General features: G+C 47.3%; 1 protein-coding gene and 1 long non-coding RNA gene across 2 annotated transcripts; one reads left to right on the forward strand and one right to left on the reverse strand.

Annotated features, from left to right (window-relative positions):
- Positions 1–20769: 20769 nt before the first annotated feature.
- WDR55 (WD repeat domain 55) lies at positions 20770–77868 on the reverse strand. Its single transcript, XM_073649514.1, has 9 exons — positions 77627–77868; positions 61883–61933; positions 61413–61570; positions 55893–55993; positions 55365–55452; positions 54754–54933; positions 39134–39233; positions 36612–36781; positions 20770–21532 (listed from the first exon to the last, which is right to left on the reverse strand). The coding sequence occupies exons 1-9, from the start codon at positions 77858–77860 to the stop codon at positions 21187–21189; spliced, it is 1428 nt and encodes a 475-aa protein (XP_073505615.1). The 5' UTR covers positions 77861–77868; the 3' UTR covers positions 20770–21186.
- Positions 77869–99106: 21238 nt separating this feature from the next.
- LOC141164118 (uncharacterized) lies at positions 99107–101534 on the forward strand. The gene is made up of 3 exons (XR_012250833.1): positions 99107–99169; positions 99305–99331; positions 100703–101534. It is a non-coding gene; the product is annotated as an uncharacterized lncRNA (long non-coding RNA).
- The last annotated feature ends 42645 nt before the right edge of the window (positions 101535–144179 follow it).

Consider the following 144179-nt stretch of genomic DNA (forward strand, 5'->3'; position numbering starts at 1 on the left):
ATAGAATCATAGAATCATAGAATGGTAGAGTTGGAAGGGACCTCCTGGGTCATCTGGTCCAACCCCCTGCTCAAAGCAGGATTCACTAGATCATCTCAGACAGATGTCTGTCCAGCCTCTGTTTGAAGACGTCCATTGAAGGGGAACTCACCACCTCTCGTGGCAGCCTGTTCCACTCATTAATCACCCTAACTGTCAAAAAGTTTTTTCTAATATCTAATCTGTGTCTCCTCCCATTTAGTTTCATCCCATTGCTTCTAGTCTTTCCTTGTGCAAATGAGAATAAAGATGATCCTTCTACAATGTGACAGCCCTTGACATATTTGTAGACAGCTATTAAGTCTCCTTTCAGTCTTCTTTTTTGCAAGCTAAACATTCCCAAATCCTGCAACCGTTCCTCATAGGACATGGTTTGCAGACCAGTCACCATTCTGGTCGCTCTTCTCTGAACTTGCTCCAGTTTGTCTATGTCTTTTTTAAAATGTGGTGCCCAAAACTGTACACAGTATTCCAGATGAGGTCTGACCAAAGAGGAGTAAAGACCAATAATGACTTCACGTGATCTAGACTGTATGCTTCTGTTAATACATCCCAGAATTGTATTTGCCTTTTTTGCTGCTGCATCACACTGTTGACTCATGTTCAGTCTATGATCTATTAGTATACCTAAGTCTTTTTCACATGTACTGTTGCTTAGCTCTATTCCTCCCATTCTGTATATGCTTTTTTCATTTTTATTGCCCAGATGTAGTACTTTGCATTTTTCCCTGTTAAAAACCATTCTGTTAGTTGCTGCCCACTGCTCCAGTTTATTTAGGTCTTTTTGAATCCTCTCTCTCTCTTCTCTAGTATTAGCTATCCCTCCTAGCTTTGTGTCATCAGCAAATTTAATCAGTTTACCCTCAATTCCTTCATCTAAATCATTGATAAAGATGTTGAACAATACAGGTCCCAGGACGGAGCCCTGTGGTACCCCACTTGAGACATTCATCCAGCTGGATGTGAAGCCATTTACAATCACCCTTTGAGTCCGATCACTAAGCCAGTTATGAATCCACCTAACAGTTGCCTGGTCCATTGCATACTTGGTCATTTTTTCAATAAGGATGGTGTGAGATACTTTGTCAAATGCTTTGCTGAAGTCAAGATATACTATATCTACAGCATTTCCCTGATCCACCCAGTCAGTGATTCTGTCATAGAAGGAAATTAAGTTAGTCTGACATGACTTGTTAGTTATAAACCCATGCTGACTCTGGTTAATCACTTCATTCTTATCCAGGTACTTACATACATGTTGTTTAATAATTTTTTCAAAGATCTTTCCTGGTATAGAAGTCAGACTCACCGGCCTATAGTTCCCTGGGTCCACCTTCTTCCCCTTTTTGAAGATGGGAACAACATTTGCTCTTCTCCAGTCTTCTGGGACTTCTCCTGTTCTCCAAGAATTTTCAAAGATTATGGAGAGTGGTTCTAAAATTTCTTCTACGATCTCCTTCAGTACTCTGGGGTGTAATTCATCTGGACCTGGAGACTTGAACTCATTTATGTTAGCTAAATATTCCCTCACAATCTTTCTGTTTACAGATAACTTGGATTCTTCTATTCCTTTAAAAGGACAGTGAAGATCAGTTGATGTTACATTTTCTTTCTGAGAGAAAACAGATGCAAAATAGGAATTAAAAAGTTTGGCCTTCTCAACATCCTCTCTTACCATTTCTCCATTTTCAGCCTGTAAAAATCCTATAGCATCTTTGACTTTTCTTTTACTTTTGACATACCCCCAAAATCCTTTTTTACTGCTTTTGACATCTCTTGCAAGCCTTAATTCATTGTCAGCTTTAGCTAACCTGATACATGCCCTGCAGGATCTGCAGACTGCATTATAATCTTCTTTAGATATGCCTCCCTCTTTCCATTTAATAAACATTTCTTTCTTTCTTTTTAGCATGTGTTTAAGTTCTGTGTTCATCCATCCTGGTTTCCTTAAATGCTTCCCATTCTTCCTACTTTTCGGGATTGTTAACGATTGTGCTTTCAGAATCTCATTTTTAAAAATTTCCCATCCTTCCTGGACATTTTTGTCCTTAAGGACATCCAGCCATTGGATCCCTCCTATTCTCTTTCTGAGTCTCTTAAAATCTGCCTTTCTAAAATCTAACCTTGAAGTTTGAGTCTTCACATGTCTTCCTCCTCTAGTTATCCAAAATTCTATAATAGCATGATCGCTGCCTCCTAGGGTCCCAGCCACTTTTACCTCCTCAACCATTTCCTCCTTGTTTATAAGGATTAGATCCAAAGTAGCAGATCCCCTTGTTTTCTCCCCTACCTTTTGGAAGATAAAGTTGTCAGCAAGAGAGGATAAGAATTTGCTTGACCTGTTAGTTTTACTTGAGAGAGATTCCCAACAAATGTCTGGATAGTTGAAATCTCCCATGACCACTACGTCATATTTTTTTGAGAACTTGGTCATTTGATACATAAAGAGTTCATCCATATCTTCAGCTTGCCCAGGTGGCCTGTAGTAAATGCCTACAATGGTGTCCTTTCCGTTGTTCTCTCCTTGTATTCTTACCCAAACAGTTTCCACAGAACTCCCAGTCTCTGAAGCTTCAATCTCTGTGCAGATATACGCTTTTCTAACATACAATGCGACACCTCCTTCTCGTTTATCAAGTCTGTTTCTTGCAAATAAGTTGTATCCTTTTAGCCTTTTATTCCAATCATGTGTATCGTCCCACCAAGTTTCAGTGATTCCAATGACATCATATTTCTTTTCCTGCGTTAGTAGTTCTAATTCTCCTTGTTTGTTGCCCATGCTTTGTGCATTTGTATAAAAACATTTTAGTTTGTGATTGGTTTCTCTTCCTCCCATATTTTTATTATTTAAATTGTTTTGTCTTTGTTCTTCCTTTCCACTTCCAGTAGCAGAGATCTCAATAGTATTTGTCAGCTGTATGGCTTTTTCTGGCCTTTTGCTTCCCTTCCCACATTGTTCTAGTTTAAAGCTCTCCTGATGAGTGCAGCAAGGCAATTTCCAAATACATGTTTTCCAGTCTTCGTAAGGTGCACCCCATCTCTAGCAAGTAGTCCATCGTATAGGTAATTCATTCCGTGATCCAGAAATCCAAATCCTTGTTGACGGCACCTATGCCCTAAGGTCCCAGACACCTGACAAGGACTAGCTCTATTACATTATTTTATTTACCCCTCAGGGGATGCCCGTAAAATGCAGAGACCTGGACAGTAGACATAAGATCCCCCATACCAGCTACACATACTGAAGAAGTGAAGAACAATACCATCGGGCAGTTTTTCACACATGCCAATCAATCAATTCTCGGGGAACCACCAAACGTCCCAGGTACACTACACGCAAAGCTTCAAACGATTTCCACAAGGAGTCACCTTCCATCTCTCCATCTCCAGATGACTCTGAGCATTCCTGTGATGCGGAGAGATTAGAGGCATTGCAATCTACACAAATGAGTTGGCTTTACCCTAGAACTCAACATAGACACACATCTTTAACTACGATGCATCCGGACCTCCACGGGTTATGGGAATTAATACAGGCCTTACCAACGAAACAAGACATAGACTCCATGGCGCAGAGGATTGAGGCATCACACCAACAGGCCATTGACTCTCTACGAGAGGAAATCAACCATCTGGCCTCCAGGACAATAGTTACAGAAGGTGCCTCAAGGGACCACTCAGAACAGATCCAAATTTTGAAGGTAAACATGAAACCCTCAACTCCCAGGTACAAAACATGACCCTTCTTCTTGACCAAGAATATAAGGGAAGAAGAAACAATATCCATATTAAGGGATTGCCAGAGGGTAGAGGCCAGGAAAACCTCAAATCTTTGGTTACCACCATGTTCAATAAGGTCTCATGAAGACCCATAGATGCCACCTTTATCAGGTCATACTGTCTACATGAAATGTCTTCTAAAACCATTACTGACAAAGCTTTGTGAGACCAGAGAACTTACGGGTGGGGCCATCTCTTCCACCTCATTGTTAAAAAAAGAGAAAGCTACCCTCTTCCTTAAATGACACACAGATCTTTCTGCTCTCTTTAAATTCCTGGGACAAGACCCAATTCCTATTCCCAACTGACTCTCATTAGAACTATACCCTCCTCTGCCACAACGCCCACGCCAGAGAAGGCGCGATCACCGACACAGGACCCTACCTGAATAGAGACTCTTTTACTGAACTTTATTACAACACCCACCAAACCAAGAAGACCCATCAGTAATGTCCAAGTTGTTATATCCTTTTTATTAAGTTAATATTGCCATATGGACTGACATGCTGAAACTTTAGATGGTCATTTCCTCGCTGCGTATTGTTGCAGAAAGGGTTTTTTAATTGGTAGATAAGGGCAGCAGAGGAAACAGATGGCGAGAAAGGAGGGGAGAGAATATTATATTTCGGATACAAATTTGAATTGCCAAATTGCTATTTTTCTCCAATTTTAGGTACTATCTCTATGTATGTTATTGATAATTTCTCCAGCTTATATTAGGTCTATTAATAATTCACTGTTAACTGTTTCTTAAATGAAAAAGCATCTTTCTGACTTTTATAAGAAAATCATAATTTTGGATACAGCAAAGCTAGCTTCTCACTGAACAACTACCTGAGTCAAAAGGCTGGCTATTCATAGCCCAGACCACACCCTGGGTTGGAGACATGCCCACTGTGGTTGTTCTCAACAAAACGTGCCCTTTTAAATATGGCTGATTAACCCTTTCTGCACCTACCACGCAGAAGAAGACTTCCACATTTCCCATCACTGAAGCTAATAGCCTCAGTGAAACATATCTCCCCTCCAGTATTCTGCCAGTGACTGTCACAGATGAGATGATAGATGTTACGGGGCCGGGTGGTGGAACCACTGAGGGACCGGAGGGGTGTAACAAGGGCCTCTCCCAGACCAACTTTGGCTATACGGCGGCTAGTCGACTCCGTGAACCAAGGAAGGATCTGGAAGGTGGACCAGGTGCTACTAAGGGACCGACCTCATGTGAGAGCAGGTGACTTCCACAGGACTGAAGGCAGGCGCCAACTGGCACGGCAGATAGGCAGGCAGACGAACATGGCTGGTAGGCAGGCAGGTGGGCACAGCTGGTAGGCAGACAGGCAGACAGCTGATAGACAGGCAAGAGTGTTAGCAACAAACTTTCAACATTGCACAGGCACTTCCATGTTCCATGTTGGGGGGCGGTGCCTTAAATAGACGGATTTTGGTAAGACCTTATCTGTAAAATCCTTTTCAGCGAAGGAAGGAAGGGAGACACAGATCCATTACTAGTGGGTAGGCGGAGCCCCACAGGATAGTTCACCTCAGATTAGAAAAAGTGACGACCGGCCCCTCCAGTTTAGGCTCCTCCTACTCCCATGTCCTTCAGTCCGTACACAAGCTAAGGAAGAGAAGACAACACCAGCGGAACAACACAACCCCTTCCGAAAATTCAGAAATGCGAGAGAACAGGTTATGCATATAACAGAAAAAACACACAGTCCCAGGCACTACTCACTGGACCTGACAACTGCGATGAGCTGGCAATGCTGGAACAGAGCCCTAGCGCGCCGACCCCAGCCCAGATGACCGCCATCAGAGAGGAGTCGCGCCGCATCTGGAAAACAATAATACACTTCTGCCATGGGAGGGTGCTGTGTCTCCCTTCCTTCCTTCGCTGAAAAGGATTTTACAGGTAAGGTCTTACCAAAATCCATCTTTCAGCAGCAGAAGGGAAGGAAGGGAGACACAGATCCATTACTAGTGGGACGTCCCAAAGCAGTCCAGAACTCAAGGGTGGGAAACAGTGGCAGAATCGCCAACACCCCAACAACTTAGGCAAGCGCGCAACAAGCGCCAAAACTAGATAAAGAGATAACCTAAACCACCGCCGCCTGCAGGACCCTGCGTCCCAAGGCCGCATCGGCGAAAGCACTCACGCCCCCTGACGAAAAGCCCACGACGAACCAACAGCTCTCGTGGAATGAGCTCGAACCTTAACCGGACAAGGCTCGCCCTTGAGCAGGTACGCCTCCAGGATAGCCGAACGTATCCACCGAGCTATAGTGTCCTTGGAAGCCCGCTGACCACGCAGACGACCAGCAGGAATCACAAAAAGAGAGTCCGACTTCCGAAACCCTTGCGTGATTGAAAGATAGAACTTCAATGCCCGCACCAAATCCAACGAGTGCAAGGCTCGCTCCTTTGGACTCTTCGGATTCAGACAGAGGGAGGGCAACACGATATCATGATTGACGTGGAAACGCGACACCACTTTAGGCAAAAAAATCGCCACGGGTACGAATCAGCACGCGATCCGAGTGGAACTCCAGAAAAGGGGGAGAGCAAGACAGTGCCGCCAACTCAGAAACCCTTCTCAAAGAGGTGACCGCCACCAGGAAGGCCACCTTCCAAGAAAGCGAGTAAAGCATAGCTGAATCCATAGGCTCAAACGGCCCATGCTGAAGAGCCTCCAAGACTAGATTGAGCCGCCAAGGAGCCACAACCGCCCTACGAGGCGGAAACTGACGTGCAACCCCGCGAAAAAACGAACGCACATCCCTGCGCGAGGCAATAGCCTTCCGAAAAAGCACGGATAGTGCAGATACCTGACCCCGCAAGGTACCAACCACCAGACCCTTTGCCAAACCACATTGCAGAAAAGCCAAGAAGTTGGGAATGGAAAAAACCCTCGGGTTCCTTGACGATCCAGAACACCATGAATAGAAGGCCTCCCAAGTTCTGCGATAAATCCTAGTCGTAGCTGGACCTCTGGCCGCCCGCAAGGTGGCAATGACCTCGGCCGAAAACCCACGACGGGTCAAGATCTCGGTCTCAAGTGCCACGCCGTCAAACGAAGCGACTTCAGGTCCGGATGGCGATTGGGCCCTTGGGTTAACAGGTCCGGGCGAAGAGGCAGTGGAAACGAAGGCGCCGCCAGAAGAGACACCAGCGTTGAATACCACGCCCTCCGCGGCCAATCCGGCGCCACAAAAATCGCCGAAATTCGTTCGAGTTAGATCCGCCGGATCACCAGAGGAAGTAAGGATACCGGCGGAAACACGTAGATCAGCTCGAACTGGTCCCACGGGGCCACTAGAGCATCTACCGCCACAGCCTCCGGGTCCCTGTACCTGGACATGAACGTCGGAATCCTGGCGTTCAGCCTGGATGCCATCAAGTCCACTTGGGGAGTCCCAAAACGGGAGCACAGCAGTGCAAAAACTTCCGGATGAAGACTCCATTCTCCGGGATCCACCTGCTCGCGACTGAGGAAGTCCGCCGAGATATTCAGCACTCCTGGGATGTGAATCGCGGAGATGGCTGGAACCCTGGACTCGGCCCATACCAGGATCCGAGAGACCTCCATCATGAGTCTGGCACTCCTCGTCCCGCCCGGATGGTTGATATACGCGACAGCTGTCGCATTGTCCGTCTGAATCCGGACCGGCAGACCGCTCAAAGGGACCGTCCAATGTCGGAGGCAGAGAAATATCGCTCTCAACTCCAGGATGTTGATCGGCAGAGACGACTCCTCTGACGACCAGACCCCCTGAACCCAGAGATCGTTCCAACCCCCCCCCCCAGCCAGACAGGCTGGCATCGGTGGTAATGACCGACCACCGTGGGAGGAGGAAAGATTTCCCCAGGGATAAAGCCTCCGGACGTAACCACCATCCAAGAGACTCTCTCACCCTGCGGGAGATACCGACACAGCGATCTAGCCAAGCCAGCGATCGATCCTAACGGGTCAGAATAAGATCTTGGAGACCCCGGGAATGAAATTGTGCAAACGGTACCGCTTCCATTGCCGCCACCATCAGACCCAGAAGGCGCATACACTTCCGAAGGGACATCACCATCGCCGACCTCATAGCCTGGACATGGTGACGAAGGTTCGCTTGTTTGTCCGGAGGCAGGGACACCACTGCTCGTACCGTGTAGAAATGCATCCCCAAGAACAGGATTGACTGCGATGGCTCCAATGACGACTTCTTCCAATTGACCAGCCACCCGAAGTCCTCCAGGTGCTGAAGGGAGAGATCGCGAGCTGACACTGCCTCCTCCGCTGTGGGCGACACAATTAACAGGTCGTCCAGGTAGGGGAGAATCGTAACCCCTTGCCTTCGAAGGAGACCCATGAGCGGCGCCAGAATCTTTGTAAAAACCCTGGGCGCCGAGGCCAACCCGAATGGTAGGGCCACAAACTGGTAATGGGTCTGACCTATGGCAAAACAAAAAAAGGAAGCGCTGGTGAGCCCTGCCGATAGGGACATGCAAATAGGCGTCGCGGATGTCGATCGACACTAAGAAATCGTACTGCGACGGGGCCGCCACGACAGAGCGAAGAGACTCCATACGGAATTTCCGGGTCCGGACATGAACATTCAATTCTTTGAGGTCCAGAATGGGGCGAAACTTGTCCTCCTTTTTGGGGACCACAAAAAGGTTGGAGTAAAACCCCCTTCCCCGGTCCTCCGGCGGAACCGGAACCACCACACCCTGCTGCAGAAGAGAGTCGACCTCCCGCAGCAGTGCAGCAGCCAGCTTGGGCTCGGACGGGATGCGAGACTGACGAAACCTGTCCGGGGGTCGAGAATGAAACTCTATGAAATAGCCTACCGACATAACCCGCGTCACCCAGGCGTCCGATACGTGGGATGCCCAAATCGACCCGAATTGTAGCAGACGACCTCCCACCCGAGAGCCCTCAAGAGGGTTCCTGGCGTCAGTCCGCCATAGCGGGCTTTTTGTCAACCTCCCGTTTGTCCTGACGGAAATGTTGTTTCCAGGGAGTACGGGATTTCTGGGTGGTCTTTTTTCCGGAAGACGAGGGACGACCCAATCTCCAAGAAGGCTGACCGAACCGTCCCCTGGGCCGAAAGGACCGGCGACCACTACTGGCTGTAATGCACGCGCCCGGGCTGAGCGGCGTGTGCGTGTGATTCCACTGGACCGTGCCGGAGAGTGAATGCCTGGAGGGGCGTAACTAGGTATTCACCCGATCTGACCAGGGTCGCACGACGGCATACGACGCCAGTGCACCAAGGAGGAACAGAGCAGAGGGACCAGGTGCTACTCCAGGACAGACCCCGGACACGGCTGTTGACCCACACAGGGGAATACAGGAACAGACTGGCTAGGCTGGCACACAGACTGGTGGGTATAGGCAGGCACGACTGGTATGCAGGCAGGCGGGTATGCAGGCAGGGGGGTACAGGCAGGCACGGCTAGAGTGCAGACAGGGAGGCACTAGCAGGTAGGAACACAGGTGGGATAGGACCCAGTACACACTGGGACTCAGGAACAGAACCACAGATGTGGGGGACAAACACAGCAGAGTGAGGCCGCCCAGAGAGGTGAGCGAGAGCAGGGCAGGACGAGACCGCCTGGAGCGGTGAGCAAGAGTAGAGCAGGACGAGGCCGCCTGGAGCGGTGAGCAAGAGTAGAGCAGGACGAGGCCGCCTGGAGCAGTGAGCAAAGGGTCAGAGTTGAGCGAGACTGCCGGAGCAGTGAGCAAGGAGTCAGAGCAGAGCGAGACTGCCGGGGCAGTGAGCAAAGGAGTCAGAGCAGAGCGAGACTGCCGGAGCAGTGAGCAAAGGAGTCAGAGCAGAGCGAGACTGCCAGAGCAGTGAGCAAAGGAGTCAGAGCAGAGCGAGACTGCCAGAGCAGTGAGCAAAGGAGTCAGAGCAGAGCGAGACTGCCGGAGCAGTGAGCAAAGGAGTCAGAGCAGAGCGAGACTGCCGGAGCAGTGAGCAAAGGAGTCAGAGCAGAGCGAGACTGCCGGAGCAGTGAGCAAAGGAGTCAGAGCAGAGCGAGACTGCCGGAGCAGTGAGCAAAGGAGTCAGAGCAGAGCGAGACTGCCGGAGCAGTGAGCAAAGGAGTCAGAGCAGAGCGAGACTGCCGGAGCAGTGAGCAAAGGAGTCAGAGCAGAGCGAGACTGCCGGAGCAGTGAGCAAAGGAGTCAGAGCAGAGCGAGACTGCCGGAGCAGTGAGCAAAGGAGTCAGAGCAGAGCGAGACTGCCGGAGCAGTGAGCAAAGGAGTCAGAGCAGAGCGAGACTGCCGGAGCAGTGAGCAAAGGAGTCAGAGCAGAGCGAGACTGCCGGAGCAGTGAGCAAAGGAGTCAGAGCAGAGCGAGACTGCCGGAGCAGTGAGCAAAGGAGTCAGAGCAGAGCGAGACTGCCGGAGCAGTGAGCAAAGGAGTCAGAGCAGAGCGAGACTGCCGGAGCAGTGAGCAAAGGAGTCAGAGCAGAGCGAGACTGCCGGAGCAGTGAGCAAAGGAGTCAGAGCAGAGCGAGACTGCCGGAGCAGTGAGCAAAGGAGTCAGAGCAGAGCGAGACTGCCGGAGCAGTGAGCAAAGGAGTCAGAGCAGAGCGAGACTGCCGGAGCAGTGAGCAAAGGAGTCAGAGCAGACTAGAGCCGCCGGAGCGGTGGGCAAAGGCAGAGCAGGCTAGAACCGCCGGAGCGGTGAGCAAAGGCAGAGCAGGCTAGAACCGCCGGAGCGGTGAGCAAAGGCAGAGCCAGATACCCACAGGGTACTTGCAGTGAAGTAGCGAGTGGACCAAAAAATCACAAACGGGAGTACAATGACAACGAGCAGGAGTTAGGTACGAGTTCAGACTCTGCAGAAAAAGGAAAGGTACGGACATAGAGAAACACGGGAAACAGGCTAGAAGAGTATACAGACAAGAACAGACACAGTAGCAAGATACAGGAGCGGGTCTAGGTAATCGGCCCCTAGAAGGCGGGAGGAACAGGCTAGGAGCATGTTCAGACAGGACAGACTAGATACAGGAGCGGGTCTAGGAATGCAGCCCCTAGAGGGCAGGAGGAACAGGCTAGGAGCGTGTTCAGACAGGCCTGGAAATACAGCCTCCAGGATAGGCAGACAAGTGAACACAGAAGGGACCTGGCACATTCAGAGTGCAAGAGCACACTAAATGAAACACAATGCTCAGGCAGGGATTGATTGGAGCAGCTGGGTTAAATACCAGGTGACAGACAGCAATAGGCTGAGGACGCACAAGGGGTGTGCCTGCAGCAGGTACAAAAAGCAGGAAGTGATCGGGCGCCGCCCTTAAGCAGCAGAAACAGACACAAACAGACAGCATGGAGGGAAGCCAGAGAGACATTCTGGACTGGAGATCAAGTGCGCGCTCTTGCACAGTGAGAGATGGACCACTATGCAAGGACGCTGCCAGGTATGTTACAGTACCCCCCACTTACGCCCCCTCTTCTTCAGGCCTGCCAGAATGTTCCGCAGGGAATTCGAGGGCCAATCCTTCACTTCAAGGAGATCACTTGCACTGTCCACCGGAAAAACTGGTCTCCTCTGGGTAGCTAGGATGCTACCTCCTATCCAGCCATCCTCAGCAACAGACGAAATGGGTGGAGTACCAGGAACAGCACACAAGGAAGTCTCTCTCCATATATTTTCAGGTGGCACCCCAGAGGGTACAGGAGACAACTGGAAGTCCTCCACCGGGTTGGAGGGGAGCAGAGACTTGGGGGTAATCTCTGCTTCGAGGTACATCTTGTCAAACTCACAGGAAGAAATAGACGGGTTATCAGGTACAGGGTGAGGAAAAGTCACTGTCTCCTTGTTATCTGGTGGTACCCCGGAGGATTCAGGAAACAACTGGAGGTCCTCCGCCGGGTCAGAAGAGTGAAGAGGCTCGGGGAAAACATCTGCTTCAGAGTACACTAGGTCGGACTCACTGGACGAAGCAGGCGAGGTATCGGGTGCCGAGTATAGGAAAGTCTCTGTCCATTCACCACCAGGTGGCACCCCGAAGGGTTCTGGAGACAACTGGAGGTCCTCCGCCTGGTCGGAGGGGTGTAGAGACTCGGGAATAACCTCTGCTTCGGAGTACACTAGGTTAGACTCACTAGGCGAAGCGAGCGAGGTATCAGATCCAGGATATAGGAAAGTCTCTATCCATTCACCACCAGGTGGCACCCCGAAGGGTTCTGGAGACAGCTGGAGGTCCTCCGCCTGGTCGGAGGGGTGTAGAGACTCAGGAGTAACCTCTGTTTCGGAGTACGCTAGGTTGGACTCACTGGACGAAGCGAGCGAGGTATCAGGTACAGAGTATAGGAGAGTCTCTGTCCTTTCGCTACTAGGTAGCACCCCGAAGGGTTCAGGAGACAACTGGAGATCCTCCGCCTGATCGGAGGGGTGTAGAGACTCGGGGGTAACCTCTGCTTCGGAGAACACTAGGTCGGACTCACTGGACGAAGCGGGCGAGGTATCAGGTGCAGAGCATAGGGAAGTCTCTCTCCAATTGTCATCAAGTGGTATCCCGGAGGATTCAGGAGGCAACAGGGGGTCCTTCGGTGTGGATTCTGGGTGGGCAGCAGTCTCTTCGGGCAGGAGAACTGGTGCACTACCCACGCACATTACCCGTTGGGGCTTCTCCGGGATACAGGGAGATGAAGCTTCAGTAGGGACTTCAAGGTTGGGGTCAGGAGGTCTCAGGGAGGATAGACCCTGGCGTGACGGCTTGCCTCTACGTCTAGCACGTCTGGACTGCCTCTTGAGGTTGGGAGAAGTATTCCAGAGAGCGTAGTCACCCTGTGAGGATTCTGGGTGGGCAGTAGTCTCATTGGGCTGGAGGACTATTGCGCAACCCACACACATTAACCATCGGGGCTGCTCCGGGATATTGGGAAGTGAAGCTTCAGCAGGAGCCTCCGGGTTAGGATCATCGAAGACCATTAGAAAGGCCACCAGGAAGGCCATTATGTCCAGGACGATAGGATCCTGTGCGTCCCATAGGGGGGTGATCCAATTCAAGGCATCACCCGCTAGGTAAGACATCATGAATCCCACCTTAGCCCGATCTGTGGGAAAACATAGAGGGTAGAACTTGAAGTGTAGCATGCATTGCTCCACAAATGCACGACTCTGTCTTGGATCCCCATAGTAACGTGGCGGATCCGCAGGAACGAGAGCTGATATATCCATCTGGACGGGTGCGTAATTCGCCTGGAACTCAGCTAAGGAAAAAAAAAATTATTTATTTATTTTTAATGCATGTATTCACTGGAAAACGTCTCAGAGAGCGAAGGCCGTGGGGCTCAATGGGAACCATGGCCTGAGCATGCTGTAATGCACACGCCCGGGCTGAGCGGCGTGTGCGTGAGATTCCACTGGACCGTGCTGGAGAGTGAATGCCTGGAGGGGCGTAACTAGGTATTCACCCGATCCGACCAGGGTCGCACGACGGCATACGACGCCAGTGCACCAAGGAGGAACCGAGCAGAGGGACCAGGTGCTACTCCAGGACAGACCCCGGACACGGCTGTTGACCCACACAGGGGAATACAGGAACAGACTGGCTAGGCTGGCACACAGACTGGTGGGTATAGGCAGGCACGACTGGTATGCAGGCAGGCGGGTATGCAGGCAGGGGGGTACAGGCAAGCACGGCTAGAGTGCAGACAGGGAGGCACTAGCAGGTAGGAACACAGGCGGGATAGGACCCAGTACACACTGGGACTCAGGAACAGAACCACAGATGTGGGGGACAAACACAGCAGAGTGAGGCCGCCCAGAGAGGTGAGCGAGAGCAGGGCAGGACGAGACCGCCTGGAGCGGTGAGCAAGAGTAGAGCAGGACGAGGCCGCCTGGAGCGGTGAGCAAGAGTAGAGCAGGACGAGGCCGCCTGGAGCAATGAGCAAGAGTAGAGCAGGACAAGGCCGCCTGGAGCGGTGAGCAAAGAGTCAGAGCTGAGCGAGACTGCCGGAGCAGTGAGCAAGGAGTCAGAGCAGAGCGACACTGCCGAGGCAGTGAGCAAAGGAGTCAGAGCAGAGCGAGACTGCCGGAGCAGTGAGCAAAGGAGTCAGAGCAGAGCGAGACTGCCGGAGCAGTGAGCAAAGGAGTCAGAGCAGAGCGAGACTGCCGGAGCAGTGAGCAAAGGAGTCAGAGCAGAGCGAGACTGCCGGAGCAGTGAGCAAAGGAGTCAGAGCAGAGCGAGACTGCCGGAGCAGTGAGCAAAGGAGTCAGAGCAGAGCGAGACTGCCGGAGCAGTGAGCAAAGGAGTCAGAGCAGACTAGAACCGCCAGAGCGGTGGGCAAAGGCAGAGCAGGCTAGAACCGCCGGAGCGGTGAGCAAAGGCAGAGCAGGCTAGAACCGCCGGAGCGGTGAGCAAAGGCAGAGCCAGATACCCACAGGGTACTTGCAGTGAAGTAGCGAGTGGACCACAAACTCACAAACGGGAGTACAATGACAACGAGCAGGAGTTAGGTACGAGTTCAGACTCTGCAGAAAAAGGAAAGGTACGGACATAGAGAAACACGGGAAACAGGCTAGAAGAGTATACAGACAAGAACAGACACAGTAGCAAGATACAGGAGCGGGTCTAGGTAGCAGCCCCTAGAAGGCGGGAGGAACAGGCTAGGAGCGTGTTCAGACAGGACAGACAAGATACAGGAGCGGGTCTAGGTAATCGGCCCCTAGAAGGCAGGAGGAACAGGCTAGGAGCGTGTTCAGACAGGCCTGGAAATACAGCCTCCAGGATAGGCAGACAAGTGAACACAGAAGGGACCTGGCACATTCAGAGTGCAAGAGCACACTAAATGAAACACAATGCTCAGGCAGGGATTGATTGGAGCAGCTGGGTTAAATACCAGGTGACAGACAGCAATAGGCTGAGGACGCACAAGGGGTGTGCCTGCAGCAGGTACAAAAAGCAGGAAGTGATCGGGCGCCGCCCTTAAGCAGCAGAAACAGACACAAACAGACAGCATGGAGGGAAGCCAGAGAGACATTCTGGACTGGAGATCAAGTGCGCGCTCTTGCACAGTGGGAGATGGACCATTATGCAAGGACGCTGCCAGGTATGTTACACCGGCACTTGACTTGCCAGACGTAGAAGCCGCTGCTTTCCGCTGCGGCAAAGCCAAATCCTTGGCCTTGGCCTTAGCAATCAGCTCCGTGGGGTCCAAACCAAAAAGCTGACCGCCCTTGTACGCCAGACTCAGGAAACCTTGTTTGGATACTGCGTCTCCAGTCCACTGTTTAAGCCACAGTGCTCTCCTGACTGAGACGGCCGAGGATTGAGCCCTGGACAGAACCGAAGTAGTATCCAGCACTGTGTCCCTGCCATATCGGGCCGCCTCTTCCAACAGCTGGAAGAGCCTTTCCACCTCAGACAGCGGAGTCCCATCTTGCCACGCCATCAGCAGCTGATCCAACCACCGCAGAGAAGCCTCACCAGCCCACATGGCCCCCAAGGCCGCTCGGAATCCATGACCCGCGGCCTCGTAGATGGACTTCGCCACTAACTCCGTCCTTCTGTCCAGCGATTCCTGTAGACTCGCCTTCCCTTTAACAGGAAGCAAAGAGGATTTGCTCAGCTGAGACAATGGCACGTCCACTTCAGGAGAGGGGACCCAATTAGCGATCGTCTCCGTGGAGCAGGGATACAGGCGATCAAAAAACCGCATCCCCTGGAAGAGTTTATCCGGACACAGGCATTCCTTCTCCACCGCCTCGTTAAGTTCATCGTGCGCCGGCAGCGTCGAACGAGCCCGACGTGACTCCTGATACAGCCGGGCCGACTTGCCAGGGCGCCTCGTCACCTCTTCAGACAGCTGTAAGGTTTCCCGCATAGCCCCAATAAAAGCGTCCACGCGGCCCGAAAGCGAAGCAGAGCGCCCCTGCCGATCCTCTTCATCAGAATCGGAGACCTCACCAGCAGAGTCTGTCGGTGATTCCGAAGCCTCCGACGCACTGTGCGGAGGAGACAGTGCCACCACAGGCCTGTGGCGCTTCTTGCCTCGTGATGTCGGTTGGGACTTAGCTGATACCCAATGACCCAGGATGTCAGACAGACTGTCAATGGAGCGAGTGAGCGCCTCCACTTTAACATCACTGAGACCCCCGACCAGTGTCGAACCTGACGCCGTCGAAGACCCCGCCGTATCAGATACGCATGACCGATCCTGAAGCGGACCGGGAGAGAGATCCGCGCCCCCTGGTCCCTGATCCGACATGCCCCCACACAGTTGCGAGCGTCGCGTATAAGGCGGTAATAACCCCTTACAATGGGTACAGTAACCGAGGATGTTTGATTCCGCTACCACAGCCTGTTCCTACACAAAAAAAAAACAAGCACTGAAGGGTTAAAGCTCTTCCTTAGAGGGAGAAGAGCTACCCCAGCTGCCTGCAGAGCAAAAGTTAACCTAACAGACTATGGAGTTGCACCTTCTGATCCCAGAAGCATGCACATCCAGAAAGGGTTAACTGCCCTGATGAGGCCAGACCCCTTCAGAAGGGGTTAATGCTGCTGACCACGCAATACACCTTTGCCTTAAAAGGACAGAGGAGTGCGAGTCCCAGAGCCTCCTCAGCGGGGAGGTAGCAGCGCCGGATATAGCACACCCTGTGTGCCTTAACAGGCCAGCAGTAAGGTGCTCTGCGCTGCAATAGTGAGAAAAAGGAATCTTCTGCCTTAAAAGGCAGAAGTGACTCACCAGCTGGCCGCGATGACTGCTCTTCCCGGTGTCTGGTGTAGAGCGCAGGGAGCAGGAGGTTGCACGAGGTAATGGACGCCAGCAGAAGAAGGGGCTGGGTCAGCTCCAGCGCGTGCTTTCCTGGCGCTTCCTGTCTGAGGCTATGATGACAGGCCGCAGAGAGGCGCGAAGCCACGCCCCCCGCCGCCGCATACTAACGGAGCCCGCGCTCCTCCGTCCCTGCTCCCCTGCCAGCAGAGAATTACACAAACGCCTGCAGCGGTGATATCCTGCAAGGACAAAACAGCAGTCACCACTTGAAACAGTAACAGCGGCTGCCGCCGCAGCCGCTGAAGCACTCAAACCTTGGAGCACTTACCCAGCTGAGCGCCACAGGGACCCCCAGGAATGTGTGGCACCGTGGCCCTTTGTTCCCCCCCACGGCGGAGCGCGCAGGGACCCCCAGAGGCGGTGTGCGTCTAAGCCAGGAAGCGCCCTGTATCCCCCGGGGCCAGCAGGCTTCTGCGGGGACCTCCTTAGGGGGTACGCAGATCTGCCAGGGGAGGGTCAGGGGTCCCAGCAGCGCCGAGACGCCCTGAGACCTCTAGACCACGGGGGGTCCAGGTCTACGGATAAAAATAAAAAATTCTTCTGAGGAGCTGCAAAGGCAGCGACTATCCTCTGCGACCTCAAATTTTAGACTGAAGGACATGGAGTAGGAGGAGCCTAAGCTGGAGGGGCCGGTCGTCACTTTTTCTAATCTGAGGTGAAATATCCTGTGGGGCTCCGCCTACCCACTAGTAATGGATCTGTGTCTCCCTTCCTTCCCTTCTGCTGCTGAAAGTAAATGTCCTCCAGCCATTGGCCGGGGACATCTGAGGACGGCGCGCGCGGCCCCTTTAAGAGACACAGCGTGGAGAGAAGCCGGTGGAGCTGGACACATCGGCCGGGGGCCGCGACGGTAAGGGGGTCGACATCTCTGCCTGGGAAGAGGGGCAGAGACATCGGCACTACAATAGAATATTGAAGTCTCAGTAGACTAAATAGATGATGTAATAGACTAGCTACTAACAATGCAATAATGATGATGAAATAATAAAGACACAATTTTTCTGTAAGCCTGCATGAAAGGTGTCTTAAGTAATTACAACCTCCTCTAGATCTTGAAAATTAGAGCCAATCAGCAAATTTAAGCGTCACATTCGTTTTCAGCACCACAAAATTTGTTGTTTAACTGTTTTAGTCTCTGAACCAATTAGGCTGTAGAACAGTGTTACAGATTAGTAATGAGCGAGCGTGCTCGTTTAACCCTTTCACCGAGCACGATCGGGTACTTTCCGAGTATCTTTGGCGTGCTCATATATTATGTTCCAGTCCCTGCGTCTGCATGATTTACAGCTGTTAGACAGCCTAAACACGTGAGGATTCCCTAACAAACAGGCAATCCATGCATGTGTTTAGGCTGTGTAACAGCTGTAAATCATGCAGATGAAGGGACTGGAACATAATATACGAGCACGCTGAAGATACTCGGCAAGCACTCGAGCGTGCTCGGTGAAAGGGTTAAAAGAGCACGCTCGCTCATCACTATTACAGATGTGTCGACCCTTATCTTTTCTTGAATTTTATTAACGACGCATTCCAGCATTACTTTTAGCGTGCACATATAACGCTTATTCAAACTAAATATATTCACTGTTTATTTAATCCCACCTCAGTTACATCTATGCAATTCCCCCTTTTTATTGTAAGTCGGGTAATATGATCTCCAGTCTGACAACCAGTTCAGTACATGAGCTAATGAATAGACTGACTGTCAGTCTCTGACTTTCTGCGAACTACAGGATGATATGATATCATCTATCATATGTCTCCTATATGTATATACACATCACATAGGAGACACTGAGTCTAATATAAATGCACAACGCTTAGGATACAGACTCTGCACTGATACTCTGCTGTATACACATCACATAGGAGAAAGACTATTGTGTACATCACTTAAGGTGCACTGATATTGCTGTATATACATCACATAGGATACACCGAGACTGCTGTATACATCACATAAGAGACACCAAGCCTCTGTTGAAGATACTGCTCAGGACGACCTATGGGCATACTAAACAGCACATAGAAGGCAATCTTCTCTGTGTATAAAGCTCCAATATGGAGCTCAAGCAATCAGGGCTTCCAATCAAAAAACTAGTGTCTGCAGATGGCACAAAAAATTTTCCTGCCTCTCTCCCTGGTGGATCAGCCGCCACCAAGCTCAGAGTGTAGAGAGGACTGAGGATCAGCGGGGCCCATGGCCAAAGCAAACTGTTACGCCCAACGGTGGCACAAGTGGATTTGTGGACCCACTGTGCCACAAGGTTGGCATGCCTAAGTAGGGGTGTAGCCAAGCAGCTACCTGGTGTTCACTGGAGCTCCTGATGGTGGAGAGAGACTATGCTGCAGGTAGCCGCTAGGTACCACTCCTAGGCAGATCCCGGTACTGCAGCAACTGACACCAGGGGTCAGGTTGGCTGACACACAATCGGGCTCTGTTCAGACTAATAGGTTCAGGTTCACTACAGAACGGTTACTGACACGGAGACTCAGAGAGAGGTTGTAACAGTCCGGATACACGGGGTACTTAGATAGGGAAACGTTCAGACTCTCAGGTCTTGTATACAGATTCTGGGGATGGCGGCACACGAACCAGGGGACAGTGTTCAGGCACGGGCTGCAATGGGACCAGGGGACTTCGGATACAGGACTGGTCACAGCAGGCGCAGGGGACAACATTCAGGCACTCGCCGCACCAGGACCATCGGACTTCGGGAACAGACCTGGCAGCACCAGGACCGGGACACAATGTTCAGGCATTGGCCGCACCGGGACCAGGGGACTTCGTGAACAGGACTGGCCGCACAAGGACCAGAAGACAATGTACAGGCACTGGCCACATCAGGACCAGAATACTTCGGGAACAGGACACTGGCCGCAACTGGGACCAGGGATTAGGGTTCAGGAAAGGCCGCAATGGGACCAGGGGATCTAACAATACACTAGTAAGGGAAACTGCACACTAATGAATGTTATTGCTTCGGCAACTCCCTAAGGAAGAGGGAGTCTTATATACAAGATGCCTCCCAGCTAGTGGAAGCAGCAGAGGACAGGGAGCACGCCAGGGACCATGCCGAGGGCCGGGACGGTGAGTAAGTCTGCGTCCCTGCATGGGGGGATAAGGGAGCCGACCATTGCGCTAGACCCCATTTTGGAAATTATACCCCTTTGTGAATTTATCTACAGGTGTAGTGAAGATTTTGCCTCCATGGGTGGTTTCCAGAAACAAGCAGCAGTGGATGTTGCTGAGTGAAAATTGCAAATCTGCTACTGCAGTGCCCGTATATTGAATACAAACACATGGGCCATGCACAAGGTGAACAAGTCTGTAGGACACGGTTCACACCACCAAAAGACTGAAACACATAAGGACACAGTAAAACAAATGTATAAAAATACTCTGTTGTAAAAAAAGTAACAGTAAACAGCAAGTGCTAGTAAAAAGGTGATAAAAAGCAGGGTATTTAGTTGACACCTTTTTTGCAAAAAAATGCATACTAAGCCGCTCTACCAACATTGACGTCAACGTCCCGGCCACTCAAAGTTAGCAAAAGCCACACGGTTAAGTTCTAGCAGGAACAAACACACGCTCCTCTCTCTGGAGCTGGCCTGCAGGTACTGACCACCTCCTGAGTCAAAAGCCTGGCTACTTATAGCCCCTAAGCCCTGTTGTGGAAATAGGGTGGATAGCTTCCCTCCCAGCACTTAGCTATCCACCTGTAAAGCATGCCCTTGTAACTCTGGCTATTAACCCTCTCTGGACCTAATGTGCAGGAGAAACTTCCATGTTTTACACTGAAGCAAAAAGTCTCAGAGACACGAATCTCCCCTCCAGTATTCTGCTAGTGACTTTGTCACAGGGGTTAAACAGCTGGGACGGCATCAATCCTGACTGTGAGAGTCTGGTCTTGGCTATTATGTAAGCCAAGCGCCTGTACCCGCAAGATCGCCATGTCGTACCCATACGTCATAGGCCGGGAACCCCTTCCCTTCTATCACGTATGCGTACGTCAAAGGTCGTGAAGGGGTTAAGGATTCATTTACAAATTCAATATATTCCTGTAATATGCTAGAAAGCCCTGGACAGCTCAGAGTTCACATCACAACCATTGTAACGCCAAACATATACACTTTTAAAATAGCCATCACTTGACAGAATATCACAAAAACATGTTTATTTCTTAAAGCTGGTCATCTTGTGAGACACATATCTGGATATGTTGAGCTAACAAAAAAAAAGATAAGGTCTGAAACAACAATAAGATCTTGTCACCATCATAGGCCTACAAGAATGGAGCAGAAGCATGTGGTGAGGTCAACACAAGATGGAGTTAGTAATTCTGGTAACTTGGGGCATCGCCGGTATGCCCTCTCTTTATGTTGGGTAGAGGTGGATATGGAGAGTACCACCTTTACTCTAGAAAATAAAATTATATAAAATATATTTTGTTATTCTACTGAACAAAAAACTGGTAACATTATTGATTCCTGGGAGATGGATAATCTGCACTCCAAAAAAATGATGGCTCCAATGCTCCCCATAAGTCCTCTGAACTTCTGTTTACATTAATATTCATTTAGTCACTGTCTGAGTCTTCAATGTCACTCTCCTCTTCATCTTCTTCATCCTCCTGCTCTTTTTCCTTATTTTCTACTTTGTCTTCGTTCAGGTCAGCAAAGAAGTCATCAGCACCTCCAAACGCCTTCTTGCTCAAGGCTGGCAGCTGCCTGTTCTTCTTCCTCTTCCTGTACACATCCACAGTAACGGAGCTAATGTTTGCCAAGTCCCAAAATTTCACTTTTTGGTCATGGGCACAGCTTGCTAAGAATCTACCATCTCTGGACTTCGCTAGTTGCTCTATGGGCTCTCCTGGATGCTGACCCACTGTACCAATAACTCTATTGGGCAAAATATTAGTGGCCCTAGATTAAAAAAAAAAGATCTAATTATCTTATTATCATGCAAAAAAAACAACTTATGTTAATTAATAATTTACACATAAAATACAAATAATCTACACATTTCTAAGTGTCCACAACATTAGCAGCGCATTGCAGTACCAGCAAAGTGCATGAGATTTAACCAAGTTCCATCCACAAGCAGTAAATCCACTTATGCTGCAGATTTTTACCATGGATTTTAACCGTTGCCGGTTAATTCCATGACAAATCCGTAGCAAAATCCAGAACAAATCTGCATTTAATTAATGATGATTTTTTTCACTCAATTTAATGGGAATCTGTCAGCTGGATCATGCTGCCCATACCATCAGAGCCTGGCTGCATGTTAGCAGACAGGTTCGTATTTCTCTCTGTAAAGCTCCAGCATTTCAGAGAAAATATAGTTTGAAGATCCATAGCCAGAGACCAGAAGATCCATAGCAAGATCCATAGCTAGAGACCAGAAGATCCATAGCTAGAGACCAGAAGACTCATAGCTAGAGACCAGAAGACCCATAGCTAGAGACCAGAAGATCCAAAGCCAGAGACCAGAAGATCCATAGCCAGAGACCAGAAGATCCATAGCCAGAGACCAGAAGATCCATAGCCAGAGACCAGAAGATCCATAGCCAGAGACCAGACTAGTCCGGTGAAGCCCCCGGCCGGCTCTTCCCAGCGCTGCTGCAGGTGATTGAAAGGTCTCTCCCTATGTACAGTACAGACCAAAAGTTTGGACACACCTTCTCATTTAAAGATTTTTCTGTATTTTCATGACTATGAAAATTGTACATTCCCACTGAAGGCATCAAAACTATGAATTAACACATGTGGAATTATATACTTAACAAAAAAGTGTGAAACAACTGAAAATATGTCTTATATTCTAGGTTCTTCCAAGTAGCCACCTTTTGCTTTGATGACTGCTTTGCACACTCTTGGCATTCTCTTGATGAGCTTCAAGAGGTAGTCACCGGAAATGGTCTTCCAACAATCTTGAAGGAGTTCCTAGAGATGCTTAGCACTTGTTGGCCCTTTAGCCTTCACTCTGCGGTCCAACTCACCCCAAACCATCTCGATTGGGTTCAGGTCTGGTGACTGTGGAGGCCAGGTCATCTGGCGTAGCACCCCATCACTCTCTTTCTTGGTCAAATAGCCCTTACACAGCCTGGAGGTGTGTTTGGGGTCATTGTCCTGTTGAAAAATAAATGATGGTCCAACTAAACGCAAACTGGATGGAATAGCATGCCGCTGCAAGATGCTGTGGTAGCCATGCTGGTTCAGTATGCCTTCAATTTTGAATAAATCCCCAACAGTGTCACCAGCAAAGCACCCCCACACCATCACACCTCCTCCTCCATGCTTCACGGTGGGAACCAGGTATGTAGAGTCCATCCGTTCACCTTTTCTGCGTCGCACAAAGACACAGTGGTTGGAACCAAAGATCTCAAATTTGGACTCATCAGACCAAAGCACAGATTTCCACTGGTCTAATGTCCATTCCTTGTGTTCTTTAGCTCCAAGGTGGTTTGCACATTAATGACTGGGCCAATTTTTACAATTCTGACCACTGTCCCTTTATGAGGTAATTACTCTGGAACGTTTCAACGGATCCCCCTGATTCTGAGACTGTTTTTTCGTGACATATTGTACTTCATGATTGTGGTAAAATTTCTTCGATATCACTTGTGTTTATTTGTGGAAAAAAAAGGAAATTTGGCGAAAATTGTGAAAATTTAGCAATTTTCAAAATTTGAATTTTTATGCCCTTAAATCAGAGAGATATGTCACACAAAAGAGTTAATAAATAACATTTCCCACATGTCTACTTTACATCAGCACAATTTTGGAACCAACATTTTTTTTTATTAGGGAGCTATAAGGGTTAAAAGTTGACCAGCGATTTCTCATTTTTCCAACAAAATTTACAAAACCATTTTTTTAGGGACCACATCACATTTGAAGTCACTTTGAGGGGTCTTTATGACAGAAAATACCCAAAAGTGACACTATTCTAAAAACTGCACCCCTCAAGGTCCTCAAATTCACATTCAAGAAGTTTATTAACCCTTCAGGTGTTTCACAGGAGTTTTTGGAATGTGGAAGAAAAAAATTAACATTTAACTTTTTTCACAAAAATGTTACTTTAGACCCAATTTTTTTTATTTTTGCAGGGGTAACAGGAAAAAATGGACCACATTTCTATCGTTTTTCTATGTTTTGGCGCATTTACACAGTAAAAGCTATTTTATAGAAAAAATTATTTTTTTGAATCGCTTTATTCTGAGAGCTATAACTTTTTGATTTTTCGGATGATGGAGCTGTATTGGCGGCTTGTTTTTTGCAGGACAAGATGACGTTTTCAGCAGTACCATTTTTATTTATATTCGTCTTTTTTATCGCGTGTTATTCCATTTTTTGTTTGCCAGTATGATGATAAAGTATTGTTTTTTGCTTCGTTTTTTTTTTTTTTTTTTACCGTGTTCACTGAAGGGGTTAACTAGTGGGACAATTTTATAGGTCAGGTCGTTCCGGACACAGCTATACCAAATATGTGTACTTTTATTGTTTTTTTTTTTTTTCATAATAATATTTATTGATGGGTACACTATATTTTTATTTTTGGTGGATTATTATTATTTTTTTTTTTTTAATATTTTTACAATTTTTTTTAATTTTTTTCACTTTGACAGTTTTTTTTTTTTATATACTTTGTCCCACTATGGGACTTTCACTTTTTTTATTCTGATCGCCTGCATAGCACAGGAATGGAGCACCATACCTGTGCTATGCAGGCTGTCAGCGCTGCACAGGGAGAAGATAGGGACTGCGCATGACCAAAAAATCTTCCTGCTGTCTGGTGACCCGGATGTTGTCATGACGACATCGGGTCGTCATGGCAACATCCGGGAAGCCGCGGCAGACAGCGCTGGAGGCCGGCAGGAGAGGTGAGTATCCCGATCACCTCCCCTTAGCCACCGCAATGCTGCGATCGACTTCGATCGCAGCATTGCGGGGGGTTAATGTGCCGGGAGCGGTGCGGGGCCGCTCCCTGCACATAGCACCGGGTGACAATCATCTGACACTCGGCGGCGATCGCACTCGCACAGCCTGTGTGCGCAAGCAATCGCAATGACGTACTAATACGGGTCAGGCTCTTAAAGCCCAGGGCACAGACGCGTATTAATATGTCATGGGCTTTAAAGGGGTTAGCCTAAACAAGTCTCTTCTGCTTGTTGCCTGTCCTTAGCAGTGGTTTCCTAGCAGCTATTTTACCTGCTGCACAAAGTCTCCTCTTAACAGTTGTTGCAGGGATGTGTCTGCTGCTAGAACTCTGTGTGGCATTGACCTGGTCTCTAATCTGAGCTGCTGTTAACCTGCGATTTCTGAGGCTGGTGACTCGGATAAACTTATCCTCAGGAGCAGAGGTGACTCTTGGTCTTCCTTTGCTGGGGCGGTCCTCATGTGAGCCAGTTTCTTTGTAGCGCTTGATGGTTTTTGCAACTGCACCTGGGGACACTTTCAAAGTTTGCCCAATTTTTCGGACTGACTGACCTTCATTTCTTAAAGTAATGATGGCCTCTCGTTTTTCTTTACTTAGCTGCTTTTTTCTTGCCATAATACAAATTCTAACAGTCTATTCAGTAGGACTATCACTGTATATCCACCAGACTTCTGCACAACACAACTGATGGTCACAACCCCATTTATAAGGCAAGAAATCCCACTTATTAAACCTGACAGGGCACACCTGTGAAGTGAAAACCATTTCCGGTGACTACCTCTTGAAGCTCATCAAGAGAATGCCAAGAGTATGCAAAGCAGTCATCAAAGCAAAAGGTGGCTACTTTGAAGAACCTAAAATATAAAACATATTTTCAGTTGTTTCACACTTTTTTGTTAAGTATCTAATTCCACATGTATTAATTCATAGTTTTGATGCCTTCAGTGTGAATGTACAATTTTCATAGTCATGAAAATACAGAAAAATCTTTAAATGAGAAGGTGTGTCTAAACTTTTGGTCTGTACTGTACATGTGAAAAATAGACACGTTAAACACCTGCAGCAGCACTGGGAAGAGCCGGTCAAGAGTGTAGCTTGACTAATCTTGTCTTCGACTATGGTTCCTGGTCGGGTCTTTAAGGATTATTTCTTCTGAAATGCCGAAGAGTTTGAAAATAAAACATACCTGGCTACAATCATGCAGTCAGGCTCTGTTTGGACAACATGAATCAGATGACAGGTTTCCTTTAAATCCACTGAAAAAAAAAAATCAGCTTTTCCCATACAAGACATAATCCATCTACTTTCTCCATCATTTGTCTTCGGGACATAAGTATAGCTTGTTTTCCTTTCCATATGAACGCTACTGTATGAGACACCACATGATCCTTCATATATCACATCAATATAATCAGGACACAGCTCGAGCATAAAACTAACTGCTGTACTACACGCCTAGGCTAAAATCTCACCACAATTGAGCGTTCCACTTGGCCCCCTTGGCACAGATTGATTAAAAATAAACCAAGGCAAACACCTGTGGATCCAGCTCAGGTGACTTCAGAGCTCCCCACAGAACGGCTGTAATTTACTGCAGCAGTCAACAGACTAGAAGAGCACGTCATCAGATGTTTTATTTCTAGCTCTTCCAGTCACTTGACTGCTGCTGCCAGTCACATGCTGCAGCGGTGCTGTGACTTCTGAACAGGGCAGGCACCATTTCTGGAGCCAGTGCAGACTTGAAGAGTGTCTTGAGCTGGATCAACTAGAGCGCTGGGAGGAGAGTATGCCACAGTTTATTACTTTTAATCAATCCATGTCTAAAATCCAAATTATTTGATTATTTTAAATAGAACCCCCCCCCCCCCCCGCCTCACTAAAAACCAACATACAAACAAAAAAACATATATACTGCCTTGAATGGATGGGGTCTCATGTGTAAGCAGTAACCACCAGGGCTGAGGAGTCAGTAAGCTAAGGTTCCAACTCCTGTGTTTCCACGCAACTATGCCTTAATAAATGGCCAAGAATAAATGATAACAAATGTCCTGTAGTAAAATGGTAACATTATTATCATTGGTCTATTGATAAATAAGGGCCTTAGATTAATAGACCATAAAATGTTATTAGTAGTGTTGAGCGATACCTTCCGATATCGAGAAATATCGGATCGGATTGGATACCGGAAACCAATGAAAGTCAATGGGACACAAATATCGGAATGCCATCCCAGCGTGAGAGAATTCTCCTGATTGTTTAAAAGCCGGCGGGCGGTAAAAAGCCGCCGGCTTTTAAACAATCACACAGCCCCATACTGCTTCCCCGCAGCCTCCCACCCCGATCCTCCGCTCCCCCCATCCTGATAGTAAGTTAGGACCGGGCGGGGAGCGCAGCACCAGGGAGCGGGGAGATAAGGACCCGGGCGGGGAAGCCGTCAGTGAAAAGACTTCACCGCGGCTTTTCCGTTCTGTGCTGCGCTCTCCCGTTATTTCAAATGAACAGCTGAGGTATCAGGTGATGCCGATCAGCTGTTCATTTGAAGTCGCCGCGGTGCCCTCAGAGGGTTCATGTGAGTTCATGCTTGACTGCATTGCATGAACTCACATGAACTTTCCCACGGCCGCACAGGTCAGCCTCACCTCCCAGACCATCAGCCCGTCATGATTAGTGTGTGCGGGTGTCTGTGCGATGTCTGCGGGTGTGTGCGTGCAGGCAGACATAGGCCAATGTGACACTACTACTCCCATCGGCCTATGTCTGTCCCCAGTCCACTCGTGCCAGCAGGATCAGCTCGATGGGAGCAGTAGTTCCCATCAGCCTGATCCTGCTATTTAAACTGCCCCATGTGTTATTTTTGCCCCTATACATCTTTTATTATTTTAGGCCCCCATATATATTTGTTTTTGGTCCCCAATAAATTTTAAATACATTTCATTGGTGGCCAGTGGTTACCTAAAATAAATTAGTTCATACATTAAAACCAGGGGAGGAGTCCTGAGGAGATAATTTGCATATTCCCACAGCATTTTGGGGTAAGTGAAGAGTCTCCGCGAGCTCAAAGAACACTGGATTTTGGCTGTTGGAGCTGAAAAGAGGACATCGGTAAACCAGGGGAGGAGTCCTGAGGAGATAATTTGCATATTCCCACTGCATTTTGGGGTAAGTGAAGAGTCTCCGCGAGCTCAAAGAACACTGGATTTTGGCTGTTGGAGCTGAAAAGAGGACATCGGTAAACCAGGGGAGGAGTCCTGAGGAGATAATTTGCATATTCCCACTGCATTTTGAAGCTTTTTGAAGCTTTTTTCACTGTTTTCAGAACATTAACAGTAAGAACATGGAAGAGTCCAGGAGCCATTTGGTGAGCTGCATATCCTGCTACATGTTCACAGACTTGCCAGTGGAAAAGCCAAACTTCACATGCCAGAAATGCAAGCTTGTGTCCCTGTTGGAGGAAAAGTTGCGAAATCTAGAAGAGAGGTTAACTACCTTGAAAATCATTAAGGAAGGTGAAGTTCTTAGACAGAGCAGAATTATCTCTTCATGATTCAGAAAGAGAAGAAATTCGAACTGCACCTGACGAAACCGAGGAATGGAAGCATGTGACCCACAGAAGCAGGAGGATCGAGAGGCAGTCAGCACCCATACTGCTCAGGAACCAGTACCAGGCTCTCACGCAGGAGAACCATGAAGAAATACAGCAAAATAAGACTTTGCCAGCAATGAATAACCTTGTAAGCCCTCAGAATCCTCCTGGATGGAGAAAGAAGAATGTTGTGAAGAAAAAATGGAGAGTGGTGGTCATGGGGGATTCCCTGTTAAGAGGAACAGAGGCCGCTATCTGCAGACCAGACATAACCTCAAGAGAAATGTGCTGTCTTCCAGGAGCAAAAATTAAAGATGTGTCTGACAGGATATCAAGACTCTTCAGACCTACAGATCACTACCCATTCCTGCTAATACATGTGGGGACAAATGACACCGCAAGAAAGGACCTGGAAACCATCTGCAGTGACTTTGAAGACTTAGGCAAGAAAGTGAAAGAATTGGGAGCGCAGGTGGTCTTCTCATCCATCCTCCCAGTGGATGGCCATGGAACAATGAGGTGGAATAAGATTCTACAGGTGAACAACTGGCTACGTCGATGGTGCCGTCAACAAGGATTTGGATTTCTGGATCACGGAATGAATTACCTATACGATGGACTACTTGCTAGAGATGGGGTGCACCTTACGAAGACTGGAAAACATGTATTTGGAAGTCGCCTTGCTACACTCATCAGGAGAGCTTTAAACTAGAACAATGTGGGAAGGGAAGCAAAAGGCCAGAAAAAGCCATACAGCTGACAAATACTATTGAGATCTCTGCTACTGGAAGTGGAAAGGAAGAACAAAGACAAAACAATTTAAATAATAAAAATATGGGAGGAAGAGAAACCAATCACAAACTAAAATGTTTTTATACAAATGCACAAAGCATGGGCAACAAACAAGGAGAATTGGAACTACTAATGCAGGAAAAGGAATATGATGTCATTGGAATCACTGAAACTTGTTGGGACGATACACATGATTGGAATAAAAGGCTAAAAGGATACAACTTATTTGCAAGAAACAGACTTGATAAACGAGGAGGAGGTGTCGCATTGTATTTTAGAAAAGCGAATATCTGCACAGAGATTGAAGCTTCAGAGGCTGGGAGTTCTGTGGAAACTGTTTGGGTAAGAATACAAGGAGAGAACAACGGAAAGGACACCATTGTAGGCATTTACTACAGGCCACCTGGGCAAGCTGAAGATATGGATGAACTCTTTATGTATCAAATGACCAAGTTCTCAAAAAAATATGACGTAGTGGTCATGGGAGATTTCAACTATCCAGACATTTGTTGGGAATCTCTCTCAAGTAAAACTAACAGGTCAAGCAAATTCTTATCCTCTCTTGCTGACAACTTTATCTTCCAAAAGGTAGGGGAGAAAACAAGGGGATCTGCTACTTTGGATCTAATCGTTATAAACAGGGAGGAAATGGTTGAGGAGGTAAAGGTGGCTGGGACCCTAGGAGGCAGCAATCATGCTATTATAGAATTTTGGATAACTAGAGGAGGAAGACATGTGAAGACTCAAACTTCAAGGTTAGATTTTAGAAAGGCAGATTTTAAGAGACTCAGAAAGAGAATAGGAGGGATCCAATAGCTGGATGTCCTTAAGGACAAAAATGTCCAGGAAGGATGGGAAATTTTTAAAAATGAGATTCTCAAAGCACAATCGTTAACAATCCCGAAAAGTAGGAAGAATGGGAAGCATTTAAGGAAACCAGGATGGATGAACACAGAACTTAAACACATGCTAAAAAGAAAGAAAGAAATGTTTATTAAATGGAAAGAGGGAGGCATATCTAAAGAAGATTATAATGCAGTCTGCAGATCCTGCAGGGCACGTATCAGGTTAGCTAAAGCTGACAATGAATTAAGGCTTGCAAGAGATGTCAAAAGCAATAAAAAAGGATTTTGGGGGTATGACAAAAGTAAAAGAAAAGTCAAAGATGCTATAGGATTTTTACAGGATGAAAATGGAGAAATGGTAAGAGAGGATGTTGAGAAGGCCGAACTTTTTAATTCCTATTTTGCATCTGTTTTCTCTCAGAAAGAAAATGTAACATCAACTGATCTTCACTGTCCTTTTAAAGGAATAGAAGAATCCAAGTTATCTGTAAACAGAAAGATTGTGAGGGAATATTTAGCTAACATAAATGAGTTCAAGTCTCCAGGTCCAGATGAATTACACCCCAGAGTACTGAAGGAGATCGTAGAAGAAATTTTAGAACCACTCTCCATAATCTTTGAAAATTCTTGGAGAACAGGAGAAGTCCCAGAAGACTGGAGAAGAGCAAATGTTGTTCCTATCTTCAAAAAGGGGAAGAAGGTGGACCCAGGGAACTATAGGCCGGTGAGTCTGACTTCTATACCAGGAAAGATCTTTGAACAAATTATTAAACAACATGTATGTAAGTACATGGATAAGAATGAAGTGATTAACCAGAGTCAGCATGGGTTTGTAACTAACAAGTCATGTCAGACTAACTTAATTTCCTTCTATGACAGAATCACTGACTGGGTGGATCAGGGAAATGCTGTAGATATAGTATATCTTGACTTCAGCAAAGGATTTGACAAAGTATCTCACACCATCCTTATTGAAAAAATGACCAAGTATGCAATGGACCAGGCAACTGTTAGGTGGATTCATAACTGGCTTAGTGATCGGACTCAAAGGGTGGTTGTAAATGGCTTCACATCCAGCTGGATGAATGTCTCAAGTGGGGTACCACAGGGCTCTGTCCTGGGACCAGTATTGTTCAACATCTTTATCAATGATTTAGATGAAGGAATTGAGGGTAAACTGATTAAATTTGCTGATGACACAAAGCTAGGAGGGATAGCTAATACTAGAGAAGAGAGAGAGAGGATTCAAAAAGACCTAAATAAACTGGAGCAGTGGGCAGCAACCAACAGAATGGTTTTTAACAGGGAAAAATGCAAAGCACTACATCTGGGCAATAGACATGAAAAAGCATATACAGAATTGAAGGAATAGATCTAAGCAACAGTACATGTGAAAAAGACTGAGGTATACTAATAGATCATAGACTGAACATGAGTCAACAGTGTGATGCAGCAGCAAAAAAGGCAAATACAATTCTGGGATGTATTAACAGAAGCATACAGTCTAGATCACGTGAAGTCATTATCGGTCTTTACTCCTCTTTGGTCAGACCTCATCTGGAATACTGTGTACAGTTTTGGGCACCACATTTTAAAAAAGACATAGACAAACTGGAGCAAGTTCAGAGAAGAGCGACCAGAATGGTGACTGGTCTGCAAACCATGTCCTATGAGGAACGGTTGCAGGATTTGGGAATGTTTAGCTTGCAAAAAAGAAGACTGAGAGGAGACTTAATAGCGGTCTACAAATATGTCAAGGGCTGTCACATTGTAGAAGGATCATCTTTATTCTCATTTGCACAAGGAAAGACTAGAAGCAATGGGATGAAACTAAATGGGAGGAGACACAGATTAGATATTAGAAAAAACTTTTTGACAGTTAGGGTGATTAATGAGTGGAACAGGCGGCCACGAGAGGTGGTGAGTTCCCCTTCAATGGACGTCTTCAAACAGAGGCTGGACAGACATCTGTCTGAGATGATTTAGTGAATCCTGCTTTGAGCAGGGGGTTGGACCAGATGACCCAGGAGGTCCCTTCCAACTCTACCATTCTATGATTCTATGTCCCCGCCGATCGCCACCTAAAATAAAGTAAAAAATAAAAAACTACACCTATACTCACCTAGACACCTAATTCCCCGAAGCCATAGATCTCCTGTAATAAAATCTAAAATAATAAACCACAACCTTATCCTTACCCCTCCGTAGTAGTCCACGAGTGTCCCACGATGATCTCCAGTTTAGAGCACCCACATAGAATGTGACCGCTCTGAACCGCTGCCGCCGCTAGAATGACAGCATAAGCGGGTTCGCCGGAGTTCAGGCAGAGCTGCTCCGGTTAGCTCCTTTACGGCCCTGCTGTACAGTGAGAAATTCCCACGGTACAGCAGGGCCGTAAAGGAGGTCTCCGGAGCTGCGCTGACTGAATGCACTCCGGTGACCTCAGTCAGGGGCTCACGCTGCCAGGAGCGGACGTGTTCTCCAGATGTGACAGCTGTGCATGAGAGATCAGCGCAGGAATGTGGACAGGTAACTGTTTTTTTTTTTTTAGTAAACTAACAAATTAAATAAAATGGTGTGTTTTATTTCAAATAAATTATTTTTTTCTGGGTGTAGTGTGTGTTTTTTCTTTCTAACACTTTGTAGGTTAGTAATGGGGGTGTCTTATAGACACCCATCATTACTAACCTGGGCTTCATAGCAGCTGGAGCGGACATGAACCCCAGCCCTATTACCCCCTGCCACCGCACCAGGGCAGCGTGGAAGAGCAAGGCTAAGTGCCAGAATTGGCACATCCTATGGATGCGCCATTTCTGGGGCGGCTGAGGGCTGCTGTTTCTAGCCTGGGAGGGGGCCAATATTCATGGCACCCTTCCTGGGCTATTAATATCAGCCCCCAGCTGTCTGCCTAGCCTTTGCTAGCTATTAAAATAGGGGGGACCCCACGTCATTTTTTTTGGGGGGGGGGGTCCCCATTTTAACCCCTTAAGCCCCGGAGCATTTTCCGTTTTTGCATTTTCGTTTTTGCTCCCCTTGTTCCCAGAGCCATAGCGTTTTTATTTTTTGGTCAATATGGCCATGTGAGGGCTTATTTTTTGCGGGACGAGTTGTACTTTTCAACGCCATTACTAGTTTTACCATATCCTGTACGCCAAAACGGGAAAAAAAAATTCCAAGTGCGGTAAAATTGCAAAAAAAGTGCAATACCACAGTTGTTTTTTATTTATTTTTTTTACCACGTTCACTGAATGCTAAAACTGACCTGCCCTTCTTATTCTACAGGTCATTACAAGTTCATAGACACCAAACATGTACAGATTCTTTTATATTTAAGTGGTGAAAAAAAATTCCAAAATTTGGTAAAAAAAAAAAAATAGCCCCATTTTCTAAGACCCGTAGCGTCTCCATTTTTCGTGATCTGGGGCTGGTTGATGGCTTATTTTTTGCGCACCGGGCTGACGTTTTTATTGATAACATTTGGGGTAGATCCGATGTTTTGATCGCCCGTTATTGCATTTTATTGCAATTTTGCGGCGACCAAAAAACGTAATTCTGGCGTTTAGAATTTTTTTCTCGTTACGTCGTTTACCGATCGGATTAATTCTTTTTTTATATTGATAGATCGGGCGATTCTGAACGCGGCGATACCAAATATGTGTATGTAGGTTTTTTTTTATATATATATATTTTATTTTGAATGGGGCGAAAGGGGGGTGATTTAAACTTTTATATTTTTTTATTTTTTTTTATATTTTTAAAAACTTTTTTTTTTTTACTTTTTGCATGCTTCAATAGTCTCCATAGGAGACTAGAAGCAGCAACTGTCCGATCGCCTCTGCTACATACAGGGTACGAGCAGGTCCCCTGCATGCAGCAGAAATGGTCCTGTGCTATGAGCGCCGACCACTAGGTGGCGCTCAAAGCGACAAGATCATGACAACCACAGGCGTCTGCTGCAGACCCTGGGTTGTCATGCCCACCCATCGGTGACCTGCGATCACGTGACGGGGGTCGCCGGTGGGCGGGGCTTATGACGCGCTACCCGGAAGCGCGCGTTAAATGCCGCTGTCGGAGATTGACAGCGGCATTCAACATGTTAACAGCCGCGGGTGGATCGCGATTCCAACCGGGGCTGTTGCGGGCACATGTCAGCAGTAATAATCAGCTGACATGTGCTCAGCGCCGGAGCCTGGGAAGGGGGTAATACCCACGGAGTTTCCCAGGCTACTAATATCAGCCCCCAGCTGAATACCTAGCCTTCACTAGCTATTAAAATGGGGGACCCCCCCCCCAAAAAAAAATGACGTGGGGTCCCCCCTATTTTAATAGCTAGCAAAGGCTAGGCAGACAGCTGGGGGCTGATATTAATAGCCCAGGAAGGGTGCCATGAATATTGGCCCCCTCCCAGGCTAGAAACACCAGCCCTCAGCCGCCCCAGAAATGGCTCATCCATAGGATGTGCCAATTCTGGCACTTAGCCTTGCTCTTCCACGCTGCCCTGGTGCGGTGGCAGTGGGGTAATAGGGCTGGAGTTCATGTCAGCTCCAGCTGCCATGAAGCCCAGGTTAGTAATGATGGGCGTCTATAAGACACCCCCATTACTAACCTACAAAGTGTTAAAAAGAAAAAACACACTACACCAAGAAAAAAATAATTTATTTGAAATAAAACACACATTTTATTTAATTCTTAGTTTTCTAAAAAAAAATAATAGTTACCTGTCCACGTTCCTGCGCTGATCTCCCATGCACAGCTGTCACATCTGGAGATGGTGACAGCTGTGCATGGCTGCTGTAAGCTCACACTGCCGGGAACACGTCCGCTCCCGGCAGCGGGAGCCACTGACTGAGGTCACCGGAGTGCATTCAGGCAGCGCAGCTCCGGAGACCTCCTTTACGGCACTGCTGTACCGTGGGAATTTCTCACGGTACAGCAGGGCCGTAAAGGAGCTAACCGGAGCAGCGCTGCCTGAACTCCGGCGAACCCGCTTATGCAATGACGGGGCTGCTTTACGGCCCCGTCATTCTAGCGGCGGCAGCGGTTCAGAGCGGTCACATTCTATGTGGCTGCTCTAAACTGGAGATCATCGTGGGACACTCGTGGACTACTACGGAGGGGTAAGGATAAGGTTGTGGTTTATTATTTTATATTTTATTATAGGAGATCGATTGCTTCGGGGAATTAGGTGTCTAGGTGAGTATAGGTGTAGTTTTTTATTTTTTACTTTATTTTAGGTGGCGATCGGCGGGGACAGGTAATGTATGAACTAATTTATTTTAGGTAACCACTGGCCACCAATGACATGTATTTAAAAATTATTGGGGACCAAAAACAAATATATATGGGGGCCTAAAATAATAAAAGATGTATAGGGGCAAAAATAACACATGGGGCAGTTTAAATAGCAGGATCAGGCTGATGGGAACTACTGCTCCCATCGAGCTGATCCTGCTGGCACGAGTGGACGGGGGACAGACATAGGCTGATGGGAGTAGTAGTGTCACATGTCTATGTCTGCCTGCACGCACACACCCGCAGACATCGCACAGACACCCGCACACACTAATCATGACGGGCTGATGGTCTGGGAGGTGAGGCTGACCTGTGCAGCCGTGGGAAAGTTCATGTGACTTCATGCAATGCAGTCAAGCATGAACTCACATGAACCCTCTGAGGGCACCGCGGCAACTTCAAATGAACAGCTAATCGGCATCACCTGATACCTCAGCTGTTCATTTGAAATAACCGGCGGGAGAGCGCAGCACAGAATGGGAAAGCCGCGGTGAAGTCTTTTCACTGCCGGCTTCCCCGCCCGGGTCCTTCACTCCCTGCTCCCTGGTGCAGCGCTCCCCGCCCGGTCCTAACTTACGATCGGGATGTGAGGTGGCGAGGGGAGCGGAGGATCGGGGTGGGAGGCTGCGGGGAAGCAGTATGGGGCTGTGTGATTGTTTAAAAGCCGGCGGCTTTTTACCGCCCGCCGGCTTTTAAACAATCAGGAGAATTGTCCCACGCTGGGATGGCATTCTGATGACAGGCTGGATCGCAGCTGAGCGCTGCCATCCAGCTTGTCATCCTTCAGAGACACTGCAGAGCACAGGCATTATGGGAACTTCCGATTCCGGTATCCGATATTCTAAAAGTATCGGAACTCAGTATCGGAACTCAGATACCGCGAATATCGGCCGATACCCGATATTACAGTATCGGAATGCTCAACACTAGTTATTAGTTAATGAAATATTATGAACATTTCTAAATCAGAGCCTGGCTGCATCTCCCTATGTATGAAAATTCCTAATAAATTAATTAATCCAAATCGATCAGCAGTTTTTTTCTATGTAATCTGGGAGCAGAATGATGTAAGGGTTGAGAATGATGTAGGGGTTTACTATGCTGTGTTTTGCTGTTTCAATAATATCAGTGTTTTATCATCAGGAGATTATCACTACAGGACTAGGTGCCTCGTGCCTCTTGGTCTGTGTAACCCAACAGCAGTGATTAGCAGCTTTCTGTCACTATGCACAGTACATAAAAGCTGCCAATCAGAGGTGTGGGTGGGGTTATAAAGGGCTCAGCATTCAGAGCACTGCTAGATCTGCAGCAGAGTAAACAGGGATTTTAACAAAATAACAGCAAGCAGACCAAGCCATAGGTGTTGTGTAGTGTCCGGTAACGGTTCCCGTTAGCCCATGGCCACACTGAAGTCCCCATCACTGCGATTGCAGAGTGCCACACCAGCTACTTGTAAATACCAGACGTTGCCAAGAAACAACATTTCTAGGTGTCATACAGTCGTAAATGGCAGGAATAAGAAGTAAATAAGAAAAGCTTGGCACTGACCTAATGACGCCATCCATGGACCCTGTGCACACTATGTTATCATTAATAGAGATCATACAGTCAATGGACTCAGCCTTCACTTTAAAGCGATCACTTGTGGCTCCAAACCCGTTCCAGTTGAACAGATAAATGGTCCCCTCGCTGGATCCACATGCCACCTTTTTGCCTTTCTAACAAAAGAAAGGGATGTATTAGAGCTAAAGATAACAGGTACAGTATATATCAGAAGGTTTCTGTTACCTCCTGCGTACACATTAGAAGGCAATACACTGTACACAGGGTATAATCATTCACATTAATCTGTGTCTCAATGGAGACTCAATCTAAAATCCCTACTGTGCATATAGTGGTGGCCCAGTGGCTAGCACTGTGGATTTGTAGTATCGGGGTCCTGGATTTGAATGTAAGGACTTCCCGCAAGGATAATGTATGTACATGTCATCCAGGTACTCGGGTTTGTTCTAAAAACTCCAAAAATGTTTACTGACTTTTATTAATTTCCCATGAAACTGTCCGTACCATTCATTTTCCAACCTAGTGTAATGGAGCACGGGAAAACTCTAAGGCTGAGTTCACACGATGCGTATTTCATGCGTTTCCGCGGTGTTTTTGCAGTTGCGGAAACGCATGAAAAACGCATGGTAGAAGGGAAGCAATGTTCCCCAATGGAAATCCGCATGTGCTGTGCCCATGATGCGGATTTTTCCGCAGCGTGAACGCTGCGGTCAAAAATCCGCAGCATGTCAATTAATTTTGCGGAAACGTGGCGATTTCGCCGCCATTGACTTGCATTAGAACGCGCCAATTCCGCAAGACTGCAATTGTACTTGCGCTATTGGCGCGTTCTAATATGCGGATGGTACCCGGGTGTGGAGGAGAGGAGAGTCTCATCCACACCCAGGTACCATTAAAAAAAGCTGTAAAAAAAGAATAAAATAAAAAATAAATGTATTCTTACCTTCTGTCGGCCCGCGCAGCGCTCCGGCTTGGTTCCCGGCACTTGCAGTGAGTTGTAGGACCTGCGCTGACGTCAGAGTCATGTGACGGGTCTTTCAATTCAAAGTTGCCGGCAGCCGGGAACTTTGTAAAGCAGGACAGCGCGGGCCATCGGAGGTAAGTATATACACTCTCTCGGGTCACGCTATATAAATCCATGCTGTTTGCCGGTTGCATGGATTTATATAGTGTGACCTAGTTGTCAAGCACTTTCCAGGTGATGCTAAAATCGCCTGGAAAGCGCTTGTCAATCCACATGCGGAAACGCATGTGAATCCGCATGTATTCCGCAGGAAAAACGCATGCACAATCTGCATGCGTTTTTTCTGCCAGGGAGATGCAGAAATGATGCAGAAATTTTCTGCTTAATTTCTGCATCGTGTGCACATACCCTTAGTGCAGTGAAATTGTAACAAACGCATTTCTGACATTATTTTTTAGGAATGTTTTTTACAGTGTACATCGTGTGGCAAAAATAACCTGGCACCATGATTGTCCATAGTCAGTACGATTACGGAGATACTAAACTTATCACTTTTTTAAAACTATTTTAGTGGTGAAAAAAAAAGGACGCTTGCAAAAAATAAATAAATTTAGGGGATTATGTTGTCATTTTCCGAGACCACTGACAGCTTCAATTTTTGGTCGATAGAGCTGTGTGAGGGCTTGTTTATCTGCAGAACGAAATGACATTTTTACTGATACCATTTTGGGGTAGATATGAAGCTTTGACTGCAAAATCAGCAATCAGAAAAAAAGAAACCACAAGAAGACGCAAACGCTTTGAATAAAGTTCAAAATAAACAAACACAAAAATAAGATGCTCTTCTTCCCTGGCACTGCCATTGCTTACCTGACTGGTCCCCAGCCGGACTCTATTGGAGAAATGACAATGAGCCCATCACCTACTGCTGTGCACACATGGGAAGAGAAGTCACTGCAGGTCAAAGGGTCACACAGTGACCGGCAGGGGACCAGGAAAAAAAAGCCATTACAGCACCACTCCAGCGTTTTGTTTTCAGCACTGAAGTGGCGTTTTAAATATAAGTACGCTGCCCCCGGCGTCTTCACCATTCTTCTTCACCACTTTGATCCCGCGACACCATCATGTAAGCGCAGATTCTGACTGGCCAGAAGTTAGAAGCTACGTCACAAGATCTCAAAACAATTCTATGGAAGCCAGAACAAGGTTCTGTACGGAAAAGTGACCGCCGCGCAGCTCCAGAGAAGAGCTTCATACTTTTTTTTTTTATATATACACATTTAAAAAGCTCGTCTTGTACAGGATTTTTTGTGGATTTACATCTACAGACTATTGTGGAGTTTGTGGAAATTTTCCGCAGCAATTCCATTCTTTGTAAATGTAGCCTTAATGATAAAATTAAAAAAGATAAATTGATTTACAGGTACAATACAGTCACTGCTCTTCCGCAGGAATAAAGAGGTTGTCTGGGATTTGCTCTATCAGCAGCACATGTCATAAAAAATAGCATAAGGCATCAGAAGAAAAACAAGGCAGAACAAACCTTCATGATAGCTATTGATGTCAAATCTCCATTCTGGTATTCAGAAAGCAACTCAAACCGGCGCCTCTTAATGTTGAAGACTCCCATTGTTCCATCTCCACTAGGAGGGAAAAATAGGATTACAGAGACTTTCTACAAAAATTAAATGACATTCAGGTGTATTTTATATGTTCCACAATAGAATAAGAGGAGACTAGATGAAAAGTAATAATAACACACAAGACTTTTAACCCAAATCTCAAGACAAGCCTGAAAATCACCCAAAAAACTGAGGTGTTGTTGTTGTGTAATGCTGTAATCATCAGACAACCTTCTAATGTCTGACCCCGTTACAGTGCAGAAGTGCACATAGTAGTGTACAGTCAGTACCTGGCTGTAAGGAGCATCTCTCACAGTGTACATAGTAGTATACAGTCAGCACATAGTAGTGTAGAGTCAGCACATAGTAGTATACAGTCAGCACATAGTAGTATACAGTCAGCACATAGTAGTATGCAGTCAGCACATAGTAGTATGCAGTCAGCACATAGTAGTATGCAGTCAGCACATAGTAGTGTAGAGTCAGCACATAGTAGTATACAGTCAGCACATGGTAGTATACAGTCAGCATATAGTAGTATACAGTAAGCACATGGTAGTATACAGTCAGCACATGGTAGTATAAAGTCAGTACCTGGCTGTAAGGAGCATCTTTCACCATGCACATAGTAGTATACAGTCAGCACATAGAAGTATACAGTCAGCATATGGTAGTATACAGTCAGTACCTGGCTGTAAGGAGTATCTCTCACCGTGCACATAGTAGTATACAGCCAATACCCGGCTGTAAGGAGCATGTCTCACAGTGTACACAGTAGTATACAGTAAGCACATAGTAGTATACAGTCAGTACCTTGCTGTAAGGAGCATCTCTCCCAATGCACATAGTAGAATACAGTCAGTACCTGGCTGTAAGGAGCATGTCTCACAGTGTACATAGTAGTATACAGTCAGCACATAGTACTATACAGCCAGCACATAGTAGTATACAGCCAATACCTGGCTGTAAGGAGCATGTTTCACAATGTACATAGTAGTATACAGTCAGCACATAGTAGCATACAGTCAGCACATAGTTGTATACAGTCAGCACATAGTTGTATACAGTCAGCACATAGCTGCATACAGTCAGCACATCGTAGTATACAGCCAATACTCGGCTGTTAGGAGCATGTCTCACAGTGTATATTGTAGTATACAGTCAGCACACAGTAGTATACAGTCAGCACATAGTACCATACAGCCAGCAAATAGTACTATACAGTCAGTACCCGGCTGTAAGGAGCATCTCTCACCGTGCACATAGTAGTATACAGCCAATACCTGGCTGTAAGGAGCATGTCTCACAGTGTACATACTAGTATACAGTCAGCACATAGTAGCATACAGTCAGCACATAGTAGCATACAGTCAGCACATAGTAGCATACAGTCAGCACATAGCAGTATACAGTCAGCACATAGTAGCAAACAGTCAGCACATAGTAGTATACAGTCAGCACATAGTAGTATACAATCAGTACATAGTAGCATACAGTCAGCACATAGTAGCAAACAGTCAGCACATAGTAGTATACATTCAGCAGTAGTATACAGTCAGCAGTAGTATACAGTCAGCACATAGTAGCATACAGTCAGAACAAAGTAGTATGCAGTCAGCACAAAGTAGTATACAATCAGCATAGTATACAGTCAGCACATAGCAGCATACAGTCAGCAATAGTATACAGTCAATAGTAGTATACAGTCAGCACATAGTAGTGTGCAGTCAGCACAAAGCAGTATACAGTCAGCAGTAGTATACAGTCAGCACATAGTAGTATACAATCAGCACATAGTAGTATACAGTCAGCACATAGTAGTATACAGTCAGCACATAGTAGTATACAGTCAGCACATAGTAGTATACAATCAGCACATAGTAGTATACAATCAGTACCTGGCTGTTAGGACCATGTCTCACAGTACACATAGTAGTATACAGCCAGCACATAGTAGTATACAGTCAGCAGTAGTATACAGTCAGCACAGAGTAGTATACAATCAGCACAGAGTAGTATACAGTCAGTACCTAGCTCTAAGGAGCATGTCTCACAGTGTACATAGTAGTATACAGTCAGCATATAGTAGTATACAGTAAGCACATGGTAGTATACAGTCAGCACATGGTAGTATAAAGTCAGTACCTGGCTGTAAGGAGCATCTCTCACAGTGCACATAGTAGTATATAGTCAGTACCTAGCTGTAAGGAGCATCTCTCCCAGTGCACATAGTAGTATAAGGTCAGCACATAGTAGTATACAGTCAGCACAAAGTAGTATACAGTCAGCACATAGTAGTATACAGTCAGCACATAGTAGTATACAGTCAGTACCTGGCTGTAAGGAGCAGCTCTCACCATGCACATAGTAGTGTACAGTCAGAACCTGGCTGTAAGGAGCATCTCTCACCGTGCACATAGTAGTATATAGTCAGCACATAGTAGTATACAGCCAGGACCTGGCTGTAAGGAGCATCTCTCACTGTGCACATAGAAGTATATAGTCAGCACATAGTAGTATACAGCCAGTACCCGAGTGTAAGGAGCATGTCACACAGTGTACATAGTAGTATACAGTCAGCACATAGTAGTATACAGTCAGTACCTGGCTGTAAGGAGCATCTCTCACAGTGCACATAGTAGTATATAGTCAGTACCTGGCTGTAAGGAGCATCTCTCACAGTGCACATAGTAGTATATAGTCAGTACCTGGCTGTAAGGAGCATCTCTCCCAGTGCACATAGTAGTATACAGTCAGTACCTGGCTATAAGGAGCATCTCTCACAGTGCACATAGTAGTATATAGTCAGTACCTGGCTGTAAGGAGCATCTCTCACAGTGCACATAGTAGTATATAGTCAGTACCTGGCTGTAAGGAGCATCTCTCACAGTGCACATAGTAGTATATAGTCAGTACCTGGCTGTAAGGAGCATCTCTCCCAGTGCACATAGTAGTATACAGTCAGTACCTGGCTGTAAGGAGCATCTCTCACAGTGCACATAGTAGTATATAGTCAGTACCTGGCTGTAAGGAGCATCTCTCACAGTGCACATAGTAGTATATAGTCAGTACCTGGCTGTAAGGAGTATCTCTCACCGTGGACATAGTAGTATACAGTTAGTACCTTGCTGTAAGGAGCATGTCTCACAGTGTACATAGTAGTATACAGTCAGCACATAGTAGTATACAGTCAGTACCTGGTTGTAAAGAGCATCTCTCACCGTGCCCATAGTAGTATACAGCCATTACCCAGCAGTAAGGAGCATCTCTCACCGTGCACATAGTAGGATACAGCCAATACCCGGCTGTAAGGAGCATGTCTCACAGTGTATATAGTAGCATATAGTCAGCACATAGTAGTATACAGTCAGTACCTGGCTGTAAGGAGTATCTCTCACCGTGCACGTAGTAGTATATAGTCAGTACCTGGCTGTAAGGAGCATCTCTCCCAGTGCACATAGTAGTATATAGTCAGCACCTGGCTGTAAGGAGCATCTCTCACAGTGCACATAGTAGTATATAGTCAGTACCTGGCTGTAAGGAGTATCTCTCACCGTGGACATAGTAGTATACAGTTAGTACCTTGCTGTAAGGAGCATGTCTCACAGTGTACATAGTAGTATACAGTCAGCACATAGTAGTATACAGTCAGTACCTGGTTGTAAAGAGCATCTCTCACCGTGCCCATAGTAGTATACAGCCAATACCCAGCAGTAAGGAGCATCTCTCACCGTGCACATAGTAGGATACAGCCAATACCCGGCTGTAAGGAGCATGTCTCACAGTGTATATAGTAGCATATAGTCAGCACATAGTAGTATACAGTCAGTACCTAGCTGTAAGGAGCATCTTTCACCGTGCACATAATAGTGTACAGCCAGCACATAGTAGTATACAGTCAGCACATAGTAGTATACAGTCAGCACATAGTAGTATACAGTCAGCACTTGGCTGTAAGGAGCATCTCTCACCGTGCACATAATAGTATACAGCCAGTACCCGGGTGTAATGAGCATGTCACACAGTGTACACAGTAGTATACAGTCAGCACATAGTAGTATACAGTCAGCACATAGTTGCATACAGTCAGCACATAGTAGTATACAGCCAATACCCGGCTGTAAAGAGCATCTCTCACCGTGCCCATAGTAGTATACAGCCAATACCCAGCAGTAAGGAGCATCTCTCACCGTGCACATAGTAGGATACAGCCAATACCCGGCTGTAAGGAGCATGTCTCACAGTGTATATAGTAGCATATAGTCAGCACATAGTAGTATACAGTCAGTACCTAGCTGTAAGGAGCATCTTTCACCGTGCACATAATAGTGTACAGCCAGCACATAGTAGTATACAGTCAGCACATAGTAGTATACAGTCAGCACATAGTAGTATACAGTCAGCACTTGGCTGTAAGGAGCATCTCTCACCGTGCACATAATAGTATACAGCCAGTACCCGGGTGTAATGAGCATGTCACACAGTGTACACAGTAGTATACAGTCAGCACATAGTAGTATATAGTCAGTACCTGGCTGTAATGAGTATCTCTCACTGTGCACGTAGTAGTGTACAGTCAGTACCTACCTGTAAGGAGCATCTCTCACTGTGCACATAGTAGTATACAGTCAGCACATAGTAGTATACAGCCAGTACCCGGGTGTAAGGAGCATGTCACACAGTGTACATAGTAGTATACAGTCAGCACATAGTAGTATACAATCAGTACCTGGCTGTAAGGAGCATCTCTCACCGTGCACATAGTAGTATACAGCCAATACCCGGCTGTAAGGAGCATGTCTCACAGTGTACACAGTAGTATACAGTAAGCACATAGTAGTGTACAGTCAGAACCTGGCTGTAAGGAGCATCTCTCACCATGCACATAGTAGTATACAGTCAGCACATAGTAGTATACAGTCAGCACATAGTAGTATACAGTCAGGACCTGGCTGTAAGGAGAATCTCTCCAAGTGCACATAGTAGCATACAGTCAGTACCTGGCTGTAAGGAGAATCTCTCACCGTGGACATAGTAGTATACAGTTAGTACCTGGCTGTAAGGAGCATGTCTCACAGTGTACATAGTAGTATACTGTCAGCACATAGTAGTATACAGTCAGTACCTGGCTGTAATGAGTATCTCTCACCGTGCACGTAGTAGTATACAGTCAGTACCTGGCTGTAAGGAGCATCTCTCACAGTGTAGATAGTAGTATACAGTCAGCACATAGTAGTATACAGTCAGCATATGGCTGTAAGGAGCATCTCTCACTGTGCACATAGTAGTATACAGTCAGCACATAGTAGTATACAGTCAGCATATGGTAGTATACAGTCAGTACCTGGCTGTAAGGAGCATCTCTCACTGTGCACATAGTAGTATACAGCCAGTACCCGGGTGTAATGAGCATGTCACACATTGTACATAGTAGTATACAGTCAGAACATAGTAGTATACAGTCAGTACCTGGCTGTAAGGAGCATCTCTCACCGTGCACATAGTAGTATATAGTCAGCACATAGTAGTATACAGCCAGGACCTGGCTGTAAGGAGCATCTCTCACCGTGCACATAGTAGTATACAGCCAAAACCCGGCTGTAAGGAGCATGTCTCACAGTGTACACAGTAGTATACAGTAAGCACATAGTAATATACAGTCAGTACTTTGCTGTAAGGAGCATCTCTCCCAATGCACATAGTAGTATACAGTCAGTAGTATACAGTCAGTACCTGGATGTAAGGAGCATGTCTCACAGTGTACATAGTAGTATACAGACAATACCTGGCAGTAAGGAGCATGTCTCACAATGTACATAGTAGTATACAGTCAGCACATAGTAGCATACAGTCAGCACATAGTTGTATACAGTAAGCACATAGTAGTATACAGTCAGTACTTTGCTGTAAGGAGCATCTCTCAACAATGCACATAGTAGTATACATTCAGCACATAGTAGCATACAGTCAGCACATAGTAGTATACAGTCAGCACATAGTTGCATACAGTCAGCACATAGTAGTATACAGCCAATACCCGGCTGTAAGGAGCATCTCTCACCGTGCACATAATAGTATACAGCCAATACCTGGCTGTAAGGAGCATGTCTCAGTGTACATACTAGTATACAGTCAGCACATAGTAGTATACAGTCAGCACATAGTAGCATACAGTCAGCACATAGTAGCATACAGTCAGCACATAGTAGCATACAGTCAGCAGTAGTATACAGACAGCACATAGTAGCATACAGTCAGCACATAGTAGCATACAGTCAGCACACAGTAGCATACAGTCAGCACATAGTAGCATACAGTCAGCACATAGTAGTATACAGTCAGCACATAGCAGTATACAGTCAGCACATAGCAGTATACAGTCAGCACATAGCAGTATACAGTCAGCACATAGTAGTATACAATCAGTACCTGGCTGTAAGGACCATGTCTCACAGTACACATAGTAGTATACAGTCAGCATTAGTATAGAGTCAGCACATAGTAGTATACAGTCAGTACCTGGCTGTAAGGAGCATCTCTCACCGTGCACATAGTAGTATACAGCCAGTACCCGGGTGTAAGGAGCATCTCTCACCGTGCACATAGTAGTATACAGCCAGTACCCGGGTGTAAGGAGCATGTCACACAGTGTACATAGTAGTATACAGTCAGCACATAGTAGTATACAGTCAGCACATAGTAGTATACAGCCAATACCCGGCTGTAAGGAGCATGTCTCACAGTGTACACAGTAGTATACAGTAAGCACATAGTAGTGTACAGTCAGCACATAGTAGTATACAGTCAGCACATAGCAGTATACAGTCAGCACATAGTAGTATACAATCAGTACCTGGCTGTAAGGACCATGTCTCACAGTACACATAGTAGTATACAGTCAGCATTAGTATAGAGTCAGCACATAGTAGTATACAGTCAGTACCTGGCTGTAAGGAGCATCTCTCACCGTGCACATAGTAGTATACAGCCAGTACCCGGGTGTAAGGAGCATCTCTCACCGTGCACATAGTAGTATACAGCCAGTACCCGGGTGTAAGGAGCATGTCACACAGTGTACATAGTAGTATACAGTCAGCACATAGTAGTATACAGTCAGCACATAGTAGTATACAGTCAGCACATAGTAGTATACAGCCAATACCCGGCTGTAAGGAGCATGTCTCACAGTGTACACAGTAGTATACAGTAAGCACATAGTAGTGTACAGTCAGCACATAGTAGTATACAGTCAGCACATAGTAGTATACAGTCAGCACATAGTAGTATAGAATCAGTACCTGGCTGTAAGGACCATGTCTCACAGTACACATAGTAGTATACAGTCAGCATTAGTATAGAGTCAGCACATAGTAGTATACAGTCAGTACCTGGCTGTAAGGAGCATCTCTCACCGTGCACATAGTAGTATACAGCCAGTACCCGGGTGTAAGGAGCATCTCTCACCGTGCACATAGTAGTATACAGCCAGTACCCGGGTGTAAGGAGCATGTCACACAGTGTACATAGTAGTATACAGTCAGCACATAGTAGTATACAGTCAGCACATAGTAGTATACAGCCAATACCCGGCTGGAAGGAGCATGTCTCACAGTGTACACAGTAGTATACAGTAAGCACATAGTAGTGTACAGTCAGCACATAGTAGTATACAGTCAGCACATAGTAGTATACAGTCAGCACATAGCAGTATACAGTCAGCACATAGCAGTATACAGTCAGCACATAGCAGTATACAATCAGTACCTGGCTGTAAGGACCATGTCTCACAGTACACATAGTAGTATACAGTCAGCAGTAGTATAGAGTCAGCACATAGTAGTATACAGTCAGTACCTGGCTGTAAGGAGCATCTCTCACCGTGCACATAGTAGTATACAGCCAGTACCCGGGTGTATAAGGAGCATGTCACACAGTGTACATAGTAGTATACAGTCAGCATATAGTAGTACACAGTCAGTACTTTGCTGTAAGGAGCATCTCTCAGTGTACATAGTAGTATACAGTCAGCACATAGTAGTATACAGTCAGCATATGGTAGTATACAGTCAGTACCTGGCTGTAAGGACCATGTCTCACAGTACACATAGTAGTATACAGTCAGCACATAGTAGTATACAGTCAGTACCTGGCTGTAAGGAGCATCTCTCACCGTGCACATAGTAGTATACAGCCAATATACGGCTGTAAGGAGCATGTCTCACAGTGTACACAGTAGTATACAGTAAGCACATAGTAGTATACAGTCAGTACTTTGCTGTAAGGAGCATCTCTCCCAATGCACATAGTAGTATACAGTCAGTAGTATACAGTCAGTACCTGGATGTAAGGAGCATGTCTCACAGTGTACATAGTAGTATACAGACAATACCTGGCAGTAAGGAGCATGTCTCACAATGTACATAGTAGTATACAGTCAGCACATAGTAGCATACAGTCAGCACATAGTAGCATACAGTCAGCACATAGTAGTATACAGCCAATACCCGGCTGTAAGGAGCATCTCTCACCGTGCACATAGTAGTATACAGCCAATACCTGGCTGTAAGGCGCATGTCTCAGTGTACATACTAGTATACAGTCAGCACATAGTAGCATACAGTCAGCACATAGTAGCATACAGTCAGCACATAGTAGCATACAGTCAGCAGTAGTATACAGTCAGCACATAGTAGCATACAGTCAGCACACAGTAGTATACAGTCAGCACATAGTAGCATACAGTCAGCACATAGTAGCATACAGTCAGCACATAGAAGCATACAGTCAGCACATAGCAGTATACAGTCAGCACATAGTAGTATACAATCAGTACCTGGCTGTAAGGACCATGTCTCACAGTACACATAGTAGTATACAGTCAGCACATAGTAGTATACAGTCAGTACCTGGCTGTAAGGAGCATCTCTCACCGTGCACATAGTAGTATACAGCCAGTACCCGGGTGTAAGGAGCATCTCTCACCGTGCACATAGTAGTATACAGTCAGCACATAGTAGTATACAGTCAGCACATAGTAATATACAGTCAGGACCTGGCTGTAAGGAGAATCTCTCACCGTGGACATAGTAGTATACAGTTAGTACCTGGCTGTAAGGAGCATCTCTCCCAGTGCACATAGTAGTATACAGTCAGTAGTATACAGCCAGTACCCGGGTGTAATGAGCATGTCACACAGTGTACATAGTAGTATACAGTCAGCACATAGTAGTATACAGTCAGTACCTGGCTGTAAGGAGTATCTCTCACCGTGCACGTAGTAGTATACAGTCAGCACCTGGCTGTAAGGAGCATCTTTCACCGTGCACATAGTAGTGTACAGCCAACACATAGTAGTATACAGTCAGCATATGGTAGTATACAGTCAGTACCCGGCTGTAAGGAGCATCTCTCACTGTGCACATAGTCGTATACAGCCAGTACCCGGGTGTAATGAGCATGTCACACAGTGCACATAGTAGTATACAGTCAGTACCTGGCTGTAAGGAGCATCTCTCACTGTGCACATAGTCGTATACAGCCAGTACCCGGGTGTAATGAGCATGTCACACAGTGTACATAGTAGTATACAGTCAGCACATAGTAGTACACAGTCAGTACCTGGCTGTAAGGAGCATCTCTCACTGTGCACATAGTAGTATACAGCCAGTACCCGGGTGTAATGAGCATGTCACACAGTGTACATAGTAGTATACAGCCAGTACCCGGGTGTAATGAGCATGTCACACAGTGTACATAGTAGTATACAGTCAGCACATAGTAGTATACAGTCAGTACCTGGCTGTAAGGAACATCTCTCACCGTGCACATAGTAGTATACAGTCAAAACCTTGCTGTAAGGAGCATCTCTCACCGTGCACATAGTAGTATACAGCCAATACCCGGCTGTAAGGAGCATGTCTCACAGTGTACACAGTAGTATACAGTAAGCACATAGTAGTATACAGTCAGTACTTTGCTGTAAGGAGCATCTCTCAACAATGCACATAGCAGTATACATTCAGCACATAGTAGCATACAGTCAGCACATAGTAGTATACAGTCAGCACATAGTTGCATACAGTCAGCACATAGTAGTATACAGCCAATACCCGGCTGTAAGGAGCATCTCTCACCGTGCACATAGTAGTATACAGCCAATACCTGGCTGTAAGGAGCATGTCTCAGTGTACATACTAGTATACAGTCAGCACATAGTAGTATACAGTCAGCACATAGTAGCATACAGTCAGCACATAGTAGCATACAGTCAGCACATAGTAGTGTACAGTCAGCACATAGTAGTATACAGTCAGCAGTAGTATACAGTCAGCACATAGTAGCATACAGTCAGCACACAGTAGTATACAGTCAGCACACAGTAGTATACAGTCAGCACATAGTAGCATACAGTCAGCACATAGTAGCATACAGCCAGCACATAGAAGTATACAGTCAGCACATAGTAGTATACAGTCAGCAGTAGTATACAGTCAGCACATAGTAGTATACAGTCAGCGCATAGTAGTATACAGTCAGCACATAGTAGTATACAGTCAGCAGTAGTATACAGTCAGCACATAGAAGTATACAGTCAGCGCATAGTACTATACAGTCAGCAGTAGTATACAGTCAGCACATAGTAGTATACAGTCAGCACATAGTAGTATACAGTCAGCAGTAGTATACAGTCAGCACATAGTAGTATACAGTCAGCACATAGTAGTATACAGTCAGCAGTAGTATACAGTCAGCACATAGTAGTATACAGTCAGCACATAGTAGTATACAGTCAGCAGTAGTATACAGTCAGCAGTAGTATACAGTCAGCACATAGTAGTATACAGTCAGCACATAGTAGTATACAGTCAGCACATAGTAGTATACAGTCAGCACATAGTAGTATACAGTCAGCAGTAGTATACAGTCAGCACATAGTAGTATACAGTCAGCACATAGTAGTATACAGTCAGCACATAGTAGTATACAGTCAGCAGTAGTATACAGTCAGCACATAGTAGTATACAGTCAGCACATAGTAGTATACAGTCAGCAGTAGTATACAGTCAGCACATAGTAGTATACAGTCAGCACATAGTAGTATACAGTCAGCACTTAGTAGTATACAGTCAGCAGTAGTATACAGTCAGCACATAGTAGTATACAGTCAGCACATAGTAGTATACAGTCAGCAGTAGTATACAGTCAGCAGTAGTATACAGTCAGCACATAGTAGTATACAGTCAGCACATAGTAGTATACAGTCAGCAGTAGTATACAGTCAGCACATAGTAGTATACAGTCAGCACATAGTAGTATACAGTCAGCAGTAGTATACAGTCAGCACATAGTAGTATACAGTCAGCGCATAGTAGTATACAGTCAGCGCATAGTAGTATACAGTCAGCGCATAGTAGTATACAGTCAGCGCATAGTAGTATACAGTCAGCACATAGTAGTATACAGTCAGCACATAGTAGTATACAGTCAGTACCTGGCTGTAAGCAGCATCTTTTTGTTCTGGTCAATGACCATGTCACTTATGTACTCCTCGTGGTTCTTCACCTCCATGAAGGATGCACATAGCAGTATACAGTCAGCACATAGCAGTATACAGTCAGCACATAGCAGTATACAATCAGTACCTGGCTGTAAGGACCATGTCTCACAGTACACATAGTAGTATACAGTCAGCAGTAGTATAGAGTCAGCACATAGTAGTATACAGTCAGTACCTGGCTGTAAGGAGCATCTCTCACCGTGCACATAGTAGTATACAGCCAGTACCCGGGTGTATAAGGAGCATGTCACACAGTGTACATAGTAGTATACAGTCAGCATATAGTAGTACACAGTCAGTACTTTGCTGTAAGGAGCATCTCTCAGTGTACATAGTAGTATACAGTCAGCACATAGTAGTATACAGTCAGCATATGGTAGTATACAGTCAGTACCTGGCTGTAAGGACCATGTCTCACAGTACACATAGTAGTATACAGTCAGCACATAGTAGTATACAGTCAGTACCTGGCTGTAAGGAGCATCTCTCACCGTGCACATAGTAGTATACAGCCAATATACGGCTGTAAGGAGCATGTCTCACAGTGTACACAGTAGTATACAGTAAGCACATAGTAGTATACAGTCAGTACTTTGCTGTAAGGAGCATCTCTCCCAATGCACATAGTAGTATACAGTCAGTAGTATACAGTCAGTACCTGGATGTAAGGAGCATGTCTCACAGTGTACATAGTAGTATACAGACAATACCTGGCAGTAAGGAGCATGTCTCACAATGTACATAGTAGTATACAGTCAGCACATAGTAGCATACAGTCAGCACATAGTAGCATACAGTCAGCACATAGTAGTATACAGCCAATACCCGGCTGTAAGGAGCATCTCTCACCGTGCACATAGTAGTATACAGCCAATACCTGGCTGTAAGGCGCATGTCTCAGTGTACATACTAGTATACAGTCAGCACATAGTAGCATACAGTCAGCACATAGTAGCATACAGTCAGCACATAGTAGCATACAGTCAGCAGTAGTATACAGTCAGCACATAGTAGCATACAGTCAGCACACAGTAGTATACAGTCAGCACATAGTAGCATACAGTCAGCACATAGTAGCATACAGTCAGCACATAGAAGCATACAGTCAGCACATAGCAGTATACAGTCAGCACATAGCAGTATACAGTCAGCACATAGTAGTATACAATCAGTACCTGGCTGTAAGGACCATGTCTCACAGTACACATAGTAGTATACAGTCAGCACATAGTAGTATACAGTCAGTACCTGGCTGTAAGGAGCATCTCTCACCGTGCACATAGTAGTATACAGCCAGTACCCGGGTGTAAGGAGCATGTCTCACAGTGTACACAGTAGTATACAGTAAGCACATAGTAGTGTACAGTCAGAACCTGGCTGTAAGGAGCATCTCTCACCGTGCACATAGTAGTATACAGTCAGCACATAGTAGTATACAGTCAGCACATAGTAATATACAGTCAGGACCTGGCTGTAAGGAGAATCTCTCACCGTGGACATAGTAGTATACAGTCAGCACATAGTAGTATACAGTCAGCACATAGTAATATACAGTCAGGACCTGGCTGTAAGGAGAATCTCTCACCGTGGACATAGTAGTATACAGTTAGTACCTGGCTGTAAGGAGCATCTCTCCCAGTGCACATAGTAGTATACAGTCAGTAGTATACAGCCAGTACCCGGGTGTAATGAGCATGTCACACAGTGTACATAGTAGTATACAGTCAGCACATAGTAGTATACAGTCAGTACCTGGCTGTAAGGAGTATCTCTCACCGTGCACGTAGTAGTATACAGTCAGCACCTGGCTGTAAGGAGCATCTTTCACCGTGCACATAGTAGTGTACAGCCAACACATAGTAGTATACAGTCAGCATATGGTAGTATACAGTCAGTACCCGGCTGTAAGGAGCATCTCTCACTGTGCACATAGTCGTATACAGCCAGTACCCGGGTGTAATGAGCATGTCACACAGTGCACATAGTAGTATACAGTCAGTACCTGGCTGTAAGGAGCATCTCTCACTGTGCACATAGTCGTATACAGCCAGTACCCGGGTGTAATGAGCATGTCACACAGTGTACATAGTAGTATACAGTCAGCACATAGTAGTACACAGTCAGTACCTGGCTGTAAGGAGCATCTCTCACTGTGCACATAGTAGTATACAGCCAGTACCCGGGTGTAATGAGCATGTCACACAGTGTACATAGTAGTATACAGCCAGTACCCGGGTGTAATGAGCATGTCACACAGTGTACATAGTAGTATACAGTCAGCACATAGTAGTATACAGTCAGTACCTGGCTGTAAGGAACATCTCTCACCGTGCACATAGTAGTATACAGTCAATACCTTGCTGTAAGGAGCATCTCTCACCGTGCACATAGTAGTATACAGCCAATACCCGGCTGTAAGGAGCATGTCTCACAGTGTACACAGTAGTATACAGTAAGCACATAGTAGTATACAGTCAGTACTTTGCTGTAAGGAGCATCTCTCAACAATGCACATAGTAGTATACATTCAGCACATAGTAGCATACAGTCAGCACATAGTAGTATACAGTCAGCACATAGTTGCATACAGTCAGCACATAGTAGTATACAGCCAATACCCGGCTGTAAGGAGCATCTCTCACCGTGCACATAGTAGTATACAGCCAATACCTGGCTGTAAGGAGCATGTCTCAGTGTACATACTAGTATACAGTCAGCACATAGTAGTATACAGTCAGCACATAGTAGCATACAGTCAGCACATAGTAGCATACAGTCAGCACATAGTAGTGTACAGTCAGCACATAGTAGTATACAGTCAGCAGTAGTATACAGTCAGCACATAGTAGCATACAGTCAGCACACAGTAGTATACAGTCAGCACACAGTAGTATACAGTCAGCACATAGTAGCATACAGTCAGCACATAGTAGCATACAGCCAGCACATAGAAGTATACAGTCAGCACATAGTAGTATACAGTCAGCAGTAGTATACAGTCAGCACATAGTAGTATACAGTCAGCGCATAGTAGTATACAGTCAGCACATAGTAGTATACAGTCAGCAGTAGTATACAGTCAGCACATAGAAGTATACAGTCAGCGCATAGTACTATACAGTCAGCAGTAGTATACAGTCAGCACATAGTAGTATACAGTCAGCACATAGTAGTATACAGTCAGCAGTAGTATACAGTCAGCACATAGTAGTATACAGTCAGCACATAGTAGTATACAGTCAGCAGTAGTATACAGTCAGCACATAGTAGTATACAGTCAGCACATAGTAGTATACAGTCAGCAGTAGTATACAGTCAGCAGTAGTATACAGTCAGCAGTAGTATACAGTCAGCAGTAGTATACAGTCAGCAGTAGTATACAGTCAGCAGTAGTATACAGTCAGCACATAGTAGTATACAGTCAGCAGTAGTATACAGTCAGCACATAGTAGTATACAGTCAGCACATAGTAGTATACAGTCAGCACATAGTAGTATACAGTCAGCAGTAGTATACAGTCAGCACATAGTAGTATACAGTCAGCACATAGTAGTATACAGTCAGCAGTAGTATACAGTCAGCACATAGTAGTATACAGTCAGCACATAGTAGTATACAGTCAGCACTTAGTAGTATACAGTCAGCAGTAGTATACAGTCAGCACATAGTAGTATACAGTCAGCACATAGTAGTATACAGTCAGCAGTAGTATACAGTCAGCAGTAGTATACAGTCAGCACATAGTAGTATACAGTCAGCACATAGTAGTATACAGTCAGCAGTAGTATACAGTCAGCACATAGTAGTATACAGTCAGCACATAGTAGTATACAGTCAGCAGTAGTATACAGTCAGCACATAGTAGTATACAGTCAGCGCATAGTAGTATACAGTCAGCGCATAGTAGTATACAGTCAGCGCATAGTAGTATACAGTCAGCACATAGTAGTATACAGTCAGCGCATAGTAGTATACAGTCAGTACCTGGCTGTAAGCAGCATCTTTTTGTTCTGGTCAATGACCATGTCACTTATGTACTCCTCGTGGTTCTTCACCTCCATGAAGGATGTGCCTCTCCGGAGGTCCCACACTTTTAACATCCCGCTGTCATCACCAGTGGCAAAGAGGTTCTCGTCTATCAGCAGCAGTCTGTTCAGTGGAGAGCTAAAAAAAAAACAGCAGAAAATGGTTAATTTTACTAGAAAAATGTTGTGATTGTTGAAGAACAAGGTGTCGATATTGAACTAGTGGGTGTCTGAATAAATATCTGAGCAAAAAACACCATTGTAACAGAAATTAACCCTTGTGTCTGCTTTCTATGTCCAGTGGCCATAAGGGACACAACTACTGGAGCGGTATGAGGTCGTTTTATTAATGTACTCTACTGGCATCTAGTGGTCGTTGTGTAAATTGCAAAAACCTTTCTGGACTTTCACTAAGGAACATGCATGGGCATAGTAATTGGCCGATAATAACCACAGCGCATTGGTAAGGGGCCTCTACTTCAGGTAGTATTACAAGATCAGATGAAGTGACAGCATGCATGGCAGAGGCGCACACTTAGCTTCTTAAAGAGATGCAATCAGGATTCTTACTCGTGGGCCTTGGTGATGCGTTTCACCAGTTTTCCCTCCTCCACATTAAGGATATGAATGGACCTGTCTTTGGAAACTGTGAAAAGCTCTAAAAATAAAAAAAAGCAACAGTGAAATATTACTTAAAATGTTTTGCCACTACTACCTCCCCCCAAAAATGCTATGAAATTAAAGAGAGTTGTAAAACTGAATTAGTAAAAAAAACAAGCAAAAACGTTGACATGGGTTCATATAGAAGCTATAGTGTGCCCGACTGTATTTGGATCTCCAATGGCAGTAATATGACAGCCAGCTCTCCTGACAGCAGCAGTCGGGGATAGGGGACCCCCATTCTGGAGATAGGTGCAGGCTCCACAGGAGGATACACAATAAATATCTGTCATCAGACCATCCCTATAACACTAGTGGAGTTCATATAACTTACAAAGCTGTAACAGGACCCAACTGCACCCTGTGTATTTCTTAATGCCCTACTGACGTTATTTTGTCCAATCCAAACAATACCCCATGAGAAAACCAGTTTCTTACGCTGGCCATCACTGGAAAATGAGGCATCCCTACATGACTTTAGATGATGTCCAGACGACCAGAGTTCTTTGTTCCCATCCTCAACGCAGGAATATGAATACCTAGAAACAACAGAAGGTTCATGACAATGCTGGTATCTGGGGAGTGTAAGGCTGTATTCACACATCTGTTTCTGTTTTTACAACCAAAGATGCACCATTATTTTCCCATGTGCCAACTGTTTTACATCTGTTATTTAATCATCCGTTTTTTAGAAAAATAAAAGGATCTAAGCAATGGATCAGTTAAAAATGGATGGAAAACTGATGTAAAGTGGATGAGAATAAGACATGCACTGAATGTAGCAGAACAGATACAGTGGTGTGAAAAAGTGTTTGCCCCCTTCCTGATTTCTTATTCTTTTGCATGTTTGTCACACTTAAAGATGGCCGGATATTCTCCTTCAAGATTTTTTGGTAGACTGCAGAATTCATGGTTCCATTTACCACAGCAAGTCTTCCAGGTCCTGAAGCAGCAATACAGCCTCAGACTATCACACTATCACCACCATATTTTACTGTTGGTATGATGTTCATTTTCTGAAATGCTGTGTTACCTCTACGCCAAATGTAATGGAACATACACATTCCAAAATGTTAAACTTTTGTCTCGTCAGTCCACAGAGTATTCTCCCAAAAGTCTTGGCAATCATCAAATTGTTTTCTGGCAAAACTGAGAGAAGCCTTTAAGTTCTCTTTGCTCAGCTGTGGTTTTCATCTTGGAACTCTGCCATGCATCCCATTTTTGCCCAGTCTCTTTCTTATGGAGGAGTCATGAACACCAACCTTATCTGAGGCAAATGAGACTTGCAGTTCTTTGGATGTTGTTGTGAGGTCTTTTGTGACTTCTTGGATGAGTCACTGCTGAGCTCTTGGGTAAATTTTGGTCGGCCAGCCACTCCTGGGAAGGCTCACCACTATTCTATGTTTTCTCCATTTGTGGATAATGGCTCTCACTGTGGTTCGCTTGAGTCCTAAAGCTTTATAACCTTTTTCAGACTGATAGATATCAATTACTTTGTTTCTCATTTGTTCCTGAATTTCTTTGGATCGCAGCATGACGCCTAGCTTTTGAGGATCTTTTGGTCTACTTCACTTGTTACACAGGTCCTATTATTTAATTGATTTCTTGATTGAGAACAGGTGTGGCAGTAATCAGGCCTGTGTGTGGCTAGGGAAATTGAACTCAGCTTCCCAGAGATGTGATAAACCACTGTTAAAACATAAATTAAGGGGGGGCAATCACTTTTCACACTGGGCCCTGTATTATTGAGGGAAGAAGAATCCAAACTTAAAGACCTTCATTTAAAAAAAATTCATTTTGTGTTACTTGTGTTATCTTTGTCTAATATTTAAATTTGTTTTGTGATCTGAAACATTAAAGTGTGAAAAACATGCAGGAAAATAAGAAATCAGGAAGGGGGCAAACACTTTTGCACACCACTGTATATAGATTCATTAAAAAATGTGTGAATGGTCCAATTAAACTTTATATCAGTGTGCGGTCCATTTTATAAACGAACATCATACACATGAGAAAAAGGAGTGACTGTAGTCCAAGGCCTCATTCACACATGCATTATTTTTTGCATACAAGAATAAAAAAGATCACTGTGTAATTTTACTGTTAACCTAGGCAACGAATAGTACAGCCACCTCTGCAGTCTTGCCGTGCCCATAAACGACTCTGGTGCTGCAAATGTCTTAAAAGACGACAGGCGCACATACCCTTAGGCCACGGCCCCACTATCAGTATTTGGTCAGTATTTTTCTCAGGAGTGGGTGATAAATGCAGAATTGGTGACTTGTTTCTGTTCTCTGATTGTTCCTCACCTGGTTTTGGCTCCCACTCCTGAGAAAAAATACTGACCGAACACTGACCAAATACTGATAGTGGGGCCGTGGCCACAGACTGGCACCCTGATGTGCTGCAATCGTTACTGACCTCTGCATTGGAGGGGGTTAAACATTAATCTCTGATGGTGGCTGCTATAGCTATGCCATCTCTCAGCAGTTTGGCATCTCATTAACGCATTTGGGGAATTAAACACATTTCATACAAATTTAACATCAGATTCACTACTAGGTGTTATATGAAACATATAACAATAAAAACACCCAAAAACATTTACCATATTTTTTTAAAACTATAACACACACCCCAGGTTTTAACAGCAGAAAATAGGAAAAACATATTTTCTTGTAATTATAACTTCTCTAGTGGTGTGAAGAAGTGGAGGGGTCAATATCGCTTATTCTAAAGTTTTTCTCTGCAACATGTGTATTATAGTACAACAAAATAACAATGACAGCTAGGACCTTGAATGTAATAAGGGGCATACCACTAAACATTATATGAACCAGAGAGACCATAGGTATTTTCAAAACCCCAAGATAACATAATTAAAACACCATATGTTGAATAGAAGAGATAAATGCTTTATTTATGTATTTTTTAAGAAATAACATATAGGTATAAATAACGTGTGAAAAGACATAACATGGGCATGTGAGGCAGCAGGGGGCAGATAAAGACACAGCTGGTATCCAATTCACATTGGACCTATAATAGGTCACATAGTCCAACCCATACAATCCATAAGTCACAGAAAATGTGTGCAGAAAAAGTTAAATAACATAGATCAAGTGACCTGTAACAAGTCACAGTATAAACAACCATCAGAAGTTTTTTCAGCAACACATGAAAAGTACAAGCATCACATGGAAAGGGTTAAGTAAGGCATACTTAGTGAGAGTAAACAGATAACCAGCAGTGTCAGGGGAGGCCCCAACACGTGTTTCCGTACTTCCTCAGGGGGCGTGGTGGGGTGTGTGTGGATACAGGACCTCTTATATACATGTGGTCCCATGTGAAGCAATTAGTTACTGACCAATAGCGGTGCATGTCGCCGCATAACAGCAGACATTGGTGACAGCGGCGCGGTCTCAGGCGGCGTCCAGGAAGAGGGGAACTCCCCCCTGACGTCACATGTTAAGGGACGCCGCCCACCCGAGACAGCGTAGCGGCCACATGACCGCAGCATCCGGCGCATGTGCACAAGGTCGGACCACAGGAATTGATCATGAGCATATAAGGAATAAATATGGAGCAGGACAGACTACTCAACAAAGGAGAAGGAGATACATCATATGGAGCAGGATATATGCATATACAGTGGATACAGAAAGTATTCAGACCCCTTTACATTTTTTTACTCTTTGTTTTATTGCAGCCATTTTGTAAATTCTACAAAGTTATTTTTTTTTCTCATTAAAGTACACTGTGTGCCCCATCTTGACTGAAAAAAAAACAGAAATGTAGAAATTTTTGCAAATTTATTAAAAAAGAAAAACTGAAATATCACATGCTCATAACTATTCAGACCCTTTGCTCAGACACTCATATTTAAGTCACATACTGTCCATTTCCTTGTAATCCTCCTTGAGATGGTTCTACTCCTTCATTGGAGTCCAGCTGTGTTTAATTAAACTGATAGGACTTGATTTGGAAAGGCACACACCTTTCTATATAAGACCCTGTCTATACAAGACCTCACAGCTCACAGTGCATGTCAGACCAAATGAGAATCATGAGGTCAAATGGAACTGCCCAAGGAGCTCAGAGACAGAATTGTGGCAAGGCACAGATCTGGCCAAGGTTACAAAAGAATTTCTGCATTACTCAAGGTTCTTAAGAGCACAGTGGCCTCCATAATCCTTAAATAGAAGAAGTTTGGGACCACCAGAAGTCTTCCTAGACCTCGCCGTCCAGCCAAACTGTGCAATCGTGGGTGAAGATCCTTGGTGAGAGAGGTAAAGAAGAACCCCAAGATCACTGTGGCTGACCTCCAGAGATGCAGTAGGGAGATGGAAGAAAGTTCCACAAAGTCAACTATCACTGCAGCCCTCCACCAGTCAGGCCTTTATGGCAAGGTGGCCCGACGGAAGCCTCTCCTCAGTGCAAGACATATGAAAGCCTGCATAGAGTTTGCTCAGAAACACATGAAGGACTCCCAGACTATGAGAAATAAGATTCTCTGGTCTGATGAGACGAAGACAGAACTTTTTGGTGATACTTCTAAGCGATATGTGTGGAGAAAACCAGGCACTGCTCATCACCTGCCCAATACAATCCCAACAGTGAAATATGGTGGTGGCAGCATCATGCTGTGGGGGTGTTTTTCAGCTGAAGGGACAGGACAACTGGTTGCAATTGAAGGAAACATGAATGCGGCCAAGTACAGATATATCCTGGATGAAAACCTCTTCCAGAGTGCTCTAGACCTCAGACTTCGCCAAAGGTTCACCTTCCAGCAAGACAATGACCCTAAGCACACAGCTAAAATAACAAAGGAGTGGCTTCAGAACAACTCAGTGACCATTCTTGACTGGTCCAGCCAGAGCCCTGACCTAAACCCAATTGAGCATCTCTGGAGAGACCTGAAAATGGTTGCCCACCAACGTTCACCATCCAACCTGACGGAACTGGAGAGGATCTGCAAGGAAGAATGGCAGAGGATCTCCAAACCCAGGTGTGAAAAACTTGTTGCATCATTCCCAAGAAGACTCATGGCTGTACTAGCTCAAAAGGGTACTTCTACTCAATACTGAGCAAAGGGTCTGAATACTTATGACCATGTGATATTTAGTTTTTCTTTTTAAAAAATTTGCAAAAATTTCTACATTTCTGTTTTTTTTCAGTCAAGATGGGGTGCAGAGTGCACATTAATGAGAAAAAAAAATGAACTTTTTAGAATTTACCAAATGGCTTTAATGAAACAAAGAGTGAAAAATTTAAAGGGGTCTGAATACTTTCCGTACCCACTGTATAGCTTTACAGCAGGCAAATGATGTACACTCCCTGCAGTGCACACATATACTCAGCTCTGGTGCATGCACACTCAGCTCTGGTGCATGCACACTCAGCTCTGGTGCATGCACACTCAGCTCTGGTGCATGCACACTCAGCTCTGGTGCATGCACACTCAGCTCTGGTGCATGCACACTCAGCATGCAGAAAGATATACCACATACTAAACTGATGCATACACACACAGCTTTGCTATATGCGCGTGTGCACACACACTCATACATCTCTGCTGAACATGGTGAATACACCACAACATTTTGAATTTTCTTCCAGGATTGTGGCTGATCACATGACCTGAAACATCCTTTAGCTATTCAGGAAGGCCAGTATCCATACAGGTCCTGGTACCGTCCTCTCCTGCCCTGCGCCGACCATACTGGTCAGTGAGGAGCAAGATGAGAGAGGGCAGTTCTCACAGTGATCGGGCAGGACACTGTGCTGACGTTCTGCTCAGAGGCCGCCTTCGGACTGTAAGATGCACACACTTATTTTAGTACGATTTTTTTTCTTGATAAAAAGTGCATCTTATAATCCAAAAAAACACAGTAAATAAGAGGAAGATAATGACTTAGGAACTAAGAGTATTCCAGAAGAAAATAAGTGAAGACTTACACAAACACATCTCCATCAACATCTCCAGCAGCTAGGATGTCCCGACTGGGGTGGAAGGCAATGGTGTTCGCAGCAGCCTCGAAAAATATGTCCCCGGGAGTGTCCCTCACCCGGGGTTCTGCGGGGCCTGGGGTATCGTCGAGCTCTTCGGACTCCTCCTGGTCGGGTCAATATTATATATTTAAATACATGTCATGGACAATGGGATGTTTGGTCCCCAATTCCTAGTGAAGAAGTGGCCACACATGAGCAGCCATTCTCGAATCTACTCAGTGGAAGATGGGGCAGAAAATAGCACACGCACAATTTCTGGAAGAAATCAGCCATGTTTTATAAATATGTTCTAATCAATGCACAATTGTAACACATCCACAAAAGCAAGAGCCGCTTTATACACAAGCTCTCCTAAAGGCATCATATTCAGTCTTTGTGACTCCATTTTTAGCAGGACTACAAGGGGCCATTCTGACCTGCTGGTTTTCTTCATGGCTTGTGTCCAGGTCTTTATTAATAGGCACAGTCTATAAGGAAGGGAAAAAAAAAAGAGATAAATAGAGATGAGTGAATCGATTTGCAGGACCCTGGTTCAGTGCCCATGTCATTATTCCGTGGCATAGCCATGCAAACCGCTTCCTACCTGCCGGCATCCTCAGTGCCTCTGCTGATTAGTAGGCCGATGTCCTGGGTGCATCATGCCACAATGATGATGTCACACCTTACCTACTAACCTGAAGAGGCGCTGAGGACTCTGGCAGGTAGGAAGTGGTTTGCAGGGTTCCCATCTGACAGCCCTGATATACTGATGTGACTGCTGCCCCTTGGTCCTACAGAGTTAGTTCTTCTATAAGTGTTCAAAAAGACATTTCCTAAGAACCTTAAAGGGGTTTTACGTTACTAAAATATTTTTTCTCTTAGACATGGAATGACTTAAAAAAAAATATACAGAGTGATATTTACCTTCCGTGGATCCAGCACAGGCCGCTCCAGCGTTACCACTTCCGAACAAGGCAGACACCACTTCTGGAGCCATCACAGACCTACAGAGTGGCCTGTGCTGGGTCCGCGGGGGGCACTGGAAGGCGAATGTGCCCATTTATTATTCTTAGTTACTGCCTGCCTATAAAAAAAAAATAAACTGTTTTACTTTCAGACAACCCTGTTAACAGTAGGAAAAAGAAAAAATAAGGATGCTTTTTTCCAAAAACAGCCATACCCAGTCCACAGTGTTCATGATACTGTAGCGCTGCCCCATTTATTTATTTCAATGGAGATGTGCTGCAATGTCAGACATGACATATGGATGACTGGCAAGTTTTTACAATCATGGGCAACCCTTTTATTGGTGAGATGGCAGATTTGTGGCAAATTTTCAAAATGAACAGTACTGAAAAGTAACAATTTCCATTATTACTACATGTGGAGAGGGTTTTCAAAAGCACAATCACACGTACTGGCAAAAATCTATGAGACGCTCAAGGCAGCCATTTTCACTTTGCATTTCCTCAATTGTTATGGTAAAATTTACTTTTAGGGTTTCACATCCTCACAAACTATTTATATGTACCTGTGGCTCTTTCAAATACAAGTCCAGCAATACCTTTATAGGACCAATCCGGTCCTCTGTTATTGAGAAATCAGTGATTGAATTGATATGGAAATGAGGCTGAAGATCTGAAGCCTCCGTCACTCCAGCTCTATTTCCCTCCCAGTACCATCTCCTACTGCTTCACTGACAGCCTCTGTGCTGTGTGTCTTCAGGCAAAGGAGCCGTCAGTCGAGGAGGAGGCGACACTAGATGGCGAATAAAGCTGGAGTGACAGAGACTTTAGATCTACAGCAGCCATTTCCATATCAAGTCAAGGGCTGATTTCTCAGTAATGAAGGTAGGGATTGACCATGTAAACGTATTGCTGGACTTGTCTATGAAAGAGCTACATGTGCATATACAGGTGCATCTCACTAAATTAGAATATCATCAAAAAGTTAATTTATTTCAGTTCTTCAATACAAAAAGTGAAACTCATATATTATATAGTCATTACAAACAGAGTGATCTATTTCAAGTGTTTATTTCTGTTAATGTTGATGATTATGGCTTACAGCCAATGAAAACACAAAAGTCATTATCTCAGTAAATTAGAATACTTTATAACAGCTTGAAAAAATGTTTTTAAAATCTGAGATGTTGTCCTACTGAAATGTATGTTCAGTAAATGCACTCAATACTTGGTCGGGGCTCCTTTTGCATCAATTACTGCATCAATGCGGCGTGGCATGGAGGCGATCAGCCTGTGGCACTGCTGAGGTGTTATGGAAGCTCAGATTGCTTTGATAGCAGCCTTTAGCTCGTCTGCATTGTTGGGTCTGGTGTCTCTCATCTTCCTCTTGACAAGCGGACATAGATTCTCTATGGGGTTAAGGTCAGGCGAGTTTGCTGCCAATCAAGCACAGTGATACTGTTGTGTGTAAACCAGGTATTGGTACTTTTGGCAGTGTGGACAGGTGCCAAGTCCTGCTGGAGAATGACATTTCCATCTCCAAAAAGCTTGTCGGCAGAGGGAAGCATGGAGTGCTCTAAAATTTCCTGGTAGACGGCTGCGCTGACTTTGGTGACACAGTGGACCTACACTAGCAGATGACATGGCTCCCCAAACCATCACTGATTGTGGAAACTTCACACTAGACCTCAAGCAGCTTGGATTATGTGCATCTCCACTCTTCCTCCAGACTCTGGGACCTTGATTTCCAAATGAAAATTGGAACTCTGGGACCTTGTGGAGTGTGTCAATGACTGCCTTCTGGACATCTGTCAAGTCAGCAGTCTTCCCCATGATTGTGGAGCCTACTGAAACAGACTACGGGGCCTTTTTAAATGCTTAGGAAGCCTTTGCAGGTGTTTTTGTTAATTATTCTAACTTACTGAGATAATGACTTTTGTGTTTTCGTTGGCCGTAAGCCATAATCATCAACATTAACAGAAATAAACACTTGAAATAGATCACTGTGTGTAATGATTCTATAGAATATATGACTTTCACTTTTTGTATTGAAGAACTGAAATAAATTAACTTTTTGATGATATTCTAATTTAGTGAGATGCACCTGTTGATAGTTTCTGTTGACATTTTCTCATTAAGGCTGGTTTCACCGATCTCAGTACAGACCATAATGTCCAGATTGACAGTGCGTCCCCCTGCATAAACTCAACAGCCACATAAATGCTTATGAGACTATGGAGCATACAGAGAATGTCAGACGTGTGAAACCATGACGTCTGTTTCAGGTGGACAAACCCTTCAGGATTTTCAAGAGGAAGAGACATTGTTAATGTTTTCTATTAAAGCATTTTTCTGCTTCTTTTTGGTCATCTGCTTTTATGTTTTTGACTGCTAGTGTTTTTTCAAGCATCTTTCCATCATTTCACAGTCCTTTTTTTCTCCAATCAACAATGAAGAAACCATTAGGGGTTTCTGAACCTGAAAACACTCAGACGCTTGGGCGTCTTCCAAGCCTTTTGTCATGGGGTACCACAACAGAGTGGGGTCTGACGATCACAGCGTCCGGTGACACATAAACCTGCAGTAGATAGAACGGCTTCACCGTCCTATTAGTATTTCTAACTTTCTTTGATCTGGTGCTACAAGGGTTAAATTGCTTAGTTGGACTCCTGGAGTTCTTTGTCTTGTGTGGTATGAGCTGTTCTGAGTTCCTTACTCCCAGCAGGTATAAGAACTCACCACCTGACTTCTGACCTTGCCAGTGAAAGATACCACTACCTGGTTTGAAGTTGAAGGCTGGAGTTCAGTGTTTGGAGTAAGCAGTTGGAGAGTTTTCCAGGAGATTGCTGCGTGGAGTTGGTTTGCATGTTGATCCTTATACTCTCCCATTGTTTTTTTCCTTCCTATTCCTCCCATTTCCCACTCTGTTGTTTTGTGAGTGTATTTGTATGAATGTAGTTTTCTTTCAACCCTGTCTGTTTACTCCTGTTTGTCTGGTTAGTTTTTGCCTATACACGTCGGCCTCATACCTCCCTGGGTGGGGGAGGGAACAGATAAAGGTAAAATAGGAGCATAGCAAGGTATGAGACCCTGGCGTCTCCACCTTCTGTTGTAATCCGGAGGACAAGGACAGATTAGGGCGCCCCCAAGTTCGAGGGATTGGGTAGGTGCCACAGTCCCTTGCCACTACGTGACACCTTTCCCATTGACTAATGAAGTAAAGTATAGAGTGTTTTCTGAGTGGAAGACACCTGAAGAATGGTCAAATCACTTCTTTTATCAGCTTGATGTTTTTAGACTCTTAAAGCGTTTTAAAAATGCTGAAAGCCTAATCATGTGAACCGAAAACTGTTTTTACATAGAAATGCATGATGCAAACAATGGGCTGATCCATCTCGTTGCACAATACAGAACCGTATTATGGTCGCTGCCATATACCACAATATCCCCACCTAGATACACTGACAAATGTGCTGCTATGGCGGAATTTAGTGCGTCATACGTCACCAGATGGAACGTTCAGTGTATTGGAAAATATACAAAGTATGGGAATATGTCCATGTATCATGAACGAGTGACTGAGGAATACTGTACAGATGTAAAGAAAAAAACTAAGCAAGAGACCCTCTACTATGGTGAACACAAAAGGGACTGGAACAGGGATAGCCTCCTCTTTTTATGCAAAATATCATACTTCTGCATCTGAAAATGGGTTTTCTAAACAAGATCAGATATTTTTTTGTTATGCTTACTTATACAGCTCCATTAAATTCCACAGCGCTATTAAAATGCCCTATCAGTATGTCTTTGGATGTGAGTATAATCCCCACACGGTGACCTTTTTTACATGCAATCATATACTGTTATTAAGGAAAGCTCCCCTACCCAATCTATGCTGCCATCTATTTGTCATGACAAACTTTTCAACAACAGCACCTGCCTTTGATGGACATCTGTCACACTTGCAGATGGTATAAATTGGGATTTTTGGCCTAACAAAATCTGCAGTGTAACTGATCACCTACTCTGTGGAAGGAGAAGTTGTAATTTTGAGACAGCTGCTTTAAAGGGTAACTAGACTTTCAAAAAAATGTTTGATGTAATAGCCAAATATCACAAGGTTATGACCCATTGGGTCTGGAGACCACAACTAATAATGGAAATTAAGTCAGAAGAGTTCAGGTGACCATCAGAGTCTGAGCAGTGTGATACCGCTCCAACAAATAGTGGGGCACTTCTGCCTCATTTCATTACCTTCACCACCACCTTTCAAAACTTTTTTTTTTTTTTAAAGGGGTTTTCCAGGACTATATTAATTTTTTACTATAGGCCTAAGAACTAACAGGCAGGTAGTTGTTGACTACCTGCCTATCCTTGCCAACGCAGATCTCTGCCAGCACAGAGCAGTCACAGACCTCTTGTCGACAGAGTAGGGGCTTCTCTTACACAGGGCTGTGGAGTCAGAATAAAATGGACCGACTCCGACTCCTAAAATATATAATAAATTGGGTACAGTAGTTCAATGCAGATTGTGGGGAATATTTTTTTCATAGGAATTTGGGAAAGTTATGAAATGTCCTATAAATGGCTGTTCTATTCTTGATCTAAGGCTACATTCACACACAGCGTTTTTGCTGCGTTTTTTGAGGATACGTTTTTCAGCTGCAAAAGCAGATCAGCCTTTTAAAAGACCACATCACCTGAAAGGTTTTTGAGCTCATAATGTTTTCAATAGCAAAAGCAGATTAGAAAAACGCCGAACAAACTGACATGCTCATTCTTTGTGAGGATCCGTTTTTGAGCCCAAAAACAGATCCTCACAAAACGATGTGTCTGAATGTCATACCTTCAAACCCATTGACTTTGCTGGGATGCCCAGACACACTACATTTTACTGCAAAAAAATGGATCCGCAAAAACGCTGTGTGAATCATGGCCGTAGCCAGCGAGGGGCAGGGGGGGCAGCTGCCCCCCCCTCCTAGAAGCAGGGGCACGCACCTATCAAAACTCACTTGTATGCTGCAGTGCTCCCGTCCTGCACTGGCTCCAGACTGCAGAGGGTAATCTCCCCTCCTCTCTCCTGTCTTCTGCTGTCTTCACCAGAGAGAGGAGGGGGAGGGGTGCCTGCCCTGCACAGGATCCGATTCCTGGGCCCCGAGCTGGAGAAAGTGTTAGTACTACTGCTCATCTCTATCACAGAAAGGTAACTAATGCTAATATTGTAGGTGATTATTATGTGCTCTCTGTACAATGTGTGTGAACTATATGTGCGATATGTGCAATGTACTATTTGCTGTCTGTAGCTGTCATCTGTCTATCACACTCTATCCCTCCATCTATCCCTCCATCTATCCATCATTATATTCTATCTAAATATCTTGATTATTGTATCATAAAAAAGATTAAATGTCTGACGTTCACATTGTACTACAATAAATATTCACTTAAATATAAGCAATATATGTGGGAGTCGGAGTCGTGAAGTCTGTGTAAGGGAAATTGAGGAGTCGGAGTCGCAGGTTTGGCTTACCGACTCCACAGCCCTGCTCTTACACTTTGTAATGTTAATGTGGCGTGACTGTCTGTGTCATGCTGAATGACAGACGGCTCCATGCTGGATAACCGCGGAAAGCCAGCTGTCAATCAGCATGACGTCAGCAGTCACACCCCATCAACAGAGCAGGTGGGAAGAGAAAAAGCTGCTCTGATGATGTAGAGCTGCTGAATCGTTGGCAGGAGCGGTTGGTAACCGTTCTGCGTTGGACAGAACAGACAGGTAGATGCTAACAAGTTATCAATTACCTGCCTGTTATACCTTCGGCTCATAGTAACAAAAATAATTTAGCTTTGGAAAACCCCTTTAAGCTTAGTTACCCTTTAACATAGGGACTGCATGGTTCCACTGAGACATTAAGGGCTCGCTCACACTGGCGAGTAACATCCAATGTTTTTTTCATGTGAGAGAATTGGATGTTATATGCAAATAACCCTCGGCTCAAACTCTGCTGCGAGCGTGAACCAAGTATCATTTTTACCGTGATCGGATTCTCTCACATGTAAGAATCAGATCACAGGTGAAGAGAAGATGGAGAACTTAGTTTCTAGATCTTCTCCATTCTGTGAGTCAGCGTATATCAGACTGCACTCGGATGACAGGATGTTTTGCAGAAACCCATAGACTTGTATGGCTGTGTGCCGTTCGATATACGCTGCCAATCACATCATGCAGCAATTTTTTTTTTTTTTTTCTCATGCCGACTACGCATCAGAAAATATACTCTAGTCGGCACAGCTCCATAGAATAACATTGGAGCGAGTGCTATGTGATGATAGATTGGATACCACTCGTCCAAGTTAAAAGCTGGCTACTCGCCAGTGTGACCGAACCCTTAATCTAATGATTTTCTACTGCAACCTACAGTGATAGAATCACAATTGTTTCAGGATTTTTCGCAAGTTGCACAGGACTCACTTGTCACAGAGGTCAATACAATCAAATGTGAAGGGATTGTCCTACAATTACAACTGATCCATTCACAAGAGAGGTGATGATTTTCTGATGTGTGAATGTCCTACCACCAGAACCACCACCGATCCTAAAAACAGGGCTCCGCTGTGTCCCATTTGAACAGAGCTGCGACTGAATATGCCACTCCATTCATTGTATAACGGACAAAGATAGCGGAGCGCTGTCCTATCTGTCAGCCCCATAGAAAATGCTCCATTCAAAAGAGTGAATCTGTGACTGGGGAGGAGTCCCAGCAATTTGACACTCATCTTGTGTATATAAATTGTAGTGATGAATGAGAGAGAGATATTTTCCTTTGGAAAAATGCTTGAGTTTGCCATTCACTTCCATTATGCTCGCTACTCGAGTCGAGCCTGTCTGAGTGTGCGACCTGATCGATTCAAGTAAAGAACACTCGAGCATCTCAGTGCTCGATCAACACCAATAAATTGTAAACGCTAGACCACAACTTAAAGGGGTATCCAGTAAAAACAAGTTATCCCCTATACAAAAGATAGGCAATATGCTGCTGATCGTGCTAGGACCTAAACAGCTTGGCAGAATGGGGAACTTTTAGCCCTGTTAGAATGGAGAGATAGCGGGCACCCTCCACCTCCGCTCCATTTATTCTCTATGGGGCTACCGGAAAAAGCTGAGGACAGCACTCCCCGGCTCCATATGGAATAAATGGAGCAGCGGCCAATATTCTAATCCATGTTATCAAGGCTATGTTTCCCTTTCTGGATGGGCAGGGGTCCGCACGGTCAGATCCCACCTAGCTGTAAGTTATTACCTATTCTGTGAATAAGTGATGGCCTATTTGCAAAAGACAAACCCTTTAAATCTGATTACTTGGGAACGTTTTTTGGATCACACAATGAAAGGTCTCGCAGGAGTCACAAGGCTTCCGGTGACCAACAGGTTAACAAGTAGGGGTCACAAATGGACCAACAGAGTAAGAAAATGGGGGTTGTAGTGTAGCCGGTAACAGGAGGCAGACCGCTGCTCAAATCACAGAGATAAGATGGGACACTGCACGTGTAATGAGCTGCACACAGCACTGGGATAAGATGGGACACTGCAGGTGTAATGAGCTGCACACAGCACTGGGATAAGATGGGACACTGCACGTGTAATGAGCTGCACACAGCACTGGGATAAGATGGGACACTGCAGGTGTAATGAGCTGCACACAGCACTGGGATAAGATGGGACACTGCAGGTGTAATGAGCTGCACACAGCACTGGGATAAGATGGGACACTGCAGGTGTAATGAGCTGCACACAGCACTGGGATAAGATGGGACACTGCACGTGTAATGAGCTGCACACAGCACTGGGATAAGATGGGACACTGCACGTGTAATGAGCTGCACACAGCACTGGGATAAGATGGGACACTGCACGTGTAATGAGCTGCACACAGCACTGGGATAAGATGGGACACTGCAGGTGTAATGAGCTGCACACAGCACTGGGATAAGATGGGACACTGCACGTGTAATGGGCTGCACACAGCACTGGGATAAGACTGCAGGTGTAATGAGCTGCACACAGCACTGGGATAAGATGGGACACTGCAGGTGTAATGAGCTGCACACAGCACTGGGATAAGATGGGACACTGCACGTGTAATGAGCTACACACAGCACTGAGATAAGATGGGACACTGCAGGTGTAATGAGCTGCACACAGCACTGGGATAAGATGGGACACTGCAGGTGTAATGAGCTGCACACAGCACTGGGATAAGATGGGACACTGCACGTGTAATGAGCTGCACACAGCACTGGGATAAGATGGGACACTGCACGTGTAATGAGCTGCACACAGCACTGGGATAAGATGGGACACTGCACGTGTAATGGGCTGCACACAGCACTGGGATAAGACTGCAGGTGTAATGAGCTGCACACAGCACTGGGATAAGATGGGACACTGCAGGTGTAATGAGCTGCACACAGCACTGGGATAAGATGGGACACTGCAGGTGTAATGAGCTGCACACAGCACTGGGATAAGATGGGACACTGCACGTGTAATGAGCTGCACACAGCACTGGGATAAGATGGGACACTGCACGTGTAATGAGCTGCACACAGCACTGGGATAAGATGGGACACTGCAGGTGTAATGAGCTGCACACAGCACTGGGATAAGATGGGACACTGCACGTGTAATGGGCTGCACACAGCACTGGGATAAGACTGCAGGTGTAATGAGCTGCACACAGCACTGGGATAAGATGGGACACTGCACGTGTAATGAGCTACACACAGCACTGAGATAAGATGGGACACTGCACGTGTAATGAGCTGCACACAGCACTGGGATAAGATGGGACACTGCAGGTGTAATGAGCTGCACACAGCACTGGGATAAGATGGGACACTGCAGGTGTAATGAGCTGCACACAGCACTGGGATAAGATGGGACACTGCACGTGTAATGAGCTACACACAGCACTGAGATAAGATGGGACACTGCAGGTGTAATGAGCTGCACACAGCACTGGGATAAGATGGGACACTGCAGGTGTAATGAGCTGCACACAGCACTGGGATAAGATGGGACACTGCACGTGTAATGAGCTGCACACAGCACTGGGATAAGATGGGACACTGCACGTGTAATGAGCTGCACACAGCACTGGGATAAGATGGGACACTGCACGTGTAATGGGCTGCACACAGCACTGGGATAAGACTGCAGGTGTAATGAGCTGCACACAGCACTGGGATAAGATGGGACACTGCAGGTGTAATGAGCTGCACACAGCACTGGGATAAGATGGGACACTGCACGTGTAATGAGCTGCACACAGCACTGGGATAAGATGGGACACTGCACGTGTAATGAGCTGCACACAGCACTGGGATAACATGGGACACTGCACGTGTAATGAGCTGCACACAGCACTGGGATAAGATGGGACACTGCACGTGTAATGAGCTGCACACAGCACTGGGATAAGATGGGACACTGCAGGTGTAATGAGCTGCACACAGCACTGGGATAAGATGGGACACTGCACGTGTAATGAGCTGCACACAGCACTGGGATAAGATGGGACACTGCACGTGTAATGGGCTGCACACAGCACTGGGATAAGACTGCAGGTGTAATGAGCTGCACACAGCACTGGGATAAGATGGGACACTGCAGGTGTAATGAGCTGCACACAGCACTGGGATAAGATGGGACACTGCAGGTGTAATGAGCTGCACACAGCACTGAGATAAGATGGGACACTGCACGTGTAATGGGCTGCACACAGCACTGGGATAAGACTGCAGGTGTAATGAGCTGCACACAGCACTGGGATAAGATGGGACACTGCACGTGTAATGAGCTGCACACAGCACTGAGATAAGATGGGACACTGCACGTGTAATGAGCTGCACACAGCACTGGGATAAGATGGGACACTGCACGTGTAATGAGCTGCACACAGCACTGGGATAAGATGGGACACTGCACGTGTAATGAGCTGCACACAGCACTGGGATAAGATGGGACACTGCACGTGTAATGAGCTGCACACAGCACTGGGATAAGATGGGACACTGCACGTGTAATGAGCTGCACACAGCACTGGGATAAGATGGGACACTGCAGGTGTAATGAGCTGCACACAGCACTGGGATAAGATGGGACACTGCACGTGTAATGAGCTGCACACAGCACTGGGATAAGATGGGACACTGCACGTGTAATGAGCTGCACACAGCACTGAGATAAGATGGGACACTGCACGTGTAATGAGCTGCACACAGCACTGGGATAAGATGGGACACTGCACGTGTAATGAGCTGCACACAGCACTGGGATAAGATGGGACACTGCACGTGTAATGAGCTGCACACAGCACTGGGATAAGATGGGACACTGCACGTGTAATGAGCTGCACACAGCACTGGGATAAGATGGGACACTGCAGGTGTAATGAGCTGCACACAGCACTGGGATAAGATGGGACACTGCACGTGTAATGAGCTGCACACAGCACTGGGATAAGATGGGACACTGCAGGTGTAATGAGCTGCACACAGCACTGGGATAAGACTGCAGGTGTAATGAGCTGCACACAGCACTGGGATAAGATGGGACACTGCACGTGTAATGAGCTGCACACAGCACTGGGATAAGATGGGACACTGCACGTGTAATGAGCTGCACACAGCACTGGGATAAGATGGGACACTGCACGTGTAATGAGCTGCACACAGCACTGGGATAAGATGGGACACTGCACGTGTAATGAGCTGCACACAGCACTGGGATAAGATGGGACACTGCACGTGTAATGAGCTGCACACAGCACTGGGATAAGACTGCAGGTGTAATGAGCTGCACACAGCACTGGGATAAGATGGGACACTGCAGGTGTAATGAGCTGCACACAGCACTGGGATAAGATGGGACACTGCACGTGTAATGAGCTACACACAGCACTGAGATAAGATGGGACACTGCAGGTGTAATGAGCTGCACACAGCACTGGGATAAGATGGGACACTGCAGGTGTAATGAGCTGCACACAGCACTGGGATAAGATGGGACACTGCACGTGTAATGAGCTGCACACAGCACTGGGATAAGATGGGACACTGCACGTGTAATGGGCTGCACACAGCACTGGGATAAGACTGCAGGTGTAATGAGCTGCACACAGCACTGGGATAAGATGGGACACTGCAGGTGTAATGAGCTGCACACAGCACTGGGATAAGATGGGACACTGCACGTGTAATGAGCTGCACACAGCACTGGGATAAGATGGGACACTGCACGTGTAATGAGCTGCACACAGCACTGGGATAACATGGGACACTGCACGTGTAATGAGCTGCACACAGCACTGGGATAAGATGGGACACTGCACGTGTAATGAGCTGCACACAGCACTGGGATAAGATGGGACACTGCACGTGTAATGAGCTGCACACAGCACTGGGATAAGATGGGACACTGCACGTGTAATGAGCTGCACACAGCACTGAGATAAGATGGGACACTGCACGTGTAATGGGCTGCACACAGCACTGGGATAAGACTGCAGGTGTAATGAGCTGCACACAGCACTGGGATAAGATGGGACACTGCAGGTGTAATGAGCTGCACACAGCACTGGGATAAGATGGGACACTGCAGGTGTAATGAGCTGCACACAGCACTGGGATAAGATGGGACACTGCACGTGTAATGAGCTGCACACAGCACTGGGATAAGATGGGACACTGCACGTGTAATGAGCTGCACACAGCACTGGGATAAGATGGGACACTGCACGTGTAATGGGCTGCACACAGCACTGGGATAAGACTGCAGGTGTAATGAGCTGCACACAGCACTGGGATAAGATGGGACACTGCAGGTGTAATGAGCTGCACACAGCACTGGGATAAGATGGGACACTGCACGTGTAATGAGCTGCACACAGCACTGGGATAAGATGGGACACTGCACGTGTAATGAGCTGCACACAGCACTGGGATAACATGGGACACTGCACGTGTAATGAGCTGCACACAGCACTGGGATAAGATGTGACACTGCACGTGTAATGAGCTGCACACAGCACTGGGATAAGATGGGACACTGCACGTGTAATGAGCTGCACACAGCACTGGGATAAGATGGGACACTGCACGTGTAATGAGCTGCACACAGCACTGGGATAAGATGGGACACTGCACGTGTAATGAGCTGCACACAGCACTGGGATAAGATGGGACACTGCAGGTGTAATGAGCTGCACACAGCACTGAGATAAGATGGGACACTGCACGTGTAATGGGCTGCACACAGCACTGGGATAAGACTGCAGGTGTAATGAGCTGCACACAGCACTGGGATAAGATGGGACACTGCACGTGTAATGAGCTGCACACAGCACTGAGATAAGATGGGACACTGCACGTGTAATGAGCTGCACACAGCACTGGGATAAGATGGGACACTGCACGTGTAATGAGCTGCACACAGCACTGGGATAAGATGGGACACTGCACGTGTAATGAGCTGCACACAGCACTGGGATAAGATGGGACACTGCAGGTGTAATGAGCTGCACACAGCACTGGGATAAGATGGGACACTGCACGTGTAATGAGCTGCACACAGCACTGGGATAAGATGGGACACTGCAGGTGTAATGAGCTGCACACAGCACTGGGATAAGATGGGACACTGCACGTGTAATGAGCTGCACACAGCACTGGGATAAGATGGGACACTGCACGTGTAATGAGCTGCACACAGCACTGAGATAAGATGGGACACTGCACGTGTAATGAGCTGCACACAGCACTGGGATAAGATGGGACACTGCACGTGTAATGAGCTGCACACAGCACTGGGATAAGATGGGACACTGCACGTGTAATGAGCTGCACACAGCACTGGGATAAGATGGGACACTGCACGTGTAATGAGCTGCACACAGCACTGGGATAAGATGGGACACTGCAGGTGTAATGAGCTGCACACAGCACTGGGATAAGATGGGACACTGCAGGTGTAATGAGCTGCACACAGCACTGGGATAAGATGGGACACTGCAGGTGTAATGAGCTGCACACAGCACTGGGATAAGATGGGACACTGCACGTGTAATGAGCTGCACACAGCACTGGGATAAAATGGGACACTGCACGTGTAATGAGCTGCACACAGCACTGGGATAAGATGGGACACTGCAGGTGTAATGAGCTGCACACAGCACTGGGATAAGATGGGACACTGCACGTGTAATGAGCTGCACACAGCACTGGGATAAGATGGGACACTGCAGGTGTAATGAGCTGCACACAGCACTGAGATAAGATGGGACACTGCACGTGTAATGGGCTGCACACAGCACTGGGATAAGACTGCAGGTGTAATGAGCTGCACACAGCACTGGGATAAGATGGGACACTGCACGTGTAATGAGCTGCACACAGCACTGAGATAAGATGGGACACTGCACGTGTAATGAGCTGCACACAGCACTGGGATAAGATGGGACACTGCACGTGTAATGAGCTGCACACAGCACTGGGATAAGATGGGACACTGCACGTGTAATGAGCTGCACACAGCACTGGGATAAGATGGGACACTGCAGGTGTAATGAGCTGCACACAGCACTGGGATAAGATGGGACACTGCACGTGTAATGAGCTGCACACAGCACTGGGATAAGATGGGACACTGCACGTGTAATGAGCTGCACACAGCACTGAGATAAGATGGGACACTGCACGTGTAATGAGCTGCACACAGCACTGGGATAAGATGGGACACTGCACGTGTAATGAGCTGCACACAGCACTGGGATAAGATGGGACACTGCACGTGTAATGAGCTGCACACAGCACTGGGATAAGATGGGACACTGCACGTGTAATGAGCTGCACACAGCACTGGGATAAGATGGGACACTGCAGGTGTAATGAGCTGCACACAGCACTGGGATAAGATGGGACACTGCAGGTGTAATGAGCTGCACACAGCACTGGGATAAGATGGGACACTGCAGGTGTAATGAGCTGCACACAGCACTGGGATAAGATGGGACACTGCACGTGTAATGAGCTGCACACAGCACTGGGATAAGATGGGACACTGCACGTGTAATGAGCTGCACACAGCACTGGGATAAGATGGGACACTGCAGGTGTAATGAGCTGCACACAGCACTGGGATAAGATGGGACACTGCACGTGTAATGAGCTGCACACAGCACTGGGATAAGATGGGACACTGCAGGTGTAATGAGCTGCACACAGCACTGAGATAAGATGGGACACTGCAGGTGTAATGAGCTGCACACAGCACTGGGATAAGACTGCAGGTGTAATGAGCTGCACACAGCACTGGGATAAGATGGGACACTGCACGTGTAATGAGCTGCACACAGCACTGAGATAAGATGGGACACTGCACGTGTAATGAGCTGCACACAGCACTGGGATAAGATGGGACACTGCACGTGTAATGAGCTGCACACAGCACTGGGATAAGATGGGACACTGCACGTGTAATGAGCTGCACACAGCACTGGGATAAGATGGGACACTGCACGTGTAATGAGCTGCACACAGCACTGGGATAAGATGGGACACTGCACGTGTAATGAGCTGCACACAGCACTGGGATAAGATGGGACACTGCAGGTGTAATGAGCTGCACACAGCACTGGGATAAGATGGGACACTGCACGTGTAATGAGCTGCACACAGCACTGGGATAAGATGGGACACTGCACGTGTAATGAGCTGCACACAGCACTGGGATAAGATGGGACACTGCACGTGTAATGAGCTGCACACAGCACTGGGATAAGATGGGACACTGCACGTGTAATGAGCTGCACACAGCACTGGGATAAGATGGGACACTGCACGTGTAATGAGCTGCACACAGCACTGGGATAAGATGGGACACTGCACGTGTAATGAGCTGCACACAGCACTGGGATAAGATGGGACACTGCACGTGTAATGAGCTGCACACAGCACTGGGATAAGATGGGACACTGCACGTGTAATGAGTTGCACACAGCACTGGGATAAGACTGCAGGTGCAATGTGCTGCACGCATCCCGCCCCGGGCTGGTGAGAGGGGTCATAGCAGCGAGCAGAGCTCAGAGGGCAGATAAATAAAGGGCAGCATCAGGAGGCAGCAGCACCACACCTACACCGCGCACACGCCGAGCTCACCTCCAAGGGCGCCGCCATTTTGTAAATACTGCAGCCAGGTCCTGACAGCTGTGTAGAGAGAACCGACGTTACACTGAGGAACAGCAGCGGCTGCTTCCTGCAACCTGCAAGGACCTGGGTGATGACGCGGTGTCTGGCATCACGTGACCGCTCGCTGTCGCTCCTCCTCCTTTCTATTGTGTATGTGATGTGCGGGCTGTGACCGGCTGCGGACATCATTCTCACTGTTACCATGGCAACTTGTTATTCAAATTTCAGACGCAAATTAAAATCTTACTATTTAAATATAAGCCCCGCCCTCAAATATTGACCACCCTTCCATGACTGCAGTGAGCGCCCCCCACAGGCGGGGTCCGGTACCTCTGTGCTATAGTCGTAGGTCTATAGTTTTTGCAATGCGAATTGTAGTTTTCAGGGGTGGATTAAGAGTAGTAAGGGTCCCGGGCAGTTTAGAATGCGCGCCCCACCACACGCACACCCCCCTGATGTGTCACATGATCCCCTGTGATAGTTCACGTGAAATTAATTTGGCACAGTATTAATATATTATAATATTTTTTTTTAGACTGTGTGCCCACGATGCGTTTTTTAAGCGTTTACGCAGCGGCAGAAACGCTTAAAAAACGCATGGTAGAAGGCCTGCCATGTTCCCCAATGATAATCCGCATTTGCTGTGCACATGCTGCGGAAATTTCTGCTGCGGATTATCATTGCGGAAAAAAACGCAGCACTACCAATTATTTTGCGGAAGTGCTGCGTTTTCGCCGCCATTGACTTGCATTAGAACGCATGGATTACGCATCACTGTATATGTAGATGCGCAATCCACACGTTCCAATGTGCGGACTCTCCTCCGGACCCGGGTACCATAGAAACTGTGAAAAAAAGAATAAAATAAAAACTAAATATTATCCTTACCTTCTGATGGTCCCCGGTGTCTTGATCCGATGCGTCCTGGCTTGCCGGCAGCTCGCGATGGTCTGAAAAGGACCTGCCGTGACGTCATTTAGTCATGTGACGGGTCACGCGACCACTGACGTTGGCAGGCCATCAGAAGGTAAGTATATTTTTATTATTTTACCATTATTTTATGGTCACACTATATAAATCCATGCCGGTTGCATGGATTTATATAGTGTGACCCAAGTTGTCAAGCACTTTCCAAGTGATGCTAAAATCGCTGGGAAAGCGCTTGACAACCCGCATGTCCCTGGCAGGAAAAACGCATGTACAATCCGCATGCTTTTTTTCTGCCAGGGAGATGCGGAAACGCTCAAAAAAAATCCGGAGCATTTCTGCATCGTGGGCACATAGCCTTACATTAATTGTATGACTCAATATTGAGCACACGTAGCCATCTATACACAGCGGGAGGCCGCACGGTGCCATCAATACACAGCAGGAGGCCGCACGTAGCCATCTATACACAGCGGGAGGCCGCACATAGCCATCTATACACAGCGGGAGGCCGCACGTAGCCATCTATACACAGCGGGAGGCCGCACATAGCCATCTATACACAGCGGGAGGCCGCACGTAGCCATCTATACACAGCGGGAGGCCGCACGTAGCCATCTATACACAGCGGGAGGCCGCACATAGCCATCTATACACAGCGGGAGGCCGCACGTAGCCATCTATACACAGCGGGAGGCCGCACGGCGCCATCTATACACAGTGGGAGGCCGCACGTAGCCATCTATACACAGCAGGAGGCCGCACGCAGCCATCTATACACAGCGGGAGGCCGCACGTAGCCATCTATACACAGCGGGAGGCCGCACGGCGCCATCTATACACAGTGGGAGGCCGCACGTAGCCATCTATACACAGCGGGAGGCCGCACGTAGCCATCTATACACAGCAGGAGGCCGCACGTAGCCATCTATACACAGCGCCCCCCCCATATACAGCGGGAGGCCGCACGGCGCCCTCCAGATACAGTGGGAGGCCGCATGTAGCCATTTATACCCAGCGGGAGGCCGCACGGTGCCCCCCAAATACAGCGGGAGGCTGCACGTAGCCATTTATACCCAGCGGGAGGCCGCACGGCGCCCCCCAGATACAGTGGGAGGCCGCACGTAGCCATTTATATCCAGCGGAAGGCCGTACGGCACCCCCCAGATACAGCGAGAGGCCGCACGCAGTGACGCACACACACAAACATATACAGACATATACATACACGCATAAACACATTTGAAACACAAAAATACATATAAACAGACAATCACACACTCACCCACACACTCACTCACACACTCACCATCCCCCGGCTTGGCTCCAGTCGTCCAACTCCTTTCCGGTGCAGCAGTGCAGGGCGCATACTGCGTGACGTCTTGCAAGCAGACACGGCCGCGCACAGGGCCGTGTCTCCTAGCTGTGACGCGGCTGGGCCAGCACACAGGGAAGTTAACAGGTGCAGTGCTGGCCTGGCCAAAGAAGAAGCAGCGGCTGTGCGCAACTGCTGAGGGCCCTGGGCGGTAGCCCAGATTGCCCTCATTATAATCCGCCTATGCCCACAGAAGTTGCTCAGCTAGTGCAGTTCATCCAGGATGGCACATCAGTGCGAGCTGTGGCAAGAAGGGTAGCTGTGTCTGTCAGCACAGTGTCCAGAGCATGGAGCAGATACCAGGAGATGTGGAGGGAGCCATAGGAGGGCAACAACCCAGCAGCAGGACCGTTACATCTTCCTTTGTGCAAGGAGGAGCACTGCCAGAGCCCTGCAAAATGACCTCCAGCAGGCCACAAATGTGCATGTGTCTGCACAAACGGTTAGAAACCGACTCCATGAGGGTGGTATGAGGGCCCGACGTCCACAGATGGGAGTTGTGCTCACAGTCCAACACCGTGCAGGACGCTTGGCATTTGCCACAGAACACCAGGATTGGCAAAGTCGCCACTGGCGCCCTGTGCTTTTCACAGATGAAAGCAGGTTCATACTGAGCACATGTGACAGACGTGACAGAGTCTGGAGACGCCGTGGAGAGCAATCTGCTGCCTGCAACATCCTTCAGCATGACCAGTTTGGCAATGGGTCAGTAATGGTGTGGGGTGGGAATTCTTTGGAGGGCCGCACAGCCCTCCATGTGATCGCCAGAGGTAGCCTGACTGCCATTAGGTACCGAGATGAGATCCTCAGACCCCTTGTGAGACCATATGCTCGTGCGGTTGGCCCTGGGTTCCTCCTAGTGCAGGACAATGCCAGACCTCATGTGGCTGGATTGTGTCAGCAGTTCCTGCAAGATGAAGGCATTGAAGCTATGGACTGGCCCGCCCATTCCCCAGACCTGAATCCGATTGAGCACATCTGGGACATCATGTCTCGCTCCATCCACCAACAATGCACCACAGACTGTCCAGAAGTTGGCGAATGCTTTAGTCAAGGTCTGGGAGGAGATCCCACAGGAGACCATCCGCAACCTCATCAGGAGCATGCCCAGGCATTGTAGGGAGGTCATACAGGCACGTGGAGGTCACACACAATACTGAGCCTCATTTTGACTTGTTTTAAGGACATTACATCAAAGTTAGATCAGCCTGTAGTGTTTTTCCACTTTAATTTTGGGGGTGACTCCAAATCCAGGCCTCCATTGGTTAATAAATTTGATTTCCATTGATGATTTTTGTGTGATTTTGTTGTCAGCACCTTCAACTTTGTACAGAACAAAGTATTCAATGAGAATATTTCATTCATTCAGATCTAGGATGTGTTATTTGAGTGTTCCCTTTATTTTTTTGAGCAGTGCATATATATATATATATATATATATACAGTCATATGAAAAAGTTTGGGCACCCCTATTAATCCTAAGCTTAATGTTTTATAAAAATTGGTGTTTTTGCAACAGCTATTTCAGTTTGATATATGTAATAACTGTTGGATACAGTAATGTTTCTGCCTTGAAATGAGGTTTATTGTGCTAACAGAAAATGTGCAATCTGCATTCAAACAAAATTTGACAGGTGCACAAGTATGGGCACCTCACCAGAAAAGTGACATTAATATTTAGTAGATCCTCCTTTTGCAAAAATAACAGCCTCTAGTCGCTTCCTGTAGCTTTTAATGAGTTCCTGGATCCTGGATGAAGGTATTTTTGACCATTCCTCTTTACAAAACAATTCCAGTTCAGTTAAGTTTGATGGTCGCCGAGCATGGACAGCCTCTTCAAATGATCCCACAGATGTTCAATGATATTCAGGTCTGGGGACTGGGATGGCCATTCCAGAACATTGTAATTGTTCCTCTGCATGAATGCCTGAGTAGATTTGGAGCGGTGTTTTGGATCATTGTCTTGCTGAAAGATCCATCCACTGCGTAACTTCAACTTTATCACTGATTCTTGAACACTATTGCCAAGAATCTGCTGATACTGAGTGGAATCCATGCGTCCCTCAACTTTAACAAGATTCCCAGTGCCGGCATTGACCACACAGCCCCAAAGCATGATGGAACCTCCACCAAATTTTACTGTGGGTAGCAAGTGTTTTTCTTGGAATGCTGTGTTTTTTTGCCACCATGCATAACGCCTTTTTGTATGACCAAACAACTCAATCTTGGTTTCATCAGTCCACAGGACCTTCTTCCAAAAAGAAATAGGCTTCTTCAAATGTGCTTTTGCATACCTCAGCCGACTCAGTTTGTGCGTACTTGCAGAAACGGCTTCTTTCGCATCACTCTCCCATACAGCTTCTCCTTGTGCAAAGTGCGTTGTATAGTTGACCGATGCACAGTGACACCATCTGCAGGTGGTCTGAGGATTGTCCTTGACTGATCTCACCATTCTTCTTCTCTGCCTTTCTGATGTTTTTCTTGTCCTGACACTTCTGGCCTTAACAAGAACTGTCCCTATGTTCTTCCATTTCCTTACTATGTTCCTCACAGTGGAAACTGACAGGTTAAATCTCTGAGACAGCTTTTTGTATCCTTCCCCTGAACAACTATGTTGAATAATCTTTGTTTTCAGATCATTTGACAGTTGTTTTGAGGAGCCCATGATGCCACTCTTCAGAGGAGATTCAAACAGGAGAACAACTTGCAAGTGGCCACTTTAAGTAGCTTTTCTCATGATTGCATACACCTGGCTATAAAGTTCAAAGCTCAATGAGGTTACAAAACCAAAAAAAAGTGCTTTAGTAAGTCAGTAAAAAGTAGGCAGGAGTATTTAAAACAAGAAAATGATAAGGGTGCCCATACTTATGCACCGGTCAAATTTTGTTTGAATGCAGATTGCACATTTTCTGTTAGCACAATAAACCTCATTTCAAGGCAGAAACATTACTGTGTCCAACAGTTATTACATATATCAAACTGAAATAGCTGTTGCAAAAACACCAATTTTTACAAAACATTAAGCTTAAGATTAATAGGGGTGCCCAAACTTTTTCATATGACTGTATATATATATATATATATATATATATATATATATATATATATATATATACTGTATATATATTGAAATTAAAATTGTTCCAGAAATGAGGTATTTCCCCCAGAAAGTTATTGCAATCACACACGTTTTGTTATACACATGTTTATTTTCTTTGTGTGAACAACACAAAAACACAGGGGAAAAAGGCTAATTAGACATCATTTTACACAAAACTCCAAAAATGGTCCCGACAGAATTGTTGTCACCCTCAACTTAATATTTGGTTGCACATTCTTTGGAATAAATAACTGCAATCAATCGCTTCCTATAACCATCAACCAGCTTCTTACACTTCTCAACTGGAATTTTGGACCACTCTCCTTTTGCAAACTGCTCCAGGTCTCTCATATTTGAAGGGCGTCTTCTCCCAACAGCAATTTTAAGATCTCGTCACAGGTATTTAATGGGATATAGATCCAGACTCATTGCTGGTCACTTCAGAACTCTCCAGAGCTTTGTTTTCATCCATTTTTGGGTGCTTCTAGAAGTATGTTTGGGGTCATTGTCCTGCTGGAAGACCCATGACCTAGTACGCAAACCAAGCTTTCTGACACTAGGCACTATATTGAGATCCAAAATCCATTGGAAATCTTCAGATTTCATGTTGCCTTGCACAAAGTCAAGGCACCCAGTGCCAGAGGCATCAAAACAACCCCAAAACATCTTTGAACCTCCATCATATTTCACTGTAGGTACTGTGTTTTGTTACAGATCCGGGTGGTGGAACCTCTGTGCTGCGGTGCAAGGAGGGACCAGAAGGGCGTAACTAGGCATCAACTCGGACTGACCAAGGTCGCACGGCGGCTCAATCGACTCCGTGAACCAGGGAAGGACCGAGCAGAGGGACCAGGTGCTACTCTGGGCCAGTCCTTGTATGAGAGCAGGTGACTCCCACAGGTCAGAAGGCAGGGACTGACCGGTACAGCAGATGAGCACAGCAGGCAGGCTGATGGGTGATCCAGGTAGATGGACTGGCAGACACCACGGGTTACTGGTAGGAGCCTCCAGGTAGGCTGGCTGGTAGGCACGGCAGGTAACTGGTACGTTCTCCGGGTAGGCAGGCTAGCCTGGCCCATACACTGTGTGCAGAATTATTAGGCAAATGAGTATTTTGATCACATGATACTTTTTATACATGTTGTCCTACTCCAAGCTGCATAGGCTTGAGAGCCAACTACCAATTAAGTAAATCTGGTGATGTGCATCTCTGTAATGAGGAGGGGTGTTGACTAATGACATAAACACCCTATATAAGGTGTGCTTAATTATTAGGCAACTTCCTTTCCTTTGGCAAAATGGGTCAGAAGAGAGATTTGACGGGCTCTGAAAAGTCCAAAATTGTGAGATGTCTTGCAGAGGGATGCAGCAGTCTTGAAATTTCCAAACTTTTGAAGCGTGATCACCGAACAATCAAGCGTTTCATGGCAAATAGCCAACAGGGTCGCAAGAAGTGTGTTGGCCAAAAAAGGCACAAAATAACTGCCCATGAAGTGAGGAAAATCAAGCATGAAGGTGCCAAGATGCCATTCGCCACCTGTTTTGCCATATTTCAGAGCTGCAACGTTACTGAAGTATCAAAAAGCACAAGGTATGCGATACTCAGGGACATGGCCAAGGTAAGGAAGGCTGAAAAACGATCACCTTTGAACAAGAAACATAAGATAAAACGTCAAGAATGGGCCAAGAAATATCTTAAGACAGATTTTTCAAAGGTTTTATGGACTGATGAAATGAGAGTGACTCTTGATGGGCCAGAGGCTGGATCAGTAAAGGGCAGAGAGCTCCACTCCGACTCAGACGCCAGCAAGGTGGAGGTGGGTACTGGTATGGGCTGGTATCATCAAAGATGAACTTGTGGGACCTTTTCGGGTTGAGGATGGAGTGAAGCTCAACTCCCAGATCTACTGCCAGTTTCTGGAAGACAACTTCTTCAAGCAGTGGTACAGGAAGAAGTCGGTATCGTTAAAGAAAAACATGATTTTCATGCAGGACAATGCTCCATCACATGCATCCAACTACTCCACAGCGTGGCTGGCCAGTAAAGGTCTAAAAGAAGAAAAAATAATGACATGGCCCCCTTGTTCACCTGATCTGAACCCCATAGAGAACCTGTGGTCCATCATAAAATGTGAGATCTACAGGGAGGGAAAACAGTATACCTTTTGGAACAATGTCTGGGAGGCTGTGGTGGCTGCTGCACGCAATGTTGATCGAAAACAGATCAAGCAACAGACAGAATCTATGGATGGAAGGCTGTTGAGTGTCATCATAAAGGAAGGTGGCTATATTGATCACTAATTTTTTTGGTTTTTGTTTTTGCATGTCAGAAATGTTTATTTCTAAATTTTGTGCACTGATATTGGTTTACCTGGTGAAAATAAACAAGTGAGATGGGATTATATTTGGTTTTTATTAAGTTGCCTAATAATTCTGCACAGTAATAGTTACCTGCACAAACAGATATCCTCCTAAGATAGCCAAATTTAAAAAAAAAACACTCCAACTTCCAAAAATATTAAGCTTGGATATTTATGAGTCTTTTGGGCTGATTGAGAACATAGTTGTTGATCAATAATAAAAATAATCCTCCAAAATACAACTTGCCTAATAATTCGGCACACAGTGTAGACAGACCGGCGGGTTGGACCGTAGGCAGACCGTCGGGCTGGAGAGTGTACTTGGCTGGCGGAGACAGGTAGCTGGTAAAGGCTCCGGATAAGTGGACTGGCAAAGCCCATAGACAGACTGGCAGACTGGGCTGTAAGCAGACTGTCGGGCTGGACTGGTAGTCAGGCTGGCGGACTGGACTGGTAGTCAGACTGGCAGCGAGACCTGAGGGCTGAAGCAGAGTTAGTACACAGAGCAATAACCTTGCACGGGCACCACCATTTTGGAGGAGGTGCCTTTTATATGAGAAGTCCTCCGGCCATTGGCCGGTGACTCCTTAGGATGGCGCGCGCGGACCCTTTAAGAGGGAGGGAGCGCGCGCGCCCTAAGCACAGTGCCCGGGAAGCTGCGCGCACCGGCAGCAGCAGGAGAGCCAGAAGACGCCGGGCCAGGAGTGCGGTTGTAAGGGGGACGGCGTCTCTGCTTGTCAGGGGGCAGAGACGCCAAGGCTAGAGTACCCCCCCCCATTACGCCCCCTCTTTTTTAGGCCTGGAAAAAAAAATTTTAAGAAGAAGCGGGGCGTGGATGTTGCGGGCACAGGATGAACAGGGGGTGACGAAGTCTACAACATCCTTGCGCAGGGAAGGCCACCAGTCATGCCGGGTAATGAGCAGGAAGGCCTTTCTCTGGCCAGTATGGCTGGCTAGTTTAGATGAATGACCCCAGTGAAGAACCTTCTTACGATCCGGAACTACTACAAACGTCTTACCGGGTGAGAGACGAGACAGATCCAAGGGGGCCACATTCATCACTTTGGAGGGATCGATGATATGCATAGGCTCCTCCTCTTGATCAGAAGACAGAAAGGATCGGGACAAGGCGCCTGCTTTAACGTTCTTGTCCGCCGGGCGGTAATGTAGGGTAAAGTTGAAACGGGCGAAGAACAAAGATCACCGGGCCTGACGCGGATTGAGTCTTTGGGCATTTTGGAGATATGCCAGGTTTTTGTGGTCAGTGTAGATGACCACAGGGTGCAGAGCCCCCTCTAGCAGGTAACGCCACTCCTCCAGCGCCAATTTTATGGCTAGCAGTTCTCGGTCTCCTATGGAGTAGTTGCGCTCGGACGAGGAGAAGAGCTTGGAGAAGAAGACGCAGGTTACCATTCTCCCGGACGGAGATTTTTGGGTGAGCACCGTTCCGGCACCGGAAGAGGAAGCATAAACATCCAGAAAGAACTGTTTGTTTCAATCCGGACGGTGCAGCACCGGGGCAGAAGAGAAGGCTTGTTTTAAGGAGAGGAAGGCCTTCTCCGCTTCGGACGTCCATTCCTTAGGATTTGCTCCCTTACGGGTGAGCGCAGAGATGGGTGCAGTCCAGGAAGAGAAATGTGGGATGAAGAGGTGGTAATAGTTAGCGAAGCCCAGGAATCGCTGAATCGCCTTCAACCCTTTGGGTCGGGGCCACTTTAAGACGGCAGAGACCTTCTCGGAGTCCATCCGTAGACCAGTCTTAGAGATAATATAGCCCAGGAATGGAAGAGAGGTCTGCTCGAAGAGGCATTTCTCAAATTTTGCGTATAGGCGATTCTGCCTGAGCCTAAGCAGGACCTGACGAACATCCCTCCGGTGTGTGGGTAGATCCGGAGAGAAGACCAAGATGTCGTCCAGGTACACCACCACGCATGAATATAAGAGGTCACGGAAGATGTCGTTAACTAGTTCTTGGAAGACGGCTGGAGCATTACAGAGGCCGAAGGGCATCACACGGTTCATAGTGGCCGTCCCGGGTATTGAATGCCGTCTTCCACTGGTCTCCTTGGCGGATCCGGACCAAGTTATACGCCCCACGAAGATCGAGCTTGGTGAAGATGTTCGCGTCTTTAAGGCGGTCGAACAGCGCAGGGGGTATTTGTTTTTGATGGTAATCTGGTTGAGTCCCCTATAATCGATACAGGAGAATAGTGAACCGTCTTTCTTTTTTACGAAGAAGAATCCTGCTCCAGCCGGGGAGGTAGATTTCTGGATGAATCCCCTAGCCAGCGACAAGGGGTAGATACGCCCACGGGGTGGAGAGGCACCGGGTACCAGGTCGATGGGGTGGGGCAATCATATGGCCTATGAGGTGGCAGTGTCTCTGATTCCTTCTTGTCGAAGACATCTGCATAGGACCAGTAAGGTGCCGGTAGACCAGGTAAATTAGCTGGAGTAGACGGAGGTCGAGCTGGATGGACCAGAACCAGGCAGGACTCATGGCATTCCTGACCCCAACGAAGCACTTCACCGGATCTCCAATTCAGGATGGGCTCATGTTTCTGAAGCCAGTGCAGACCAAGCAGGAGAGCGTGAGAGAGACTGGACAGCACGTGAAAGGAGATCTTCTCCGAGTGCAGCATTCCCACTTGAAGGGTTACAGGCTCTGTGATGAGCAGGATGTTCACTGGAAGAGGCCTCCCGTCCACAGAGGCGACCGCCAATGGTTCAGCCAGACGTATAGTAGGAATCTGGTACTGCTCCACTACCGCCTGTGAGATTAGATTCCCGGCGGATCCCGAATCCAGGTAGGCTGTCTCAAAGAAGCGTGTCTTGCCACTGGAAATACAAACAGATAGAGTCAATGACGGAGAGGTTTTACTCTTGTCTTGTCTTGTCTCTTCTCTGAGAAAGCCAACAATCCTCAGGCGAAACGTGGGTTGAGGCTTTTCTACCACAGATTTCTGTTTTCCAGCACCCTTTGGCCCTTCCAATTTAATTCCTGGTATGGTTTCTGATATTTTATTTGACTATGGGCATATTCCAAATTTCTCGCAGACTGCTGCTTATAAATGCATGCTATTATTGCCCATAGCCTGTATTTATTTACTCTGTTCACCTTACTCAGATTTCCTAATCCCACTGGTTACATCTCCATGCAGTGGTTATGGTTTTGCGGGCCAATGGGTGCGGTGTTTTTCTGACATCATGCACCTCTGTTCATCTATGCTACGAATCAATTATTTATGATAAGATGTTAAACTTTTTGATATAATAAAATTATTCATTGTTTTCTACCATTTAGCTCCTCTATTCCTCTTTGGTTGATTATGTTCACACTAGGCGTTTTTTCAGCGTTTTTTTTCTGCAGCAAAACCTGATCTCTTGGCAGGAAAGAAGCTGCGTCAAAAACGCAGGTTTTGGTGCGTTTTCAGGATCCCAAAGTTCAGCTTTGCTTCCACCACAGAAGCATGAACACAGGTCACCAATGCAAGACATATGTGACACCATATTAACCAGAATTACAAATATAACAGTGGGGGGAGGTGAATTGTTCAGGAATAGTTTTTCTAAGACATTGGCAGTGCATTGAGTTTGTAGGACACTATTTATTTTCACACTATGGTCTGCAACTGAGTTGCTCAGGGATTGTTCAGTTTCACACCACTGTGGGCCACAGGTATTGTTCAATCTCACACCTTGCTCAGCCAATGTTTACATTGTACAAATCACTAATTTAATTAAATTGTCCTAATTCAAGCTGCCATCACAGGTGACAAAGACAAGACCGTAAAATCACAAAAATAAATGAGTTTCACATACTGCTGTACTTGCTTTTTTTTCTCTAAAAACGCAGCAAAACCTGATAGCTATTTTCACACTAGGCATTTTTTCAGCGTTTTTTCACCACCCATTACGCTGAAAGTAGTGACATGCTCTATTGTGTAAATAAACATTCAAATAACAAAATACTGATGACACAAAAACCAATGTGTGCGCATGAGATTTCTGAAATCTCATAGACTTTGCTGGTACTGTAATATGCAGCTGAAAATTTACATAAAAAAAAACGCTGAAAAAGTGTGAACATAGCCTTATATTATCATACATATCCAAGTGGATTTAAAAATAAGTCATTATATATATATATATATATATATATATATATATATATATATATTGTAAGGCAGCGCTAGACATCATAATGGGGGATACTCGCTGCACCGGGTCAATTAATGCACACCAGCAATGTCTTTCCGGTTTTAAACAATGCTCAGCAGTTTATTGCACTTCATAAACCGGGTCCAACTCAGTGGCACATCGACACACATATAATGTTCACGAGCCCAAGTGGCAGACAGGCCCACTCGGCCCAGGTTACAGCCTTCAGCATGGTAATACTTTAGCAATGTCCATACAAGTGTCCATATAACAAAGTGTATTACCTTTGCCAGGTTTAGTTGCTGCAGTCCATTTGATTTGCCACCACTGTGGCTTTGCGGCTTCCCAGGTGGGGGTCTCTAGCCGTCGTTCCCTCAAAGGCCACTGACATCCACACAGGATCCAGGCTTGGCCTTTCAGGACTCTTCCTCAAGCCTCTGCCTTCCAAGGCCACTAGCATCCACACAGGATCCAGTCTCGACCTTTCAGGTTGCCAGGCTTCACTCGACCTCACTAGGCCTCACACAGTCGGTGTCCCACACACACGGGAACAGGCCTTACGCCTCTCTCACAGAACACACCTCTCTCCCATCAAGCAGGGTTTATATATGCATCCCGTGCACACACACACACACCCACACACAGACAGGACCTTGCTGATGTCACAGTCATGTAATCAGACAGACATTCTGTGCACGCAGGACCTGTGCTGTGTCACAGTCATGTGACCAATCACCTGAGGGGGAAGGTACATGGTCAGGTAAAACACATCCTGGACCATTACCGTAATGCCAGCAAGTCGCTGCATTACAATATATATATATATATATATATATATATATATATATATATATATATATATATATATATATATATAAATAAACACACCAGCAAATACATCATAGTACCAATAAATAGGGAGGATTTTATCAAGTAAAAATACCCTGCAGCTCCATCCTACGTTTCACCAGGTGGCTTTCTCAATGAGAATGTGCTATTTATTTATCTTATATGAGGGATAATACCATCTGACTATTAGACCCACATCCTATATGTGTTTCCCTGTGATTTCCCTGTGTGTAACTTGTTCCCCTTTTGTGTAATTTTACCCTTTAGCTAATATGCAGTTTTTTATATATGTAGTAATAAAAATATTTTTTATTGATTACCTTGGTGTTCATTCAAATTTGTTGTTGTTCATATATTTTATGGGTGAACACATACTTATGTGATATAAATATAAGTAGATAACTTTCATTATCTTGGTTGCTGTTGATTTAACTTCTTGATTATGTTGCGCACTGTGGACAAAGGAACATCAAGATCTCTGGAGATGGACTTGTAACCTTGAGATTGTTGATATTTTTCAACAGTTTTGGTTCTCAATGGTATAGAACGACAACACACTGTCTCCCAGGACTGACCTTGGGAGACACAGGGACATAGTTCGGTATTTTCTCTTATTAACACAAGTCACGCCAACATACCTGTACTACAGTGACTCATAACAGAGCTTGTTAGAGATGTGGTTAGTTCTTTTAGAAAATGATGGGATCCCCGACGTCCACGATATCTTAACCACTGGAGGTCCCAGGCGGGAGATATTACTGTCATGTTTCCTATTACTATTTTATTTTTCTTTAGATAGGATTAGATAGGAGACATGGCATGGATAGCACCATCCAAATCTATTAATTTGGAGGTATTGCTGCAACCGTCCAGTGATGTAAGACAATGCGTTACAGTTGCCACTTCATCACAACTCCAAAAATATGCCTTTCATAACTGTAGGACCCTTGCTGTTCATAAAAAAAACAATATTCATAACTGGAATAAAACAAAGTAGCCCAAAGTAATTTGCTTGCCTTTTTGTTCAAACTGAGGCTAGAAGTAATTCTGTGATATGACAAAATTCATCTGTCAGCCCTGTCAGCTATCAGATAAGGCTGCGTGCACACGATGTATTTTTCATGCGTTTCCGCTGCGGAATTTCCGCAGCGGAAACGCATCAAAAACGCATAATAATCCACACCCCATGGTCCCCAATGGCATTCCGCAATGTCAATGCACATGCTGCGGATTTTTCCGCAGCGTTTCTGCAGCGCTCATAAATCCGCAGCATGTTCATTAATTTTGCGGAAGCGCCGCCATTGACTTGCATTGAGATGCATAGAATCCGTGTCTGTACATTTGTACAAGCGGATAACATGCGTCTCAATGTGCGGATGGTACCCAGTTCTGGAGGAGAGGATACTCTCATCCAGACCTGGGTACCATTGTACCTGTAAAAAAAAGAATAAAATAAAAAATAAAGTTTATATTCACCTGTCCGGTGGCTTCTCTCTGTTTGCCGGCAGCGCTTCTCCTTCCAGGACCTGAGATGACATCGCGGTCATGTGACCGCAGGCTGTCTCGCGATGTGCCGGCAACCCGGAAGAAGCCAGGACGAGCGCGACAGCACACGCGGCGGGGGATCGGGGGTAAGTATAGCTTTATTTTTTTTTATTTTCACGGTCACACTGTATAAATCCATGCTCTTTGCATGGATTTATACAGTGTGACCTAGTTGTCAAGCACTTTCCAAGTGATGCTATCGCCTGGAGAGTGCTTGTCAGTCCGCATGCGGAAACACATGCGTTAAAGCATGTGGGTACGCATGTGGGTACGCATGTGAATCCGCATGTATTCTGCAGGAAAAACGCATGCACAATCTGCATGCGTTTTTTCTGCCAGGGAGATGCAGAAATGCTGCAGATATTTTCTGCTTCATTTCTGCATCGTGGGTGACTCGCCCCCTGGGCCGTGGGGCACGCGGATCCGGGCGATAGGGGAACGATGGGGGTAGTAGTGGCGGCCCGGTCCCGTGGCTCAGGGTGGTCAGACCAATGGTAGTCTGCTACGTGCTTCAGATAATGTCCGACTACGCCACCCGTGGATTGCGGTTATTAGGAACCGCCGCTGCAAGGCAGTCCGCTGGGGCTGATGATGAATGCAGCTGGGATGGTGTGACTCCCCACGGGAAGAGTGCGGCCCCAGGACAGTGTAGTGGATGGTGGGAATGATGGTAGTGAGAGTCCCGGTGCTGATAGTGCTGGAGGAGCGAAAGAGCACACAGACAACGTACTGCAGTCCAATGTTGTTTACTCACAGTTCAGATACTCCAGGTCACTTCTGTACAGGTAGTGACCGCCCAAGCCGTGCTGCGTCCACCAGGTGTGGGGCTCGGTCAACTCCCAGGCAGTTCAGGAGCAAGGCACAGGACCCCCTTTAATCCTTTCTCTGGCCTGCCTCACCAGTGACCCACTTTTGCCCAGCTGCCGCGGACTTGTGCGGTTAAACGTGGGCCCCGTCCTCCGCTGTCCTATATGGTGCCTTCCTAGCAGGTTTGATGAGGTGTCACACCAATAAATGATCACGACGACCGGTCTTTGGCTGAGGGTAGTTTCTCCTCCACCAACTTGGGATCCGGTACCCTTAATCTGCCCGACCCTTCACCCTGGATTCTCGTGGGTTCTTAGGGTCCCTTCCACCTTCTTGTTCCTGAGCCCTTCTGTTTCTCTGTCTCTCCTTCCCTTTCTCTGTTCCTTTCTGTTCCTTTCTCGTGGAGCTGGGATGAGACTTAATCACAGCTCCCTTTCACCTCCTCTCTCCCTCTCTCTTCCGGCCTCTCTCTAGGCCCGCTCCTGAGTGGAGCTCCTACAGAGCCTCCACTCCCGGTCTTCTCCTCTGACTGAACGAACGAACCTAGATCTAAGATGGTGCCCACCTTTTATACCTCCCTCTGACCATGAGCCCAGGTGACCAGCAACCAATGGGCTCCTTCCTACGCTCAGGAACCAACCCCTATCTGCCCCTACAGCACTGGGTGTTCCACCCCCCTCCCCACTCCAGGCAGGGACATAGTCGGTCGTGCCTGCACTTCTGTCTAGTGGGAGCACCGTTGAGCTGTCCCTCGGAAATGGGGTGTGTGTGCTGTATGCAGCTAACTGAGCCCTGGTCCATACTCCATCCTTACCTGGGAGTGGAATATCACACCTCTGGTCTGAGGTGCAATACCCCTGTAGCGGCCGAACCCTCGGGGCGCTACATGGGCACATAGCCTAATCTTCTTAACTTACTTGTTCACATCCGGGGGTCTCCTTGCACCGGGGTCATCTGGAGGTCATAGCCTTGCTTCAATATTCACTATCAACTATGAAATAGCTTATAGATTTTACAATTTAATCTATGACACGTCTCCCTGTTAGACATGGCATGGGAGACAGATTTACAGATCGTGTCTAAAGCCCATTTTCCTGATACCCCCCTGGCAGGAAAGCCCATCAGCGTTGCCATGTTCGATACTGTTATAGCAGAAGATGGAGTCCCTCAAGTTTAAAGGCCCCATCTATGCTATATAAGTCTGACAGTTATTTTAGGTGAAAACAACAGCTATGAATGTTCCTTCTTGTATCAATAGCGTGTCCTTGCTAAAAAGATAACGTGATTCTCCCTGGCCAGATTTTTCTTCTTGTAGCAATAATGTGTTCTTGCAGAAAGATGAAATGACCTTGCTAACTAGATAAGTCTAATTAAATATTTTAAAGCATACAGAAACTAGCTTTTTTCGCTTGTTCAGCTAAACTGTATAATCGAACCATATATGGCAAATCCGTTTCCTGCCTTTAGGGTGTATGTTAGCCCTGTGTTTTGTAGTAAAGTTTTTAGAGTATTTTTAGACACAAACATCCTGTCCTGTGTCTTCATTCTCTCCGAGCTCGTAATCCAAAGGATAGAAGACCCAAAATTCAGAGACGACAGCTGGCGCCTCGAACAGGGACCTTGAGTTAATCTACCCAAGGGTGCTCGACCGGTCCGAGACGTGGGACGAGTGAAGCTCTCTGTTGGTGATATATACAGCGCTGAGGTAAGAATAACTGTTATATTCTACCTAATTATATCACTGCATAGAAGAGACTCCCTCACCCCCGAGCGGTCGGCTCCCCAGGTAATTCAACAGATTGTTGTCTGGCTCAGGTCCTTTTGAACCAGTAGAATCCCTCAGATAAATTGACAGTCCTGCCTTCTATCCTTTGGAGAATTTAAGAATGAAAGTATGGATCCAATGATTGTGGTGTGGGTGTGTCTCGGGATTGGTGTTTTTGGTCTGTTTTTCTGGTTGGCGTTTAAGTCCTAGAGAGGCTAGTAGTGGAATGGTTCAGAAACCTTTGTGGCCCATTGTCTAAGTGACCATTGTCTAAGTGACTGAGGAGTCTCTTCTAGGTGAGGAGAACCGAAAAAAATGGGGAACCAAAATGCCAAGGAAGGCATTATAGCCAAAGACTTAGTGGTACGCAGAGAAGGGAAACAGGCACTGATTGGAATTGACAAAATATTGTGTAAAGCGGGAATGAATGAGAATGGAGAGATGAATGGAGAGAAATGGAAATCCTTCTTTAACTCCTATCATGGATGGCTGAAAGATAAGGGTCTGTTAGGGACAGTAGATGTATGGATGAATGCATGCGCTTATTTTGAAGGAAAGATTGAAGAATTAGGAGACGGACGTTACAGACTGACAAAAACTGGAATGACAGATTTTCCTCCCTGTCCGCTCCCGACGTCACCCCCACCCCAGTACCAGAATTCCCAGGAACCTAATTGTTGGGTTTGCCCCAGATGTGGACAACAGAACCCCTTGACAGTAGACATCTGTGTGGCATGTGGAGGACCGAGACCCTACCCAGTTAGACAATTCCCAATGAGGACGGTAGTTGTGCCAGGAGCACCGGGTGCAGCAGCAGCAGCAGCAGGGGGGGATGCAGTGGTTCCAGGTCAGGAAGCTCGCACAATGTTAATGTATAGACCATGGAGTCCTCCAGAGCAGTTGGCACTGATCTCCCAGCTGCCAGACCCATCCCAGTCCCCTATGGGTTTCGCTAGAATGATCACCACCATACAGGATACGTGCCATGCCACTAGAATAGATCTGCAGGGGGTAATTAAGGGAAAATTGGCAGATGAAGCCCGCTATGATAGGTTGATAGATGAGACAAAAAAACAGTATGCCAATAGGACCGGACCCGTAGATGCAGAATCTAATGATGCAGCAGCTGGAGTCCTATTCGCAGCAGCGTTGGTAAAAGCATGTCAAGACAGGCAAGCAGAAAAGCAAGTTACACTAGAAGATAGAGTGCAGGGAAAGGAGGAAGATCCTAAGGATTATTTCTATGCACTAAAGAAAACCTGGTCAGAAATGGGGTTCAACCCCGGGAATAAGACTAGTGAGAGGGTATTAGCAAGTGCTTTCATGAATGGACTAAAGAAAGAGATTACAGAGAAGGTAAAAGCAAGTAGACCGGACTGGAGATCAGTGAAGGCAGAAGATTTAGCTAGAATAGCTCAGGGGGCACAACATGACATAGCGCAGGCAAAAAGAGCTGCCAGAATACATATAGTAGAGACGACCCCCAGAAACAACAGAGGCAGAGGACGGACTGAAGGAGGAGGACAGAAACTGTGTTACGGATGTGTAACGGGTCTGGGAGGCGGAACCTCTGAGCTACTATACAAGGGGGCAGTCCTTGTAAGGGAGCGGGTGGCGACCAGGGAAGACGGGCAGGAGGTCACAGCAGGTGACCGGGACAGTCTCTGAGTGAACGGGCTGGAGGTCACGGCAAGTGACCGGGGCAGTCTCTGGATGAACGGGCTGATGGTCACGGCAAGTGACCGGGGCAGTCTCTGGATGAACGGGCAGATGGTCACGGCAAGTGACCGGGGCAGTCTCTGGATGAACGGGCAGATGGTCACGGCAAGTGACCGGGGCAGTCTCTGGATGAACGGGCAGATGGTCACGGCAAGTGACCGGGGCAGTCTCTAGGTAAAGGGTTGGTACGACCTGTGGCGGCTGATGATAGACGTGAGCTCCCAGGTGAGCAGGCGAGAGTCTCTGGATGAACGGGTGGTCACAGCAAGTGACGGCGGAGCCTCCAGGAAGACCAACAGACAGGCGGCAGATGAGCGCTCCCAGGTGAGCGGGCAGAAGTCTCTGGACAGGCGGGTGGTCACAGCACGTGACGGCGGAGCCTCCAGGTAGACTAGCAGGCAGGTAGCTGGTGTATGCTCCCAGGTGAGCGGGCAAGCTGGTCCATAGACAGACTGACAGGAGTTGGAAGGCAGACCGTCGGACCTCAGGCAAGCAGGCAGGTGGCTGATGTGCGCTCCCAGGTGAGCGGGCAGGCTGGTCCTTAGACAGACTGACAGGAGTAGTAAGGCAGACCGTCGGACCTCAGACTAGCAGGCAGGTAGCAGATAATCAGGCAGGAATCTGGCAGGTAACTGGCAGGTAACTGGCAACGGGACCTGAGGGCTGAAGCAGAGTAGTGAACAGTGCAACAACATTGCTCGGGCACCTCCATTTTGGAGGAGGTGCCTTATATATGGTGAAGTCCTCCGGCCATTGGCCGGGGACTCCTTAGGACGGCGCGCGCGGCCCCTTTAAGAGGGAGGGAGAGAGCGCGCGCGCGCCCTAAGCACAGTGGCCGGGAAGGAGCGCGCGCTGCCAGCAGAGCGGGAGGAGGACGCCGGGCACGGAGCAGGGAGGTGAGGGGAACAGCGTCCCTGCCTGGCAGAGGGCAGGGACGCCGGCGCTACAGGATGTAAAAAGCCAGGACATTTTAGAAAGAACTGTAGGACCAACCCGTATCCAAATGCTCAGAGTACGGGTCCTCCAGCCGACCAAACAACGCCCCCATAGGATGAGGGTAGCTTGCACATGAACCCCCTCATCTCCTTACCCCCAACTCCCAGTTGTATAGTGCAGGTGAACCTACCAGGGGGACATGAAATCAATTTCCAAGTAGATACGGGGGCCGACAATTCAGTAATTACGCAAGGTGATTGGCCATACACTGACACTGATTTTTCCCATCATGTCATTGCCACTCCCTTCAATTCCCCGTCTGTCCTGCTCCCTGTCACTAAGAGAATTCCCCTGCAAATTCAAGGAGCTACTGTACATAGCCAGCTCATGGTATCGCCCCGAGGCCAATGTAACCTTTTGGGAAATGATGTGTTGTCCCAATTACAAGCACATATTGAGTATCATCCCGATGGCACTGTCACCATGACCCCAGGTTTAAAACCAAGTACCCTTTGCAAAATTATGTCACTAGATATTGCCAGCATAGAAGAGACAAATGAGTTTCCCCCGATATTGGAGCATGCTGTGCCACATGACTTTTGGGCCTCAGACAAAACAGATGTTGGTAGGTTAAGAGTTCAACCAGTAATGGTGAAATTAAAACCAGGAGCCATCTTGCCTCAACAGAGGCAGTATCCCCTTAGCTCGGCTCAGGAGAATGCCATAGCCCAGCAGGTCCAAAAATTACTACAGAGAGGAGTCCTAGTCAAAACCCAGTCCCCTTGCAACACTCCCCTGTTCCCAGTAAAGAAAAAGAGCGTGCCAGGACAACCAGCCGCATATAGAATGGTCCATGACCTCCGGTTGGTTAACAAAGCCACAGAACTTCTAACACCAGTTGTGCCCAACCCACATACTCTTCTGTCACAGATACCTTCTAACTCTCTTTGTTTTTCAGTGATCGATTTGGCAAATGCATTTTTCAGTGTACCATTACATCCTGACTGCCAGTACCTGTTTGCTTTCACATTCCAGGGTAGTCAGTATACATGGACAGTGTTGCCACAGGGTGCCCAGAATTCACCCACAATGTACACTGCAAGTCTGCAGGAAATACTGGAGGGATGGTCTGAACCACATATCGTTGTTTTGCAATATGTCGATGACCTGCTCATTTGTGCCCCCTCCAGGAAACAATGTCATAGTGCAACTATATCGCTTATGTTGTTTCTCTATCACGCTGGCTGCAAGGCATCGAAAGATAAGCTTCAGTTTTGTAAATCTTCAGTCACCTTTTTGGGACATTGCATTACACCAGGAGCTCGTCATTTAACAAATGCACGTAAACAAGCAGTACAGGCATTCACCGTCCTCATTAATGTTGCAGCCCTCAGAACTTTTCTTGGACTTGTTTCCTATTGCAGACAGTGGATTCATGCCGTCTCTGTTTTAATGCAGCCCCTGTATGACTGTCTTACCCCAACAGCTTTTGTACTAACATCAGAGGCAATAGACTGTTTTTATTCTCTCAAGAACCGTATTTTGGCCGCTCCAGCTTTGGGTACCCCTAATTATGAGCTTCCATTTACTCTGTACCTTCATGAACAAGCTGGACATGCAGCAGGAGTTTTAACTCAAACACACGGTGATAATCAGAGACCTGTTGCCTACTTTAGTGGCAGATTGGATGCGGTAGCCAGAGGTGCACCATCCTGCGTACATGCTCTGCATGCTGTTGGACTATTACTCCATAAATCCGCAGACATTGTTCTTGACCACCCGCTCACCGTTCTAACACCTCATGATGTCTACTCTATATTGAATCAAGTGCAACCCGCTCACCTCTCAGCAGCACGTCATTTCAGGTTACAATGTGCACTGTTAATGCCTCCCAATGTTTCTTTACAGAGGTGTACTACCCTGAATCCAGCAACTTTGTTACCTCTCTCGGATCTAAAGGAGGAGTCAGGTACTGTGCTTTTTAAGGAAGATCCAAGAGAGGAAGTTCCTCATGACTGTGTACAAATGATGGCACAAGAAACGGCAGGTTTACCTACTGTATTTGAACATGAATTACAAAATGCAGATTTTGAATTTTTTGCAGATGGATCCCGTCATCAGGACGATTCAGGTACCTTCCATACTGGATATGCAGTTGTCTCCCTCAATGCAGTAATCAAGGCAGAACCAATGCTCCCACACCAGTCGGCTCAAGAAGCTGAACTTAGGGCCCTAACCGAGGCCTGTAAACTAGCGGAAGGTAGTATTGTTAACATTTACACAGATTCTAGGTACGCATTCGGTATATCGCATGATTTTGGTCCAATATGGAAGTCAAGAGGTTTCCTGACGGCAGCAGGACACCCCATTAAGAATGCTGATGCGGTCCAGCAGTTAATTGATGCGCTACAACTACCCAAACAAGTAGCTGTCATAAAGGTAAGAGCACATACCAGACGCACCGACCAGGTAAGCAGAGGAAACGCAATGGCAGATGCAGCGGCAAAAACAGCAGCCTGTAAGCCGCAACAAGGGTCAACAGTACGTCAGTTAAGTGCCCCTAAAAACCCCTTTGTGTCGGAGGACATCTTATCCCAAATGCAGGCTCAGGCTCAAAAGGAGGAGGCTGATAAGTGGTTAAAGGAAGGTGCATGCCTGAATGAAGCAAATGGGGTATGGGGGAAAGGGACACGACGATGCCTTCCAAGGGCACTGTACCCAGCAGCTGCCCAGATACTACATGGGCCGACACACCAATCTAAAACGGGTGTGATGAGTGTGATGCAGAAACATTGGGTGGCACCAGGATTCTCCACCTGTATTGAAAACCTGGTACAAGGGTGCATGATATGTGCTACACATAATCAGGGTAGAGTAGTTAAAACACCACCCAAACACACTCCCCGGCCCCTCTATCCATTCCAGAGACTGCAAATTGATTATATTCAGCTGCCAAAGTCAGGATCATGGGAATATGTGTTGGTCTGTATTGATTTGTTCTCAGGATGGCCAGAGGCTTTCCCGATTGCCAAAGCCACGGCTGCGGCAACCGCAAAGAAACTGCTTGCGGAGGTGGTCTGCAGGTATGGGGTACCAGAGGTAATTAAGAGTGACAGAGGTACACACTTCACAGGTGAAATAATGAATGAAGTCATGTCAGCTCTAGGAATTCAACAAGCATTCCATACCCCATATCACCCACAAAGTAGTGGTAAAGTGGAAAGACTGAATGGGACATTGAAATTAAAAATTCAGAAAGCCATGGCTGAGACAGGAAAACCATGGCCGGACTGTTTACCACTTGCTCTGTTTTCAGTAAGATACACGCCTAATAGAAAGACTGGACTCTCTCCATATGAGATATTGTTTGGCAACGTACCCAGCCTAGGGTGTTTCTATCCGCAAGCATTAGAAATGAACAACCAAGTGCTAAATTCCTATGTGAGGGCTTTACACAAAAAGATTAAGCAAGTACATGATAATGTCTTCAGTTCTCTTCCAGATCCAGATCAAGACTCTAGCAGCCATACGCTGCAACCTGGAGACTGGGTGGTTATAAAAAGACACGTGAGGAAAAGCCTAGATCCACGGTTTGACGGACCCTTTCAAGTTCTGCTGACCACAAGTACAGCCGTTAAGCTAGAGGGAAAAGAGACCTGGATCCACGCGTCCCATTGCAAAAAGATACTAGGAGAACCAGCGGACAAAGAATGATGACATTTATACTTACCTGCATACTTACAACCACAGGTGCATGGACTAGGTTAGGCACCATGGAAGGAGACGACAATAGATTCATTAGACACCATCTTGCTCTAATCGATGGACTAAAGGAGCAAAACCAGACCATTGCTAATTGTTGGATATGTACACATGCCCCTGTGACGTCCACTAGCATACCCTTTCTCGCTGTCCCGGTCTCATGGGAAGAGATAAACTTTTGAGTGAACTGTTCAGATACTTTGGCGAATAATTCCACACAGAGATTTTCCTTTCTAAATCCCGCAAATTGGTTTAAAGGTATTGGTGGGTGGTTGGCTGGTATAGTACAAGCTATTTTACAGGTTTTGCTAATGTGTCTTGCGGTTTATTTGGTTTTTAAGCTTTTTCTAATGTGTATTCAGCGTTGTACTAAAAGAAAACATAGAAATTCGTATTGATAAATGAAGGAACAAAAGGATGGAATGTTATAGCAGAAGATGGAGTCCCTCAAGTTTAAAGGCCCCATCTATGCTATATAAGTCTGACAGTTATTTTAGGTGAAAACAACAGCTATGAATGTTCCTTCTTGTATCAATAGCGTGTCCTTGCTAAAAAGATAACGTGATTCTCCCTGGCCAGATGTTTCTTCTTGTAGCAATAATGTGTTCTTGCAGAAAGATGAAATGACCTTGCTAACTAGATAAGTCTAATTAAATATTTTAAAGCATACAGAAACTAGCTTTTTTCGCTTGTTAGCTAAACTGTATAATCGAACCATATATGGCAAATCCGTTTCCTGCCTTTAGGGTGTATATTAGCCCTGTGTTTTGTAATAAAGTTTTTAGAGTATGTTTAGACACAAACATGTTGTCCTGTGTCTTCATTCTCTCCGAGCTCGTAATCCAAAGGATAGAAGACCCAAAATTCAGAGACGACAATACCCTTCTTGTGCTGAATGGTAAGATCATACTGCTGTAGAGTCAAGTTCCACCGCAGTAGTTCACCAGTGTCTCCGACCATCCGGTGCAGCCAGCTGAGGGTGTTGTGGTCAGTCACTATGGTGAAGTTGTGTCTGATTAGGTAGGGTTTATGCCCCCCAGGTCAGTTCCCAATCAGTTGTTAAGGGCCGCCCGGCTACCTGCTGATTTAGAGGCTGCGGCCGGCACAGTGCCTTTAAATGTGTAGAGGTGCTGTCATCCGGCTGCAGCACTGCACAGCAGACACTGCTCACCTCACACTGACCTTCCTCCCAACAAAGCTTCAGCCTGGGGGCAGTACGGGAGGTCAGATGTGGTTGGATTTTTGTAAGTGTGGGCTCCTTGAAGTGATAGAGGCAGGAGATTTATCCAGTTTGTACAGGGAGGAGGTAGCATGACGCTTATCACCTCCTCACAAGTCCAGGGCTGGATCCTGAACTGTATCTATGGCCGCTAAGATGAGGATCAGGGGAGTTTATTTTGACAGTTTGCACCTTCATGCAGGTCGGGGTCGCGCTGTCAGTGTCGAGCTCAGAGCAAAGTACAGCAGTGTTCATGCGTAGGAATAGGCCAAAGAGCACCGGCGCATAAAAGGTCTTTTTCTTGTCTTGCAGGTTAGACTGGGGGCATATATACAGCATATTAGAATGCTGTATATGAGGGTTTACAGGTACTGGCCTTACCTCATATGCAGGACCATATTTGCTGTAGCATCGGCGTCTCTGCCCCGTACTAGGCAGAGACGCCGTCCCTCTCACCTCCCCGCTCCTGGTGCGGCGTCCTCCAGCGCTTCTCTCTCCGCTGCTTCCAGCACGCGCTCCTTCCCCGGCAGTGTGCTTAGGGCGCGCGCGCGCGCTCCCCCTCTCTTAAAGGGACCGCGCGCGCCGTCCTAAGGAGTCCCCGGCCAATTGCCGGAGGACCTCCCATATTTAAGGCACCTCCTCCAAAATGGAGGTGCCCGAGCAATGTTGTTGCAAAGCCTTCACTCTGCTTCAGCCCTCAGGTCCCGTTACCAGTTACCTGCCAGTCACCTGCCAAATTCCTGCTTGTTACCTGCCAGTCACCTGCCGGATTCCTGCCTGTTACCTGCCTGTTACCTGCCAGATTCCAGCTTGATACCTGCTTGATATCCGTTTACCTGCTTGCAAGCCTGCGGTCCGACGGTCTGCTTTCCGACACCTGTCAGTCTGTCTATGGACCAGCCTGCCCGCTCACCTGGGAGCGCTCATCTGCTGCCTGCCTGCTAGCCTACCTGGAGGCTCCGCCGTCACTTGCCGTGACCACCTGCCTGTCCAGAGACTCTTGCCTGCTCACCTGGGAGCGCTCACCTGCTACCTGTCTGCTAGCCTACCTGGAGGCTCCGCCGTCACTTGCCGTGACCACCTGCCTGTCCAGAGACTCTTGCCTGCTCACCTGCTACCTGTCTGCTAGCCTACCTGGAGGCTCTGCTGTCACTTGCCGTGACCACCTGCCCGTCCAGAGACTCTCGCCCGCTCACCTGGGAGCGCTCACCAGCCACCTGCCTGCTGTCCTTGTCACTTGCCGTGAGTACCCGTCCTTTTACCCAGAGACTGTCCCTGTCACTTGCTGTGACTACCTGCCCCTCTACCCAGAGACTGTCCCTGTCACTTGCCGTGACTACCTGCCCCTCTACCCAGAGACTGTCCCCGTCACTTGCCGTGACTACCTGCCCGTCTTCCCTGGGAGCCACCCGCTTCCTTACAAGGACTGCCCCCTTGTATAGTTGCACAGAGGTTCCACCTCCCAGACCCGTTACAGTTTGTTCGGGCCATGGAACCCGGTGGCCCCCAGATCTCCGATCTGCACCAGGAAGTCTTACGTCAGAAAACTCAGCAGGAGGTGGTACTGTCCTATCTACGGTCCGTTAACTCTCGTCTAGGCGCATTGTGTGACTTGTCTATGTCTACCTCTGGTCCAGCCGTGCCCATTCCTGCGGTACCGCAATCCAGTCCCTTCATGGTACCCGACTATGGACCTCGGCTTCTGGCACCTCCACGCTTTGCCGGCGAACCTACTTTAGCTCGGGGTTTCATAAACCATTGCACCCTGCACTTTGAGCTATTGGCATACCAGTTCATCTCCGACCGGGCCAAGGTGGCCTTCATCATGTCCCATCTTACTGGGGAGGCACTGGCATGGCTAAATCCCCTGTGGGAGAGAGGGGATCCCCTGGTGTCCGACCTGCCGTCTTTCCTCGCTGCTTTCCGGAAAGTCTTCGATGAACCTGGACGGAAAACCTCTTCTGCCTCCTCACTGCTATGTCTCCGCCAAGGGAGTCTCACCGTGGGCCAATATGCCATACGGTTCCGCACCCTCGCTTCTGAGCTTGCCTGGGAAAATGAGGCTCTGGTGTCCGTCTTCTGGGAGGGTCTTTCCGGTCGGATTAAGGACGAGTTAGCTGGTCGGGACATTCCTACCACTCTGGATGACCTGGTGTCACTAGCTACCCGGATTGGCATCCGGTTCCAAGAACGTGCCAAAGAGACTACCTGGGAGAAAGACTTTTCTTGCTCTGCTCCTACTTCCCTGAGACCTGCCTCTCAATCAGTCACTCCGCGGGCGCCCTCGCCTGAACCTATGCAGATCGACCAGACCAAGATGGTCAAATCTCGCCAAGAATCTCGCCGAGCCGAGGGAAGCTGTTTCTATTGTGGCAGTATGGAGCACTTCATCCATTCCTGCCCGGAGAAGCCGGGAAACGCCAGTGTCTAGGACCGTTCGGAGAGGTCGTCCTAGACAAAAGTAAGCCCTCTCCGTCTCTGACTTTACCGGTCTCTATTGCTTGGGGAGAAAACCGTCACTTTGAACTTGCCCACCTGGATTCTGGAGCTGCTGGAAACCTCATCTCCCAGTCTCTGGTAGAGAGATACCATATTCCCACCAAGTCCCTGGCTGAACCATTATCTGTCGCCTCCGTGGATGGAAGACTTCTCTCGGAGACCATCCTGCTCGTCACTGAACCCATAACCCTGCAGGTGGGAATGCTGCACTCTGAGGAAATCTCATTCCATGTGTTGTCCGGACTTTCTCACTCCCTGTTGCTAGGTCTACCTTGGCTCCAGACACACAAACCAGTATTGAACTGGCGATCCGGTGAAGTACTCCGATGGGGTCCAGACTGCCATAGGACCTGCCTGGTTCCGGTCCGCCCAGTTCGCCCTCCGCCTACTCCAGCTAATTTACCGAGTCTCCCGGCTCCTTACTGGCCCTATGCGGACGTCTTCGGTAAGAAGGAAGCAGAGACGTTGCCACCCCATAGGCCATATAACTGCCCGATCGACCTGGTACCTGGCACCACTCCTCCCCGTGGGCGTATCTATCCGTTGTCTGCAGCCGAGACCCGGGCCATGTCTGAGTACATTGAAGAGAATCTGGCTAGGGGATTTATCCGGAAATCTACCTCCCCGGCTGGAGCCGGATTCTTCTTTGTCAAAAAGAAAGACGGCTCGCTACGCCCCTGTATTGACTATAGAGGACTCAATCAGATCACGGTTAAAAATAAATACCCCCTTCCGCTCATCTCTGAGTTATTTGATCATCTTATAGGCGCCAGGATCTTCTCCAAGCTGGATCTACGTGGAGCGTATAACCTGGTCCGTATCCGTCAGGGAGACGAGTGGAAAACAGCATTTAATACCCGGGACGGACACTATGAGTACCGTGTGATGCCCTTCGGTCTCTGCAATGCTCCCGCCGTCTTCCAAGAACTGGTCAACGACATCTTCCGTGACCTTCTTTACTCCTGCGTGGTGGTATACCTGGACGACATCTTGGTCTTCTCTCCGGATCTTCCCACACACCGGAGGGATGTTCGTCAGGTCCTGCTTAGGCTCAGGCAGAACCACCTCTATGCTAAATACGAGAAGTGCCTTTTTGAGCAGACCTCTCTTCCTTTCCTGGGCTATGTTATCTCCCAGACAGGCTTGCGAATGGATCCCGAGAAGCTCTCTGCTGTCCTAAAGTGGCCCTGTCCGGAGGGCTTGAAGGCGATACAGCGATTCCTGGGCTTCGCTAATTACTATCGTCTCTTCATTCCTCACTTCTCGTCACGGACTGCGCCCATATCTGCGCTCACCCGTAAGGGAGCAAATCCCAAGGTATGGTCATCCGAAGCTGAGGAGGCCTTCCTTTCCCTGAAACAAGCCTTCTCCTCTGCCCCTGTGCTGCACCGTCCGGACTGCAACAAACAGTTCTACCTGGAGGTTGATGCCTCCTCCTCTGGAGCCGGAGCGGTGCTCACCCAGAAGTCTTCCTCCGGGAGAATGGTAACCTGCGGCTTTTTCTCTAAAATCTTCTCCTCCTCTGAGCGCAATTACTCCATAGGAGACCGAGAACTGCTTGCCGTTAAATTGGCGCTGGAGGAGTGGCGTTACCTGCTTGAAGGGGCCCTATACCCGGTGATCATCTATACGGATCACAAGAACCTGGCATATCTCGAAAATGCCCAGAGACTTAATTCACGTCAAGCCCGGTGGTCTTTGTTCTTTGCCCGCTTCGATTTCATCCTTCATTTCCGCCCGGCGGACAAAAATGTCAAAGCTGATGCCTTGTCCCGATCCTTCCTGTCCTCCGACCAAGAGGAGGAGCCTATGCACATTATCGACCCCTCCAAGGTGATGAATGTGGCCCCCTTGGATTTGACTCGTCTTCCACCCGGCAAGACGTTCGTGGCGCCTCCAGACCGTGAGAGGGTTCTTCGCTGGGGTCATTCTTCTAAACTAGCTGGCCATGCCGGCCAAAAGAAGACCTTCCTACTCATTTCCCGGCATTACTGGTGGTCTACCCTTCGTAAGGATGTGGTAGACTTCGTCTCTGCCTGTTCATCTTGTGGCCGCAACAAAATTCCCAGACACTTACCAGCTGGTCATCTCCTGCCGCTTCCCATACCTGTTGCCCCGTGGCAACACATCGCTATGGACTTCATTACCGATCTTCCTGTCTCTGCCGGGTGTACTGTCATTTGGGTGGTCGCGAACCGCTTCTCTAAAATGGCCCACTTCATTCCCCTGCCTGGTCTTCCGTCTGCACCTGAGCTGGCTAAGGACTTTATTCGCCATATCTTCCTTCTCCATGGCCTACCCCTCCACATCGTGTCGGATCGAGGGGTTCAGTTTACCTCACGCTTCTGGAGAGCCACATGTAAACTGCTGGACGTCACCCTGGACTTCTCCTCCGCTTACCACCCTCAGTCCAATGGTCAAGTGGAGCGGATCAATCAGATCCTTACCAGCTATCTCCGGCACTTTGTTAATGCCCACCATTCTGATTGGGTGGACTTATAATAACCACGAGAGCGAATCCTCTTCCAAGTCCCCGTTCTTTATTGTCTATGGCCAGCGCCTCCGGATTCCGCTCCCTGTCTCCGTTTCTGTGGACAACCCTGCTGCGGAGTCTCTTGTCAGCGAATTTTCTACTATTTGAGAGAGTACCAGGTCCGCTCTTCTTCTGTCCTCTGAGCGGATGAAGAGATATGCTGATAAGAGACGTCTGGATCCGCCTCAATTCCGTCTGGGAGACAAGGTTTGGCTCTCGTCCAAACATGTGCGGCTCAAAGTACCCTCCTTCAAGTTGGGCCCTCGATTCATCGGTCCCTTCGAAGTCCTCAGGCAAATTAACCCTGTGGCCTACAAATTAAAACTCCCGGCCACCCTACGGATTCCCAACTCCTTCCATGTATCTCTCCTCAAACCCGTTGTCTTTAACTCTTTTTCCAATAATCCAGGTGCCCCTCCTGCTCCGGTTTCCGCTGATGACGTCTTTGAGGTAGAGAGTATTCTGGCCTCCAAAGAGGATAAGAGGAAAGACCTTTTTTCTGGTAGATTGGAAGGGGTTTGGTCCTGAGGAGAGAACTTGGGAACCCAGGGAGAACATCAACGCCCCGCTTCTCCTTGAAAAATTTCTTTCTGGCCAAAAAAAGAGGGGGCCTAAAGGGGGGGTACTGTAGCATCGGCGTCTCTGCCCCGTACTAGGCAGAGACGCCGTCCCTCTCACCTCCCTGCTCCTGGCGCGGCGTCCTCCAGCGCTTCTCTCTCCGCCGCTTCCGGCACGCGCTCCTTCCCCGGCAGCGTGCTTAGGGCGCGCGCGCGCTCCCCCTCTCTTAAAGGGACCGCGCGCGCCGTCCTAAGGAGTCCCCGGCCAATTGCCGGAGGACCTCCCATATTTAAGGCACCTCCTCCAAAATGGAGGTGCCCGAGCAATGTTGTTGCAAAGCCTTCACTCTGCTTCAGCCCTCAGGTCCCGTTACCAGTTACCTGCCAGTCACCTGCCAGATTCCTGCTTGTTACCTGCCAGTCACCTGCCGGATTCCTGCCTGTTACCTGCCAGTTACCTGCCAAATTCCTGCTTGATACCTGCCTGATATCTGTTTACCTGCTTGCAAGCCTGCGGTCCGACGGTCTGCTTTCCGACACCTGTCAGTCAGTCTATGGACCAGCCTGCCCGCTCACCTGGGAGCGCTCATCTGCTGCCTGCCTGCTAGCCTACCTGGAGGCTCCGCCGTCACTTGCCGTGACCACCTGCCTGTCCAGAGACTCTTGCCTGCTCACCTGGGAGCGCTCACCTGCTACCTGTCTGCTAGTCTACCTGGAGGCTCCGCCGTCACTTGCTGTGACCACCTGCCTGTCCAGAGACTCTTGCCTGCTCACCTGCTACCTGTCTGCTAGCCTACCTGGAGGCTCTGCCGTCACTTGCCGTGACCACCTGCCCGTCCAGAGACTCTCGCGCGCTCACCTGGGAGCGCTCACCAGCCACCTGCCTGCTGTCCTTCTACCCAGAGACTGTCCCTGTCACTTGCCGTGAGTACCCTTCCTTTTACCCAGAGACTGTCCCTGTCACTTGCTGTGACTACCTGCCCCTCTACCCAGAGACTGTCCCTGTCACTTGCCGTGACTACCTGCCCCTCTACCCAGAGACTGTCCCCGTCACTTGCCGTGACTACCTGCCCGTCTTCCTTGGGAGCCACCCGCTTCCTTACAAGGACTGCCCCCTTGTATAGTAGCACAGAGGTTCCACCTCCCAGACCCGTTACATTTGCCACTAGGCACATGAGGTCCAGTGCCTTGGGCGGCGGTTTGCAGGAGGCGGCGCTTGGGACAAAATAAATTTATATTTTTAAATCACCTTCCCTCCTCCAGACTCTTTAAGAAAACTGGTGTCTTTCTGGAGGGGGAGCGGCACATTCATTTGTAAGACGCTAATACAAATGATCCTCCATGCACGCCAGCACTTCCGGGGTCAGTGGAGCGCCAATCAGCTGCCTGACCTCACATGCAGCAAGGTGCGCACGCTGCTGATGTCACGGCAGCGTGATGAGGAGTCCTCATCATGCTGCTGATGACTCGCCCCCAGGGCCGTGGGGTACTCGGCAGCCGGGCCTCTGGTTGCCGGGGGATATCACGGTGGCTGGCCCGGTCCGTGACCCAGGGCGGTCAGTGAAAAGGGGAACTTCTATTATATGGGGTTTTTGGAATTTTTCGTGATGCCACCTGCGGTGTCTGATGAGGATCACCAGCACTGAAACAATCCTCTGAGGCAGATGGTAGGGCAGCTTGTGATGGAACAGCTCCCCACAGGTGGAGCAGGCCTCAGGGCAGTGTAGATAGGGATGGAGGTGCGCTGGGCGTTGTAGTGCAGGGAGGGAAATGGCACCGGCGAAATAAAGGAGCGGAGGCAGCTCAGTGCAGTCATCCAAGATTTACTCACAGTTCTTAGACAGTCCACAGGTGCACAGTACTGGTGCAAGCCTCCCGCGTCGCACTGCGTTCACCGGGCAGGGGTTCAGTCCTTCCTCAGGTAGCTCGGGTGTACCTGGCAGAACCCCACTTTCCTATGTACCTTTCTAGACCGACTTCACGCTGGGTCTTACTCCCTCCTGCCCTGCGCTTCCCACTGTGAATCCTGTTCGGGTGCTGCGAGGTCCCCCCTGTCCGTCGGAGTTGCACAGACCTGCTTGACCTTACTTTTGGATTGAAGTGAGGGTTTGGCTGGTGGCTATAGAAGCCAGAAGCCTCCGGTTTTTCCAGCCGAGGCTTGAAGCTGCACGACTGGGCCATGGGCCGGTCCCCTTCTTGCGGCCTAGATCCTCCTGACACCTGGCAGGTTCGGGGTGTACGGGTGCCGCCTGCACTCGCCGTACTCCCCTAGGATCCTTTCAACAGAACGGAGCTTACTCCCTGCTCCCCTCCTGGGCCTCAGTCCTGGGCCCTTGTAGTGGAGCAGAACTCCTACCGAGACTCTGCTCCCAGACTGTTCCTCTGAACGGTCCCTACTCCAACTCCTTTGCTGTAAAGATGTCTACCTTTTATATATCTACTGTATGAGTGCTCCCATGAACTACTTCCTCCACCCACACCGACTACTGGTTCCCCCCTAACTTTGGGTTCCCCCCACCCCAGCCAGGGTCAGGGCTCAGCAGAAAACTGCATTGCGTCTTGCCCCTCCTGCTGGCCTGGGGTAGTGTAGTGTTGGATGTACAGTACAGACCAAAAGTTTGGACACACCTTCTCATTTAAAGATTTTTCTGTATTTTCATGACTTTGAAAATTGTACATTCACACTGAAGGCATCAAAACTATGAATTAACACATGTGGAATTATATACTTAACAAAAAAGTGTGAAACAACTGAAAATATGTCTTATATTCTAGGTTCTTCAAAGTAGCCACCTTTTGCTTTGATTGGGGCTCCGTGCAGCACTCCCTCCTTACCTGAGAGCAATCGAGACACTACACTTCTGGGTGAGATGCCGTACCTCTGTGGCGACCGAACCCTCAGGGGCGCCACACTGACATCAGTGCAGAGTGCCTCCATACAGTATTATTGGCCCCACATTGTCCTCCATACAGAATAATGGTCCCACATAGTCCTCCATACAGAATAATGGTCCCACATAGTCCTCCATACAGAATAATGGTCCCACATAGTCCTCCATACAGTATAATGGGCCCCACATAGTCCTCCATATAGAATAATGGGCCCCACATAGTCCTCCATACAGAATAATGGGCCCCACATAGTCCTCCATACAGAATAATGGTCCCACATAGTCCTCCATACAGTATAATGGGCCCCACATAGTCCTCCATACAGAATAATGGGCCACTCATAGTTCTACCTATAGTCTAATGGGCCCCACATAGTCCTCCATACAGTATAATGGCCCCACATAGTCCTCCATACAGAATAATGGCCTTGCATAATCCTCCATACAGAATAAAGGCCCCACATAGTTCTCCATACAGTATAATGGGCCCCATATAGTCCACCATACAGAATAATGGACCCCACATAGTATTCCATAGAGTATAATGGGCCCCACATTGGCCTCCACACATAGCAATGAGCCCCACATAGTCCTCCATACAGAATAATGGTCCCACATAGTCCTCCATACAGAATAATGGTCCCACATAGTCCTCCATACAGAATAATGGTCCCACATAGTCCTCCATACAGTATAATGGGCCCCACATAGTCCTCCATATAGAATAATGGGCCCCACATAGTCCTCCATACAGAATAATGGGCCCCACATAGTCCTCCATACAGAATAATGGTCCCACATAGTCCTCCATACAGTATAATGGGCCCCACATAGTCCTCCATACAGAATAATGGGCCACTCATAGTTCTACCTATAGTCTAATGGGCCCCACATAGTCCTCCATACAGTATAATGGCCCCACATAGTCCTCCATACAGAATAATGGCCTTGCATAATCCTCCATACAGAATAAAGGCCCCACATAGTTCTCCATACAGTATAATGGGCCCCATATAGTCCACCATACAGAATAATGGACCCCACATAGTATTCCATAGAGTATAATGGGCCCCACATTGGCCTCCACACATAGCAATGAGCCCCACATAGTCCTCCATACAGAATAATGGCCCCACATAGTCCTCCATACAGAATAATGGCCCCACATAGTCCTCCATACAGAATAATGGCCCCTCATAGTCTTCCATACATAAAAATGGGGTCCACATAGTCCTCCATACAGAATAATGGACCCCACATAGTCCTCCATACAGAATAATAGCCCCTCATAGTCCTCCATACAGAATAATGGCCCCTCATAGTCCTCCATACAGAATAATGGCCCCTCATAGTCCTCCATACAGAATAATGGCCCCACAAAGTCCTCCATACATAAAAATGTGGTCCACATAGTCCTTCATGTTATGCACACGCCCGGGCTAAGCGGCGTGTGCGTGTGATTGGTAGTGATTCCACTGGACCGTGCCGGAGAGTGAATGCCTGGAGGGGCGTGACTAAGTATTCACCCGATCCGACCAGGGTCGCACGACGGCATACGACGCCAGTGCACCAAGGAGGAACCGAGCAGAGGGACCAGGTGCTACTCCAGGACAGACCCCGGACACGGCTGTTGACCCACACAGGGAAATACAGGAACAGGCTGGTAGGCTGGCACACAGACTGGAGGGTATAGGCAGGCACGACTGGTATGCAGGCAGGCGGGTATGCAGGCAGGGGGGTAAAGGCAAGCACAGCTAGAGTGCAGACAGGGAGGCACTAGCAGGTAGGAACACAGGCGGGATAGGACCCAGTACACACCGGGACTCAGGAACAATACAGGCAGAGGGTTACAGGCAAGCACAGCTAGAGTGCAGACAGGGAGGCACTAGCAGGTAGGAACACAGGCGGGATAGGACCCAGTACACACCGGGACTCAGGAACAATACAGGCAGAGGGTTACAGGCAAGCACAGCTAGAGTGCCGACAAGGCTGAGCAGGGAGGACAGGGCTCTGTTCACACGGAACAGACAGGAAGGGAAAGACAGAGCCAGATACTCACACAGTACTTGCAGAGACAATAAGCAGGAGTTAGGTACGAGTTCAGACTCTGCAGAAAAAGGAAGGGAACGGACATAGAGGCAAAACAGGTAAAGGACAGGAGAGAGTTCAGACTGGAACTGAGTGTACGGAGGAGACCGACACTGCAGAGGGATACAGGAGCGGGTCTGGGAATACGGCCCCCAGAGAGGCGGAACGAACAGGCAAGGAGCGTGTTCAGACAGGACAGACCAGACACAGGAGCGGGTCTAGGAAAACGGCCACTAGAAGGCGAGAGGAACAGGCTAGAAGCGAGTTCAGACAGGTCAGACAAGATACAGGAACGGGTCTAGGTAATCGGCCCCTAGAAGGCAGGAGGAACAGGCTAGGAGCGTGTTCAGACAGGACAGACAAGATACACAGAAAGGACTCAGTTCAGACACGGGAACTAATACCGCAAAGCAGGAGACATACAGGACTCAGTTCAGACACGGGAACTAATACCGCAAAGCAGGAGACATACAGGACACAGTTCAGACAGGCCTGGAAATACAGCCTCCAGGAAAGGCAGACAAGGAAACAAAGGACGGGACCTGGCACCTTCAGAGTGCAAGCACACACTGAAGGAAACACTTATGCTCAGGCAGGGATAGAAGGGAGCTGCTGAGCTATATACCAAGTGTCAGACAGCAATAGGCTGAGGACGCACAAGGGGTGTGACCCACAGCAGGTACAAAAAGCAGGAAGTGATCGGGCGCCGCCCTTAAGCAGCAGAGACAGACACAAACAGACAGCATGGAGGGAAGCCAGAGAGACACTCTGGACAGGAGATCAAGTGCGCTCTCTTGCACAGTGGGAGATGGACCACCATGCAAGGACGCCGCCAGGTATGTTACAGTACCTCCCCCCTTACGCCCCCTCTTCTTCAGGCCTGCCAGAATCTTCCGCAGGGAATTCGAGGACCAGTCGTTCACTGGGTTGGAGGGGGACAGAGACTTGAGGGTAATCTCTGCTTCGAGGTACATCTTGTCAAGCTCACAGGAAAAAATAGACGGGTTATCAGGTACATAATGAGGAAAAGTCACTGTCTCTTTGTTATCTGGTGGTATCCCGGAGGATTCAGGAAACAACTGGAGGTCCTCCGCCGGGTCAGAAGAGTGCAGAGGCTCAGAGAAAACAACTGCTTCAGAGTACACTAGGTCGGACTCACTGGAGGAAGCAGGCGAGGTATCGGGTACCGAGTATAGGAAAGTCTCTGTCCATTCACCACCAGGTGGCACCCCGAAGGGTTCTGGAGACAGCTGGCGGTCCTCCGCCTGGTCAGAGGGGTGTAGAGACTCACGGGTAACCTCTGCTTCAGAGTACACTAGGTCGGACTCACTGGAGGAAGCAGGCGAGGTATCGGGTACCGAGTATAGGAAAGTCTCTGTCCATTCACCACCAGGTGGCACCCCGAAGGGTTCTGGAGACAGCTGGCGGTCCTCCGCCTGGTCAGAGGGGTGTAGAGACTCAGGAGTAACCTCTGCTTCGGAGTACACTAAGTTGGACTCACTGGACGAAGCGAGCGAGGTATCAGGTACAGAGTATAGGAGAGTCTCTGTCCTTTCGCTACCAGGTAGCACCCCGAAGGGTTCAGGAGACAACTGGAGATCCTCCGCCTGGTCGGAGGGGTGTAGAGACTCGGAGGTAACTACCACTTTGGGGTACCCATTGTCAGGCTCACAGGACGAAGCGGACAAAGTATTGAGTACCGGGTGTAGAGAAGTCTCTCTCCATTTGTCATCGAGTGGTATCCCGGAGGATTCAGGAGGCAACAGGGGATCCTCCGCCAGGTAGTAGAGGTGCACAGACTCAGAGGAAACCACAGCTTTGGAGCATCCTTGGACATGCACACCGGTTAAAGAGAGAGAAGCATCTGATGCCGGGTGCAGGAAGTTCTCCTGTGTGGAGTCTGGATGGGCAGAAGTCTCTTCGGGCAGGAGAACTGGTGCACTACCCACGCACATTACCCATTGGGGTTTCTCCGGGATACAGGGAGATGAAGCTTCAGTAGGGACTTCAAGGTTGGGGTCAGGAGGTCTCAGGGAGGACAGACCCTGGCGTGACGGCTTGCCTCTAAGTCTAGCACGTCTGGACTGCCTCTTGAGGTTGAGAGAAGTATTCCGGAAAGCGTAGTCACCCTGTGAGGATTCTGGGTGGGCAGTAGTCTCATTGGGCTGGAGGACTATTGCGCTACCCACACACATTACCCATTGGGGCTGCTCCGGGATATTGGGAAGTGAAGCTTCAGCAGGAGCCTCCGGGTTAGGATCATCGAAGACCACTAGAAAGGCCACCAGGAAGGCCATTAGGTCCCGGAGGATCGGATCCTGTGTTTCATATAGGGGGTTGATCCATTCCAAGGCATCACCCGCCAGGTAAGACATCATAAAGGCCACTTTAGCCCAATCGGAAGGAAAATAAAGAGGGTAGGCCTTAAAGTGTAACATGCATTGCTCCACAAATGCACGACACTGTCTTGGATCCCCATAGTAACGTGGCGGATCCGCAGGAACGAGAGCTGATAGATCCATCTGGACGGTGCGTAATTCGCCTGGAACTCAGCTAAGGGAAAAAAAAATTATTTATTTTAATGCATGTATTCGCTGGAAAAACTTCTCAGAGAGCGAAGGCCGTGGGGCTCAACGGGAACCATGGCCTGAGCATGCTGTTATGCACACGCCCGGGCTAAGCGGCGTGTGCGTGTGATTGGTAGTGATTCCACTGGACCGTGCCGGAGAGTGAATGCCTGGAGGGGCGTGACTAAGTATTCACCCGATCCGACCAGGGTCGCACGACGGCATACGACGCCAGTGCACCAAGGAGGAACCGAGCAGAGGGACCAGGTGCTACTCCAGGACAGACCCCGGACACGGCTGTTGACCCACACAGGGAAATACAGGAACAGGCTGGTAGGCTGGCACACAGACTGGAGGATATAGGCAGGCACGACTGGTATGCAGGCAGGCGGGTATGCAGGCAGGGGGGTAAAGGCAAGCACAGCTAGAGTGCAGACAGGGAGGCACTAGCAGGTAGGAACACAGGCGGGATAGGACCCAGTACACACCGGGACTCAGGAACAATACAGGCAGAGGGTTACAGGCAAGCACAGCTAGAGTGCAGACAGGGAGGCACTAGCAGGTAGGAACACAGGCGGGATAGGACCCAGTACACACCGGGACTCAGGAACAATACAGGCAGAGGGTTACAGGCAAGCACAGCTAGAGTGCCGACAAGGCTGAGCAGGGAGGACAGGGCTCTGTTCACACGGAACAGACAGGAAGGGAAAGACAGAGCCAGATACTCACACAGTACTTGCAGAGACAATAAGCAGGAGTTAGGTACGAGTTCAGACTCTGCAGAAAAAGGAAGGGAACGGACATAGAGGCAAAACAGGTAAAGGACAGGAGAGAGTTCAGACTGGAACTGAGTGTACGGAGGAGACCGACACTGCAGAGGGATACAGGAGCGGGTCTGGGAATACGGCCCCCAGAGAGGCAGAACGAACAGGCAAGGAGCGTGTTCAGACAGGACAGACCAGACACAGGAGCGGGTCTAGGAAAACGGCCACTAGAAGGCGAGAGGAACAGGCTAGAAGCGAGTTCAGACAGGTCAGACAAGATACAGGAACGGGTCTAGGTAATCGGCCCCTAGAAGGCAGGAGGAACAGGCTAGGAGCGTGTTCAGACAGGACAGACAAGATACACAGAAAGGACTCAGTTCAGACACGGGAACTAATACCGCAAAGCAGGAGACATACAGGACTCAGTTCAGACACGGGAACTAATACCGCAAAGCAGGAGACATACAGGACACAGTTCAGACAGGCCTGGAAATACAGCCTCCAGGAAAGGCAGACAAGGAAACAAAGGACGGGACCTGGCACCTTCAGAGTGCAAGCACACACTGAAGGAAACACTTATGCTCAGGCAGGGATAGAAGGGAGCTGCTGAGCTATATACCAAGTGTCAGACAGCAATAGGCTGAGGACGCACAAGGGGTGTGACCCACAGCAGGTACAAAAAGCAGGAAGTGATCGGGCGCCGCCCTTAAGCAGCAGAGACAGACACAAACAGACAGCATGGAGGGAAGCCAGAGAGACACTCTGGACAGGAGATCAAGTGCGCTCTCTTGCACAGTGGGAGATGGACCACCATGCAAGGACGCCGCCAGGTATGTTACACTTCATACAGAATAATGGGCCACACATAGTGCACCATACAGAATAATGGCCACACATAGTGCACCATACAGAATAATGGCCCCACATAGTCCACCATACAGAATAATGGCCACACATAGTGCACCATACAGAATAATGGCCACACATCGTGCACCATACAGAATAATGGCCCCACATAGTCCTCTATACAGACTAATGGCCCCACATAGTCCTCCATACACAATAATGGCCCCACATAGTCCTCCATACAGACTAATGGCCCCACATAGTCCTCCATACACAATAATGGCCCCACATAGTCCTCCATACACAATAATGGCCCCACATAGTCCTCCATATTTTTCCATACAGAATAATGTATGGGGATTTTCACAAGATATTTAACTCATTTTTTTAGCAAGTTACAGCTTCTCTTTACAGTAACTACTCAGTTTACTGTGGCACTATTTCTGCAGGTAGCTATAACAGGCAAGTGGGGAGCTTATTAACTTACCATACGTTGAACTTAGTTATATATTACAGGTAGAAAGCAATGACAGCAGTCTGAATATTTCATATATAATTCAGTGTCTGTATTTCCTATGAAATCCAGTGTCCGTATGATTACAATAAGTATCAGAATGCAGTAAATAGGAACATTTTTTGTAACACCATCAAGATGCAGCTATTTTAGGGCTTGATGACACAGATTTTTTTTTATTACTTTGTTCCTAGAACCATAGCTTTTACCATTGCCTGTTTTTCATTTGCGCCTTATTCTTCTAGCATGCGCCTGTTTTAATTCTTTTTTGTGTGTGTTCGTCTGGTTTCTTTTTTATTTTCTTAATTACAGGCGATGCTTGGGGTTTCCAGATGTTTTCAACTGATTCATCAATTATGACTTTAAAAAGTTTCAAACTTTTGGGACAAATGTACTCCAGTCCTCTATCCGTTGGGAGTGATTTTATGTACGCCTGATGTTTCTTTCACTAATTTAGCAACATTTTAGATAAAAAAAATTGTAAAAGAAATGGTTAACACATAGGCCCCGTTTCCTCAAAGCTTTTAAACAGTTTTGAAAAGTCGCAAAATTTTGGCACAACGCAGGGCTGACCAAATTTAGCAACTTTTGATGTTTTCACGCCATTCATGATGAGCGGCAACATTCCTTACGCCACAAAACTTACACTAATCCTCAACTGAAGTAAGGTTTGTGGTGAGGCACAAATGGAGGTGAAATTGACTTTGCGCCGTGTGCCTCTTAAAGAGTCAACCACCTCGCACTTCACCCCGCTCCCTCTTCAAAACCAGCATAAAAAACAATTTTCAATCTGATGTGAGGTAAAAGGCTTGTTAGAAAGCTCAGCTTGATTATTCTGTATCTTGCTCTGTTTGTTTCAGCTCCCTGCTTCTGACTCCTCCTCCCCCCTCCATAGAATATAATGGGCTGTGTCACACAACACCACAATGAGCCTGCAGTCCCGATTGTCTGAGCAAGATGAAGTTGAACGGTGTTGGCAGAATTCCTGTTCTTCTACAGTTTGACCACTAGCGGCTGCTATTGTTCACCCTAATAATTGTGCTGCAATCCCACTCCTTACCACTGGAGGCTGCTGTTGTGTTCTGCAATTGCCCTTTGCTAAGATGGCAGATTCTGAACCTGTGGGATCCATCTTGTTTCCTGTTTGGGCCTACTTAAAATCGCATGCATCTCTCACTCATTGCTTGAGTATTGTGTCTAGCTTTTAGCGTAGTTTCAGTGTCCAACTCCTGAACATTCTTACCCAGAATATTCTCACCTATCTACGGATTGCTTCCTACAACTCCTTCTGCTAACTCAAAGAACTTCTACTACCACTTGCTGTTCCTGCTCGTGCTCCTTTGGCCACTGGTTTCCAGCAGTACTATGCCAGTATTATAACAGGTGTTTTCAGGTTGATGACAAGTTCAAGAGGTAGGGGGAGGGGAAAAATTGTCTGATAAGTCGGGAAGGAAGCTGTCTTCTTTGATAGTATATATTACAAAGATTTTTATATTTGGCAGTGCTTATTTGGCACTACTGATTTATGCAACGTTTGTTAAAAGTACAGTTACATTTTCATGCTTCAGAGACTGTCAACCAGACTGTAAACACTGAGACAAGTGTGGATTCCAGTGGTAGGTATAGCTACCCATAGTTAAGGTTTAAAAAAGAGTGGGAAACCTCTTTAAAGTATGAATGGCAACATTTGTAATGGTATTTCATTCAATCATAAAAATCTTCAGCAGCAAATTAATTCAGGACTTTTAAAGCTCATGATCAGTGGCATAGCTAGAAGCCTATTGGCCACAGGGCAAAATTTTATCGGGGTCCACCGGCCTCACCATCATGTTCATCAGATACATATACCCCATATGCAATGCCAAAGCCTATTAAGACATATGTTATCACCCCAGTAAAAAAAAAGCAAAAGAAACCCATAGAAAATAAATAAATCGTACAGAAGACACAGCAATTAGACCATTTTCTAAGCCATACTTCTAAATCATAATCATACAGTTACCAAATAACAAATATAACCATACTGTTACTGAGCAAAGTCCACTATACCAAGACCAATAATACCACTATACAATGTCAAAACTCCCCACCCCATGACCATATATTGAGACCAAATAGTGTCTGAATATAACCACCCTTCTTTTATTAAACCCACTATACCAATATTACCAGTATACAAGAGACTAAAACCATCACACCCTGATCACATATTACCAGCAGATTCAGTTGTGAATGAATAATACCACTATAGTAATCATTAACAAAAAACACAGTACTAACACTAACACAGTGACATAATACACAGGAGTTCTGTAGATAGTAGAAATTATCATTGTACAGGTAATTCAGTAATCACTAGTGACACTACACGGGCGCTCTGTAGATAGTATATAGTGGTTGTGGACTAGTAATAAAGTAATTGCTAGTGATACTACAGGGACGCTCTGTAGATAGTATATAGTGTCAGTGTACAAAAAATAAAGTAATCGCTAGTGATACTACAGGGGCGCTCTGTAGATTGTATTTAGAGTCAGTGTACAAGAAATACAGTAATCTCTATTGATACCACACAGGCGCACTGTGTATAGTATATAGTGTCAGTGTACAAGTAATAAAGTAATCATTAGTGACATTACACGGGCGCTCTGTAGATAGTATATAGTGTTTGTGTTCAAGTAATAAAGTAATCACTAGTGATACTACACGAGGCGCTCTGTAGGCAGTATATAGTGTGACAGTAACACTGGCTCATACTATTTTTTGATCCATCATGCATCCTATTACTGCTCTGGCTGGGCAACTGCAGCAGCTCAGTCTAGAGGTAGCAGATATTCGCTCTGCTGTTTTGCAGCAACCGAACATGTCCGGTTTGGGGACCGTGACTCCCAAACAACCCCAGATGGAGCCTAAGGTCGCTATGCCTGAAAGGTTCTCTGGGGGGTTGGGGTAAGGGATAAGTTTGTTGTCTTCAGAGAAGCCTGTGAACTTTACTTAAAGTTGCGGCCTCACTCCTCTGGTACTGAGGAGCAACGGGTGGGGATCGTAATTTCGCTCCTCCAGGGTGACCCCCAAGCCTGGGCATTTTCTCTTCCAGACAGTCGCTATGGACGGTTGAGGGATTTTTTCAGGCGTTAGGTCACATATACGATGACCCAGACCACGGCTCGTTGGCTGAGTCCACACTACGTAACCTTCGGCAGGGAGACCGGCTGGCAGAGGAGTATTACTCCGAGTTTCAGAGGTGGTCCACAGACACTAAGTGGAATGACCCGGCACTCTGTAGCCAGTTCATTCAAGGGTTATCAATAAGGGTAAAGGATGCTCTTGCCCTGCATGAGTTACCGGTCTCCCTGGAGGCTGCCATTTCTCTGGTCCTCTAGGTGGAAAGCCGTCTTCGATAGTGACATAAGGAGACACTCCTATTTGCGGGGGAAAGCGGGGGAGGGCCCAGAGTCAAGGGAATCTAGGACTGAGTCTACCATGGAACCCATGAAGTTGGGTGGGGAGGCACATTCTGTAGTTGCAATGGTAGTTCAGTTTTTTCTGTGGTGGAAGGGGTAATTTTGTGGGTACGTATCTTTTCTTATCCCCCGTAAACAGCCGTAAGAAAACTAAGGAGCCTGGGTTGCGGGGAGGTTGGCAACCCAGGCGTACATCTCCTGCGTTGGTAGATCTCAATTTTTTCTACCGGCTGAGATCCATATTTTACTCAGAACATTCGGATGATGCATCTACAGGTAGGGGCCATGCACTCCAAACTTATAGATTGCTATGTGCTAGAGGGCTTGCCCTCTCCTGTGGTTTTAGGATTACCTTGGCTTATGCTACACAACCCTGTGGTAGACTTGCAGACTCGGGAGATGGTTAAATGGAGCAAGTATTGTCAGGAACACTGCTTGAGCACCCGGCTAGCCAGGGTGGATACCCAATCTCTGCCTGAATACCTGTCTGACTTCGGGGATGTGTTTTTAGAACAGGGGTGTCAGGAACTTCCTCCACATGGTCCTTATGAATGCGCCGTTAACCTTATTCCTGGGGCTAAGTTGCCAAAAAGCAGGTTATACAACATCTATGGTCCAGAGACCGGCAGGGTTTTTCTTTGTCAAGAAAAAAGACGGGGGGTTACGCCCTTGCTTAGACTTTTGTGAACTTAATCGGATCACAGTCCGGGATCCATATCCACTTCCTCTCTTCCCGGACCTCTTTAATCAGATTGTGGGAGCCAAATGGTTTTCTAAACTAGACCTTAGTGGGACCTATAATCTCATTTGCATCAAGGAGGGGGATGAGGGAACACAGCCTTCAATATCCTTAGGGACACTATGAGAACCTCGTAATGCCATTTGGGTTGACGAATGCTCTCGCCGTCTTTCAACACATTCTTAATGACATCTTTAGTCACCTGGTAGGCAGGTTTGTTGTGATCTACCTTGATGACATTTTAATTTATTTACCTGACCTCAAGTCACATCAGTTTCATGTCCGGCAGATCCTTCAGATACTCAGGGACAATAAATTATTTGTCAAACCGGAGAAATGCATGTTCTCGGCTCAGGAGATCCTTTTTCTGGGTTATTTTTTATCGCCCACCGGCTTTCGCATGGATCCAACAAAAGTCCAAGCGGTACTGGATTGGGATTGGAATTGTCCGGAGTACCTAAAAGCCTTACAAAGGTTTTTGGGTTTTGCCAACTACTACCGAAAGTTCATCAAAGGTTTTTCAGTGGTTGCCAAACCTTTGATGGATATCACCAGAAAAGGGATGGACTTTTTCAATTGGTCCAGTCCGGCCCGGGGAGGCTTTTGATGTGTTGAAAAAATGTTTTGCGTCTGCGCCAATCCTTATAAAGCCACTCAGTCAGCCACTCACGTCACTAAGTCATTTATTGTTGAAGTTGATGCGTCTGAAGTGGGGGCTGTATTGTCGCAGGGTGCGTCTCCTAGTAAATGGCGTCCGTGTCTGCTGAGAAAAATTATGACATCGGTAACAGAGATCTCTTTGCGATCAAATTAGCTTTTCAAGAGTGGCGTCATTTTCTGGAAGGGGCAGTACACCCAGTCATTGTAATTGCTGATCATAAAAATCTATTGTGTTAAGAATCTGCTAATCGTCTGACGCTGGTGGTCTCTATTCTTTGCCAGATTTAACTTTTTCGTGACGTATAGGCTTGGGGGATAAGAATGTTAAGGCAGGTGCCTTATCCCATTGTTTTCTTGGGGGGTAGAGATAATTGTGAACCCGTACCCATACTACAGAAAGAGGTAGTTATAGCTGCTATAAATTCTGACCTTGAAAAAGAGGTTATAGAGGCCCAGGGGGACGCCCTGGCTGCCTGTTCTATAGGTAAACTGTTCATACCTGTGAATCTACGTCTTAAGATTATAAGTGAACATCATGATTCAGCCTTAGTCAAACACTCTGGAAGTAAAGCCACCACAGATCTCCTTACCCAGCGTTTTTGGTGTTCTGGGACACATCAGGATGTTCGGGAGTATGTCACTGCCTGTAGCGTGTGTGCACATTCTAAGACCCTTCATACACGTCCGTCTGGGTCTCTCCAACTATTGCCGATTCCCAGTAGACCTTGGACTCATTTATCAGTATATTTCATTACTGATTTACCAGTATCTGCAGGTAATACACTTATTTTGGTAGTGGTGGACAGGTTCAGCAAGATGTCTCATTTTATTGCGTTATCCGCCTTACCCAACGCCAAGACCTTGGCGCAAATTTTCATCAAGGAAATTGTAAGATTGCATGTAATTCCTACCGATATTGTTTCTGACCGGGGGGTACAATTTATTTCCAAGTTTTGAAAAGCTTTTTGCACTCGGTTGGGGATCCATAGGTCATTTTCTAAGATTTTTATCAACAGTCTAATTGGCAAAATGAACGTGTTAACCAGAATCTTGACACTTATCTTAGGTGTTTTGTGTCTGAGAATCAGGAGTATTAGGTTACTTATTTACCTCTAGCTGAATTTGCGGTAAATAACCTTTGTCATGAGTCTACTGGTAAGTCCCCGTTATTCGGGGCCTACGGTTTTCATCCTCAGTTCAGCTTGCTTAATATGAATTGTTCCTCAGGAATACCTGAAGAGAAATGATTTTCATCATCTAGTACGTCTGTGTGACAAGGGGTTCTTAATAATTTGAAGAAGATGGGGTCCAAATATAAGAGTGTGGCTGATCGGAGATGTGTGGTGGGTCTGGACCTGTTTGTTGGTGACTTGGTGTGGTTGTCCTCTGTATATACCCCTCTGTTTTTCTATTCTCTAGGAACATTAAGTTGAAGGTTCCCTCTTGGAAACTGGGACCCAGGTTCATCGGTCCTTATAAGATTGTGGCCGTCATCAATCCTGTAGCATTACGCCATGCTTTGCCACCTACTTTTAGGATTCATAATGTGTTTCACTGGTCATTGCTCAAAAAATACGTTGTGTCCTCTGAACCATCGCCACTGCCTCCGTCTCTGGTCATGGTTGATGGGAATTTGAAGTTTCAGATTGCTAAGATCTTTGATCCTCGCTTGGTTCGTCGGTCTCTTCAGTATTTGGTACACTGGAAGTGTTATGCTCCTGAAGAGAGGATGTGGGTACCAGCATCTGATGTCCATACGGTCAGGTTGGTCCAGTACTTTCATATGGCAGATCTTGATAAACCAAGCCCTGAGGTTCCGGTGGTCTCTTGTAGAAGGGGGGGTACTGTCATGGATTTACAACAACAGAGATGAGTCAGAAGACTACAGCTTCTAAATTTACGTACTCCAACATTGAATAGAAGCACTTCTCCCTCTTATTAAATGGGGCAGGTTTCTTTCAGCAGTGCAGGAGTTAAACTGCTCAGCTTTGAGTCTCTGTAGCTTCCTTCTGGAAGTTCTCAGCTGTGAAGCATCACCACTCCCCTCTCCTATATAGTCTCTGCTCTAGCTATCTGGTATTGTCAGTGTTAAGTCTTGTACTGCCTAGTGAGGAGTGGAGTGGAGGTGTCAGTGCTTGGTGGAGGCGTTTAAGGAGAGTTTTTCTGTGACTGTTGCTTGGTTTTTTGGCTGCGTGCATATTCCTATTCTCTTCTATTTTTGTTAACCTTCCTAATCCCTTAAGTGTTTCCCGCTGTTGTCTGTGAGAGCATATTTTGTGTGTTTGGTATTTTATTTTATCACTGTACGTCCTCCCTTGTTTTTCTAATTGGTGTATTTACATACACTATTCCTCCCCACTGCCCTGGGTGGGGGAGGCGACAGAAAAGGGCTAATTCAGGAGAACAGCAAGGTATGTGGCCCCAGCATTTTCCCCAACTGAAGTAACCTGGGGAACAGGGATAGATAGGGCGCCCCTAGTGTTAGGGACAGGGTAGGAGCCCCTGGTCCCAGGTTTTCAAACAACAGCATGGTGACAGTAATCACTAATAACACTACACAGGCGCTCTTTAGATACTATATAGTGTTTGTGTTTAAGTAATAAAGTAATCACTAGTGACACTAGAAGGGCGCTCTGTAGATAGTATATAATGTTTGTGTACAAGTAATAAAGTAATTGCTACTGATACTACATAGGCGCTCTGTAAATAGTATATAGTGTTTGTGTACAAGTAATAAAGTAATCGCTAGTGACACTACACATGCGCTCGGTAGATAGTATATAGTGTCAGTGTACAAGTAATGAAGTACCATATTTTTCAGACTATAAGACGCACTTTTTTCCTCCAAAATTTTGGAGGAGAGTGGGGGGTGCGTCTTATAGTCTGAATATATATTGTGGCTGTGGGTGGTGGTGGGTGTGGGGGGAGCGGCAGCGATGGAGGAGGGGCACAAGAAGCAGGAGCCACCTGCTGCAGCTTACACTGTGCCCGCTGCTAAAGAAAATGAATATTCACTGCTCCCCACGCCCATGGGCGTTGGGATCAGTGAATATTCATTTTCCATAAAGGCGCGCATACTGTACCCGCAGCGTGGCTCCTGCTCCTGCTCTGCGGTCTCGTGTGCCCGCTATTAAAGACCATGAATATTCACTACAACCCACTCCCATGGGCGTGAGGAGTAGTGAATATTCATGCTCTTTAATAGCGGGCACACAAGACCGCAGAGCTGCAGCGGAAGCCGTGCTGCTGGTAAAGTGTGCGCGCTATTAAGGAAAGTGAATGGTCACTGTTCCCCATGTCCATACTCCGGGCGTAGGAGGCAGTGACTATCCTGGCACATCATCTCACAGTGTGAGGGCGCATGGCAGTGACGCCATGCGCAGCTCACACAGTCAGATCAGTGTCAGTGGCAGCAGAGCAGGACGCAGCGCTGGTGCAGAGAGGAGGTGAGTATAATTATTTATTTTTTGTGCAGAGTGATGGGGAGCAGGGGGTGACAATCATACCAGGATGGAGAGGTGCCATGCATACCAGGAAGAGGGATGAGGGGGACCATACATACCAGGAAGAGGGATGAAGGGTGCCATGTCTACCAGGAAGAGGAATGAGGGGGGGCATGCAAACCTTGAAGAGGGATGAAGGGTGCCATGCATACCAGGATGAGGGATAAGCGGTGCCGTACATACCAGGATGAGGGATGAAGGGTTCCATATATTCCAGGATGAGGGATGAAGGGTGCCATACATACCAGGAAAAGTGATGAGGGGTTCCATGCATACCAGGATGAGGGGGGAGAGAGGAATGGTGATGGAAGAGAAGAAGAATGGTGATGGAGGAGGTGGGGGGGAGATGGGGGATAGGAATGGTGATGGAGGAGGTGGGGGGAGATGAGGGACAGCGATGGTGATGGAGGAGGTGGGGGGAGATGGGGGAAAGGAATGGTGATGGATGGAGGAGGTGGGGGAGATGGGGAGAGGAATGGTGATGGAGGAGGTTGGGGGAGATGAGGGACAGCAATGGTAATGGAGGAGGTGGGGGGAGATGAGGGAGAGTAATGGTGATGGATGGAGGAGGTGGGGGGAGGAATGGTGATGGATTGAGGAGGTGGGGGGAGATGGGGAGAGCAATGGTGATGGAGGAGGTGGGGGGAGATGGGGAGAGGAATGGTGATGGATGGAGGAGGTGCTTGGAGATGGGGGAGAGGAATGGTGATGGATGGAGGAGGTGGGGGAAATGGGGGAGAGCAATGGTGATAGAGGAGGTGGGGGGAGAGCAATGGTGATGGAGGAGGTGGGGGAGATGGAGGAGAGCAATGGTGATGGAGGAGGTGGGGGGAGATATAGCAATGATGATGGAGGAGGTGGGGGAGATATGGCAATGATGGAGGAGATATGACAATGATGGAGAAGGTGGGGAGAGCAATAATGGGGATGGGAGATAGCAAAGATGGAGGAGGTGGGGAGAGCAATGATGGGGATGGTGGGGAGAGCAATGATGGGGATGGTGGGGAGCAATGATGGGGAATTATTTGGACGCTATATGCTGTTTTTATCTGGTCTGGTCACGGTGTGGTGGTATTTCTCCCTTGTATGTGGTATTAATTGGTCACTATGTGGTAGTAATATCTGGTCTGATCATGGTGTGGCGGTATTTCTCCCTTGTATGTGGTATTATTCGGTCATTTTGTGGTGACAATATGTGGTCTGGTCACAGGTGTCACTATATTTCTCCCTTGTATGTAGTATTATTCGGTCACTATGTGGTGGTAATACGTGGTCTGGTCATGGTGTGGCGGTATTTCTCCGTTGTATGTGGTACTATTGGTGTTGGTATAGTGGATTCTGTTGTGTATGGCGGTCATTTGTTCTCTCTGATATTAATTAGGAAAAGATTCTTTATTTCCATTAGTGATTAAATACTTGGAACAAGATGCACTTGTAGCGCCCCGAGTGTTCAGTAGCTACAGAGGTATTGCACCTCAACCAGAGGTGTGATATCCCACTCCCGGGTAAGGATGGTGTGTGGACCGGGACTCAGTTAGCTGCATGCATCACACACACCCCATTTCCGGGGGACAGCTCAACGGTGCTCCCATTAGTACAGTAATGCAGGCACGACAGAACATGTCCCTGGCTGGAGTGGGGAGGGGGGAGAAAAACCCAGTGATGTAGGAGCAGGAGGGGACGGTTTCTGGGCATAGGTAGGAGCCCATTAGTTGCAAGTCACCTGGGCTCATACACAGAGAGGGAGGTATAAAAGGTGGGCACCATCTTAGTGCAGGGAGAGAGTGCAGAGAGTGCAGCGAGTTGGAGAAGAGAAGGAGTTCAGCCAGAGAGGGCTGACAGGGAGCTGTGGCTCAGTCTGGGCCCAGCTCCACGAGGCAGGCCTGGAGTGGAGGCCAGAGCCAGAGGAGAGGAACGGAAAAAGAAAGGAACAAAAAGGAAAGTAAGAAGGAACAGAACACCAAGAGAGGCCCAGAGACACGGAAGCAGAAGGAACCCTAAGGACCCAGGAGATTGCGGGTGACGGGTTGGCAGAACAGGGTACTGGATCCCAAGTTGGTGGAGGCGACTAATCCTCAGCCAAGGACCGGCGGTCGTGACCATTTACTGGTGCGACCCCTCACTACACCTACTAGAAAGGCACACCACATAGGGTCAGGGAAGTGGACACCCAGCCTCCCAAGAGAAGACCCGAGGCAGCTGGACAGAAGTAGTGTCACTGGTGGGGCACGGCTGACGAAAGGATAGAAGGGAGTCCTGTGCCACACTCTGGAATTACCTGGGGGTTGACCGAGCCCCCTGCCTGGTGGATGCAGCACGGCTCGGGCGGTCCTACCTGCGCACAAGTGACCTGGATGAGAACTGTGAGTAAAGAACTTGAACTGCAATTGACGCGCCCCCTGGGCCTGTGCTGTGCAGGGGGATACCCGGAGCCGGATCGCTGGGGGTTGTAGTCCTCCGTGGCGGTGACCCGGTCCGTGCCCAGGGCGGTCAAACCAGTGGCAGTCTTAGGTAATAACAATGTCCGACTACGCCACCCGTGGATTGCGGTCAGTGGGGACCGCCGCTGCGCTGCAGACCGCTGAGGCTGATGTAATTTGCGCAGCCGAGTATGGAATAACTCCCCACGGGAGAAGTATTGCCTCAGGGCAGCTAGTGTGGAAGATGGGAGTGATGGTGTGAGCGTCCCAGTAGTAATGGTGCTGGTGCGGCGATGAAACACAGAGACGTGTGGTGCAGTTCAGGGTCTTTACTGATGGTATAAAGCAGACCCTCCCTGGAGTACTGGTTAGCAGTAGGGGTCTGGTCAGTCTGTGAGCAAGCAGGATCTCCCATGGCCAGGTGGAGTTGTAGGCCTCCCCAACTATCTGCACTCTTTCCTGGCTACCTTGCTCTATGCGGGTAGAAGTAGCCCACGTCCCTGAGTATGCCGTGTGGTGCTCACCCGTATGGCCGGTGACTTGGGGCCTTCCGTTAGCCTCCGCTTCACGATGGCGGTGCTGGTCCCTTGCTTGTGACCGTGCCTCCGGGCTTCTAAGGCCAGAGGACATGGAATCCCCTGCCGGTTGGATTCTGCTGCTGGACCTGGATGTCCCCACAGCCTCGGACTCCGTGTCCGGGTTTAGTGTCTTCAGCTAAGGCGAGCTTGCTAGCTTCCAGCCTCTGGCACTCGCTCCTGCTCCTACAGAGCTCCTGTTGTCACTTTCCCTGTGTCTGCTGTCCTCCAGACCTGACTGCGTCTCTGTCTGGGACTTCACTCACTAGGCTCTGACTGCTCTGCTTGTTCTGCAGGCTCTGTCTCACCTAATCCCGCCCCAGACCCAGTTTATAAGGGCAGATTCCTCCCCTCCCAGGTCTGGGTGGGCCGTGTTGCATGCTTAGGGCTCCTGACCAGAGAAACCTCCCACTTGCTTTCAGACATAATATTTCTATTACTGTGGCAACCAGACCCCTGGGGTGCCACACAATACCTTGTCTCTGTGCTTTCTCACCGCATACAGCACTACTAGTGCTGGGACGCCCGCACCATCACCCCCACCATCTACTACACTACCCTGGGGCTGCACTCTTCCCGTGGGGAGTTACACTACCTCAGCTGCATACACCATCAGCCCCAGCGGTCTGCCTTGCAGCGGCGGTTCGCACTGACCGTAATCCACGAGTGGCGTAGTCGGACATTAAAACCACAAAAACCCTATAAAGACTGCCACTGGTTTGACCACCCTGAGCCACGGGACCGGGTCGCCGCCACGGAGACCACAACCCCCAGCATCCACAAAAAGGGCCCGGTTCCGGGTTCCCCACGTGGCCCAGGGGGTGAGTCACACTTACAGGGGTTCTCCAGGGAAAACAAGTAATCACCTCTCCACAGGATAAGTGATAAATTATTGATTAGTGGGGGTCTGACTGCTGGAACCTGCACCGATTGGTAGAATGTGGAGTTTTTATCCCATGAGACTGGAGCTCATGTGCGACTTGACCACTGATCCATTCATTCCCTCAGTGGCTGTTATTGTTTCTTTCAGCAAGCCCCAAAGAAAATGAATGAGGCTGCGGTCAGACGTCCCACCTGCTGCTGCGTTTTAAAATAGGGATAAGTGTCCTGTCAGGGATAAAACTTCCCCATTTTTCCTATAGATGCGTTTTCTAATGTTAAGACCCAAACGATCAATAAGTTATCACCTATTTTGTGGATCCCATGGATCGGTGATAACTTGTTTTAACCAAAGAACCCCTTTAATGCAAACTAGCGTATTTGTACATCCCAGCTATGGTGGCGCACAGTAGATGTGCAGGAGCCGCCTGTGATTTACAGTCCACGCTCCACTATAACAAGGATAACGGCTAACAGGTATTTGCATATAGCTGTAGGGTGGGCCCCGAGGATCAATTCCTCCTGTGGGCCCCAGACACCCCAGTCCGACACTGGTTGTGGCCAAGGGGCACGGAGAGCTGACACTGAATGACATGTCGGGGGATATGGAGCCGATTCCAGGGCTCAGCGCAGCCATACTGCAGGACAGAAGCCTCCCCGGCACTGGCTACAGCAGCGTGCTGCTACAAGGTTCATACTGCCCTGGAAGTTGTCTCCTCACTCCGCTAGCCACTTTCGGGTCACAATTTCGTACCTGTACAGCCCTGATAGAAGAAGCCACGTTGCCTTCTGTCTACCGGTCACTAGCAGAGGCCCCAGCAATATGGCTGCAGTGTGGTCATGTATAGTGATAAGCTCTGTGCTGGGGAATTGCATATGTGACAATTCCCTAAAGTTCTGATGAGTGTCCTGCCATGTTGTATTTTCTGGTCTGCTGACTACAATTTGCAGGAATGCATTCTGTGCGTTGCACGGTCCGTTCCCTTTTACCGGTCACCTACTTTTGTCTTGTTGGCAGCAATGTTTCTGATATTTTCTATTTTTCTGCTGTAGAAATGATTATATTTTGGACGCGCTGAAGACGTTAGTACTTTTCTTTTTGTTTCTCTTTCAGGAAAATGCATGAAGACCCTTATTGACCAATGTTCTGCCGCTCACTCCTTTTTGAAGAGCGAGACATTAAATACAGAAGTGATAACACTAGATACAATGCTCTATGCGTATCACCATCAGCTGGGCTCTCATAAGCCTTATCTGACCCTAAAACAGGTAAGAAGTTCATATGGTAAAATGGCTTGCTAAAGGGTGTGTAACATTTATAGCACGGGTGGGGAATATTCGGGCCGTGGGCCATTTAGGTGTATCACTATGTCCCATTTTTAAAGCCACACCCATTTTTAAAGCCACACCCATTTGCACACACCTGTTCCTGAAACATATACAAGTAGGGGCGCTCGGAACTGTCTGACTGCGCCCCTACTTGTATATGACGTGCCCCCTGGGCCGTGTGTGGGGGAATACCCGGAGCCGGGTCTCTGTGTAATGCTGGGGGTTGGTAGTCTTCATGGCGGCAACCCGGTCCCATGGCTCAGGGTGGTCAAACCAGTGGCGGATCTGTTTATTTGGCTTTTTAATGTTTAAATGTCCGACTATGCCACCCGTGGATTGCGGTCACTGAGAACCGCCGCTGCGGGGCAGACCGCTGAGGCTGATGTTGTGTGCACAGCAGAGGGTAGTATAACTCCCCACAGGAGGAGTATGGCCTCAGGGCAGCCTGTGTAGATGGTGAGGGTTGTGGTGCATGGGCACAGCAGAAATGACTTAGAGTCCGTGCAGTGCAGTTCAGGGTCTTTACTGTTGGTAATGAAGATGGCCCTGCCGGGAGTGCTGGCTAACATTAGAGGCCTGGTCAGTCTGTGAGCGAACAAGAGTCCCCCTGGCCAGGTGGAGGTGTAGGCCTTCCCGTCTGCACTCTTCCTGGCTACCCTGCTGTAGTCGTAAAACCAGACAATGTGAACTGAGGTCTAAGATGGCAGACATACAAGAAACAGAGGCATGTTCACACTGTAGTCGTGTAGTAGCCCACGTCCCTGAGTGTACCGTGTGGTGCTCACCCGTATGGCTGGTGACTTGGGGCCTTTGGTACCTTCCGCTCCTCGAGGGCGGTGCCAGTCCCTTGCGTGTGACTGAGCTTCCGGGCTTTCTATGGCCAGAGGACCTGAAATCCCCTGCCAGGTGGTTTCTGCTGCTGGATGTGGATATCTTCACAGCCTCAGACTCCGGTGTCCGGTTCTCTGCGTCTTCTGCCAGGATGAGCTCTATCAGCTCCAATCCCTGGTCTTCAGCTCCTGACTCCTACAGAGCTCCTTGCTGCTCCTCTGTCCCTTCCTCTGGAACTAACTAACTAACCCCACCCCAGATCCAGTTTATAAAGGGCAGGTTCCTCCCCTCCCTGGACTGGGGCAGGAGGCGTTGCATGCAAAAGTGCTCCTGACCAGGAAAACCCATGCTCGCTCTCAGACATGGTATTTCTACCACTGTGGCAACCAGACCCCTGGGGTGCCACATACATGTTTGAGGAAAAGGTGTGTGTAAATGGGTGTGGCTTTAACAAAAATGAGTGTGGCTTAAAAAAATGGGTGTGGCTTTAAAAATAGGTGTGGCTTTTAAATGGGTGTGGCTTTCCTACACACAAACACAGAACCTGTTGTTAAAAATTTAAATCCCACCCCTGCTAGTGACAATACATTGGTGCTCTCTAGATAGTATATAATGTATTCTGTAAGTATACAGGTAATACAGTGATCACCAGTGACATTATACACAGGAACTCTATAGATAGTATAAGTTTAAACAGCACAGAGAAATCCCGTGACTCACTGGTGACATCTCAAATTGAAATCATTGATTTTCTTCTTCATCCTGCGCAGACCACTATGACTTCTTCCAGACACAACTCATTTCTGCAGAATGAAACACTCATATCTTTGGCTGATCACTTCTAGAGTACCCTCCCTAATTTATCCTCCCGAATCTACATAGAATCAGGTGATGAAGAAAAGTGACATAGTGCTGTCCTGGTGCTCTGCACAGTAACAGTACCTCTCTTTTGTTCACCCCACATTAACAGAATCCCGAAAAATAAAATATATTAAATTATTGTGCACTTCCCATTGTAGAAAGGTCCTCCCCTTTGGTCTCCATTTTATGTCCCCTTTTGTGGCCCAATACAGTAGTGATGTTCATCTTTGTGCCCAAATATAGGAGTAATGACCCCCACCCAAGTGCACCATTTCTGCTCCTTGTGACAGGATTAGTGGATTAGCTCATGGGATCGCCATCTCCTAGTTAAACTAGCGCTTCAGACATTGCAAGACACAGTTCACAACAGGCAGGTTTGATTTGACTGGCTGCAACCAGTTTTATTGGTTCCATATATAAATTTAAAAAACCCCACAAAGGATACCAAAGAAATCCTAGGCCGGAAGGCTGCTAACTAAATAGCCCAAATCCTGACTCATCAGAGCTGGACCCTGTGCACAGCTCCTAACCAATTAATTGCTTTACTCACAGCAGCTTCCAAGGATCAGAGAGTTCTAATTTTCTGGACTATCTGCCCTTTTATATCATACCTGATAGACATTGAGAGACATTATTAATGTATAGGGACACAATGGGAGAAATGATTAATGTATGAGACAACAATGGAAGACATTATCAATGTCCACCTTTTGTGGTGCCATACAGTGATAATGTCAGACACTGTGGTCCCATAATAGAGAAAGTAGCCAGCTCACCGTCTTATAGGGTCTAGTGTACGCGGAACAACGCTCTGACAAGCACAGAAATCATGAAAAAAGCAAAGGGGTTCCAGATTCTGTTGAAATAGTAAAATATTCTTTCTTTATTGGAATGTTAAAATGCTTCATAGTGACAAAGCGGGAGACAGGAAAACATATAGTATGGCAAAGCGTTTTGAACGCGGTTCGGCATTCTTCCTCAAGGCCTCAAGAATGCTGGACCGCGTTATCACGTAGTTACAGTATCTCACAAAAGTGAGTACACCCTGAACATTTTCGTAAATATTTTATTATATCTTTTCCTGGGACAACACGTGCTACAGTTGTGGGATCTGTCGTCTGGATTTGAGGAACTATCCCAAGCACTGTTGTTGCTGGCTGGAGTGGGATACATGTGCTATGGTCATGATATCTGTCATCTGGAGGAACATAGGCTGTGACTGCAGACTATACCAGTGAGAAATAACAAAAGCTGTGGGCAAACCAAAAGTTGGGAGACAATGGGTATCACCTGATATGGGGGCAGTGGAACTATCAATCCCGGGTTGGGATCTTGTCGATTGGAGACATTGTATCGTGACCATCTACCCGGAATTGCTGTAAGGCCATGGATGTAAGGAATAAATAATAATTGTGTTGTTAACCTGTCTAGGTGATTATTACAACCCACAACATCAGATCTTCACAAGTGGTGGCAGCAGGTCAGTACACCTATCTCTAGACAGCATACCAGGGAAAGTTACTGAGCTGTGACTTGGCAGAAGAGATGGCAGACTCCATCTAGAAGAGGCTCAAGAAGGAGGAACTGAGAGCCCTTTGCTCTGGGAGAGAACTAGAGTGGTGGCCTGAGGACAACCGGCTGACCCTAATACAACGCTTGGCCGACTGTAACCATGAACACCCACAGACGGAGGTTAGTTCAGACGTGGAGGAGGACATCTCCGTGGAGGGACCACAGCCCAGGGCTGTCATCTAAATGGTGGAGGATCGACCGACTGAGTTGAGGCAGATGCTTGCCGCACTAGGAGAGTGGCTCACAGAGATAGTGCGGCGGCAGTGGTAAGCAAATATCTGCGTGTGCATGTAGCAGTACACCCACCCGCCCCAACGCAGATGACAGTGGATAACAGGAGAGAGGGGCCCACTTCTTTAAGGTACTGGGGCATACCACAATTCAATGAGGACACCTCTGATATTTATGAACATCTCTTGTTATTTGAGAACCTCTGCCTGCTGTATGAGGTGTCTATAAGTGACTGAACCAGATTCTTGAGCATTGGCCTGACCAGAAAAGCAAGAGAAGCTTTTGATATTTTGTCTTCTGGGAATCAGAGATGTTACTATACCGTTCGCAGAGCATTACTAGAGAGATATGCCATCACGCTGGAAACCTACCGGAGGAAGTTTTGGGAAACTGATAAATCCGGCGAGCACACGCACCGGTAGTTTGCCAACACATTACGTACGGCATGCACTCAGTGGACAGAAGGACTGGGGGCTCGGGAAGCAGAACTGGCCTTAGATATATTCATGCTGGAACAATTTATGTCCAAGCTCCCAGGTGACTTAAAAGAATGGGTGGCGGATATAAAACCTCTCAGTCTGTATGAGGCTGCAAGACTGGCTGATGATTGGTGACAGGAATGACACCGGCAGGACCATACAATATCCCACCGCTCCTGTCAGTTTGTCAGGAACGTCAGCGATCCGCGCACACATGATCCCGATTACTCACTACGTAGCTATCGGCAAGCAAGAAGTGAGCGTATGGTGTACACACCTCTGGATTCCAATGCATGGAATATGTGTATACGCCCCTGTACGGTCACTGCCAGCTTCATGATAGCCCAGTTAAGATTATTTGCTGCCACCACCGATCAGTTTTAAAATATAATACTGGCCTAATCGGACGCCTTCTTTATGGTAGCGTATTTGGCTTCGGGGAAGGTACGATTACAGAGCAAAAGAAACAGGACTATTAAATTTTATATTTAATCCAAAAGGGAGGTAGTGTTTATGAAAAATATACAAAGATTTTATAAAGGGGGACAATACAATACAGAGTATACAGTTAGACAAAACAAAAGGGATTAATAGAAGATTTACTAGACAGATCGCAGAGACCATTCAGTTTAGCTGGAGGTGAGGCGCTCCAATTGATTTGGCCATTATTGAAAGTGACCCATGCTTATAGAATATATACCTCCCGGCATGAGTATGGATCAATCTTCAGCTGGATCTTTTAAGTCAAAGGAGGGACCTGCCCACACACTCCCCTGTGATGATCTCACCTGGGGTGGTCTCCGCCTTTCAAGTTTTTATTAAAACTCTAACTTCTGCTATAACTCCTCGCTGGTTGATCGCAGAAGTTCACAAGTGATACCATATTTTTTATTACGAATTTACCTTTCTTTAGAGACATGACTGCCGTTAGTTATCTCTGCCTTCTGGTGTTACAGCCCAGAGTAGGCCTCTCAGATAAGGAAAAATATGCGTATCGTTCCTTAGCTAACCCTGCCGCTAAAAAAATGTGTCCCATCGCAATCGGAATTATAGAACTTCTGATATTCCATATTTCATGTCGGTACCTAGTCTGGAACAGGGGCTTACAGAGAAGCAAGTGAGACCCATGGACCGGAGAGTAGGAGGAGCTGTGGGGATTTCACAAAGATGGGGAGGTTTCCCAAGCCCCCAAGTACGGCCCATGTTGGGACGAGGAGGGTTAAGCTGCCATAGCTGTGAACGCATGGGACACTTTTCCTAGGGAATGTTGGGAACGTTCTAGCCCACATCATCCACATACCCAATCGGTGAACACTGTGCTGCAATGGGGCTGGAATGCTGGGGGAAAGATGATCCCACTACCCCGACAGGAAGAGGCATATGTGGTACAAGGACAAGTGTCTAGATGGGATGCCTCAGCGACCATGAACCTGCACCTGCAGCCGGTCCGGGTAGAGGGCGTGGAGGCTGCGGGGCTCCGTGACTTCGGATCCTCAGTCACATTGATCAAAGAACATCTAGTACCGGACCAATGCATTGTTGCCGTCAGCCGTATGTTAGTCAACGTAGCTGGAGGAGAATCTCTGAACATTTGAAGGGCCCGACTACATTTAGACTGGGGTCGCAGTCGTGGAATGGTGGATGTAGGAGTAATCTGGTACCTACCGGTAGATGTGTTTATGGGAAACAACCTAGGAGCAAGATTGGTGTGTGGGACAACACAGTATTTCTTCTTAATCACCCAGACGTCTAAAGTCAGGAGAAATACCCTGTGAAAGGAACAGACTACCCGTCACAGCGAACTGAATACAGAGTTCTCATCTCAGGGCTTCCCCCATCGAGGAGTGGGCAGGATCTCAAAGATCATATGAGAGAAGCTGAAGATGTCTGCTATGCTGATGTACACAAGGATGGAATGCAGATTGTGGAGTTTATTCTCAAGAAAGACATGGATTATGCTTTGAGGAAACTGGAGGATACAAAGTTTCCTTCTCATGAAAGTGAAACCTCTTACATCCATGTCTGTGTCGAAAGAAATGCAGATGCACTGTCCTGATAAGTGAAGGTGGATAGTTAATCTCATGAACTGCAGCCCAGTGCTTGCTGTGCCGAAAAAGTTGGGGAGGAGTGTGAGGAGCTGGCCATTGACTTTTTCCAGCACGGAGCACAAGTATGTTGATATTATTGTGTTTATTGGAGATTTGCTTGCTGGTCAGTTTGGGGTACACAGATCTCTCCTGGAGAGTGTGCAGCCTCACAAGTCTGTGTTTCCATTCAGTGACAGTAAGCAGAGGAGGACATGCGGGCTGGATCTCATGTATACATAAGGCCTACATTAGCATTTCTGTCCTGCATCTGGTGGGGGCATGTGTGTCTTTGTTCTTCTCTGCAGGGGGCATCCCTAGTACACAGTCCTGAGGACAGGCTGAATATTGGGCTTCTGGAACACTCTTAATTCTTTTAGCTAAAAGCAAATGTTTAAGTGGGAGGGTGTGAACACTTCTGTCCATCCAGAGGGCTGATCCCAGGAGAAGGAGAACAATAAGCCACATGTTTAGTGAGACAGTTTGTGCAGTGACAACAAGAGGAGAGGATCTTTTGCTGAGGTCCTGGTGCCTAGGTATGCATGGCCTATGCAGATTGGAGATAGGTTGCTGGCTGGAGCTATTTACACATGCTACGGTCGTGGGATCTGTCGTCTGGATTTGAGGAAATATCCTAAGGACTGTTGTTGCTGGCTGGAGCGGGATACACGTACTTCGGTCGTGATATCCGTCGTCTGGAGAAACATAGGCTGAGACTGCAGGTAATACCAGTGGGAGATATCAAAAGCTGTGGGCCAACCAAAAGTTGGGAGACAGTGGGTATCACCTGGTATGGGGGCAGTGGAACTACCGATCCCGGGTTGGGATTTTGTGTCCTGTGGACATTGTATTGTTCCATCTACCCGGAAGTATAAACATTACAACGGTTGCCGCCGCATTTAAAAAATCCCTTTGATGCTAACCAAATTTGATTGGTTGAATGTGTTTGAAACAAACTGGGGCAAAGGTTACCCAATGAATAACCCCTCCTAGCTACATATCTACAACCCTTGTGAATTACTTGTTTTAAAATATCATCCTGATTAATAACCAGTAAATATTTACAGATTATACTCTTGATTTTATTGAACTGTAAACTGTATAGAGTTCTGAAAGTGATGGGCAGATCTGGGTATACACGTTTAACATTATCTTTATAAAGTATGGTATCTCTAGATTTAAGTGCGCCTTTGACAAAAGCAGATTTAATAAATTGTTTGCCATAATCCCTGGTGGAACGTCTGTCTCTGATGACGGCTCCCTCCCGAAGGAAGGCATTGACACCAAAGCAGATGCGCCTGGCGCCTGTGAACTCTCTATACGGGATAGCCTTGATGGTATGGTGAGGGGGGCAACTAATTGATTGCAAAATAGTATTCCCTGAAACATGTTTCTTGTAAAGTGATGTATGGACTTTACCTGATTGCATATCAGCTGTTAAGCAAATGGCCAAAAAAGGAACTTGTGGACTGAGACACGAATGGGAAAACCGTAACTTATATTCATTGTTATTCAAATAGGTGACGAAGTTCGGAATGGTCCCCACGAGGCCCGACCAAACAATGGTCATCCACGTAGCGGCAGCACCAAATGATGTCACCAAAAAAAACTTGTTAACTGCATTAAAAATGTTTTCTACACTTTATGCTACTGATTTATTCTGAGATAGTGGAGTTAATTAAAAATAATTTGCCTAAATTGTATCAGGGATGATAAATTGTCTAAAATTATTTATGTTTGTTTTAGATATGTCGCAAAAAAAAATCTAAATTATTGGCAAATATACTCTCTCCCAGTTTATATTCTAATGATGATGGATCTAATAGGACTTGGTTATCTACTGCCAGAGACAGCTCTTCTCTCCAATCAAGTAGCTAAGCAGCCCCGGTACCACCAATGGTAAGACTGCGCTACTGCTAGGGTGGGCGCATGTGAAATGTATACAATAGATCATGATTTAAAGAAACAATGTTGGGCAATAATATGGAATGGCCACAACATGGCACCAAACCAAAGAAACAAGTCTGTAGGGGCTACGGACGTACACCTGGTCCACTCACCACGTGGGTAAGCTCTGCACTATATCATGTTAGGGGATCATTTACCATTTCATTGGTTAGGTTACCTGCACTGATACATATCCTGATTCTATATCTTGTGAATACTGTGAGGATACTGTTTCTGTACTTTGGTGCCATCTTGTGGCCATACTATATTATTGCCCAACATTGTTTCTTTGGATCAGGATCTATTGTAGATTTATTTTTTTATTTATTTTACTCACTTACATAGCGCCATTAATTACACAGCACTTTACAGACATCATATCTGTCCCCATTGGGGTTCACAATCTAAGTTCCCTATCAGGATGTCTTTGGAGTGTGGGAGGAAACCCACACAAACACAGGGACAACATACAAACTCCTTGCAGATGAAGTCCTTGGTGGGATTTGAACCCAGGACCCCAGCGCTGCATATATATATATTTCTTCTATTAACCTTGGTATATGGAGCCCCAAGCTGTCAGTGATCACCCCTGCATAATCATATGTTCACAGTAGGTTTGTTGCAATTTTTTTTCACAACGTATCTTCAGACTATTTACAGCAAATTCTTCCTGTTACATGAGGATGTTGCTGTAGCTTTTGCAGTGGATGTGTCACAGATGGCATTGCAAAGGGTGAAATCTGCAATAAATTCCACACACAAAAATTACACACTTTGGAAATCCCACACAGAAATGATCTGCAACGTGTAGTTGAGATTTGTTAAAAACTCATATGTTTAACTGGTAGAATTTTACGCTGCAGATTTCCTGTGTGCAAATCCATGTGGAAAATATGCATCAAAAACGCAACTTATGAACATACTCTGAGGATTGTAGGGGACGGGGTCCTTAATATGTTAGGAATGCTATGCAGAGTTCTCTTAATAAATATGGGTGGGGTTTCACCAGGGACGTACATAGCAATCATGGGACCCCATAGAAGAAGTTCTAATTGCCCCCCCCCCCCCCCAAAAAAAAAAAATGAAAATAACTGTTGAGGTTACAGAAGAGCAGATCTCACAATTTTCTAGCGTTTACAAAGTAATTTTCCTCCTGCCCCATAAAGTATGATGCCTACAAAAGTGCCCCCCAAACACAGTATGACACCCCCATGGTGAATCCTCTACCTTAGCCTTGTGCCCCCCACACAGCCCTCCATGCAGTGTAATGGGCCTACATACAGTATAATGGCCCCACACTGTATAATAGTCTGCACTAGCCCTCCAAACAGTATAATGGCCCCCACACAAACCTTCACACTCCACAGAGTATAATGTACTCCCCATGGTCCTCAAAACAGTATAATTGCAGCCCCCCATAGGCTACAAATGTGGCCCCCAGCATAAGGTAAAATGCAGCCCCCCCATAGGGTAAAATGCAGCTCCAGTCCTACAGTATTATCAATACTCACCGATTTTAAAATAAATAAATACATACTTACCGCTCCTCGTTCCTCGCTGCTTCAGTCTCTGCAGCGCGTCTCTCTCATCCTCTCAGCAGCTGCCAGCTCCACTGTACGCAGACATGCACACACACAGTAGGCAGACATGCACACGCACACAGTATGCAGACATGCACACGCACACAGTATGCAGACATGCATACATATACAGTACGCAGACATGCGCACACACAGTAGGCAGACATGCACACGCACACAGTATGCAGACATGCACACAGTATGCAGACATGCATACATATACAGTACGCAGACATGCGCACACACAGTAGGCAGACATGCACACGCACACAGTATGCAGACATGCACACGCACACAGTATGCAGACATGCACACAAACAGTAGGCAGACATGCACACAAACAGTAGGCAGACATGCACACGCACACAGTATGCAGACATGCATACATATACAGTACGCAGACATGCGCACACACAGTAGGCAGACATGCACACGCACACAGTATGCAGACATGCACACTCACACAGTATGCAGACATGCACACAAACAGTAGGCAGACATGCACACAAACAGTAGGCAGACATGCACACGCACACAGTATGCAGACATGCATACATATACAGTACGCAGACATGCGCACACAGAGTACGCAGACATGCACACAAACAGTAGGCAGACATGCACACGCACACAGTATGCAGACATGCACACGCACACAGTATGCAGACATGCATACATATACAGTACGCAGACATGCGCACACACAGTAGGCAGACATGCACATGCACACAGTATGCAGACATGCACACGCACACAGTATGCAGACATGCACACGCACACAGTATGCAGACATGCACACGCACACAGTATGCAGACATGCACACGCACACAGTATGCAGACATGCACACACACAGTAGGCAGACATGCACATGCACACAGTATGCAGACATGCACACATATACAGTACGCAGACATGCACACACACACAGTACGCAGACATGTGCACATATACAGTACGCAGACATGCGCACACACACAGTACGCAGACATGCGCACACACACAGTACGCAGACATGCGCACATATACAGTACGCAGACATGCGCACACACACAGTACGCAGACATGCGCACACACACAGTACGCAGACATGCGCACACAGTATGCAGACATGCTCACACACACACAATACACAGACATGCACACACACACAGTAGGCAGACATGCACATGCACACAGTATGCAGACATGCATACATATACAGTACGCAGACATGCGCACATATACAGTACGCAGACATGCGCACATATACAGTACGCAGACATGCGCACACACACAGTATGCAGACATGCACACGCACACAGTATGCAGACATGCACACGCACACAGTATGCAGACATGCACACACACACAGTAGGCAGACATGCACACGCACACAGTATGCAGACATGCATACATATACAGTACGCAGACATGCGCACACACACAGTACGCAGACATGCGCACATATACAGTACGCAGACATGCGCACACACACAGTACGCAGACATGCGCACACACACAGTACGCAGACATGCGCACATATACAGTACGCAGACATGCGCACACACACAGTACGCAGACATGCGCACACACACAGTACGCAGACATGCGCACACAGTATGCAGACATGCTCACACACACACAATACACAGACATGCACACACACACAGTAGGCAGACATGCACACGCACACAGTATGCAGACATGCATACATATACAGTACGCAGACATGCGCACTTATACAGTACGCAGACATGCGCACACACACAGTACGCAGACATGCGCACATATACAGTACGCAGACATGCGCACATATACAGTACGCAGACATGCGCACACACACAGTACGCAGACATGCTCACACAGTACGCAGACATGCTCACACACACAATACACAGACATGCACACACACAGTAGGCAGACATGCACACGCACACAGTATGCAGACATGCACACGCACACAGTATGCAGACATGCGCACATATACAGTACGCAGACATGCGCACACACAGTACGCAGACATGCGCACACACACAGTAGGCAGACATGCACACGCACACAGTATGCAGACATGCACACGCACACAGTATGCAGACATGCGCACATATACAGTACGCAGACATGCGCACACACACAGTACGCAGACATGCACACATACACAGTAGGCAGACATGCACACACACACAGTAGGCAGACATGCACACGCACACAGTATGCAGACATGCACACGCACACAGTATGCAGACATGCACACGCACACAGTATGCAGACATGCGCACACACACACAGTACGCAGACATGCGCACACACACAGTACGCAGACATGCGCACACACACAGTACGCAGACATGTGCACACACACAGTACGCAGACATGTGCACACACACAGTACGCAGACATGCTCACACAGTACGCAGACATGCTCACACACACAATACACAGACATGCACACACACAGTAGGCAGACATGCACACGCACACAGTATGCAGACATGCACGCGCACACAGTATGCAGACATGCACACGCACACAGTATGCAGACATGCATACATATACAGTCACCAGACATGCGCGCACACACACAGTACGCAGACATGCACACATACAGTACGCAGACATGCGCACACACACAGTACGCAGACATGCACACACTCTCACACACACTATGCAGACATGCACACACAGTACGCAGACATGCGCACACGCTCACACACTGTGCGCAGACATGCGCACACACACACAGTACGCAGACATGCGCACATATACAGTACGCAGACATGCGCACATATACAGTACGCAGACATGCGCACACACACAGTACGCAGACATGCTCACACAGTACGCAGACATGCTCACACACACAATACACAGACATGCACACACACAGTAGGCAGACATGCACACGCACACAGTATGCAGACATGCATACATATACAGTACGCAGACATGCGCACATATACAGTACGCAGACATGCGCACATATACAGTACGCAGACATGCGCACACACACAGTATGCAGACATGCACACGCACACAGTATGCAGACATGCACACGCACACAGTATGCAGACATGCACACACACACAGTAGGCAGACATGCACACGCACACAGTATGCAGACATGCATACATATACAGTACGCAGACATGCGCACACACAGTAGGCAGACATGCACACGCACACAGTATGCAGACATGCACACGCACACAGTATGCAGACATGCACACGCACACAGTATGCAGACATGCACACGCACACAGTATGCAGACATGCACACGCACACAGTATGCAGACATGCACACGCACACAGTATGCAGACATGCACACACACAGTAGGCAGACATGCACATGCACACAGTATGCAGACATGCACACATATACAGTACGCAGACATGCACACACACACAGTACGCAGACATGCGCACATATACAGTACGCAGACATGCGCACACACACAGTACGCAGACATGCGCACACACACAGTACGCAGACATGCGCACATATACAGTACGCAGACATGCGCACACACACAGTACGCAGACATGCGCACACACACAGTACGCAGACATGCGCACACAGTATGCAGACATGCTCACACACACACAAT

This window comes from Phyllobates terribilis, unplaced genomic scaffold (genome assembly GCF_046119375.1).
Source record: "Phyllobates terribilis strain yellow unplaced genomic scaffold, ASM4611937v1 Scaffold_10__3_contigs__length_209671492, whole genome shotgun sequence".
NCBI classification, from domain to species: Eukaryota; Metazoa; Chordata; class Amphibia; order Anura; family Dendrobatidae; genus Phyllobates; species Phyllobates terribilis.

What these genes read in the sequence shown, in the direction of transcription:
- WDR55 (XM_073649514.1), bottom strand. Translation starts at nt 77,860, where the DNA reads ATGGTAACAGTGAGAATGATGTCCGCAGCCGGTCACAGCCCGCACATC. An exon ending in GCCATGAAGAAAACCAGCAG is followed by an intron (nt 61,571 to 61,882) that starts GTCAGAATGGCC and finishes TGACCCGACCAG; the next exon opens with GAGGAGTCCGAAGAGCTCGA. An exon ending in AAGATGCTGCTTACAGCCAG is followed by an intron (nt 39,234 to 54,753) that starts GTACTGACTGTA and finishes TTTCCCTCCTAG; the next exon opens with TGGAGATGGAACAATGGGAG.